Source organism: Dioscorea cayenensis, chromosome 15, assembly GCF_009730915.1.
Source record: "Dioscorea cayenensis subsp. rotundata cultivar TDr96_F1 chromosome 15, TDr96_F1_v2_PseudoChromosome.rev07_lg8_w22 25.fasta, whole genome shotgun sequence".
Taxonomy (NCBI): Eukaryota; Viridiplantae; Streptophyta; class Magnoliopsida; order Dioscoreales; family Dioscoreaceae; genus Dioscorea; species Dioscorea cayenensis.
The window spans coordinates 386,599-529,464 of NC_052485.1; the positions used below are offsets into that span (position 1 = coordinate 386,599).

General features: G+C 38.1%; 12 protein-coding genes, 1 non-coding gene and 2 pseudogenes across 16 annotated transcripts; 3 read left to right on the forward strand and 12 right to left on the reverse strand.

The window, feature by feature from the left end:
* Positions 1–6,237: 6,237 nt before the first annotated feature.
* LOC120278164 (G-type lectin S-receptor-like serine/threonine-protein kinase At2g19130) lies at positions 6,238–9,033 on the forward strand. Its single transcript, XM_039285086.1, has one exon. It carries the CDS (start codon positions 6,423–6,425, stop codon positions 8,871–8,873), a length of 2,451 nt encoding a protein of 816 aa, XP_039141020.1. The 5' UTR covers positions 6,238–6,422; the 3' UTR covers positions 8,874–9,033.
* A 6,545-nt stretch (positions 9,034–15,578) lies between these two features.
* On the forward strand, positions 15,579–18,240 carry LOC120276742 (frataxin, mitochondrial). Its single transcript, XM_039283423.1, has 5 exons — positions 15,579–15,935; positions 16,435–16,507; positions 16,686–16,733; positions 16,835–16,929; positions 17,995–18,240. Exons 1-5 carry the CDS (start codon positions 15,826–15,828, stop codon positions 18,122–18,124), a joined length of 456 nt encoding a protein of 151 aa, XP_039139357.1. The 5' UTR covers positions 15,579–15,825; the 3' UTR covers positions 18,125–18,240.
* A 331-nt stretch (positions 18,241–18,571) lies between these two features.
* Positions 18,572–18,653, reverse strand: TRNAS-UGA. Its single transcript has one exon. It is a non-coding gene; the product is annotated as a tRNA-Ser (tRNA).
* Positions 18,654–21,895: 3,242 nt separating this feature from the next.
* Positions 21,896–25,623, forward strand: LOC120277158 (annotated as a pseudogene).
* A 42-nt stretch (positions 25,624–25,665) lies between these two features.
* On the reverse strand, positions 25,666–30,214 carry LOC120277416 (DEAD-box ATP-dependent RNA helicase 27-like). The gene is given in 13 exon segments (XM_039284261.1): positions 25,666–26,163; positions 26,543–26,668; positions 26,773–26,841; positions 26,921–26,980; positions 26,982–27,026; positions 27,102–27,140; positions 27,252–27,551; positions 27,626–27,697; positions 27,777–27,818; positions 28,078–28,161; positions 28,521–28,706; positions 28,972–29,157; positions 29,652–30,214. Coding segments are annotated over 13 exon segments (1,833 nt in total). The 5' UTR covers positions 30,024–30,214; the 3' UTR covers positions 25,666–25,911.
* Positions 30,215–39,405: 9,191 nt separating this feature from the next.
* On the reverse strand, positions 39,406–42,102 carry LOC120278047 (G-type lectin S-receptor-like serine/threonine-protein kinase B120). The gene is made up of 7 exons (XM_039284942.1): positions 41,313–42,102; positions 41,122–41,226; positions 40,802–41,043; positions 40,463–40,670; positions 40,157–40,394; positions 39,917–40,067; positions 39,406–39,771 (listed from the first exon to the last, which is right to left on the reverse strand). Exons 1-7 carry the CDS (start codon positions 42,082–42,084, stop codon positions 39,475–39,477), a joined length of 2,013 nt encoding a protein of 670 aa, XP_039140876.1. The 5' UTR covers positions 42,085–42,102; the 3' UTR covers positions 39,406–39,474.
* LOC120278048 (G-type lectin S-receptor-like serine/threonine-protein kinase At1g11300) lies at positions 42,092–42,621 on the reverse strand. Its single transcript, XM_039284943.1, has one exon. The coding sequence runs from the start codon at positions 42,571–42,573 to the stop codon at positions 42,124–42,126; it is 450 nt and encodes a 149-aa protein (XP_039140877.1). The 5' UTR covers positions 42,574–42,621; the 3' UTR covers positions 42,092–42,123.
* A 6,854-nt stretch (positions 42,622–49,475) lies between these two features.
* LOC120277262 (receptor-like serine/threonine-protein kinase SD1-8) lies at positions 49,476–53,498 on the reverse strand. Its single transcript, XM_039284030.1, has 7 exons — positions 52,180–53,498; positions 51,569–51,703; positions 51,293–51,462; positions 50,992–51,202; positions 50,327–50,564; positions 50,088–50,238; positions 49,476–49,992 (listed from the first exon to the last, which is right to left on the reverse strand). Exons 1-7 carry the CDS (start codon positions 53,483–53,485, stop codon positions 49,684–49,686), a joined length of 2,520 nt encoding a protein of 839 aa, XP_039139964.1. The 5' UTR covers positions 53,486–53,498; the 3' UTR covers positions 49,476–49,683.
* Positions 53,499–70,058: 16,560 nt separating this feature from the next.
* Positions 70,059–73,125, reverse strand: LOC120277268 (annotated as a pseudogene).
* Positions 73,126–82,454: 9,329 nt separating this feature from the next.
* LOC120277267 (receptor-like serine/threonine-protein kinase SD1-8) lies at positions 82,455–87,172 on the reverse strand. Its single transcript, XM_039284038.1, has 7 exons — positions 85,762–87,172; positions 84,545–84,679; positions 84,241–84,431; positions 83,880–84,090; positions 83,564–83,801; positions 83,317–83,467; positions 82,455–82,932 (listed from the first exon to the last, which is right to left on the reverse strand). Exons 1-7 carry the CDS (start codon positions 87,023–87,025, stop codon positions 82,624–82,626), a joined length of 2,499 nt encoding a protein of 832 aa, XP_039139972.1. The 5' UTR covers positions 87,026–87,172; the 3' UTR covers positions 82,455–82,623.
* Positions 87,173–93,314: 6,142 nt separating this feature from the next.
* Positions 93,315–99,081, reverse strand: LOC120277266 (receptor-like serine/threonine-protein kinase SD1-8). 3 transcript variants are annotated; one of them, XM_039284037.1, is made up of 8 exons: positions 97,661–99,081; positions 96,913–97,053; positions 96,620–96,810; positions 96,254–96,464; positions 95,928–96,165; positions 95,678–95,831; positions 95,260–95,589; positions 93,315–93,338 (listed from the first exon to the last, which is right to left on the reverse strand). In XM_039284037.1, exons 1-7 carry the CDS (start codon positions 98,913–98,915, stop codon positions 95,281–95,283), a joined length of 2,499 nt encoding a protein of 832 aa, XP_039139971.1. In that variant the 5' UTR covers positions 98,916–99,081; the 3' UTR covers positions 93,315–93,338; positions 95,260–95,280. The 3 variants fall into 3 exon arrangements, with proteins under 3 accessions (XP_039139971.1, XP_039139970.1, XP_039139968.1); XM_039284036.1 differs by lacking the exon at positions 93,315–93,338 and adding an exon at positions 94,723–95,009; XM_039284034.1 differs by lacking the exon at positions 93,315–93,338 and having other exon boundaries at positions 95,152–95,589.
* A 4,363-nt stretch (positions 99,082–103,444) lies between these two features.
* Positions 103,445–107,036, reverse strand: LOC120277161 (receptor-like serine/threonine-protein kinase SD1-8). Its single transcript, XM_039283911.1, has 7 exons — positions 105,716–107,036; positions 105,062–105,196; positions 104,775–104,965; positions 104,471–104,681; positions 104,119–104,356; positions 103,880–104,030; positions 103,445–103,796 (listed from the first exon to the last, which is right to left on the reverse strand). Exons 1-7 carry the CDS (start codon positions 107,034–107,036, stop codon positions 103,485–103,487), a joined length of 2,559 nt encoding a protein of 852 aa, XP_039139845.1. The 3' UTR covers positions 103,445–103,484.
* Positions 107,037–110,418: 3,382 nt separating this feature from the next.
* Positions 110,419–114,750, reverse strand: LOC120277265 (receptor-like serine/threonine-protein kinase SD1-8). Its single transcript, XM_039284033.1, has 7 exons — positions 113,252–114,750; positions 112,076–112,216; positions 111,781–111,962; positions 111,506–111,716; positions 111,191–111,428; positions 110,950–111,100; positions 110,419–110,873 (listed from the first exon to the last, which is right to left on the reverse strand). Exons 1-7 carry the CDS (start codon positions 114,525–114,527, stop codon positions 110,565–110,567), a joined length of 2,508 nt encoding a protein of 835 aa, XP_039139967.1. The 5' UTR covers positions 114,528–114,750; the 3' UTR covers positions 110,419–110,564.
* Positions 114,751–117,942: 3,192 nt separating this feature from the next.
* On the reverse strand, positions 117,943–131,141 carry LOC120277263 (receptor-like serine/threonine-protein kinase SD1-8). 2 transcript variants are annotated; one of them, XM_039284032.1, is made up of 7 exons: positions 129,612–131,141; positions 128,026–128,163; positions 127,746–127,924; positions 127,462–127,672; positions 127,134–127,371; positions 126,895–127,045; positions 117,943–118,332 (listed from the first exon to the last, which is right to left on the reverse strand). In XM_039284032.1, the coding sequence occupies exons 1-7, from the start codon at positions 130,894–130,896 to the stop codon at positions 118,024–118,026; spliced, it is 2,511 nt and encodes an 836-aa protein (XP_039139966.1). In that variant the 5' UTR covers positions 130,897–131,141; the 3' UTR covers positions 117,943–118,023. The 2 variants fall into 2 exon arrangements, with proteins under 2 accessions (XP_039139966.1, XP_039139965.1); XM_039284031.1 differs by lacking the exon at positions 117,943–118,332 and adding an exon at positions 126,285–126,814.
* Positions 131,142–134,462: 3,321 nt separating this feature from the next.
* LOC120277269 (G-type lectin S-receptor-like serine/threonine-protein kinase At4g27290) lies at positions 134,463–139,680 on the reverse strand. The gene is made up of 7 exons (XM_039284039.1): positions 138,359–139,680; positions 136,029–136,157; positions 135,787–135,929; positions 135,486–135,696; positions 135,147–135,393; positions 134,920–135,067; positions 134,463–134,810 (listed from the first exon to the last, which is right to left on the reverse strand). Exons 1-7 carry the CDS (start codon positions 139,614–139,616, stop codon positions 134,505–134,507), a joined length of 2,442 nt encoding a protein of 813 aa, XP_039139973.1. The 5' UTR covers positions 139,617–139,680; the 3' UTR covers positions 134,463–134,504.
* Positions 139,681–142,866: the final 3,186 nt, after the last annotated feature.

Here is a 142,866-nt window from a genome sequence, read left to right on the forward strand (position 1 = left end):
AGCTCTCAATGGTGTGAGTCCTACTTGAATCATGCATTTGTTAATCTTCTTATATATTTCAATTCTAGTGTGTGTTCTTTGTTAGTGTATAGAATGTTTGGTTGTTCAAGTAGACAGAATTGATCACTCTGGTTGGATGGTTAAGAATCCAGTGTTATGCACAAACTTCAGATGTTGTTGCAATGTTTTAGGAGTTAAGTTAGGTTAGCATAGCACTCTATTAAATTTTTTTGCTGGCGTTAACTAAGTTTTTTATATCTTTGGAAATTATTCTCAAATATAGTGTATTTTGAGGAAACTTGTTCGATTTGAGATTTGGAGTTTTTAGGCATTAATCAGGTAAGTAACCACATATAAATCCTACTATAATACGTATTCTTCAACATTTGTTAAAATAATAGTATGATTTAATTTATTTAATTTAAGCATTTTATAAAGTTTTTGATATTTTATTTATTTATCATTTATTTTTCTAATTATTTAGTTTATTAGATTCCTGAATAATTATATTTCTTTGAATTATTTAATTATTCATTTACTTGTAAATTGTACAAATTATCTGTTCAATTTTGGATTTAAATAAATGGCTAATTTTGATATTATAAAAATGGGATCACGCGACTAAAAAAAGAAAAAAACCTTTCTTGATAAATTACTTTGTATTTTACTCAATCTAAACTTTAATAGTTTATTGTTTTATAAACATGGAGTATTTTGACATAGAAATCAATCCCTAATTAACTATGCACTGACCGTATCGACATGTACTTTTGACATAGACACTATAGTTTGCACCATTCTTTCTGTGGAGAATAATGGAAGACATGCCAACTTCGACATCGCTTCTATTAGCCATTTGGGGATATCAAGCCTTGGTGAAAAAGGGTTAAGCCTGGATAATTCCTTCCACAAGCCGCAAGAGCATCAACAACTAGATTGAGGTCTTGGGGCATTTATTCCTTCCATTGTCTCTTGATTTATTGGTACCGGATCTTTTATGTAAAGTGTTCATTTTGTGGAAGAAATTAAATCAAACTCTATTGCTCATACAAGGTGAAGATATAAGTGTTTGTTGAGCTTGCTCTACATTTATATAAACCCCGAACTTTTTTTCTAAATGGGAGTATTTATTTTGCTTATTAGTGTGTGTATATAATATATATGAAAATTAGAAAGCTTCAGAGGGTGATGCTCATTGACCAGCGTCAGGACATCTACTTTAGAATTAAAAAGAGTTGGGTGGTTAGCAAAGTTGCTGTGCTGCTTCTAAGAACACAACACCTTTTTTCGTTTTTTTTAAAAAAGTTAAGAACGCAACACTTGCACCCGCACCTCCACTATAAATAAACTATATCCGCTTTCATTAATTTGTTAAGATTGTTGAAAGGTTGATTGAAGACAAGTCCAGGCCAATCGGCATGGTAAGCAAATGAGGTGGATGGTACTGGAAAGGAGCAGGTGCGCCGGTGAAGAAGCAAGCGAAGTAGGAGAACCATTTTGATCAGGGTTGCAGGGCATGGATGCTGGGTTACTGGCTCTTGAGAGTAGTTAAAGCAGTTGGAAAACTTTTTGAAAATATTAGTATTTTAATGGGTATATCTCTGAATGTTAGTATTGGACCAATGGGTAAGTGTGTCTGGATTTTATTTAGACCAATGAGAACATGTTTTGTTTTCACCCAATAGCTATTTAGCAGTGTGTCTCCATGTATGTAGTATTATATATATTTCCTAATGTTAGTGGAATGTGTGTGATTGGTTAGAATTCCCTTTGACTCCTTTCTCTGCTTGATCTGGTTGACTGAGTGTCTTTGGGTTAGCGGAGACACCCTTTGCATTTCATCGAACACCCTCTCTTCGTCTTCATTCTGTGTGTCCAGATCCAACAAACTGGTATCAGAGACTACCGGGGATGACTTCCAGCAGCTCGTCAGCGACGGAGGGGACACCGGTGTGTCTCTCCCACCATTAGTCCCTCGTGTTCACCGGCCAGAGTACGGACGGTGGAACTCGCGGATGAAGACCGCCTTCGTGTCCCGTGAGCCGTGGGATCTGGTTGAGAACGGCTGGAAGGAGTCGAAGGATGAAGTAGTGGAGAGGGAGAACCGGAAGCGTGATGCCAAGGCGATGTGTTTGATCCAGCAAGCAGTAGACGGACCGAATCTCGACCGGATCGCCGAGGCCAAGTCAGCGCACGACGCTTGGGAGATTTTGAGGAAGCACTGCCTGGGAACATCCAAAGTGTTGTCCGTGAGGATTCAAGCCCTCCGGCAAGACTTTGAGACGTTGCAAATGGGTGACGATGAAGGAGTCCAGGCATACATTTCAAGGGTTATCACGATCTCCAACCAGATCAGGGCTTTTGGGCACAAACTCAAGGAGCCGGAGGTCGTCTCCAAGGTGTTAAGAAGTCTAGCACCGAAGTTCGACTGGGTGGCAGTCGCGATCGAGGAGACGAAGGATATCTCGAAGCTCTCATTGGAGGACCTCAGTGGAACGCTGCAAGCTCATGAAGCGAGGGTGAATCGAGCAGCCGGGAGAACAGTGGAGAAAGCTCTCCATGTCAAGACTGAGCACTCTTCACCAAACTATAACAAAGGTGGGGGTGCGGGGAGCTCATGGGGTGAAGTCCGTGGTCGCGGGAGATCTTTCGCGCGCGGGAGAGGACGAGGCCGCGGAGGTCGCGGAAGGGGCTATGACAACAAAAGCCACATTCAATGTTTCCACTGTAAGAAATACGGCCACATGAAGGCCGAGTGCAGAGCTCGTGAGAAGCAACCTGAGAAAGGTGCTGGCCTTGTTGCTGAGGAAGGAAGCACGGAGAATCTCTTCATGGTGAGTCGCTCCACCAAATGAACAACCCGTAATGCAGTGTGGCTCATAGATTCGGGGTGCTCGAATCACATGACCGGGAGCAAATCCTTGTTTAGCAGTCTCGATGAGTCAGTAAACATCACTGTGAGATTGGGAGATGACAAGCAAATGAGGGTTTGTGGCGAAGGGGTGGTTGCTGTAAATACAAGCACGGGAGTTCAAAAGAAACTACAGGGAGTCCAATATGTGCCAGGGCTGGCACACAATCTCCTGAGTGTGGGACAATTGCTCACCAAAGGGTATTCTGTAGTATTTGAGAAGGATCAGTGCGTTATCTCTGATAGTGAAGCAAAAGGTCAATCAATTTACATCCCGAAATCAAGCAACAATATGTTTCCGCTTGATATTGCGAAGACTGGAAATTTGGTGATGAATGCAAGAGGTCAAACTCTGGAGGAATTGTGGCACCTAAGGCTGGAACACCTGAATTACAACAGCTTGATATCCATGGCTCGCAAGAAGTTAGTAGTTGGGATGCCTGAGCTAAAGCAAGGATTGCAGTGCGAAGGTTGTGCATTGACAAAGCAGTCACGAAACTCTTTTCCCAGCGGAGTGGCACGTAAATCCAGCGCATGTCTTCAGTTAATCCATATGGACCTCTGCGGTCCTATGAGCGAGGACTCACTGGGGGGCAATCGGTATTTTTATCTACTCATTGACGACTTCAGCAGGTGGTGTACTGTGTTCTTTATCAAGAACAAGTCCGAGGCTCTCTCAAAGTTTCGAACCTTCCATGCCGCTGTGGAGAGACAGACCGGGCTGAAGCTCAAAGCAGTGCGGAGCGATCGTGGTAGTGAGTTTCTTTCAAAAGATTTCAAAGACTACTACAATGAGTATGGAATCCGGAGGGAATTCACTGCCCCCTACACACCTCAACTAAACGGCATCGTTGAGCGCAAGAATCGCACAGTGGTTGAAATGGCCAGGGGGCTTCTCAAAAGTGGAGGATTGCCAGTGAGGTTCTGGGGGGAGGCAGTATCCACTACGGTGCATCTCATCAACCGGTCCCTAACTCGCGCGCTGCACAACAAAACTCCGTATGAGGTCTGGCATGGAGGTAAACCATGTGTAAGTCACCTTCGGGTGTTTGGTTGCATTGTGTTTACTCTGATTCCATCACAAAAGCTACAAAAGCTTAGTGACAAGTCCGAAAGATGTATATTTATTGGGTATTGCCTTGAATCCAAGGCATACAAGCTATTTAATCCCATCACCTGCAAAGTTACTATAAGCAGGGACGTGGTGTTTCACGAGCACTCTCGGTGGACCTGGGATAGAAGTACACATGAAGAAACTGAAATCTCAATTGATGAAGCAATTGATGGCGTAGGAGATGCGGAAGTTGCAGCTGCGCCTATCGGAAGACAAGTAGAGCAAGGAACACATGCTGAAGACTCGCCTCCAAGGAAGACATGCTCGCTGGAGGATATATATAGCAGGTGTACATTCGCTTTATGTGCAGGTGCTCCAGCTAATTTTAAAGATGCAGTGAAGCATAAGGGCTGGCGAGAGGCAATGCATGCAGAGATAGCGTATATAGAGAAGAACAGCACCTGGGAACTGTGTGAGCTTCCACCCGGCAAGCACGCTGTGGGATTAAAATGGATTTATAAGCTCAAAATGAATGCTAAAGGAGAGGTTGCTAAACTGAAAGCAAGGTTGGTCGCCAAGGGATACTCTCAGCGGCAGGGAATAGATTATGAGGAGGTGTTCTCCCCGGTAGCCAGGATGGAGACAGTGAGGCTTGTGCTTGCGCTCGCAGCACATGCATGGTGGCCAGTCTATCACTTCGATGTAAAATCGGCTTTTCTGAATGGTGATATTCGAGAAGAGGTATATGTGAAGCAACCAGAGGGCTATGAAGTCAAGGGAAGAGAAAATCAAGTATATAGGTTGAAGAAGGCATTGTATGGCCTGAAGCAGGCACCCCGCGCGTGGTATGGGAGAATTGATCAACACTTTCGCGATCATGGATTTATCCGAAGTGAGTTCGAGCATACTTTATATAGAAGAGTGTTGGAGAACGGGGATAGCCTGTTGCTGAGCCTCTATGTGGACGATATCATCTATACCAGCTCATCCAATGCGCTTGTAACTCAGTTCAAGACAGACATGATGGAGACCTTTGATATGTCGGATTTGGGAGAGTTAAGATATTTTCTCGGGCTTGAAATCATACAAGAATAAAAGGGAATCTTTGTTAGACAAAGGAGCTACATTGAGGTGATCTTGCATCAACTCAATATGGTGAATTGTAAACCTATAATAACGCCCATGGGAGTGAACGAGAAGGCACTCAGAAGTACCGATGCAGAGCTCACTGATCCAATGGTATATAGGAGTCTCGTTGGGAAGCTGTTGTATCTCACTCATTCGCGACCGGACACATGCTATGCTGTAAGTTATCTAGCACGATTCATGCATTCACCATGTAATTCTCACTTCACAGCTGCAAAGCGTGTGGTGAGATATCTCGCTGGTACCAAAGACCTTGGTCTGTGGTTCTCTCGGGATTATGGTGGAATGCTTGAGGCTTATTCGGACAGCGACTGGGGAGGATCATTACTTGACCGAAAGAGCACATCTGGGGTGCTTGTTCGACTTGGACAGAGTACCATATCCTGGAGCTCGAGGAAGCAAGATGTTGTGGCGTTGTCGACCACGGAGGCTGAGTACATAGCTGCCACCGCAGGAGCGTGTCAAGCTATATGGTTCAAAAGGATTCTAGAGGAATGTGGGCAGGTTTTCAATGATCCAATCTGTCTCTGGTGTGACAACCAATCGGCCATAGCAGTGGCCAAGAACCCTGCTCATCACGGAAGGACCAAGCACATCGACGTCCGGTTTCATTTCATCAGAAGCCTGGTCAGTGAAGGGGTAATCTCCATTCAGCATTGCTCAACCAATGACCAACTTGCTGATCTGTTTACTAAGCCACTTCCACCTGAGAAACATGCCATGCTGAGAGGACTGATTGGTGTGCGCGAGCTTCAATCAAAGGGGAGTGTTGAAAGGTTGATTGAAGACAAGTCCAGGCCAATCGGCATGGTAAGCAAATGAGGTGGATGGTACTGGAAAGGAGCAGGTGCGCCGGTGAAGAAGCAAGCGAAGTATGGCGCTGAAAATGGAGAACCATTTTGATCAGGGTTGCAGGGCATGGATGCTGGGTTACTGGCTCTTGAGAGTAGTTAAAGCAGTTGGAAAACTTTTTGAAAATATTAGTATTTTAATGGGTATATCTCTGAATGTTAGTATTGAACCAATGGGTAAGTGTGTCTGGATTTTATTTAGACCAATGAGAACATGTTTTGTTTTCACCCAATAGCTATTTAGCAGTGTGTCTCCATGTATGTAGTATTATATATATTTCCTAATGTTAGTGGAATGTGTGTGATTGGTTAGAATTCCCTTTGACTCCTTTCTCTGCTTGATCTGGTTGACTGAGTGTCTTTGGGTTAGCGGAGACACCCATTGCATTTCATCGAACACCCTCTCTTCGTCTTCATTCTGTGTGTCCAGATCCAACAAAGATAAGCAGCATATGAAGAAATGAAGCGCTTGGTGCTTTGCAATATCATTATCGCCTTCATTCTCTTCATCTCCCTTAAGACAACTGCAGCTGCCGGTGACAGCACCATCGCTTTAGGCCAGGCCATCTCTGGGAACCAGACGCTGGTTTCAAAGGGAGGCCACTTTGAGCTTGGCTTCTTCCATCCAGGTAACTCCAGTAACTACTACATAGGCATCTGGTTCAAAAACATCCCAACACATGACGTTGTTTGGGTGGCCAACCGGCAAAACCCAATCTCAAATCCTTCTATTTCACTTCTGAAACTTTCCAATAATGGTAACTTAGTCCTGCTCAACCAATCCGGATCCCCAGTTTGGTCATCCAATATTTCCACTGTATCCACCTCAAACTCCACCTTTGCAGAGCTCCTAGACAATGGTAATCTTGTCATAAGGAACAGCTCCAATCCCTCCACCCCAATCTGGCAAACTTTTGAGCACCCGAGTCACGCATGGATGCCTGGAGCCCCACTTGGAGTGAACAAACAAACTGGGGAGTTCCAGACTATCACTTCATGGAAGAGCTCAGAGGATCCATCTCCTGGCCTGTTTAGTTTAAGCCTTGCTCTTGATAGGTCCAGTCAGCTTGTTGAGTTATATAATAGCTCTCTGATTTATGTTTCCACTGGGGTATGGAATGGTCAGTTCTTCAGCTCACTTCCTGATGTGTTCATAGAGAAGTTTATATATAACTTCTCCTTTGTTGAAAATGAGGAGCAAAAATATGCAGCGTTTACCCTCGTCGATCCTTCAATGATAACTCACACAGTCATGGATCCTTCAGGGCAAGTGAAGCAGTTCTCATATCTCAGTGACAAAAAGCAATGGATGCTAATCACTAGTCAGCCATCTGCTTTGTGTGATGTTTACTCTGCCTGTGGGGCTTTCGGTGTATGTGACCGGAAAAGCTCTCCTGGCCGTTGCAGTTGTTTTGCTGGATTTGAACCGGTGCTGAAGATGGACTGGGATTTGGGAGCTTGGTCTTCTGGATGTTCCAGAAAAACCAGTTTCCAATGCAATGATAAGAGCAACAAAAGCACTGGAGATGGTTTTTTTGAGATGAAGATGGTGAAAATGCCTTCCAATCCACTAAAGTTGACTGCTGTTCAAAGTGCCGAGGAATGTGAAAAAGCTTGCGGAAGACACTGTGCCTGCACTGCTTATGCTTTTAATGGCAAATGCTCCATTTGGAATGGGCACCTTGAAAATGTGGAACAACTCCATGATAGCGATGGTGGTGATGATGATGATGATGATGATGATGAGTTCAAAGCAGGCTCTCTATTCCTCCGGCTTGCTACTTCTGATATTCCACCAAGTACCAATAATGTCTCACCACCCATTTTAAAGAGTTCAAATGGCCATGCAGCAACTGCAGTAATTTCCAGTGTTGTTGCTGCTGTGCTAGTGATTTCATTTGCAATAGTAGTGGGGTTTTTATGGTTCCGTAGACGAAGAAGTGCTAGTAGGATGGCAAAGCAAGTTCTTGGCTCTTTGAGCTCATTCACATACTCTGATCTCCAACGAATGACCAAAAACTTCTCAGATATACTAGGCAAAGGAGGGTTTGGCTCTGTTTTCAAAGGCGCACTTCCTGATTCTACCATCATAGCAGTGAAGAAACTTGAAGGTTCGAGACAAGGAGAGAAGCAGTTCAGGACAGAGGTCAGCACACTGGGCTCAATCCACCATGTCAACCTGGTTCGCCTCAGAGGCTTCTGCTGTGAAGCCAACAACAGACTTCTTGTCTATGACTACATGCCTGGAGGTTCACTGGATTCACATCTCTCCAGAAGTACAAACGTTTTGGGCTGGAAAACCAGATACCAAATAATCCTTGGGGTGGCCAGAGGTTTAGATTATCTTCATGAGAAATGCAGGGAGTGTATCATACATTGTGATATCAAACCAGAGAACATTCTTCTGGACAACGAGTTGAGACCCATGGTTGCTGATTTTGGCATGGCCAAGCTCATTGGCCATGATTTCAGTAGGGTCTTGACTACAGTGAGAGGCACCCTTGGCTACATGGCACCTGAATGGATTTCAGGACTTCCTATTACTGTGAAGGTGGATGTTTACAGCTTTGGCATGATGCTTTTTGAGCTGATTTCTGGTGAGAGGAACAATAGTCCAGGGGATGGAAGGGGTTATTTTCCTTTCAGAGTTGCAAGTCAACTTGCTGATGGTAATGTAATTGATTTGTTGGACAAGAGGCTGCAGGGTGAAGTTGATGAAGAGGAATTGAAGAGGATTTGTGGTGTTGCATGTTGGTGCATTCAAGACTCAGATGCTGACCGACCAACAATGGGTCAAGTAGTGCAAATCTTAGAGGGAGTTTTGCTCGTTAACATGCCTCCATTTCCAAGGTTTCTTCAGCATTTGATGGATGGTCATGATTCTATGTATGTAAATATGTCATCTATCTGACTGAGGATCAGGATATTGACTTATAGAGTTTGTAAACAAGGCTAACAAAATGGTTTAGTCCTTGTATTCGTTGTATTTGTTGCGTGATTGTGTGTTTTATTATTATTACAGTTTTTTTTTTAATAAGGTGGATAAATCACAATTATTACTGTTTATTTAATGGAAGTGTGACTCGATTTTGGTTATTCTATTTTTCGATTCTAGATTGAACAAGATGAGTTGGCATGCAGTTAGTATTCACGTGCTTTCAATGTATTTAATAAATTAATTTAAGTTAAAATAACAATATAGTTAATTTGAATATAGCCTTGCCAACGACTATTTGGTCTATTGGCATCGGGTCCCTTGCATAGGGTGTTCGCCTCGAGTGTCGAGCGTGTCTCCCCGAGTTTGATCACCATCTCGCGCAAGGTGAGAGCACGGTTCGGTGGTGAGCACATCTCCCCACGTGTTCGTCCCCTGCTCCGTGCCATCGCCTTTCTCAAAAATTGAATATAGCCTTTTTGCCACGCTTAATGACTTTGGAGTTTCACCCATGTTCCTATATGAATTGAGAGACATAGACCCCTCACTCACTCGATATTTTTATTCCCATTGGGCAGTGAGACTAGGGACATAAAAAAATGGAGGGATTCGTTGTAGGACCAACCCGGTTATTTGGAAAGGATTCTGTCCTTAAAAGTATAATCACCAAAATAGTCCTTCTATTTTTCTCTCTCTTCCCTTTTGGTCTCTCTACTCAGAAATGTTCCCGACTAATCCCTCTACTTTTGAAAATGTGTCCACTTAGTTAAAAATGCTCCCAACGAGTCCCTCTACTTTTAAAAATGTGCCTACTTAGAGGGACTTAGTGAGCACATTTCTAAAAGTAGAGGGACTGGTTGGGATGATTTTTAACCAAGTGGACACATTTTCAAAAATAGAGGGACTAGTCAGGAGCATTTCTAAGTAGAGGGACTAAAAGTGAAGAAAGAGAAAAGTACAGGGACCAACTAGGATATTATACCGTCCTTAAAAAAGTTAAAGCCTTTACGTGGTTAGCATGGGATAATAAAATTACGTGGTTAACATGGGATAATAAAATACTTACTTTAGAAAATCTTGCCAAAAGAAAATGCAACAGACTCCCAACTACTATCTTTGTGTTCTGTCATGCGGCAATCGAAACAGCAGATCACTTACTTCTCCACTACCCTGTTATTGCAAGCACTTGGGAAGACTTTGATAGGAGCCAATGTGAAAGTTGGAACTGATCAGGTCAAATTTAGCAAAGTAGCCTGTCAAAGACTGACCAATTAAAGAGAAAAACTCGGTTCCATAGAATCCTTTAGGATTATAATTTTCCTGGGCACAATGTTTAACAAGTCCATTTTTGCCTCAAGGACCGCACCAGATTGACCACAGCAATGGCAACATTAAACTGATTGCAAATTTCTTTCATTCATTTTTGAAATGTATTTCTTATTATTCTTTGCAAAAACTGGCGCTTGGTCTCCCCATCGTGCATTCAAACTGGACAGTAAGATTGGCTACACTAACTATGGTCAATATGAACCCTTATGTGCTGTTGCTGTACTCTTGTTTAGTTTATTAAGAATGCCAAAAGAGAAGATTAATTACTTCACAATGAGCAAGCAGTACTAGATGCTTAATTCTCTGACTGCATTCAGCTACAGTTACTCTGTCTCAACACAGAGAACTTCTCTGAGAAGCTAGGAAGAGACGGCTTTGGGTCTGTGTTTAAAGCCAATCTGGCTGTGTAACATGACTGCCATGGCTGTGAAGAGACTCAAAGGATAAGGAGAATAACAATTCCTAGCTGAAGTGAGAACACCGGTCAAGATTCAACATGTCAATCTGGCTTATCTCAGAGGGTTCTGTTCCAACGGAGATGAGAGGTTGTTATGGGTATATGGGTTATCATATCTTTGGCATAGTTCCAAAGGTTTTAAATTGGAAACCAGTTTTTTTTTTTTTTTTAAATTTACATATATACATCCAGCAACTATTTATTAGCAACAAACAAACCACTGACAGAGGGAAGAAACAGAGCGGAACAAGAACTACAAATTAAAAGACTAAAATAGACCCCAAAAAGAGGGAAAACACGCACAACAACCAACTCAATTTTAGAAATATAAACCAGCAGGCTCAATGCTTTTATCACGCCCCAAACTCGGCTCATTAGACCTGGTGCGTCGACAAACGGCCTCATACCTACAAAGCCGAGACCCAGTAGGCATGCAAACCCTCAAAATCTGATTCTCAAAGCGGTGAGCTATTAAACTATTTATCTGAAAAAAAAAATTAAACACCAAATTATGAGCTTGACAGTCCAGTAAGTATCCACTAAAAAATATCGGGATCATAAAAGTTTCAAAATTTCAAAACTCAAACAAGTATAATAAAATATAAGTTTATCAGAATAAAATTCAGAAGTTAAGTTTTTCAATAAAACATTGCTGATAAAAAAGTCAAGCATATATGTCCCACAAATAACTATTGCCAAAACAAAATGTCAAAGGTCATATGTTTACCCTTCGTGACCCGAGCTAGAAATATTAGAGCTCATAAGTTTACCTTCGGTGACCCGTGCCAGAATTATCGAAACCATTGTTTTTCACCAACGGAATGGTGAGAAACTACAGTTTAAATTTCACGAATACATGTCAACAAGGTCAATGTTTAACCCCAATGATAGGGTTATTGTAAAGTTAGTTGAGGACTACAAGTTGCTATGTCAAAATACGTAATGGCCAAACATTTATCAGAACAGAATCTATAAATTTGATGATCCCATTTTTAGATAAAATTAGTTCCAATTCATTTTCAAAACTAAATACTTACATACGAATTGCAAATAATAAATAAATAAGTAATTCAAAATATAAATCGAAAAAATAAGCATTTTTTTTTTCTCAAAAATTTCTTAAATTCAAAAAAACTAGAATTTTCAAATATATACATATAATAGGATTTATATGTGGGATACTCTACCTGATTAACGACCAGATTTCGAATTCTTTCATCAATTGAGTTTTCTTAGGAAATCCTATATTTGGGAATAACCCATCAGAATTACAAGTAAATTAATTTCTAAAATTCACATGAATGCAAAAACATAATCTAGACACTAACAAAACTACCAAGGTCGAGACCAATAACCAATTACCCTACGAACCTTAAGATTAAAATCAGCATAGCTTTGCAAATTCTAACCCAAATCAGAAATTTCAATCTTCTAAAAAAACTATACATCTACATCTATAACATATCCAAATCTCACAATGATTTGAGATTTACAGAATTTAAGCCATCACTTTTAAAAATCATAAATATGCAAATCCACAATTTCAGACATGCCTCTTCTAATAAAAATATCTCACAACATATAAATTCAAATAAGATAAAACTATAAGAGAATATAAGTAACTCAAAATGGAACAACTTTTTTTTTTATTAAACATGAGTCTTGATTCAATCTCTAAGATCATCAAATTCTAAAATCAATCTTCATGCTTTCTGCAGAAATGGCATTGAGCATACCTATAGAATCTGATCATATCTCACAATTTACAGGGGTAAAAATTCTAAAATTTGGTAGAGGCAAAGATAACATCTTCTTCTACAATTTTCTTATATAAGTCTAAATCTAAATCATAATCTACAATCATGAAATAAATTATTAAATTCTCAAGGGTTGCATAGAAAAGCTTTCCGTGTCACTTAATTTTACACGATACTACTTCAAAAATTCTGAAATTTGGAAGGTACTTAACTAACGTCAAACTCTACAAATTTCTTATTTTACTCTCCTCCAAATTATGCATTTAACATCCCTAAAATCGAAGAGTTTATGCCATTATAAAAAACAAAATCTGAAACCTATCAAATTAATCTCAAACTCCTCAAACAAGAAGCTAACCTTACCCATCCATCACTAATATCCAACATTAACATATCAAGATCTAGAAAAATAACAATAATAATTCTACAATATTTTATCAAAGATCCGAGGAAGAGGGTTCTTATCTCATCAATAACAGTGAATCAACCAAACCCATGACGATGAGATCCTTCCCTTTTCCTCGTCGCCGACACCACCCGCAAATAAGGAGAGAAGGATGAGACGTCTTTCTCTTTTCCTAACAGCGATCTAAATCGGAAGGAGTGTCTAGGGTTTTGAAACTGAAAAAAAATAATATCAATGGCTAGGATTAAAATCAAAAAACAATGGCTAGGATTTAATTAAGTGGTGGGGCTCACAACTTTTCATAAGCCATCTAGGCTTCTCCAGATCACTGTGAAACAAGGACAGAGGAGGGAAACCAGGTTTAAAATCATACTTGTAGCGGCAAGGGGACTAGCTCATCTCCATATGAAAAGAAGGCATGTTGGTCATTATGATATAAAATCTGGAAACATGCTCTTGGACGCTGATTTCAGGCCAAAGGTGGCAGATGTTGGAATGACGAAGCTTACTAGTAAGGACAATAGAAGAGCTTTCACAACCATGGAAAAGGAATTATTTTTATTTTTATTTTATAAAAATGGATATATCACAATTTATTGAAAAAGACATAAATCAAAATGATGAGTACAAAATGACACAAAATAACAGAGATTGAAACAACAAAAAAGAGACTGAAAGGAAAAGGAACTACATCCAACAAGAGTGGAGCATGATTACAAGAGGAATACAAAAAGCAAATTAGTAGAGATGGCTACCATTAGGTAACTGAATCGGAAGGATCACTCCGGGAGTCGGGGTTGCCTCCAAGGGCAGAAAAAAGTGATCCTGCAAAAGTGAGGCTTCACTTGATCGTCGGGAGAGACTCCTCTAGTAAAGCTTTTTAGGTATTGAGAGTTGCATTTATTCAAGCAATAAACATATAGTTTAATAGGGAGGTTTTTCAGGCTCGAGAGTAAAAACACATTTAACCACCCAAGAGGTCTAGGATAAGTAGGGCATCGAAAAGTGTACAGTAATGTGTCCAAATCCTAGACACAAAAAAAGACAATTAAGAAGCAAATGATCCACCGTTCCTACTGCAGTATGGTAAAGAACATATGTAGTCATAGAAATTATATCACACCCTCTCTTTGCCAAATTCTCCGTTATAATATTTTATTATCCAAAGCGAGCCAAAAGAAAGCTATAATTTTAGGCTGGCACTCCCCTTTCCACAATGATTTGCTGAGGAGGTAGCGCAACCCACCATCATTCAAAAATATGTAAAAAGTTTTCACAAAAAATTGTCATTCTTGTCCTAACACCAAATCCTTGAGTCCTTGCCCTCAGGAAGTAAAAGAGAAGGTGAATGTAGATTTCTCGCAACTCAGAGCTAAAGGAATTTGGCTTAAACTGTAAAAAGTCAAATACATTAATAATGGGGTTCTCAGTAATAAAAGGGTTCTGGCAATGAACAAAAAGGTTTTTCCACACATCTCTGGATGTTTACCCTCGAACCATCTCTTAAACAAAAACAAAGTAGATCTCCCATCTTTAGCTTTGGATGCAATTCTATGGAAAAAAACAAATTGACAACTTAAAGTATATATATTTTTTTAAATTCCAAGTTATTGCGGTGTAGATAAGTACATCCCCTTAGCCACACTAAATTGTAGTTGAACGAGACCATTGTCAACCAAAATATAGTATCGAATCTTGCAAACTTCCACTACCATTTATTTTTTTAAATTTTTTTAAAAAAAAATGAATAAATCACATTCACCACCATTTGTCAAGGTTGTCAGACCCGGACCGGCCCGGCCGGTTCAACTGGAAAAACCGGGAACCGGCCATGTGGCTGGTCCGGGTATACCCCATTGACCCGGGTATTAAAAAACTCAGTGTTAACCCGGTGACCCGGGTCAATCGGGTCACAATGTTTAATTTTTTTTACAATATTTAATAATTTATTATTTTCTTCTCATTAGAAACCACAAAATCGTGTATATTTATTAATATTAATTTATAATTTATAATCAATAAATAGAATTACAAAATGTATATATATATATACATCGTAAACATACCAACAAAAATTAACATTTAAAAATAAAACATATTAATGTGTTATGTAAATACTTTCTAAAAATTTAATTTATTAAGAAAATAAAACAATAAATGAGTGTAATTTTATTATAAAAATATAAAATTAAAGTATTCTAATTAATTAAAAAATATAAGAAAATTTAGAACAAAATAAAAACTCAATTGAGATATAAGAATTAGTGAATTAATTTCTTTTTTATTTTAACAAAATCAACCAATAAACAAATAAATAAATAACACCGAGAGAAGTTCGATAATTATATATTAATATATTAAATTTGTAAATATTTAAAAAATATAAAAATAAATGACATAATTAGAAAACTCTACTGTATATAAGGTCATTTATCAATTTAAATATTAAATTTGAGTAGGTTTTTATAATATATTTATGGGTTTAATATTATATTTGCTTATTATTAATTATTATAATATTTTTTATATTTAATTATTGACCCCGGTTCAATCTCGGTTTGATCCGATCGAACTCATTGACCCCTGACTCCTGGGCTTAGCCGGGTCATTGCCCGGGCCGGATCTGACAATCTTGCCATTTGTACTCTTGGTTGAAGTCTATGAGAGGAATTATTTTATCACAATAGCTTTTATCATATGTTAATCTGATATTTTCTGAAATCATCTAGAACAGACATCCACGGTCCACCACTCTCTTTTTTCAACCAACGGTGGTAAACGAAGATCATCAGAAGCACTAACGATTCTAGAGAGGCCGCCCCCTTCCTCACGGAGGGCTCGAGCTCTCTCTCATGGCGCTCTCTTCCTCTTCATCTTCAGCGAGGCTTCTGCTCCGACGGCTGTTGATGAAAAGGTCGCGCCTTTCTTCTTATCCTCAAATCTCTACGCTTCTCGAAGCTCCTAGTATCGGAGGCCAAGATGGTAGCGTTTGCTCCTTCTCTTTGGTCGTCGTCGTTCTCGAAGTTCTTCTCCTCCTCTGGAACCTCGCCGGTCGTTGATGCCCAAGGCCCCGCCGCTATAGATTATCAGTGAGTTTACTAGAAGTTTTTGCTTTTTCTCCTTGCTTTCCAGGATTTGGTAGTTTTGCGTCTGGATTTCATGTTTGATATTATTGGTTTGGTTTAAATCTTTTAATTGGTTGTTCGAAGTTAAGGTTTTTTCTTTAAAAATTCCCTTCTGAAATGATCGATTAGTGTGCATTGTGAAATTTATGTTGAAAGGTTGTGCTTTTGATCTGGGTACACTGACTTTGATACATTATTCTCTGTTTCTTTCTCGCCATGAGCAAAGAATTTTTTATTTTTCTTTTGGGCAAAGTTTAGTTGCTTGCTTAGGTATGGTTTATTCTGAAATTATCTCTGAAGCACTTCAGTTTGTGAACTTGTAAATATTAGATGAATATATTGTTGACTTATGCTTTGAAGTAAACTTTTGTTGTTTAGATAAGGTTAGCATGAAGTGTCTGTTTTGATTTAAGTTTGTGAACATGAAATGTCTGTTTTTGTGAATTACATAGCCATTTTACAGGTCTATTCTAGAAGAGAATGAGTTCCATCAGTTGGCAGATGATACAATACATGATTTGCAAGAAAAATTTGAGGTGATTTTCTTATTTGAGCTTTCGTCTACAACATATGATTTTATTTATTTTTATTTCCTTAACATTACATGCTTGGGTTGTTGCATGTCTTTGGATTTTTTTTATACCAGTTTCATCCAACAAATGCTCATTGAATATTACACATCATGCATCCTACTGCTTTTTTTCTCCTTGTTAGGAATACGGTGATTCTGTCCAGATTGATGGGTTTGACATAGATTATGGGGTGAGTTGATATAGCTGTCTTGTGTTATTGTTTATATGCAATTCAAGCTATGTGTTTTTCCTTTTTTGGCTAAAATAGTCGCTTATTATTCATCTGTGAAGAACCAAGTTTTGACAGTGAAGTTTGGAAGCCTGGGAACATATGTTGTAAACAAGCAAACACCAAACAGACAAATCTGGTTATCTTCACCAGTGAGGTATGAATTGGAGACAGTTAAATGAGTAGATTTATTCATTTTCTGTTAATTTATTTGGATTGAGTATGTTTGGGAGCTTGAATTGAGTGATAATTAGTGGTTGGGAGCATGCATTCATTCTTTCTCCTTTTAGATAGGTTTTGATAATTAGATAGGTTTTGATTTAGACTCCATGGTATCAATTCCATTGTTAAAAGGATAGTTATGAGGAAAGGGAGAAAAAAAGAAAATAGATCTAAATTTGCAAATTTGGCTTTACCTTGAGAGATTGTGTAATTTAGTTTCTGTCAACCTTGAACTATTGAACTGACCATTAACAATCTCAACTGTTAACATACTTCAAATGGAAAATTCTCTTACTTTGACAGTTTGATAAGAAAGAATCTCACAAAAAAATTATGTTGATGGAAGCAGCATTACCTATGAAGTCAGTGTTGCTACTAGCTAGATTCACATTATCTATGATTAACTTATATGATTATTCTTTGCCATGTGTAACTTTTGATAAAGCTATAAGAGTGAGAAAATAGTTACTGAAAGGACGGTTTGAATTAATAAATGTGCAATCCATTTAGTGGTTCCCATCCCCTAACACTTGACTTATCAATGAATAAAGTCCTCTCATACTCTCTTTATACACACCATTCCATATGTTCACAGCCATCCACATATAATGGCAGTAGGTTTAGTTCTTTATCAGCGTGGCATGGTAATTTAGTAGTCATACTAGCAGTGAAGCATTTAGATAATATGCAGTATGTATTATTCTTATTATTATTATTATTATTATTATTATTTTGTTTTTTTGGGCGAATGTATTGCTTTTCTCCATCCTAATCAACTTTATATTCAGGACAAGCGTGTATCATACATTATGATCTTTTCTTCTGCCAAATAATAAAAATAAAAATGTTTCCTTGCAGTTCAGTTACACAACTCTCAAATGTAAATTGAGTAGACTGCTCACTGACTTGTGAATTTGCTGAAAATTTAAATGATTGCTGATAAAAATGTCTCACAATTATTTCAATGTTGCACATTTGAAGTGTTTGTTATGCTCTGCAGTGGTCCTTCAAGGTTTGATTGGGATGCAAAAACTAATTCTTGGGTGTACAGAAGAACAAAAGCAAACTTAATTAAAGTTCTGGAGAATGAAGTGGAAGAGCTATGCGGGAAGCCAATCTGTCTTTCTTAACTATGTAGATTCTGAAGACTGATAAACATGTAACCCCGACTGGCGAACAAATTATATCTCTTTTTAAATAATTGTGTCTTGAGGACAATCTCCCATTGTCTTGGCTATTCAAATAAGTCAGTTGTCTTTCATTTTTTGCTTGTGTTTGTGGGCTGTAATTTTTTATTTTTCACAAAAAAAAAAAGGGATAAACCACAATATCCATTAAAAAGAAGAACATAATCCAGAAATAACAATCAACAGGAAAAAAATACAAAAGACGGATCACTAAAAGTGGTGTTAGTGAAACACAGAAAAGAAAAAAAAACAACAAAAGCAAAGATGGCAGAACATGCCAGGTGCTCAGTTTATTGTGGAGTTTCATGGATGGCGCATGCTGTATAGGATTTTTTTCTGGTGGTATTTCACATTGAAAATAAAATGAAAAGAAAATTGAAAATAGTAAACCGTCGACAGCAGGGATCGAACCTGCGCGGGCGTAGCCCAACAGATTTCAAGTCTGTCTCCTTAACCACTCGGACATATCGACATTTGCCGAAGGCAGAGCTATATTTCTTTTAAAAATATATTTATTTACAAAGTTAACCATCTCCACACCATCATCATCGTGTTCTCTCGTCCTGGGTTTTCTTTAACAGCATCGTTGACTAGACCTATATTTTGACTCTCTCACATGTTTAATGCTAGAAAAAATAACTACATACTGTTGTGAAATGTAGGACTGGATATAGCAGTACCGCAGCAAAATAAATAAGAATAATGCTGAAAAAATAAAGAACACAAAGATATTACGTGAAAAACCCCTAAATAATTGAGGTAAAAACCACGAGCAAGGATAGAAAGAAAATTTATTAAGTGGGAAAAATTTCGGGAGCTACAAACTCTCTCTAATAATAAGGGAGAAAATCGATGATCCTCTCTTATACTTGGAGAATGAGTAACTCTCAAACTATTTTTCTCACACTTCTCATCCTTCTCTCTCTCTAACTTACTCACTCTCACTTTGTGTGTCTTATAACAAATGTCATGGGGGGTTTATATAGCCCTTCACCAAACAAACCAAGGGCTAGGATCATTTTGATCCAAAGGCTCACAATGATGAGGTAGGTGGCACCTACCCCCAAATAATAAAATATTCCCCAACTAACTCTCTTCACCTACCACCAAGTCATGACAAAAAAAGAGAAATGACATCCTTGCCCTTCCATGTTGATGAAGAACATAATTGCCATGGGTCAATCAACAATTCTCCCACTTGAAGATTTGATAAAAAACAATCAGATCTTCACACCATTCTTTCTACCTTGCCATTCAATGTTGCTTACGTCTCTGTCAGACCACAAGAGGATCGACTCCAAATGAATCTGTCAGCGTTGATTGCTTTTGTCATGAAATCTGCTAGGTTATCCTTGGTATGAATCTTTTGCATGTCCACTGTACCTTCTTATACTTTCTCACGAATGAAGTGGTACTGAACTCTGATATGTTTTGTCTTTGAATGAAATCTCTGGATTCCTTGCAGAGATGCAATGCACTCTGGTTATCACAATATAGAGTGATGTTCTCTTGTTTGTACCCGAGTTCTTCCAACACCATCTTCAACCACACTCGCTTCTTTCTTTGGCTTGTGTAGTTGCCAAATACTCCTGTACATCGTTGATGTAGCCACGATCGATCGCAGCTTTTGAAACCCAACTCACGACTCCTTCGCTGAGTGTGAACACATATCCAAATGAGTGGATTTGCTTTTTATCAAAATCACTCGCATAATCGGCATCAACATATCCATCGACGATGAAAAGTCTGATCCCCCATAACATAATGCAACATCTGAGGTTCCCTTTATATATCTGAGAATCCTCTTAACAACATTCCAATGCTCTCGACCAGGATTCACCATATACTCGAGCTTACCACTCCCAGCTGCGTATGCGATGTCCGGTCTTGCAGAGATCATGGCGAACATTAGGCTTCCCAGCCCGATGCATACGAGTACTCGAGACATCTCCATCCTCTCATCTTCACCGCTAGGGACACATACTTGAGGATAACTTGAAATTAACGTGAAGTGGGGTAGAAATTGGCTTATAGTCTTGCATGTTGAAGCGTCGCAAGATCTTCTTTAGATAAGTCTTCTGAGAAAGCCAAATCTTCTTGTTATTTCGTCTTGGTGAATTTGCATCCCTAGAATCTTGTTTGCGGTCCTAAGTCCTTCATTTCAAACTCCCTAGCCAATTGTGCCTTCAACTCCTTGATACGATCTTTGTTGGGGCTCGCTACCAACATGTCGTCAACATACAGACAACAAGAAGAGCGAAATCTTCTTCTTCAAACCTCTTGACATATGCACAAGGGTCTGTATTGAATCTGCTGTAACCAAGGCTCATAATGAAGGAATCAAATCTCTTGTACCAACATCTTGGCGCCTGCTTTAGACCGTACAGAGATTTGTTCAACCTGCAAACCAAGTTCTCTTTATTTTTTTCTTCAAATCCTTCTGGTTGGAGCATGTAAATTTCTTCTTCAAGATCTCCATGAAGAAATGCAGTTTTGACATCTAACTGCTCAAGCTGCAAGTCTAATGTAGCACACATCGCCAGGACTACTCGGACTGTTGTAAGTCGAACCACAGGTGAAAATATTTCGTTGAAGTCAATACCTTCCTTCTGAGCATATCCTTTTACCACCAGTCTAGCATGATAACGATCTACTTGATCATCACTATTGCGCTTGATCTTGTAGACCCATTTGTTGCCAATGGCCTTTCGCCCTTGTGGTAGTGACACCAGTTCCCATGTCCTATTTTTATGAAGAGCTTCAATTTCTTCTTCCATTGCTGCCATCCACTGAGATGCATCTAAATTATTCAGTGCTTCTTGAAGAGTTGATGGTTCTCCATCCTCAGTTAGAAGACAGTAAGCAATGTTACCCTCCATAATATAGTCAGAATGCCAACTTGGTGCCATTCTTGTACGAGTTGACCACCGAACTCGGGACTTGATTCACTGGCTCTTGTACCTCATGCTCTCGTGTAGCTTCAACTTCTTTTTCTACCGCATACGTTGTAGTCTCGTGCTTTCTTTTGAAGTGCTTTCACCATCTACTTGCTCTTGTTCTTTGTCTTCCATGAAGATAACATCCCTGCTGATTATAACCTTGTGGGCAGTGGGATCCCACAGCGATACCCCTTAACACCATCAAGCATATCCTAGAAACATACATTTTTCCGGATTTTTGGATCCGAGCTTTTGTAGTTTCCTGGGTATTGTACATTACATACAGGACTTCCAAATATATGAAGGTTTGAATAATCAACTGGCTTACCAGTCCACATCTCCATCGGTGTCTTCAACTCAATTGCAGTTGATGGAGCTCTGATACCACTTGTTGTGAAATGTAGGACTGGATATAGCAGAGCAAAATAAATAAGAATAATGCTGGAAAAATAAAGAACACAAAGATATTACGTGAAAAACCCCTAAATAATTGGGGTAAAAACCACGAGCAAGGATAGAAAGAAATTTATTAAGTGGGAAAATTTCAGGAGCTACAAACTCTCTCTAATAATAAGGAGAAAATCAGTATCCTCTCTTATACTTAGAGAATAGACTAACTCTCAAACTATTTTCTCACACTTCTCATCCTTCTTCTCTCTCTCTAACTTACTCACTCTCACTTGTGTGTCTTATAACAAATGTCATGGGGGGTTTATATAGCCCTTCACCAAACAAACCAAGGGCTAGGATCATTTTGATCCAAGGGCTCACAATGATGAGGTAGGTGGCACCTACCCCCAAATAATAAAATATTCCCCCACTAACTCTCTTCACCTACCACTAAGTCATGACAAAGAAGGAGAAATGACATCCTTGCCCTTTCATGTTGATGAAGAACATAATTGCCATGGGTCAATCAACACATACGTTCAAATCAATATTGTCTAGGTCGCCGCTGTTGACGACAAGTGAAAAATAACTACATTCGGTGACAAATCTCCACTATCTGTTATGTGTATATATATATACAAGCCTGGTGGAAATTACAATTTTTTTTTTTTTTAACAATGTGTGTGGAAATTACAATTAATTATCATGATCATGTGCAAGATAAAAAGCGAAAACAAAAAAACAACCGTGCTACTTACCAGGGTGGATTAAAATGATTATTTCTGAAAGTCAGTGTGACCAGGTAAACATTGTGGCTTTGAAAGTTCAAAGAACTCAAATAAAACACATCAACGGGTCTTGCACGGATAAAAACGTGGAAAGATTTTCATATCCATGCAACTGTTTTCAAACGTACGTTTTCCTTTTGGTTTTTCGTTGTTGTTTCTAATTACTTTCTACTTCTTATCTTCCATATAACTGCTATTACTGGTTAATTAATATCCCTTTTATAGAAGAAGAATATTCATGCAGTATAATTGTATAACTTGATCTCTAGAACAAACAAACAATCATCCAAAGCATCATGGCGTACTTCAATCTCATGGCCAGCTAGCATTGTCCTGATTATCTCTCTCATCTCCATAACAGTGCAAGCAAAAGACACACTTCTGTCCACCGAGACGATGTTAGACGGTGATCAATCTCTAGTATCCGCGAACCAGACCTTCGAGTTCGGTTTCTTCAGCCAAGAAGGCTCAAGCTCAAGGTACGTAGGCATATGGTACCACAAGCTTCCCATGCAAACCATCGTCTGGGTCGCCAACCGGGAACTTCCTATGATGGATAACACCGGCATGCTCGCCTTTGACAACTACGGGAACATGTTAGTCGTGGATGCCAGAGGTTGCGTGGCCATGTTCACTTATGGCTTCGGTGCAGCCAACGGCACTGCCGTCACGTTGCTCGACACGGGCAATCTGGTTCTCAGGGATGCCAACAACTCGTCGAGCATCTTATGGCAGAGCTTTGATTACCCAACCGACACGCTGCTTCCCGGGATGAAACTCGGCATGGCTGGAAAGAGAAACCGGCTTCTAATATCATGGAAGAGCTCTAGAGATCCATTTCCTGGAGTCTTCACCTTTGGTGCTAATCCTAATGGGACCAAGCAGCTGTTGATTTGGTGGTTGTCCACTGTTTACTGGGACACTGGAGTTTGGAATGGGAGAACGTTTCCTTTGCTCGACCCTGGCACCAACCGCATCACTCCATGGATCCCTGGCGAGGATGATCACTTTTCATATTCGGTCAAAGAGGGATATCCTATGACGAGGTATGTGATAAGTATTTCAGGGAAACTGCAGCTACTTTCATGGTTGGAATCTGAGAAGGATTGGATACTGCTCTCAGCCGAGCCAAGACCACAGTGTGATGTTTATAATCTTTGTGGAGATAATGGTGTTTGTTATGAGGATCGGATGCAGCACTGTCAATGCTTAGAAGGCTTTGAACCAGGGTCCCAGGCAGAGTGGCAAAGTGGGGTGACTAAGTGTGGATGTATTCGGACAAATAGCTTGAACTGTGGAAGTAATGGAACACAGGATCGTTTTGTTTTGATCTCTAATGTTAAGTTCCCTGTGAATGCTAAGTTTTTGAATGGCAGTATCCGTGATGAATGTGAGTCATTGTGTTTGAAGGACTGCTCTTGCAGTGCTTACACTTTCATGACTTCCAATATCACCAATGGATGTCGGATGTGGTATGGAAATCTAAAAAACATGAGGCTGATGGAAAAGGATACCGGCGAGGGAGAGTTTTACTTGAGACTTTCAGCTTCTGGATTTGGTAAGGTACAGAAACATTTGTTCCTTGGATTACTGTCTTTCTTCTTATTATTATAAAATGCATGCAGGGTTTGCCTTATCATCAACGTGGTTGATTTTGGTAATTGTTGCTGCATCATCTTTTCTTGGCTCACTTGTTTTAGTCTCAAGTATCTGTTTTTGTTGGAGACGGCGGAAAGGTTGGTCGTGACATATGCTTTCATTTGATTACTTCAGTTGAAGAGTTAAGTGATGACATGTTTTTATTTCTTCTCCTTCTTGTAACCAATCAGAAAGAGTGAGAAGGAGACAAGAACAATCAATAGCAAAATGGGGTGCAGAAATTGCTAGCAAACTCAGAGAACAAGGAGTTACTGGTCCAGATTTCACATTGTTTGGTTTTCCTCAAATTAAAGATGCAACTGATAACTTTTCAGATGAAAATAAGCTTGGCGAGGGAGGATTTGGATCTGTTCATAAGGTAACAATATGTTCCTCTGTTTTCTCTTGTGAAAATCAGAACCATAATATTTCTATCACAGCTGCACCTACATGTTTACATTTCAAGTGATGTTCAGGGTAAGCTTCTGGAGGGGAAAGAAGTAGCAGTGAAGAGGCTCTCTACATGCTCAGGCCAAGGACTGGAAGAGTTCAAAAATGAAATCATACTCATAGCTAAGCTTCAACACAGAAACCTTGTTAGGCTCCTTGGTTGCTGCATTCAATGGGAGGAGAAAATACTTGTTTATGAATACATGAAAAATAAAAGTCTGGATTATTTCCTTTTCGGTTTGTCATCTTCAGAACCTTTTTTATTTTTGTATTTTTTTTTTCTTCATTGTTGATTAATTACTGAATGTTGATCTACTCTGTTTATTGTGTAAATTAGAGCCAACCAGAGGAGCACAACTAGATTGGAGCAGGCGCTTCAATATTGTCAAAGAGATTGCTCAAGGCCTTCTTTATCTTCACAAACACTCCAGACTGCGTGTCATACACAGGGATCTGAAAGCCAGCAACATTTCTCTTGGATGATGAGATGAGACCAAAGATATCTGATTTTGGTCTAGCTAGAATTTTTGGCACTGATGATACCCAAGCCAACACTAAGAGGGTTGCAGGCACATAGTAAGGATATATATACATGGATAAACCATAAACACTAGCAATTTCTAACCATATCAACAGTGCTTATATAATGGTTGCTTGATGAAACATACAGTGGTTATATGTCTCCTGAGTATGCATCAAAAGGAGTCTTCTCCGAAAAGTCTGATATATACAGCTTTGGAGTACTGCTTTTGGAGATTGTGAGTGGAAAGAAGAATGCTGGCTTTCATCAGACTGGCAACTCTTCCAATTTGCTTGATTATGTGAGTGTTTGAAGTTCAACCTAAGAAAACTTCTCAGCATTATTATCTCTAAATGACACATGTATTTCAGGCATGGGATTTATGGAGAGAAGGAAGGTGGATGATGCTTGTGGATCCAGTGATTAGCCATGATGCGCCATGCCAAGATCTCAGTTTGAAGAGATGCATTCATGCAGCTCTCTTGTGCGTTCAAGACAATGCTTCTGATCGTCCAAACATTTCTGAGGTGATTGTGTTGCTCAGTAATGAAAACCAGCAATGGCGAGAGCGCAACCCTGCCTACTCCTAAGAAGCCTGCCTTCTTCTCCTTGAAAATTGAAGATGATAACATTGCAGCAGCCAAGGAAACATCCTCATTATACTTTGTAAGCATGACAGCAATGGATGCCCGATAGACCAATGTCGATTGGTCATCCTTTTATTCCTTGCAGGATTGACATTGCTGAGAATTTTAATCATCCAAATTAAATTCAAGTTTCAATTTCTTAAATCAGCAGTTGCGAACAGAGTGCAATTGCAGAGTCATATATGTATTTGACATGGATAAAAACATATTGTAATCAAAATTTCTGTGGCAGAATATGCCAGCAATGTTGTAAGGAGACATGCACAACTGATGCTTGTCACTATGATGAAATTGCCACAGATCGCTCCAACACAAGCTGAGCAAAGTACCAAAAGGCTATAGTGATTTGAAAAGAATTTCACCATCCAATTGCCATATAAATATAGTTGAAAATAGAGAGATCTGATGACAGACTCTTCCGCACGAACACTGTTAGAATCTGGTGAAACTGTCTTGTATCGCCACTTTTCCTTCCGTAAGGGTTGCTGGCATTGATACCATGTCGATTGCCATCCACTTTCCGCATCTTCTTCCTAAATTTAGATACGCTGCTTTCCAAATTCAAATTTACTTTTGGAGGAGAGTTAAAACAGAACGATTGTGCCACTTCCTGTAAAACAACACAATTTCCAATTAACAAGCTGTGCACCAAATAATGATGTAAAACATTATATACATGATATAAAATCAAAGCACATACAAGCTCACCAATAAGCTAGGTTAGGATCAAACAGTCTAGTATTCATCACAGATTCACTGCATATGTAATTTATGAATATGCTACATCAAAACTTTAAGTCTGTAAACTAACTACAGACAGTTAAATGTATTTCAGGTAGTTAAGTGTCGTAGAGACGAACTTAGACAGGTGCATTTAAGTATGTCTCACACAGGGATGGCTGCTAGTAGGGCTAAACTTTGCTGACTTAATGGCAATAGTAACTAGCTGCCAAGTCATTTCCTCAAATCAAGCATCATTATATGATTACCTTAAGATTAAGGCGGTGCACATTGAAAATTTCCTTCATAGAATGTGAGTTGTATGCCAACAAGTAGGACCGATATGCATCTTTAGCTGACTGATTGAGATAGTAGTTTTCACCAACAAGCTTCTCCTGCAAAAGGACATAATTTATTAGTGCAGAAAATAAATTTCCCTTCTGTAACTTCACAAAAATAACTCAAACAGGCTAGACTTTTTAAAATTACTGAGATATACCAGCTGGGGCTGCAGATTTAGCAGCTTCTTTTTCTGGTAATCATATTCTTTCACAGGCACCTTCGCTGCCTGCCAGGAAAAAGAACCAAAACAATTGCTTAAATTCACTGATAGGCATATATGCTTCACATTTTGGAACATGACATACCTTCAGATAAGTAAGAAATTGCAATTCTTCAGGCAATAGGAACAACAATGCCTGTCCCTTTGCCACCTTCACCCCGGGCTGTTCGACCAACCCTGTGAATGTACTCCTGCAACATTCCAGGAGCCAAATGACGAACTGATGGATGACTTCTAAATAATCTAAACAACAAAATGTAATTTACCTTTGGTTCATCAGGCGGATCATATTGCACAATCCAATCCTGGAAAGGGAAAAAAAGGAAAACAATATATGAAGGTGCTAAGGAAAACATTATATGGGCACATAAGGTGCCGGTGCACAAGAACAAGTTCTGCCATAGAGATGGACAAACCACTGCAGGTATATCAAGTCCACGAGCAGCAACATCAGTACAAAGTAGGATGCCTTTATTTGCTTTGCAGAAATCGAAGAATGTGTTAGTCCGTTTCTCCTGCTTTTGCTTTCCATGTATATCAAAGCATTCAATCTGAATGTATTTGAGAAGTTCTGAGTGGAACTTGACCGAATTGCAGGATGAAAAGAACACCATCACCTTTTCTGACATATGTTTTTTCAGAAAAGCATATAAAACAAGAAATCTTTTATCACTCGGAATAACACAGTAGCCTTGTTGCAACCCTTCAACTGTCACCTGCAAAATTTTTTATCTCGTCATTACTAATGAACCACACAAGGGTCAAGGCTTTCATAGTGATACAAGCATACCCTTGACCTCCCGTCGTCAACATCAATATACACTGGCTTTTTCTGGAAAGATAACCGTGCAAAGTCCTCAACCTGCATGATTATGATGTTTTGCATGATTGGCCAGGCATGAAGAAATGTGTGGTATAGAATTTTGATAAATTTCACAAACCTCCTTGGTCTGAGTAGCAGAAAAGAGAGCCGTTTGCCTATTCTGCATGTAGAGAACCCAACATGAGTATATACTTCATAAATGAAAAATACAAGACAATGAATGTCCCTCAAGATGTAATTTGCTCAACTCAAAAGAAATTATCGGCACCAGATAAATAAAATAACTGAAACAAAATACAAAATGATAGATGAGAATTCAAATGATCATTAAAAGCACATATTTGGCTTGAAACTATCTACTTATAAAGAACAAAACTTAAAAACCAACATAGCACTCAAAACTGAGCATGGTGGCAAACCTCGGGTAGGCGCTTAAATATTTGTTTCATGTCATCCTCAAAGTTTTGCTCCAATATTCGATCAGCTTCATCAATCATAAGACACTACAATGGAAAACATCAATATTAAAATGTGCTAACAAAAATTTTAATAAAGTTCAATCACGATAAAGTACTAATTTCTGAAAATAAACACAGATTGGACTTCATCTTCTGCAAGTAAAATTAGAGATTATGAAAGCATGAAAGCAAGCAGCTCTTCATTGCAGACTGAAAAAAAAGAGTATGGTTCAATCCAACGGAACAAAAAGATAACAACAGAGGTCAAGCCAACATTCAAAATAAAGTACATAGTAACTAATGGGAAAGCAAAAAGTACAGATCCAATCCCCGTAGTGATTCCAGGACTTCCAATTTTAAATTGATAAAATTCAAGAGTCTCAAACAAGAGAAGCATCATTCACCTGTAAATTCTTATATATGAAGCCCTTGGTATTTTGAAGATGATCAAGAAGTCTTCCAGGCGTGGCTACTAATAAATTCACACCCTTTCCAAGTCTTTCTGCTTCTGTTTTTCTAGGTGCTCCACCCATAACCAATCCCACACTTTGTGAGTGGTGTTTGAGAAGGTCTTTTGCCACAGCATGTGTCTGATTAAAAATAACATAATTAAAAAATAAAAAAAAAATTAAGCCACATGGTAAAACTTTCAAGTGAAATTTCTATAATTAACATATTCAATAGGCTGTAAGATGAATTATAGTTATATTAGTTTCACTAAAAATAAAACAAAGGATTGTGGTAAGCTGTGACACAGATAGGAAAAAGGAAAAGTTCATCATGACATCTCATAGAAATGAACCAGAACTCGTTAACAAACTAAACAGATTGCTAGGGATAGTCAGAAATTCATACTTGTATAGCAAGCTCTCTGGTTGGACATATTATGATGACTCCAGTCCCGTTACGAGGAGAAAATTTGACATTATAAAGCAACTCCACAGCAGGAATCAAGAAAGCAAGTGTCTTTCCAGAACCAGTCCTTGCAGCCCCCATAACATCTTTACCTTCCAAAAGAGGCGGAATAGCCTTAGCTTGGATCTGGACATAGACATCCAAAATTTTAGAATTATCCACATACATATTTCTCTACATTCCTTTAAAGCGCATATTGAGTTGTCTGAAATTTAGACACTGAAGACATAACAGCTTGATAAGCAGAACCCAGCAGTCAACACAATAGGATTATAGAAATAATACCAACGAAAAAAACATGATTTTTATAGGAATATATCCTATATCTTTCTTAGATACTCGAAATTAAAACAATTGATAGAAGACTCTAATCCCTAGATTTTGTATTCTTAGAGTTCAAATTGCTAAAAAGGGCTCAGAGTATACCCTATTTCTTTCCAGAGATTTCATCGGAGAAGGTCAAGTAAAGAGGAAAAAACCAGACAAACCAATAGCATTAATCTAATTATACCAAACAAACCAATGCAGCAAAGGAATAAAAAAACAGATTTTTTAAGCGATAAATCAAGGACTCACATAAATCCCTGCAAACCCCCCAGAAACAAATCAAGGTCGCTCACCTGAGTCATGTTGACGAAACCCATCTCCTTAACAGCGTTCATCGTGAGCTCAGAGATAGGGAGAATCGTGAAAGGCTCAGAGGACATGATCGAAGACACCTTCCTGGGCGTGACCTTCTGTTTCTTCGCAGCAGGCTCCTCCTTTCCATTAACGTCAGTGGAATCACGATCTTCTCCACTTCCATTAGCCTCCTCATCTTCAGATACCTTCTGGTCCTTCTCAGACTCGTGCTGCTCTTTCTCTTCTTGTTGCTGCTCTTCGTCTTGTTGTTTTGGTGGTTGCTCTTCTTCGATTTGACAGCTTGAGTTACTCTTTCGCTTCCTTGACCTCGTCTTCTTCTTCTTGCCAGATTCCATGGCAGTGGGGCACATCGGCAGGAGTAGAGCTTGGCCCAAGCTATCAAAATATGGATGTAAACGAGCCGGGGTCGAGTTCCGCTTGCCTCTCCTCGTCAAGTGCTCCCGGTGACGAGAGAGAAACAGCAGCCGGAAGGGAAAGCACCGAGTGGCGGGACGCTCGGTGTTCTGGGGATGCAGCGCGGCGGGGTGATAGGTTTTAGGGTTTTGTATTGGAAAATTAACCTCAAGCCCCTGAAAAATTTATAATTGTTATTAGTCCTTCAAGTTGCAGCCCTGTGATCAAATTGAATTTATTGATAAGGCGTTTTTAGTACATATTGATAAGGTGCTTTGATAAAACTGAAAATACACCTAATTCAATGTTATGATAAAAATTCAAATTAAATACACCTAATTGATATGGCGTTTTTCCCTTTTTTTTTTTCTACTTACTTTTGATGAGAGACTGTTGTTTGTGTTTACTGTTATATTTTTCTTTCAATTTGTACTGTCCGTTATGTTTTTCTCTTTCTAATAAAGTAGTGGTTTTATCCACTTTTATAAAAAAATATAAATGAGTAAATTTTTAAAAAAAATTGTGGTTTTCCAAATTTGTAAACCTGAGATTTTTTTTTCCAATGGCCTTAACTCTTTTTTTATTTTAAATACTCTATTTATAAACTCTTAATTAAGTATTAAAAATTGAGTAAAATTTTAAAAAAAAATTATGGTTTCCAATTTTGCAAACCTGAGATATTTTTTTTTCCAATGGCATTAACTCTCTTTTACTTTGGTAAAAGAAAATTCATCAAGTCAGCTAAAAAAATCATGCAGAATAAAACTCTGGTTTATCCACTTTATTAAAAAAAAATAAATCTGTGGCATAAAAAAACATGATTTTGGTTTAGTTTCTATGAAGTTTTTTTTATTGAATTTTTGGAAGGATAAATAGCAAATATATATATATATATATATATATATATATATATATATATATATATATATATATATATTTTATATCATGAAATGATGATTTTGTTCTTACCAAATAAAGAAAAATTAACAAATTAATGATTTTTCCTTTTTTATTAGACTGAGAAATCACATATGTTAAAAACAAAACAAAAATTCTTTGTCCTTAATTTACAAAACTAGAAACCTACAAACAAAAAAAAATTATCATGTTCTAAATACCTTTCTCTAGGCTACAATATAGCTAGATTCGGCGAGGATTCATTGTCAAGCTTTAGTTTTTAATTATTCTTTGTTTATTTGATTATGAGCCTTGTTAATATGTCGAGCTTTGCAATTATCATGTTTTAAATACTTTTTTTTTTTTTTGATAAAAGATGGATAAACCACTGATTTAATTAGAAGAAGAAAACATGACAAAGATACAAATACTCTCACCAGAAGTGAGGAGGTACAAAGAACAATAAAGTTAAATGCTGAGTGATAAAATAAGATAAAATCTAATCAGGCGGAAGGCACCGTCTGGCATCTCAGGCCTGACTAGAAGAGCTGATGGGTCGAATATTCCTGAGTAGCAAAGTGGTCAGTCTCGCCAGAAGAATTAGAGACCCTTGCGCTGAAGAAGTCAAGAGAGCGTTTGATTTTCTGAGAAGCATCGTTAAGGGTTTGCTGGTGTCTGTCTGTAGCTGTTTGAAACCAGTAGAGAAGCGTATTAGCAGTTTTAAAAATAATGCTTAACTGAGGCAATGCTGTCAAATGAAAGATACGAGAGTTCCTTTCGAGCCAAATATTCCACAAGATAGCACGAGAAATAAGGTCCCAGAGTGGTCGAAGTTGGGGGTCAAGTGACGGAATCCAGGAAGTCCATAAAAGGGGAATGGTTTGAGGTAGTGTAATTGATCCTAGGGAATGGACGAAGAATGCCCAGATTCGTTTTGAGAATTCGCAGTCAATAAAAGGATGTTGTAGATTCTCAAAGGCGCTGTGACAAAGAACACAGGTGTCTGTGGAGTTTTGAGAATTACAACCCTTCTTGAAAAGGTTGGATAAAGTGAGAATTTTGTCCTCTCCAGCAACCCTTCTTAAATACTTTTCTCTATGCTACGATGTAGCTAGATTATAATAATTTGGATTTATCTTTGTTTAATTTAATTGATATTTATTTCAAGATTATGTTGGATACTTTAATCTATGCTTAATACTTGTAATTGACTGATCAACAATTACATGATTGGTAATTCGATTTGAAATTGAGAGATGATAATTGAATTAGGTATTGATTTAAATATCAAACATTCATCATAAGATAGAGATATATATGAGATTGTATGCATCATTATAAATTTCTAAAGCTTAATAAGTTCTATAGATTCTTAGTTATCTCATGGATGATGTTAACTTATCTAATGGAATAAGTTATTGATGATTGAGAAAGATCATTAGGTAATTTAGGGAAATTTGATGACAATATAAGAAGAAACATTGATTGAACTAAATGATCTAGATGGAATTAGTCTATGTGAACTCGAAAACCCCAGAATCTCTAAGCATTGATTTCGCCTCTTCTAACTATCTCTCTATTCCTCATATTAGATATTTCTAGATTAACTTTTTCCAATTTCGTTAATCAAATAGAATTAGGATTAGAGTAATTTTAGTAGTTAGTAAACTCAATCCTCGCGAGACGATATTATCTTATTATTACATTACTTGTTTACGATAGTGTATACTTGCGTTATAAAAACACACAACAAAACTACCAAATTATTAAATCAATAGTAAATCAATCAAAACCCATAAGACATTCAAAAGAACCGGCAGTGGTGAGTCTGAAGAAGGATGAGTCTCCTCCGAGACCTGTGGGGCGTTGCCGGCGGTGGTGAGTCTGAAGAAGGTGGTCATCAAGGAGGAAGCGAAGGAGGGTTGGGCTCGAGACAGTAATCGGGAGACAAGGCTCGTGGAAATGTCGTACGCCTCAAGTGGTTCATTCGTCTTCGTCGGAAGGAGGTGGCGCTTCAAAGTCATTGGCAGGTAAGTTCTCTGCTATTGACCAACAACGGGTGGAGAGGAAACTCACAGGGTCTAAACGTCCGAGATCTCCAAGAGACAAGGGTTGCGGCCGTTGCTTCCGTTCTTCTCATAGGACGGCCGAGTGCAGGCATCAGGTGGTATGCCTGCGTTGTTCTGGTGTCGGTCATTTGGGTCGCCAAGTGCTCGGTGGTGCTCGCAGAGGAGTCCGCATCGTAAACGCCATGTTCGTTCCAAAGCTATGGGACAGCAGGGGGGAACACAAGTGCATCCGGTCCCTAGTGGGGCTTCGGGGTGTCTGCGGTTTCTCGGTGATGGGGGCACCCGGAGAGCAGCGTCGGGCGACCATCTCGCTCCCGCTGTCCCCGGAGGTTACTGCTACCCGTGAGGAGTTGGGGAAAGTGGCGATCCTATCTTTGGTTTCCGGATTCGTCAATGAAGCGAGTATTCTGGAGATCGCCCCGTCACTCATCAATGTTTCCCTCGCCGGGCCTATTACTCCCTTGACTGAATGCTCATTTCTGGTTCCTTTGGCGAGTCGGTCGGAGGTGAAGGAAGTTTGTAAGCTGGGCACTTTTAAAGCATCCACTAAGGACGGCCCATGTTTGCTGAAGCTCGCCCCTTGGTGCCCGGAGTTGGGCGGAGGGAGAGCTTCGGGGATGGCATCCGGGTTTTAATTTGGAATCTCCCTCTTCACGCATGGTCCCGGAATATTATCGCTGATGTTCTTCGACCCGGTGGGCGAGCTTGTGGCTCTTTCTCGGGGCTACGGTTCCACACATGCCGCTTTTATATCTGCGCTGGTCCGCTCGGGCGTGTTGGCGTTTCTCTTCCGTTGGAGCTCGACCTCAGCCTGGGGATGAGGAAATACGTTGTCATCTTCACAGGTGAACGAGAGGCTTTTCCTTTGTTCCGGCGGGACCTTGGAAGGTACGTATTACCTGAGTTGAGTGTTGAGGTGGGCTGCTCGCTCCCCACGATTCGGCTGCTCCACCCATGAAGTTCCTCCGGAGGACAAAGGCAAGAAAGCACAAGCGGTCCATTCTGCCGGTCAGGCGGACGATGGGACGGTGGAGCCTTGCTCCCGTCCCGGTGGCATGGATACTCAGCTGTTACATATGGCGGTGAATCCTGATCAGGATGCTGATGTGGTTCCGTCTCACTGTTCTAACTCTGTGGAGACGTCGCCGGTGGCCGTGGTTGAGCTTGGCTCCCACGGCGGAGTTAATGAGATGGTTACACGACCTCGGACGGCTGCGCGTCGGACCGATGGTCGCGTTGAAATTCTCCGTCGATCCGATGGTCCATCTTTGGCTCGGTCCTCCGGTTTTGAGAAGGGATCGAGACGTGATGTGGCTGGGTCGTGGAGCTCGAGACCACGATGTGTCGAACGCTGGGCTGCTCGGCAGCCGAAGAACCAACGTGTTTTAAATTCGGATGGCAGTTTGCAGGTGATGGCGACGTTCGGAGCATCCGATGTCTGCGCTGCTGATGTGGTTAGGAATGGCGGCGTGGATGTTCCTCAGGGAAAGCCACGTGGGGTAAAGAATTGTACGAAGCTGGATCATGTGATGGAAGATCCTATCCTCACTAATGTTGGGCTGGACCCGTTCTTTGGACCGAGTTTTTCGGGCATGGTAATAATGATATGTTCCATGGGGACCCCTGCTACGATATGTGATGTGGGTTCTTCTGTGGCCCAAGAAGTGGGCTCTTTTGTGGCCCAAGAGACTAATGCTATTTGCCCTATGGAAGGTGTTTCTGTGCCTCAACTAGACTCTAGTACTGGGCCGGCCCATATCATAGAATCCGGGCCCGAGGTGAGTGATGCTATAGGGCCTCGCTCTGTCCCTAGTCCTACGCCTTCTAAGGTGCATGGGCCCTGGCCTTCCTGCTGGGCCAGATTATTCTAGTGTGGATTTTTAGAGGGCATCTTCTATTCCCACTTTCACCCCCCCACCGGGTTTTATTTGGCAATTCCTAGCGAGGGTTTGGGCTCTTGTTCCGGGATCAGATATCACGTCGTTACCACTTGCTAGTGCTCCAAAGGAGGGGGATGACTTCGGTCTCCATTCCGAGGTGGGGGGTTCGTCTAGTAGCAATGTCGAACTCGATGACTCGGTGTTTGTCTTTGAGAAGAAGCTTCGGCAGCTTCTACCTGGTCTTGCTGGAGACACTGACAGTTCCCTTGATGATCAAGCTAAAGGAACTAGGAGAAGTGGGAGACCTAAAAAGCCGTCCAAGAGGTTCAATGAGGATGCGGGGGTTTGTCGCGAGTCACGAGCCGAGCAAAAAAGAAAGGGGACCACGGCACTTCGGTGGAAGGTACTTCTAAACCTCTCCTCATTTCCGAATGGACTGATACTCAATTGTTGAACTATTGTAATGCTTGTGGCATCTCTTTTACGGAACATGTTTCTGATTGTCTTAGTCACTTACGGGGGATGGAGCAGATGCGTTCTGCTTCCATCCTGAAACAGGCGGTGACCTCATCTGAGGTCCGGGAGAATTAGTTGTGTTTTATGAATATTATATCTTGGAATGTTAGGGGTCTAGGTAGACCGGCTAAGCGGTTCCTAGTAAAAGACTTTTTGAACCTGCATTTCGCTGATGTTTGTTGTTTACAAGAATCTAAGCTAGATAATATTCCTTCCGCCATGTGGCGTGAAATTGGGGGTTCCCGGCTTGACCAATCTGTTTTCTTGCCTGCAAGAGGCTCAGCGGGAGGTATTGTTATTGGTTGGAACAGTGGGCTGCTGTCTGGCAATCTTGAAAGTTTGGGGGTTTTTAGTCTGACTGTGGAATTTGTTTACAAGCCGACTAATTTCAAATGGCGATGTACCTCGGTTTATGGACCAAATGCGAGGTCTCTTAAATGTGCTTTCTGGGAGGAACTTCGTGGTTGCGCTGGGTCTCCGGACATTCCATGGGTGGTTTGCGGGGACTTCAACGCGATTTTTGATTTCGAGGATAAAAGGTCTGGATTTCTTAATTTGGATGACATCCGTAGTGCAAACACCTTTTTGGATGATTGTGGTCTTGTGGAGCCCCCTTCAAAGGGTAGAAGATTTACCTGGACTAACGGCCAATCTGATCCGATTTGGGTTAAACTGGATCGCTTTGTTGTCAACCAAGCTTGGGCGACACATTTTCCCAAACTAATTCAGAACTCACTCCCGCGATTAGGATCGGATCATGTGCCTATCAGACTCGAATTGGGGGCCCACCTGTCGAAACCGAGATCTTTTCGTTTCGAACTGGCTTGGACAACTGCGGAGGGGTTCCAGGATTTGGTGTGTCAGTGGTGGGCGGAGCCTTTATTGGTTGGATGTGGAGCGTTTATTTTAGCTAAAAAACTGGCTTTTCTGCGTGATCACCTTCGTGATTGGGCAAAAACTAGCTTTGGTTCGATTAAACTTAAGAAGTTGGAGTTGTTGCATGATCTCGAGGATTTAGACATTTCTAAGGAATCTAGGTGCCTGACTCTTGATGAAGTATACAGGGAACATGATCTCTTAGAGAAGCTGAATGTCATTTTGAAGCAAGAAGAAATCTACTGGAAACAGAGATCCAGGCTTCTTTGGCTGAAAGAGGGTGACGAAAATACAAAATTCTTTCACGCATTTGCTAACGGGAGGAAAAATCGAAACTATATTCCTAATATTCGCCACAATGGAGCCCTTATTACTGACTTGCGGGGTATTGGGCATGTCTTCCGGGAAAGTTTTCATCAGCAGTTTGGGCAACGTCGGGCTTTGCGCATGCAAGTGGATCTTCAAATGCTTTTAGCCCACAAGGAGCAGGTTGATTTGTCTCATCTTGATAGACCATTCTCACTTGAGGAGATCAAAAAGGCGGTTTTTGATTTGGGTGGGAACAAAGCCCCCGGGCCAGACGGGTTCCCGATCCAGTTCTTTAAGCACTTCTGGGATCTGTTAAAGGTGGACTTACAGTTACTTTGTGAAGACTTTTATGCTGGGCGTGCCAACTTAGAACGCATTAATTGGGCCAGCATTGCCTTGATTCCAAAGGTGGGAACGCCAGAGTCGGCCTCGGACTTCCGCCCCATTAGTCTCATTAACTCTTCTCTGAAAATCATCTCTAAAATTCTGGCAAACCGGTTGAGCCAGGTTTTGAATCTACTGGTGGATGCTGATCAATCGGCCTTTTTAAAGGGTAGATGCATTCTGGATAACATCGCTACCGCGGAAGAACTACTTTTCAGTATTCACAAACGTAGACTTCCGGGTCTTATTCTGAAGGTTGATTTTGCAAAAGCATTTGATTTGGTGGACTGGGATTTCCTCCTGGATCTTTTGCGGGCCAGAGGCTTTGGGCCAAAGTGGGTGACTTGGATTCAGAATATTTTAGTATCTTCCAAGGCTAATATCCTGGTTAATGGATCTCCGAATGGTTATATTCGTTACCAAAGGGGGTTACGTCAAGGGGACCCGCTATCTCCACTTCTCTTTGTCCTAGTAACGGATGTTCTCAGTGCAATGTTCAAGCACGCACTCAGATCTAAGGTGCTTGTAGGGGTGCCCCTTGGTGTTTTTGGTAGTAGATGTAATCTTCACTACGCGGATGACCTTCTGGTTCTAACCACTGGAGGTTTAGATGACCTCAGGATCATTAAGCTTATTCTTTATATTTTTGAAGGTCTATCCGGTTTGAAGACTAATTTTGCTAAAACGTGTCTCTATTCTTCTGAGATTGGGGTGCTCCCACATGTTGATGCAGCTGCAACACTTAACTGTCAAGTGGGTCACCTCCCGATCTTATATCTTGGTGTCCCCATTGCTGGCAGAAGGCCTCGCCGTCAAGATTGGGAGGGGCTGATTCAAAAAGTGAGAAGGCGTCTCTCAACTTGGAAATCGCAACACTTATCGTTAGGGGGCCGCCTAATTATGGTGAATTCTGTTCTGTCCGCCTTGCCGACGTTTTGGATGTCTATTTTTAGGTTGCCTTGCTGGGTTATTAAGACTTTGGATAGCATCAGGCGTGACTTCTTATGGACTGGACCAGATATTGGACATCCAAAATGCCGATTGGTTGGTTGGAAAGCTTTATGTCGCCCCAGGGAGCAAGGTGGTTGGGGTATCCTGGATTTGAACACCTTTAATTTGGCATTACTGGCTAAATGGCTTTGGAAATTTCTATTGGACCCCGATTGGGGTGGGGCGAAGGTTGTACAATTCAACTATGGGTTAGCACGATGGAATCTCTTGCATAGGCCATCTGGGAGGATTTCGTTCTTTTGGAAGGGTGTCTCTAACTGTATCCCGGCCTTCAGGGGTTGTATTTCCCATGAGGTTAGCTCCGGAGATACGACCCTTTTTTGGAAGGACCGTTGGCTCAATGGTTTAGCTCCTATGAATTTGTGGCCGGGGGAGTTTCGTGATAATCCACTCCACAATGGTACGGTGCAAGAGCTGGCTTTTTTGCTTGAAAATGCCCCTTTTAATGTGAATGAGGCTTCCTGGTATCTTAGAGACCGTCTGCGCGCTCAGGGTCTGAGAGGGGAGGACAAGAAACGTTGGTCGTTGACGGGGAATGGGACGTTCTCTGTTAAATCTTTCTACAACTTTCTCATCGATGGGGGCACCAGATGTCCGGTGGCAAAGTTCTTTTGGCATTGCGCTTGTCCAAGAAAGATCAATCTCTTTAACTGGCTTGCGTGGAAGAACAAAATTCTTTCCTTGGACAATCTTGTCTTAAGAAAATGTAATAAACTTCCTACTGCCACTTGTGGCATGTGTCATTCCGACATTGAAACGGTTGACCACCTTTTCCTTACCTGCTCTTTCACTAGGCGGATATGGGATTACTTTTACTCATCTGTTTTCGCCTTCCGAACCTCCGGGGCTGATGTCCGACCTTTGGGGTCCTTGAGGTTGGTCATGCGCTACCGCTAGAGACTTCTGTGATTTACTTGTTAAAGCCCTTGTGTGGAATGTTTGGCTTGTTAGGAATGATATTATATTTAATGCCACTGCTAGTGCCCTGTCTTTGCTATTATTCTCAAGATTGATCGCATGCTTTTGTCTTGGTTCTCAAATTGCTCAGTTAACTTCATTGGGAAGATTGAGGAGCCCATGAAGAGTATCAGTCACAGTTTGGAGTTCATCGGTTCTCGATCGAGAGGGGCCACTCGAGGTCGGGTCGGATGCTACTCCTGCCGCGGAGGCGCAGCTCTTGTCTTCTGAGTAGTTTTTGCTGAGGGCTTGGGGAGGCATGTTCCCCATGTATCTTTGTTTTTGCTTTTTGTTTTGTGTTGTGCAGCTGTACCACATCTAGTGTTACGCTGCTTTTGCTAATTCCTGTTGGGGGAATGTGGCTTGTTGTGCTTTCTTTTGCTTTAATTTAAGTGGTTTATCCACATTTTCAAGAACCCATTGACGAGAGGTATCTATTGCCAAAACTTGATTCTCTGCCAATGATTTTTTTTTTTTTTAATTCATTGACTACACTATTTTTTAAACTGCTATCGACCTTGCATGGATGTAAACGAAACGTTGTTTAAAGTATAAATGTCCCCTTTGTCAGAAGATGGACCTTCATCTCTAGCAATATAGAAAGCAGGTTGTTTAGGGAATGGTAGACAAGTTTCATTGTGAAGCATTGAGATTACTGCAGATATATTTGGCCGGTCTGCTGCATGATCTTGCACACATAATAATGCAACATGAATACATCTTGAGACCTCCTGGGGAGGATATAAATCTCCCAGAATTGGGTCAACAAGCTCCAAACTCCTTCCCTCTGTCCACAACTCCCAAGCCTGTGTCATATTCATGATCAATTAAACAATTGTTATCTTTTCCAAAAGAAGAAGAAAGAGAAGAAGAAGAAGAAGAAGAAGAAGAAGAAGAAGAAGAAGAAGAAGAAGAAGAAGAAAAGAGAGAAAAAGATTCATATTGACTCACATATCCAAGGAGATTCACTGTATTATTTGCATGCTGAAAACAAGTGTTCTTCTTGCCACTAACAATCTCAAGAAGCATAACTCCAAAGCTATATATATCTGATTTCACTGAGAAAAGTCCCTCCATAGCATACTCAGGTGCCATATAACCACTGCATGCCAATAATATATAACAGGCTGTATTAGAAGAGTCATTTTGGGAGTTAATCATCAACTATTGAGTGAAAAATTAACTACTTACTAAGTGCCTACAACCCTTCTTGTGTTTGCTTGGTTCTCATTCTGTCCAAAAATTCTAGCCAGACCAAAATCAGATATCTTGGGATTCATTTCACTGTCCAAAAGAATATTACTAGTCTTAAGATCTCTATGTATGACTTTCAGCCTTGAGAATTTGTGAAGATAAAGAAGTCCTTGTGCAATGCCTTCAATGGTGTGAAAACGCTTTTGCCAGTCCAGTTCTGCTCTTCTACTTGCATCTGTTAGGTCATTTACTCTCAAGTTTAGTATCTGTTAATCATGAACAATGTAGAGAATGAATACTCACCAAAGATGTAGGTATCCAAGCTTTTGTTTGGCAGGTACTCGTATATCAAGATCTTCTCCTCTTTTTCAATGCAACAACCAAGAAGTCTAACAAGATTCTTATGCTGGAGATTTGCAATTAGTGTGATCTCATTTTTGAACTCCCTGTTTCCTTGTCCTGAATTTTTTGCAAGCCTTTTTATCGCTACAGTGTAGCCCTCCAGCATACCCTGAATTAGTATTTCAAGATGAAAATAAGAATTTGATTGGTCTTGTAACATAAGCTGTTTCCTTAATGTTAATAGTAAATTAAAACCACATTTCTTCATATGTTTAACAAGTTGAAGCTGAGGAATCTCACCATGTAAACAGGACCAAAACCACCCTCCCCTAGCTTGTTTGAGTCACAGAAATTATTCGTGGCAGCTGCGATTGCTGTGAAACTGACTTGAGGACATCCCTTATTGTCTTCTCCATGCATCATCGCATCAGCAAACAGCTTGGATGATTTTGGATTACTACTCATCTCCTGGTTTCTTAGCTTCTTCCTGACTTTAAATAGCAAGAGAGCTCTACTCATATCTTGGTTTCTTAGCTTCTTCCCTAAATTAAATAGCAACAGAGTTCCAACAATTTAAAATCAATGTTTGACATTTATAAATTTGATATAATAAAATTTACCTATTGTTTTTCCATACTTGCAACAGACAGCACCTGGTAGAAGCACAGCTATGGTTCCTGTTACCACTAATATTATTACTAAAGCTGAACTCTTCTTTCCATGATCTGCAGAAAAAAAAAAATACTGAGGATCACTTACAGTTATCAACATCGTCAGCATTAAAGAAAAATGGATAAGGATGAACACTTGCCAGGAACTTGATTTAACTCAGAAGCCACAAGACGAACATATATGTCTTGCCCACCATCATAATTTTCTTGAAGACCCAACAAATCTTTGGACCACAGCAAACAACCAGTGCCATTCCCATTCGCAGAAGCATAAGCAGTGCAAGAGCAATTCTTAAGGCACATGGCTTTACAATCATCTAGAGCTAGACTTAAATTCTGGACATCAGTCTGAAAAATAGGCAGTTTGGTGCTTGTTAATTTAAGAAATCCATCTCCTTTTCCGCATTGCAGAGTAGCTCGTCTAACACAACCACCTGACCAGTCGTTTGATCTCCACTGGTTCTGGGAACTGGGTTGGAAACCAAGCAAACACTTGCATGGTAAATTTGAATCATTAGCACAGAGGCCATTGAATCCACAATAACTAGGGACTTCACAGGGGAACTTCTCTGGTTCAGCCCAATATGCAACCCATTCTCTTCTGTCTTGAAACCATGTTAGTTGCTTAAACTGTCCTGAAACATCCATGATTCCTCTTGAAATGGTAGTTCTATCGTCAATGGCATACGAGTAATTATCTAGATTCCAGAGAGGAACATAACTGAAGTTGTAGAAGTATGAAGCCACCTTAAGGACTCGGCTGAAATTCTGGCTATTAGAAGCTTGTCCTGTTTTCTGAAAAAGAAGCTGGTGAGTGTTATTAGGATCAAGTCCGAGAGAGAACACACCTGGGGCAGGGTCTTCTGAGTTCCTCCATGAAGTGATAAGCTGGTTTTGGCCACCTAGCATCATGCCAGGAAGGAATGTATCAGTAGGATGATCAAAACTTTGTCACAAGAACTCCTGGCTGTATTTCGAAGCCTTTAGAACAAAATTGCCAGAGTTCATTAGCTTGGCTATTGTCTGATTACTGCCTTTTGTGTTAGATGAGAAGATGGTTCCTTTTGAGTCATTGATCACCAAGGCTCCTTGTGTGTCAATGGTGATAACTCCAGATGAATCAGACACTGGCTTTTCACGGTTGGCAACCCAGATAATGGTTTTTACAGGGAGCTGGTGATACCATATGCCGACGTAACTGTTGGTTGAATTGGTTGAATTGAAAAATCCCAGCTCATAGATCCTGTTTGAAGAAACGAGTGATTGGCCTTCTTTGATGGATTCACCCAACAGGAGAGTGTTCTGACCTTGTGAAACTTTAAGTAAAAAGGTATGCAAGATCAATAGAAGAAGAAAAGAAGAGGAATGGATGATGATGATGATGCTGCTTTTGGTAAACATGATTGGCCGAGCAATACTAAAAAACTCAGAATTGGGAGGGATGTGATATGTGGTATTGGGCCAAAAACAATTAAAAAAGTGAAAATATAATCATAATTCATTGAAATAAAGGAAAGTAGACAACACAGAAGGTGCTCTGTTAGAATATTGGGCAAATTTAGTCTGCAACATTGACTCGGCTTTATTCAAAGGAAAAAAAAAACATTGACTTGGCTTGGCTTTGTTCCAAAGGAGGCTTGACTATGCCCAGCGTACACGTTATGGCAGGTGGGAGGCAAAGAAACCTTCAAAAGTCGGTGACTCTTCCAGTGTATGTAGTTGGTCCCACAAATAAATGTGTGCATAAGAAAAAAAAACAATTATTGAAGTAAATGTTAGTAAATTATATACTGAAATGTACATGCTACCACTTGTGTCCTCAACCACGTCGACATCAAAACAACTAACATCTCCTATTGCTCTGTTCATGGGCCAAGCGTATTCGGAACTTCTTCACTCAAGCCTTCGCTCTCTCAAATCCTTCAACATCCCTCCAATATCTCTGGGACAGATGGCAACCCCAATTTCCCTTTTCTGTGGGAAAGTTGGGAATGTCATTTTAAGGACTATCATTTGGAACTAGAAAGAAATGCACGGATTTTTTGTGATAAATATTGTCACTTCATTTGTAATTGCCAAATCTAATTACATGTTTCTATCATGAGTTGATGCAACCCCAGAGACTAAGGCAAGATTGGAAGGCTAGACTGTGATGGCCAAACGCAGTTTGGAGTTCCTAGGACATCATACAGTCCCAGGTGGCAAGCAATCAGCTGAGTAGAGAGTGAGGTTTCTAGTCTTGCCCACACTCTAGTGCTATGGGCCAGGGCCTGCGTGCCATTTATCTTTGTTATTTTGTTGGTTTTTGTTGTTTCTTCTTTTATTGTGTTGTACCTTGTCAGCCTCCACTTTCTATTATCTCTTTTCTGTTTTAATGCATGTGGTTTATCCACTTTTTTTTTTAAAATGTACAAACTATAATACTATGAGAATATTTCCTCTTATATTGTAAAAAGTGTTGATGGAGAAACATGCAGCCAGATACATGTATAGATGAACTACTGACCTAGCTTCCATTGAAGATAATGTGACATCATTTGAGAATGGGCTACATTGGAGAATATATATAGGCCGGAGTGCCGGTGAGGAAGAGCATGTTCCAAAATCCAAGCTGCCATTTTGTGATAAAACCTTGTCATAGAACCTTTCTTAGAGTCCTTGAGGATCTAAAAGGAAGGAGTGGTTTAGTACGAAAGAATCAATAGGGTCATTCTCGAAAAGAGACCATAGAGGGAGAAAGCGGACTAAGATTAGACAAGAACAAGACCATCCTAAGCAAGCCTCATCATGCTAGCTTCGCATTTGTTTCTACACAAGGGTGCAATAGTGGAACTAGGACTAGTTGGTTTTTGGGGGGACGCAAGACGCTGAAGACAAAGTGTAAAATTTTTTTATCCAACAAAACAATTATCTTCATTAAAAATCGTATGAAAATATAACAATAATTTGAATATATATATATATATATATATATATTATGTAAACATAAATCACAATTTAAACTATTGCTATTGTTGGTGCTGAACATATGAGGTATATCAGTGAGAGAAGGTAAAATCGATCCCTCTTGATATAGACAACCAAATTATAATTTATTTTTAAAAACTATAGTATATTAATTTGACATGCCATATCATGAACTTATATTTTTTTTAATTACTAATTTTTTTTAAGAAAATTTATAGGCAATTTTAAAATTTTTGTTGAATTTTCTCTAATATTTTTAAAATAAATTTAAATTAAAAATAAATAAATTTTAAAATAATAAATTTAAAAATAATTCATAAGCAGAATTCGATCCTATCCTCAACCATTCCCACTAACCATTCAAGCACACAAAGTTTTACATTCAAAATATCTAAATAAAAAATTATTACATTAATTTAAATATAAAAGAACCATTTATTTTTTTATTTTTTTAATATCTCTCTTTAAGGAGGATAGGTTTACCGGAGCCAAGGGGGAGGCCCCCTCGGCCCCTTTGGTTTTGCCCCTGCAAGGATGTCATTCATTTATTTGCTTATTTTGTCCTTTAATTACAGTACATGGTTAAGGCGCTTGAACGTATGTTACTTGGATAGTGAATGGGTTGACCCAAGGTTGAATTCCTGGGTCGGGCAGTACTGTTATAGTACTATTTATATACTGAAAATACTATAAAAATACTATAGCGATACTGTTTATTCAATGTTCATGGGTCCCCTATGGGAGGATGTCGTTTCCCTCCCTCCAGGGTTGCAAGGCAGGGGGGATTTATTAACTTGGTTTGGTTTCTGAAATATCTTTAAGGCGTGTACATGGTAGAAATCTAATTGCCCCATGTGATGTTTGGCCGAGTTAATAAATCTCTAGAGGGTCGTTAAGCCATCGTAACTAGTGCACCTCCGTACTTGTATGTCCCTTCGATACCCCATTGTGGGGCGGCGCTTGTCGCCTTTGTAAAAAAAAAATGAGCTTGAACATGAGGTTGGACTAAAAGTTGTCTTGATTAGACCGTCTAAAGAGCTACCTTGAGCAACTAACCATCTGGCCAATTAAAACAAATAAAGAAAGGCTCCATAATAAAAGTATTGGTGGTCTCATTTTTTCGTGCCCAACCTTATTGTTTGGATGTAATAAAGAGGGTGAGTTAATATATATATATATATATATATATATATATATATATATATATATATATATATATATATATATATATATATATATATATATATATATATATTTTAATAATCATTACTTGGTGTAGTTGAATGTTATGAGAATGATGAATGAGTAGATCCATGATTGAATTCCTGGGCAACGGTACTTTTATAGTACTATTCATTCACATTTTCCTCCCCTTTAGAGTTGTATGACAGCGGGATTTATTAACTCGGTTTAGTTCTTGAAATATTTTCTAAGCGTGCACATAGTAGAACTTTAATCACACCATGTGAAGTTTGGCCGAGTTAATAAATCCCTAGAGGGTCATTAAACCACCGCAATTGGTGCACCACTATATTTGTCTGTCTTTTGACACCCCTTGTAGGACAGTGCTTCTCGAATTTGTCAAAAAACAAAACAAAACAAAGTAAACTTTGATAAATTCAAACATACATCTCCAAGCATGGTGTCAATGTCCCCCACTGGGTTGATTTCATTGTTTATTATCTCTCTTGCCAAGCAATGGGTAATAATTGAGCTTGATCAGGCCGAATATTGTTAATACTTACAAATTAAAAATGTGCTTAGTAGAAATTAAAAAGAAAGGGTGAAAATTAACAACAAAACCATTGGTATGACATAAAGAGTGCAAGTGGGAGGGCAAGGGTTCAAATCTTTCCAGAACAGTATTGTTCATGTACTATTCATGCACTGTACACTTAGATCAAGTACTATTCACGGGCCTGGGTGTGGGTTCACTATAGGAGAAATAGTGGTTTCACATCTCTAGGGTTGTAGAGCAGGGAGATTTTTCTAAGAGGTCTGTAAACTATCATAACTGGTGCACCTCTGAACCTGTCTATCCCTTTGACAATCCCTTAAATGGGAGGCACTTGTTTTTGAAAAGTGGATAAACCGCATTCATTGAAAAAACGACAACAAAACATCCATTAGCAGTGGAAAAAGATAGAGAAAGTAGAGAAAAACAAGCAACATAATAGAAAGATAAAACACAGTGCAAGACAACTTCCATCGCCTAGAGTGGAAAAAACAAAAGCCTAGCCTTCCATCTTATCCGTATCTCTCTTCAGTCCCGCCTGTCTGAAGAATATTAGCAAGGATAATACATGGGTCTATTAGCTCTATGCTGCACCGAACACAAGAAATCTGATCACCTGAAATAGTGTTTTCATAATTATTATTTTTTTGCTAAAATTACTAAACAAATTCGCATTAGCATTGCATACTATGTAACAAAGTTATACGTGCCTAGTTTACTAGCACCGAGTCTAATGTAACAGCATTATTAGCCACCATATGCAAACTGTTAGATATCCATTAGCTCACCAACCTTGTAACAACATTATTAGCCACCATATGCAGCACTGGAAGAAAAGTTCTGAAACTAAACTCTATCCCAAGAAAATCAAGGCGTGAAGCACGCTTGTGAAATTGGCACTGTACCACTGGTACTGTAGCTCTGACACCGTAGAAAATGCACTGTATATTGTGCTCTCAAGTGGATTTAATCCCAATGGCAAAATTACAATTGTGCTCTCAAGTGGCTTCACTGTTAATGTAGTTTTTTTTTCTTTTCATTTAGTATATTGTGCCAAACCCAATTTATTTTCTAGACCAAATGGGTTGAACCCCAACATTAACATATATGTATACGCTAGTATACTAACAGTGAGGTTGCTTGTGATGCTGAATTTCAGGGTAGAGGAGGAGTCTCTCAGGAAATCATTCCGGTTTGCCACCGAGACCACTGTGAAGACTAGGATGTGCTTGTACTATATGCCTAGGTACATGTTGGTTGAGCCATTGAATGTGAAGAAACCGAGCTCAAAAACTCCAAGAGGTGATACAAGAGTGTCTCCATCTCTCAGAAGTTGGCTTGGAGTTAAGTTATGAATACATATAGGAAGAAAGATTAAGATCAGACAATAAGACAGCCATGCATCAAGAAGCCTCTCCATGTTTACAAAGGATGTTATTTGTTTCATTTGTTTATTTTTCTTCTTCTTCTTATATTCAAGTGCATACCAGTGAAGAAGGTATTCTTCTTCTTGTTTTAATTTGTTTATGGTGCTTAAGGAGAATAGTCTCGTCAGACCAATAAGCAATTCCAACGACCACACCAACTTCCATTTACTTTTTTTTTTTAAAAAAAAAATTATTTCCACATTGTGTAATAGAACAAGTACTTGAATCTCGCCACTGCTATTTATTTTGGTTTCTGATGTGCTGTGCTCCATGTTCAACCATGCCCTGTGTCCCAAAATTCTGGTGGGGGTGCCTCTGGGGTCTTTCCAGAGTAGATGTAATCTTCATTATGTGGACGATCTTTTGGTGTTGACCTCTGGGGGATTGGAGGATCTCATCTTGTTTATTTTTGAAGGTTTGAGTGGTCTGCACGCCAATTTCTCTAAGACTTGTTTGTATTCGATTAACAGGGATACCTTTCCGGAGGTCTCCGCGACTACAACCTTGAACTGTGCGTCAGGGATCCTCCCGGTAACTTATTTAGGTCTCCTAATTTCGGGTAGAAGACTACGTAAACAAGACTGTGAGGTGATTATCTCTAAAGTCAAGAGAAGGCTTTCTTCGTGGAAAACGAGACATCTCTCTTTGGGAGGCCGTCTCACGTTAGTGAACTCTGTCCTCTCGGCAATTCCTACATTCTGGATGTCTATGTTTAAACTTCCTAAATTGGTAATTAAAGACATTGACCGCGTTAGAAGGGACTTTCTTTGGTCGAGACCTGATTTGGACTGTCCGGGTCATAGACTTATCAACCGGAAAAGCATTTGTCATGCGCAGGATCAAGGTGGCTGGGGGATTCTGGATCTGTTCAACTTCAACCAGGCGCTGCTTGGGAAATGGTGGTGGAAGTTTACGACTGACCCTGACTGGGGAGGGAGTGATGTGATTCTCTTTAACTATGGCGGGCAGAGATGGAATCTCTTTCCTAAGCAGTAGGGGAGGATATCGTATTTCTAGAAAGGGGCGACTAGTTGTCTTCCGGCGTTGAGATGTTGTATCTCTCATGTTGTGTCGGCGGGCATTCATACGCTGTTTTGGAAAGACCGTTGGCTTAATGGTAAAACACCGATGCTCTAGTGGCCTGGAATTTTTTGTGAAAGCCGGCAGTAGGATGTTTCTTTCCAGGAGCTGGCTTACTTGTTAAGGGAGCCTCCTTTGTCTGACGACAGCGAGGTTCTACAAGCTAATGCCTGGATCCAGAGGCGACGTCATGATGTGGATGATATCAGAAGATGGGCTTTAACTAGAAATGGTGTTTTCTCGGTTAAATCATTCTATAATTTCCTTAATGATGGGGGACTGCGGTGTAGTGTCTCTGGCTTTTTTTTTGGAAAAACAGCTGTCTATCAAAGATTAACATCTTTAATTGGTTGGCCTGGAAGAACAAAATCCTAATTTTAGAGAACTTGGAATTCAGACGTTACAACAAACTCCCGACGACGACTTGGGTGATGTGTCATTCTGCGATTGAGTCAGTTGACTATCTATTTATTCACTGCTCATTCGCCCGGGAAGTGTGGATGTACTTTGTTAATCTTCTGAAGCTTCCTGAGCCTCCTAGCTCTTTCAGTCTTATTTGGGTATTATGGAGGGGGACAGTGAGGCCGTCTTCTAGGATCTATGTGGATTTAGTTATTAAGGCGTTAGCTTGGAATATTTGGTTTGGTAGGAATGATCGGATCTTTAATAATAAAATTGTCTCTGCACACTGCCTTATAATGAATATTGATCGTATGCTGCTTTCGTGGTTCGATGCTCTTGCAGATAATGTCAAGGGGAAGATTGATGAGACCATGTCCACTGTCAGGCGTAGCCTTGAGTTCCTTGGTCAGACAGGACAGCTGCGCACGGAGGATTCTAGGGAGGAGGCACCAGGAGCTGTCACGAGTTAGTGTCTGTTTGTCAGTGGGTGTTGAGGAAGCTCCCTTCCTAGGGTAGTCTGTTCTTGCTGTTTTTGTTTTTGTAACCCCTACATCACCGCTTGTGGTGCGGGGAGTCTGCTTCTCTTTCTTGTATGTACTTGGTTATCTTTTGCTTTCGTTATTTCTAATTTAGTGGTTTATCCATTTTTTTCATTGTTGTTTATCCATTTTTTTTTAAAAAAAAAAACATACTTGAATCAGGAATATTTTTTATTCTATCATCATAGCTGTTCTTCGAATAGCTTGACAAATTCTACAATACTATAAAGTTCTGGAGCCTATACAAAATTCTGATTTTCATTTTCCTTTATATACTGTAAGAATGACTATAATGGGTGTCAGACCCAAACTGAAGAAAAGCAAAAACTTTACAATTTGCTGACTTGGTGTAGACTGGCATCTACCGACCTTCAAACATTGTGACTGATATTTCATTGATGCTGACAGAGTCTTGCTTGCTAGATGATGAATCCACCTCTAAAGGGACTCTTGCTGTAATAAAACCTGGTTGTCTAGGATTTGGTAGTGTTGCACTTTCACTGCCCAACATTAGAACAACATTTGACATTGTTGGCCTGTCTTCAGGCCGTTCTTGAACACACAATAAACCAACTTTTATGCACCTCAAAACCTCTGCCATCGGAAATGCAAAACCAAGTGATTCATCAACTAGTTCCAAAGCATTGCCATCCTTCCACAGATTCCATGCCTGAGAATTTTCATGTTTTTGGTGACTGTTTTAGTCAGCAATGGAATTTGAGAAACATAATAAATTTATAAACATTGCCCATTTACCATACTTACATGTCCTAGAAGGTTTAGCTTAGGATCAGAGAGATATATTCCTCTGTTCTTCTTCCCACTGATGATCTCTAACACCAAGACACCAAAGCTAAACACATCAGACTTGACTGAGAAGATGCCATCCATTGCATACTCTGGAGACATGTATCCACTGCAACCAAGATCATTTTAGTTGATCAATTTCTAAGTGTATGGAAATTATAATCTATTGTGAATGATGAACAATGAGCAATACTTACTATGTCCCTACAACTTTTCTGGTATTCACTTCTGTCTCATCTCCGCCAAAAATTCTTGCCATGCCGAAGTCTGAAATTTTTGGATTCATTTCCTTGTCAAGCAGAATGTTGCTGGCTTTGAGATCTCTGTGAATTATTCTGAATCTAGAGTCTTGGTGAAGGTATAGAAGTCCGCGGGCAATTCCCATGATAATGCGGTGCCTAGTTTGCCAATCTAACAATGCTGCCTTGCTTTTGTCTGTTGAGAGTTATACACCATTAGATACTGCGGGAAGAATTATGCTTTCATCGTGTTTATTCATCGTATTTTAAATATCAGTCAATTAAATAGAATGCAATCAAAAGGTCTACATCTCTTGATTGTTTGATGTTTGAGCAAAATCTTTGGTTTTTGAGCCCATTGTTTCAGATATGCTCAAAGGGTAGAAAAATGATATGTTTCACCAAAACTTTGATCTCCCATCTCTAAGAATTGATGTCTGCAGTGACAAACTTCTCTTGTAGGTCCAACTTTGTTGGATGTGACACTAGTGCTAACACTTCCAACCAAAATTTCCATAATTAGCTTCATGAATTTGCTGCCTAATCATACTATTGGACCTTAAATGGGAGACTTCAATTGCAAGAAAAGTAAAGAAAGTTGATGAGAGAGGGGCCAAGCTCACCAAATAGAAGTGCATCCAAGCTTTTGTTAGGCATATACTCATACACCAACATCCTTTCTTCCCCTTGAGTGCAGCATCCCACAAGCTGAACAAGGTTTCTGTGCTGAAGCTTGGCAATGAGCATCACCTCATTCTTGAACTCATCACAGCCCTGCACTGAAGTCTTTGCCAGCCTCTTCACTCCAATTTCTTTTCCATCAGCCAACTTACCCTGCAGGAAAACATTGTCTTCTAAATCAGCACTAAAACTCAGTACACTAATCTCCATATCTAACCAAGAGTATTTGTTAAAATGAATTACCTTGTAAACAGGGCCAAAACCACCCTCCCCAAGCTTGTTTTCCATGGAGAAGTCCTCAGTGGCATCAACAATTGTTGCAAAATCAAATAAAGGAAGATCCACCTCCTTTTTTCCTGAGTGTTCATCGATATTATGTAGATCACTAAAAGTCATAGTAGCTCTGCGGGCAACTGTTTGCAAGAAACCAGTTCACATTTCAATTCATTTGAATCCATCAAGAAAGAATATTTGAACATTTCTACTTTCAACTGAGCGTGTGAAAGATTATTATTCTACCTCTTTGTATTCTTTTCCTTTTCCTTCTCCAAAGGCAACAGCCAATCAGGGTTATTATTAGCGTGCCCAACACAACAGGGACCACAATTGCGACCGTTGATGCCCCGCTATTGTGAGACCCGTTTGATGTTGATCCTGCAGAGCATTGCTTTCTCAGTAAACAAAACGGTTTATTGGGTGGCTTCAATGCATGAAGCTTTCAATTATTTACTGATAACCATGATAAGGTTTGCATCATGGCCAGCTTAGTTCATCTCCTAAGCAACATTCTGATAAGCTCTAATAAAAGATAGACATAGATCAATTCAACTGCTTCAAAGATCAATCAAACCTTTTCAGACAAGGACAACAAAATGCTCACAAGTTAGTCTGTGTCCTCCATATATTAGTATGTTGGTTAGTATAGTAGGTCTAAGATCAGAAAGGTCCAGTAGAGAAAATCATTGCTTCTAAGCCAAGTAGTCACAAAACAACCAAGGTCAGAATCGTCGGCTCCTTAGGAAAAGAACCCATAAACAATGTTCTCATTATCAACTTCTACAGAGATTTACTCTGTTCTATGTATATACGAATTTGAAGCAAGAAATGGAATAAAGGTGAGAAACACATACCCAAGTCTTTGGCCGCCAGGCGCACATAAAGATCCTGCCCAGCAAATGTGTACAACCTGAGATCAGTGAGCCCGGTGCTCCATGTAATGCACCCACTCCCACTACCACTGATGTTAGCACTGGCGTAAGCAGTGCAGGAGCAATTTGACAAACATTTGGCCTTGCAATCATCCAAACTAAGACTCATGTCGACCGTCGAACTGGAAGTATCCGGCAACTTAGTTTCGGCCACCGTAACAAACCCATCAGTTCTGTTCCTGCAGTCCAGCTCCGTCTTCCTAACACACCCATCAGTTCCATCTCTCAACGCCCAGTTGGTCGGCGATTTAGGCACAAAACCTTGCAAACAATCACAAATAGGCGAGTTATTTGGGTCACAAACACCATTTGGTCCACAAGGAGAGACACTATCACACTGATCTTTGGGAGCGAACCAGAACAAATTCCAAGACCCAGTCTGGTTTAACCAGACTAACCTCTGAGCGGAACCGGTCTGGTTAACAATAAGTCTAGAGATGATGCTCTGATCCCGGATGTTGAACGTGTAGTAAATCTCATTCTGGTTAGTAACATAAGTGAAGGTGAACATACTGTAAGTCTGCATCTCAGGGATGCCACTGTACCGAAGCCCATTCCACGGACCCGTACGCCAAGTGCGCGTTGAGCCAGACCAGAGAAAGATCTGTGGATCACCTTGTATGTCCATGGCCATCGTGTAAGGCCCAATCGCCGGGTCACTTGAGCTCAACCACGCCGTGAGATTCCGGTTGAGTCCTCTACGTAAGTCCCACCCTAACTTCATGCCCGGAAGCAGGGTGTCCGTTGGATAATCAAAGCTCTGCCATGCAGCGTTGTCAGCGCTCACACTCGCATCCTCTCCGACCACTAAGTTGCCGGTGTCCAAGAGCCGCGCCACTGGATTCTCTAAGCTTGTTGCTGGGGTTGACCAGATGATTATTGATGAGTTCTGTTCACTGATGACAAGGCTGCCGTTGTTGGTGATTGTGAGAACTCCAGTGGAACTATTGATTGGGTTCTGCCGGTTCAGGACCATGACTATTGTTTGAACTGTGACTTTCTTGTACCATAGCCCGACGTACTTGTTGGTTGAGCCTGGAGGGCTGAAGAAGCCAAGTTCAAACTTCTCACCGGATGAAACAAGAGTTTCGCCGTCGGTGAGGGTGTCAGCAGGTGTTAGAGTGTCTCTGGCAATTGTTAGAGAGAAGAGTGCCGAGGTGAGAAGGAGAAAGCATGATCTGAGATGAAGCTTTCTCATTGTTTTGGGTTCTAGCTCTGAAGGGAACATGGACTCTTTTATGTAGAAGCTAAATCAATTAATTAATGTTTGTGATAATATATGACACCCTTTAATTTCCCTTTTGAGAGTTTAATTTTTTTTCTTTAATTAAGTGATTATTAAGCAAGAGGCAAACAAATCAAAGGTGGGGCCAAGGTAGTGGGTGGTGATGATAAAGAAGACTTTTGTTTATTAAAAAGTCATTAAAACAATTGAAGTAAATAATAATTTGTATTAGGATTGTTCAATTATAATGAGCACTAATCTACCACAACTTGATCTAAAAGGGACGGGAGCGTGGTTTGTCATTCTTAGATCTATAAAAGAAGACATTCATGGCTGAGAGCATGGATTTAATGAGAATAAGAATAACGGCAGCGTAGTTACCAATGAAGTGTTTACATTTGGCGTAAATTGATTGATTAGCAGAAGAACAAATTTTGTGAAATTTATTCATTAATGTCATGGATAATTGGTAGCGGTTGGATGCTGATCAGATGAGCATGTTTCAATTAGATATGATCTTTGACAATTAGTCGCTGACTGACGAGAGAATGAGGGAGCCTTTGACTACGCTGGCGAGACTTGACCAGAAGAGTTATTAACTTTTCATTAACACATAAGTTAATATTAATCATAGATGAATTGTCATATTAATATGTGTCACATGCAGTATGTTGATGATCTTTTTCTTCTCACGACCGGGAGTCGGAAGACCTCAAAATTCTCAAATTAATTCTTCTCCTTTTTGAAGGATTATCTGGTTTGGCGGTCAACTTCTAAAAGAGCTATTTATATTCGACATCCCTTAGTATCCCCCTCCTTTCCCTACAGACAAGGATGCTTTGACACTAAACTGCGCAGTGAACCAACTTCCAGTTATCGATCTATCCTGGTGTTCCACTGCAAATGACCCCACAAGCAAGATTGGCTTAAGCTCACTCTTTCTATTAGTAATCGTCTTGTGATTTGGAAAAATCGCTATCTCTCGCTAGGGGGTCGCATCATTCTAATCAACTTTGTCCATTCTGCTTTGCCCACATGCTGGATGTCTAATTTTGATCACCCAAAATGGGTAAGGGCGGATATCGATAGGGTCCGATGCGATTTCCTTTGGAGTGGATGTGATATTTCCAAGCCCCAAATGCCGGTTAGTGGCATGGACACAAATTTACAAATCTAAAGACCAAGGTGCGTGGGTGGGGTATCCTTCATCTAGCGGATTTTAATCAGGCTCTCTCGGGAAAATGGTGGGGGAAATTCTCTATTTCTAATAACCCTTGCTGGTCAGAAATCATTGCTTTCAATTATGCGCCAAGTGGAGGGTCGATTGATCTATTTCATGCTACTCCAAGGATTAAATCCTTTTTTTGGAAAGGTCTCCTTAACTGTCGAGAGGGTTTCCTCTCTGGCGTTGAAGTTTCTATCAAAGATGGGAGAGATACCTCACTTTGGTTAGATTGTTGGATGGGGGGCCCACGTTGGCGAACAGATGGCCTGACCTTTTCGCCCAGTGGAGGGATCCTCTTAGCGCAGTGGCCAACTTCTTTCTTTCAAAACCAAACCCGTTTTTGGTGGAGCTCCTCCCTTGAAACAACCTCTAATTAATGGCTTATCCCTTGGAAGAGATATAAAATCCTAGAGATGGAGTGTCAAGGGCTTTTCGGTGAAATCTTTCTACTCTTTTCTTAATGATGGGGGTGTTTGATGTGCCTTTGGTAAGACCCTCTAGAAGGGCTTATGCTGTGACGCAGCATGGTGCCTAATTATTTTAGGATTTTTAAATTTAAATTTAAATATTCAAAGTAGTTTTATTTAGTATTTTGTAATTATCTTAGATTTATTAATAACTATTTTAGTTTTATTTACTATTTTGTCAATAGTTTAGATCTCTATAAATATTGTTTTAGGGTTTTGTGGAAGAGGAAGGATCTATTGAAATTTGATTTTCTTGTTTACTCTATTTTGAATGTGAGTTCTTGGATTAGAACTGTGTATTCACTTCGTTATGCCGGCTAAAAGTTAAAGCTTTCTTCTAGTTGGCCTCAAATAACAAGATTCTAACCCAGGAAAATTTGGCACGACGAGGTTGTAATAGAATCTCCACCACTACTTGCATCCTCTACAGTGCTACAGAGGAAAGGATTGACCATCTCTTGGTTAACCATCCGTACTCAGCTATGATTTGGGCCCTCTTCGAAACAATTTTCCTTTTGGTGAGGCCCAACACCATTCATGAGGCTTGGACCTTTTGGGTCATGAAGGGGACGCATACCGCTAAGCCTATTGGTCTCCTCCTCACTAGGGCTATCTGTTGGGTCATTTGGGGGGAATGTAATAATCACATCTTTACGTTTATATCTATAGATGTAAATGCTATTATTTGTAAGATTGAATGTTTACTCATTGCTTAGATCTTTGCAGCCCCTGATGCGATTAGGCCACACCTCAAGGAGGCTCTCCCAAAAATCAAATGCAATCTTATTTTTTCGGGAGCAAGGTGTCCAGAACCCACTAAACCCTCTCCCTGCCAACTTCGGCAAGCGAGCCAGTTATGTCATCTTCGATACCCCCTCCTTAGGCAGCTGCTACACCGTTTTCATCCATATCTTGGAAGATCCCCTGTTCCCTCCCTCCCTCTTTGTTTTCTCTCTGTTATAGTTCCTTCTGTCTAGCGTTTCACATCTGGTGACCTGGGTCCTTATCTTTTTGTTGTGCTGTCTTTGTCCTATTGTTTCTGTTCCCGCTATTTGCAATGCATTTGTAATTTATCCACTTTTTCAAAATAATAAAAAAAAAATTATCATATCAGAAGATCTGTGATGTCTCTCGTACCCAGGTGAGAGGCCACTCCGCCCAAGGTTGTTCAGTTTTTGTTTGTTTGTTTTCAAATTCAGTGAATTTTTTTTTTTTTTGAAAAAGTGGATAAACCACAAGCATTAAGAGTAAACAGGAGTACAACCCAGAGACACAGCAAAAACAAAAGCACACTACCCCACCAGATAGAAAGAGCAAAGAAGACACAAAGAAAAAAAGAAACCACCAGGGGTGATCCCAACAACAACAACCAGACCAAAAGCAGACCCTAGAGGAAAAGTCCTCTAGGGAGAACCTCATCTAGCCAAAACTAAACCGCGCCAAAGTTCGGTAGGCCCCTCGGGGGATGCTCGGAGTCGGGTCCGCAGAGGAGAGAAAATCAAGGCTACGCTTGACCTTCTCTACAGGCTCCTCCAATTTTGCCTTCTTTGGATCAGGGGCTGCAGATAACCATGGAAGAAGCATATGTTCAATCTTAATAATAATAGAAACAGTTGTATAATAAGTAGATTTGAAAATGCGTGCATTTCGTTCAAGCCATATATTCCAAGTGATTGCCCGCGCAATCAAATCCCAGAAGAAAATAAGAGGTTTTTTTTATGCTTTTCCTCCAAGCACCCCATAGGTCAGCAAGCAACGTAGGGACCCTCCTCAAATCCAGAAGCTGGCTAAAAAAATTCCGAATGTGTGAAATCATTGGACATATTCAGTGAATTTTTGTTATATTTTTTTAATTATGTATTTATTTTTTTATTAATAAATTTATAATTAAAAAAATTGGTCATGGCCCAATGTAGCACGGTAGTGGTTGGTAGGGGTGGACATGGGCCGGGCTGGGTCGGGTCTGGGCTGGGCTAGACTCAAATATACAACCCATATATTCGGGCTGGGCTGGGCCAGGCCATGTTCGGGCCAAATTGTTTTGATCCAAACCCGACCCATTTGATTATCATTAGGCCCAGGCCCAGCCCAACCCGACCCAAAAAATAAATAATTTTTTTATGAAATAATTGAAATAACTAAATAAAACTACTACTACAACCCCTAAAATTTTTAGAAAAATTTTTAAAAAATACAACACAAGTATTATAAATGTTTACTCTTTTCAAGCCTATTACTATTATATATATATAATTATATATATTATAAATAATATATGATATATATATTATTTATTTATTCGGGTCGGGCCGGGTCGGGTCGGGTCAAAATTCATCTGACCCAAACCCAGCCCGAAATTCAATCGGGCCAAAACATTTGAGCCCAATCCAGTTTTTTGGGCCAACTTTCTAAATCCAGGCCCTGTATTTTTTGGGCTGGGTTCGGGCCAGCCCATGGGTCACCCGGCCCATATCCACCCCTAGTGGTTGGTGTGTGGAAGGGGGATTAAATGGTTCCGAAGCTGATGTTTGGAATGTTTAGAATGCTTTGAATGGACTAGGAACTCCGACTTCTGGACCCTACATATTGAATTGAATAGTAGGTTGTGCTTTAAATTTTATCCACAAAATTAAATTTGAACTTCATTTGCTATTTTACTATTTATTTATTTATTTTGGTTAATTTCCGTAGATATCTTGGTCAGTTTGAGAAAGATCACCATAAATCATAGATGTGGAGGAATGTATATATATAATCTCTATGACGTGGTTTATACAAGGATATCCATAAATATATTTCTAATAAATATTTAAAAATTGTGGATAAGATTACCTGGGTGATACTACTATTTTTATTAAATAACTGCTGACTCAGTAGTTTACATAGTCTTAATTGATGTGGTTTATCCACCTTTTCAAAAATATATATATATTTTACATATGGCTCTACCTCCATAGCCAATTGAATTGGGAGTTCCAAATTTTATTGAGCTTGGTTGTTCTTTTGTTTTATATGTGGTAATCATTTCATACTTTATCTAATAACGTTGTGATTTATTCATTTTAATAAAAAAAATTATGGACAAACATAAGACAAGTTCCAACTCACTAGGTATTTTTAGATCAACTGAGTAAAACTTATCCATGTATGATACAAGGATGGGTTATCCATCATTCTTATCCATTTTTTTAATAATATTCATAAATAAATGTTTTTTTAATCCTTGGTCTAACCAACCAAGAATTTTTTTTTTATGGATATAAATATAGATAATTATTGGATATCTTAATACATAAAAAAATTTTTGGTTTATCTCAGAATACCAATCAATTTGTCAAACACACCCAAAGTGAATTTGATTGGGTTAAACAATGCATTGTTGTCATTATTTATTTCTCTCTTTCTTTTTAAGATAGATAAACCATATATACTAAGATAAAAACATGTTTTTTTTATTTTTTTAAAAGGTGGATAAGCCACTTCTATTAAACTAAAAGAGCAGAACAACAAACAGTGGTGGAAACAAAATATGAAAGCATCATATCATTAGATGTGCTACAACACTTGGGATACAAGAGCGAGGAATAAAAGCTTCCCCAAGCCGGTACCGAATGAAGTCCAGTCCATGCTCAAGTCCTGTGACTCCTCGGATTTTGGATCTCACTAGATTCCTCAACGCAATGTCTAAGATACTCTAGACTGTGATGGATTGTCGTCATGGATGCTTCTAGCTTCTCTTTAGATCCCTTTGTGGAAGTTGAGAACCAAGATAGCAACATTCGATCAATTTTCAACATAATAACAGGCACATGCAAGACATTAGCATTAAAAATATGATCCATTGATAATGGAGATGCAAACTATACAGAGAAGGAGAAAAACAAAGACATTAACAGGGATGTCCTAGGATAGAAAAGATCTTTTTTCCCAAGGTTTCAGGATCAACTCTGTTTATGAAATTAGCCAACTCCCACATCCATGTGGATGCTCTATAGGATCACTCGGATAGTTCGTATAGGCTAGGACCCCCAAAACTCTATATTTTTTCTTCACAATAGATGGAATTCTTTAACTTTTGCTTTTTCTTATTAAGGACTATAATCACCAAAAAAATAATAATAATAATAATTTTTGATTGTTGTGGAGATTGGTGAGAGCATTTTTAAATTAGAAGTATATATATATATATATATATATATATAATTTGATAAAGTGGATAAACCACAATTATTAAAAAGCCTAATCATTTACAGGCCAAGGTGTCTACAAAACAACGCCAACATCAGGGGCTAGACAACCAAGAAACAACCGACAAAGGAAAAAACAAAGACCACTAGACATGGAGCAACATAAGAAGGGTAAACACAGAAAGGTCTGCTCCTAGGGAAGAGAGGAAGTCCCTAGGAGACTCAGGAGAAAGGCACTAGGAGAAACTAGCCCATGCTAAGCTCGAACATCATGGGCTACTCGTCGCACCCCTCCTGGGTTCTTCAAACTCTAGGCTTCACAAGTATTATTTATTTCTTGATCATTTGATCGTCAAAGTTTGTCTTTAAGATTTTTTTATTTAATATTCCTTATAGTGAGTTTTAAAAAAAATAATAAAACCATGTGCATATATTAAAATAAATAACAAGTAATGAGGAGCGAGAAAAGTTTTTTTTTTAAATAAATGGATAAACCACGATAACAAGAAAAGTCAAAGTGAAAAACATTTCTCTAGACTACAAACCAGTAGAACTGATTATTTAATCCAAAATCAAGCCTACTCTTTTTTGAGCTTTGTTAGGAACTCTTTCATCCTGCCAAGAGTTTCTATCTTGTTTTTGAAAAAAAGTGGATAAACCACATTCATTGCAAATAAAAAGGAACAACAAAGCAGTCCACCAAGGGTGAAAATTAACAAAATACAAGGCCAAAAAGCATACGAGACAGAGATGAGTCTCAAGGCCCAAGGGGCCTAGAGTGCTAATAGAGCCTCACATCCTACTCAACTGGTCCTTCTTCGCCTGAACCTGAGGGGTGTCCAAGGAACTCCAAACTACTCTTGGCAGTCATGACGGAGCCTTCAAGCCTGGCTTTCTTCGACTCTGGAGCTGCATCAATCCATGAAATCATCATGAACAGGGCTTTGACAATGATAGTTTGAAAAGTAGTATAACTTTTATTAAAGATGCGAGCATTTCTTTCCAGCCAAATAATCCAAGTGATGATTCTAATGATAATGTCCCCAATAGCTCTCACATGAGAGGATAGCTAGGGCTTCCACATGTCCCAAAGATCAACCAAAGAAGATGGTGGAACAGGAAGGGAGAAAGAGTATGTGAAGAAGATCCAAATCCTTTCAGCTAATGGACACTGGATAAGCAGATGGTCTGTTGTCTCAATATCAGTGTGGTAGAGAACGCAAGTTGTTGTCGGAGGTCTATTACATCTTCTCTTCACCAAATTATCCAGGATCAGGATGCTGTTATCCCACGGCAACTAGTTGAAAAGATTAACCTTTTTTGGACAGATGCTTTTCCAGATCACGTTGGTTGTCGCACAGAGTACCCCACCATTCCTAAGGAATCCATAGAAAGACTTAACCGAGAAACATCCCCTTTCGCATCACTAGGTCCTTGTAGAAAAGTCTCCCTATTGATGACCGCTCTAAAGTTTTGATCGACACTAAACCTTACTGCATGAACTAAATGTTGAAGCTCCTTCGGAGTGCCATTTTGGGAATGAGAAACTCTGAAGTGCTTAGGCCACAGATCCTTAGGTGCATGTTGTCAACCCATTTGTCAAACCAAAATAAGGTTGTAACTCCATCCCTAACAATGGGTACAATGCAGGCCTAAAAGGTAGGCAAACACCGAAGCAAACCATTCCAAAAAAGGACTTTTGAGCAGGGGGACGGCAATGTAAGTTCCAAGTTGTAGAGTTTTGGTAGTAGTTAAACTTAATAACATTGGCTCCGCACCATTGGGTATCCATGGCAATTTTCCACCACCACTTACCCAAGAGTGCCGCATTGAAATCAACTAGATTTAGAATACCCCAACCACCATGTTCCCGAGGTTAGCATAAGCGTTTCCAGTTCACTAGCCGAATCTTGGGGCGGTCTACATTAGACCCAAACCAAAGGAAGTCCCTCCTTATTCGATCAATGGAATGGCAACCCAGCTTGGGAGCTTGAAAGTTGACATCCAATATGACGGGATAGAGGAGAGCACGGAATTAACTAATGTAAATCTACCCCCTAAAAACAGGAATTTAGATTGCCAAGCAGTTAGTTTGACCCTAATTTTTGCAATCAAACCTTCCCAATCTTGTCTTCTAGGCTTTCGTCCAGAGAGAGGTAGTCCCAAGTAGGTGACTGGAAGCAACCCTTTACTGCAGCTAAGAGTTTTTGCAAGAGCATCCGATGGCAATTGTCCCAAAGAAGACAAGTAGAGCCACGTCTTGTGGAAATTAATCGCTAAGCTTGTCATGCCTTCAAACAGATAAAGGATTAGATTTATGATTCTCAAGTCCTCCATACCACCTGGTCGTCAAAACCAGGAGATCATCAGCTAATTGGAGGTGACACATCTTCCAAAATTTCCTAAAGGGACGCCGATCAGCACCCCAAACTCAAGAGCGTGCTTGAACATAAGGCAAAGAGCATCAGAGACGAGCAAAAAGAAGTGGGGACAAAGTTTCTATCTTGTAGTATACACTATTTATTCTTTGCTCCATCTCTAGTGGACTTAGCTCATATTGGGTTTCATGTACTGTTATTCTTCTTTGATAATATTGGGGTTTATTGTTTTTTTTTTAACATCAAGCCAGCCTTGCCGGTGATACTAGATGATGGCATGATGCTTGTAATGCTAACGTAACGACGCTGGCATGTAGCATGCACTATTGAGCCAAAGGGGACCAACTACAGTGTGAATGGGCTCTATTGGTAAACCACGAGTGGCTTTTATTCGAGCCAAGCGGGTCAATATCAGCTTTAGAGTCCTCCACCTGCCAGTTTTTAATCATTCATACAAGTCAATGGCCAACCAAACACATTGACAAAAAGAAGGCAAAACAAGACTCATCCCTTGTGAACATTATTTCCGAAGTTTCCTGAGTTTCATTCGTCAGAACAGCAAAAAAATGGATGTTTTTGTATTCACTCTTGTTGTAATCAACCTCTGCGATCACCTACGTGAAGAGAGTATATATGTACCTGTGTAGATATATATAATTTTTTAAAAAAATAATAAATAAATTATGTTTTATCTACTTTTATTAAAAAAACATCTAAGTTTTATCAAAAATATTTAGTCCAATAGTACGTAGTGGCCACCAGCTGTGGAAGTCGGCTTACAACTCAATCTCTATGTCAGACTAATAAAGAGACAGAAATAGATTATCATTGCCCCCATCTGTATGCCCTAAATGTATGTGTTTGCCATATTTATAAAAAAAATAATTTTAATTGTATTTTTTTCAGTATTGATAATTTATATTTTTATTAATATATTTATAATTTATTCACATTATTATTATTATATATATAACCTTCCCAATAATGAGGGTGATATATATATATATATATATATAACCTTCCCAATAATGAGGGTGTGTATCATAATTAGTTTTTCATGCTAGAATATGCAACAATAATGCACACAATCTTTGAAAGAAGTCGTCAAATGTAAAATATTGGATTACATTAAGGAATAATCTTTATTTTTATTTATATAATATTAACAAAATATGATCTTTATCAATAACATATTGCAGGGGAATAATGACAATACCACTGAAGGGTCAGCATCATTGCTTTTAGTGGATTATGGACAGCATGGCTGTCATCGCTTAACTCCGTGATATAATTTATTAATATTATATTTTTTTAGGTGGGAAAAACTAGATAAACTACAAACTATCAAGCTGGGAAAAAAAACAAATTACACAGAAAAATAATAATAAAGAGGCCTCCCACTCTCCAAAAAGCAAGAGAAAAGTTTCATTCTACTCTCCAAAGAGTTCATAGTCTAATAACATTGACTCTGTTGTAAAAAATATTAGTGTAACAAGTTTAAATATGGAGTTCAAATTCTGATGAACACATTAGTTGTAACAAAGTCTCAAGTTATGAATGCAAACGTACCACAAGTCGCTAGGTGAGATTATATGGGCTGGAGCAATCACTACAAGAAAAATAGAAATTTGGCACGATCTATTTGGCACGGTTTTGATTCCGTCTCAAAATTTATCACTGAAATTGCAGCGAAATAAAAATTTAGTGACAATATTGTCACTGATATTTAGCACGATTCTACTAAATCGTGACAATTTTTGTCACTGATATTTAAGCACCATTTATGTTATCGTCTAAAATTTAGACAAAAAACAGTGCCAAAAACCGTGACAAACACATTTGTCACCATTTTTGGCACGAACAATCCTAAACAGTCCCAAAATCATAAACAATGGAGTCCATGGGTTTTGGCACGGTCAACCCTAAACCGTGCCAAAAACTGTGACAAACATATAATCCCTTTATTTGTCACGATTTTTGGCATGATCAACCCTAAACCGTGCCAAAAACTGTGACAATAGAATCCATGGTATTTGGTACAGTTTATGGCACGGTTTAAGGGTAACCGTGCCAAAAACCGCATGACAAACACATCATACATTAATCATTTTTAGCCTGTGATCAATCCCTGATTGTGCCTGTCACATTTGTAGAAAAAAAAAAAAATTATGATCTCTCACCCTGAAGAAATAAGGGAGAAGTTATGATGGGTTTTTAAAATAAAAATGAATAGATTGTGACTTTATATATTAAAAAAACATTACAAAAATAAGAAAGCATGACATCCAATAAAGCTAAATTTCTTTTGCATTTTTATGCTCCACATCTAGTGGACAGTCTGGTGTTTGGTGCTTCCTGTAATATCATTTGAGGTGGGATTTTTTTCTTCCTGTTTTTAATTTAAGTGATTTATCCATATTTTATAAAAAATAATAAAGCAAAATTATGGTCCACTAGAGATGGATAATAGCTATCTAATGACAAAGAAAACCACAAATGAGGTGGCCCTCTGAAGGCAATCAACTCGGGATATCTTTCCTTCATAAGGACATGGCTCTCGGTTAGAGTTTCAATCCCTAATTTATGTTCGTGTTGGTGCCTTAGGTGAAATTATAACAATTTTTTTAATTATTTTTATTACATAATAAATTATATAATAAAAAATAACAAAGTATAGCAACTAGCATATAGAAGCCTATAGGGCCAAGAGGCCTTAGGCACAAGGCTTCGGCGCATTAAACGAGAGTCGAAAAGCTCGAGGCTTCATTTGGTAGTAGTTATTGAGTCCTCAAGTTTGATTTTTTCACTTCGGTAGCTTCTAGGAACAAAATCCAACCATTACAATTTTATTTATTTATTTATTTGATAAATAATGATAGACAATTGTGACATATATTAAAACAAAAAGCAAGTATTGAATATAATTATATTATAGTATTCTTTTAATAGAGTTGTCACGCCCCAAACCCGAAGCGTTGACAAACAGCTGCATACCTACAAGGTCGTAACCAAGTAGGTACGCAATGCCTCAAAACCTGTCTCACACTAGAAAGGACAACATCTAACAAATACACTAAATTTCAAAAACATCTACAATTTTTGAATTATAATGAAATCACATAACACTATCTGACATAATTACCATTAAACAAAAACAAAAAGAGTTAAGTCCACAAGAAAAAAGGAGTTTATTAACTCGATAACAACTAGACGGTGGCTTGCTCAACAACCCCGCTAAGGTGTCCACCACTCAATTCTACTCCTGATCTGAAAGGGAAGAGAACAATTTAATAAGCTTGGGAGCCCAGAAAGCAATCACTAAGAAATATCGGGATCACATAAAGTTCAATAATTTCAAAAACACACTCAGACATGACATTGCACAATAAATATCAGAATATTTCAAAACAGATATAATTTATCAAAAGAACGAGCATATAAGTATCCCAAATAACTAATGGCAAAACAAAACATCAGAATTCATTTGTTTAAACTCAATGACTTGTGTCAGATTTCAAAGCTCATTTGTTTACCCTCGGTGATTAGAGCCAAAATTTCAGAGGCCATTATTTTTCACCGACGAAATGGTACGAAACTATAGTTTCTATGTCAGAAGTACATATCGACACGATCAGCGTTTAACCCCTAGTGACAGGATTAGTGCATAGTTAATTGGGGACTAATTTTTTATGTCAAAAAACTCCATGTCCTCAAAACAGTAAACTTTCAAAGTCAAGACCGAGCAAATATAGATTAATCTGCCACGCAAAAGAATATCCATATTCGTATGATCCCTTATTTTTATATCAAAATAATCAATTATTTAAACCTAAACCAACCATTAATAAAAGTTTTTAAATGGCTCAATAGTTCATATAATTCAAAAATACAATTAATCAAAAACAACACATACATATATAATCATCCAACAATTCAAAGAAAATAATCATAAATTAAATAAATAAATTAACTGAGAAAAGTTTCATGAATCTGTGAGTTCCTATGAAAATAATAAAAAATTTATAATAAGGAAATAACTAAATGAGGTGAGTTAACTTAACATTTCTAAATACACAAAATATCATAAATCAAATAAATAAAAATTATGTATATTTATATCACTAACTGCTGGAAGAAAATGATCAACAGACACAAAAGTCAGAACAAATAGTATATGAGCGAGTTTGACGGTAAAATTCAAATTAATTAAATAGTCATGTAGAACATTATCGGAAATCAGAAATTTGCATATGTATGTATATATACATACAGATTTATATGTGATTTACTTACCTGAGTAGCGTCCAAACAAATTCTATGTCTTACAGTGAATCAAGCTTCTTTGAAACACCCTATATTAAAATTAAAATTCCAAGGCAAATCAGAACTCCTTTATCACACATAACAAGATTTAATATGGTGCTACTGAACACAATTTCTAGAGTATTTTACCCTATAGGAAATTAATAAAAGGCATAGTTTCAACCAACGTTGTACACTCACAACTATGGCTTTATTCTAATAACAACAAAACAATGTCAGAGAAATTGTATAGGGTCTTCTTAACCTAATGCTAACACTAAGCCAACCTAAACCAGAATGATTAAAGAATTTCAAACTAAATCCTAAGAGCAGGATAGAGCATTGGAATTTAAAACAAAAAACAAAAAACAAAACAAAACAAAACAAGCTCCACAAATCAATGATTTAGTCCACAATTTAAAAGAAAGCACACACATTCTAATCCACTAGAGGTATAAAGGCTATAATTATAACCCATAAGGTACGGTTCTAGCAAGCATGGTCAATTATATTGCTTTTCAAACCCTTTACAATTTACAGAAAATTAACAAAGATAGAAACCATCACAGCATATTAACAATCAAACCTTTTTTTAATAATCTTAGTTAAACAAATCAAATCACACGGATTGTCCTTAGATTAATTCTAGATCAAAGCATTTTAAACATCAAAAGGTCTCAGTCTAAATTCTAGGGTTATACTGTTAATTTTATTAATCTTAAACCACTTTGGCAATAATAATGCAAAAGAAAAAAAAGAACACGATGAAGCTTCAATGATAGATCTATCAACGAATTGTGAAACTAATGTCCAAAAAGCCTACCTCGACAACAATAATGCACCAATGAAACCCTTCTTCCATTCTCACGGTCGACACCACCCACAAAAGAGAGATGAGATATGAGGCTAGATCTCTCCCATTTCTTATTCCAAACGCAGATCTAAAACGGAAGAAACGAAGAAACAACTATTGAAAACATAAAATAGAATATGAATATAAATATATGGTTTTTTTTTCCTTTAATGTAACCGCCAAATTTTTTTTTAAAAAAAAACTATTCATTGAGTGGGGCTCACAAGAGTAGATCCCAATTAGAGTGATTTACTCATAATTCCAAGAAAAATAAATTTTGGAAGGATGACCCTATTGGTAACCATCTTCTAGGGATTCCGTTGCGTTCCTCCTTGCCATCTCTTCTTCCAACCACAAGTCACTCCTGGTGGTTTAGGGTGCCCATTCTTTTCTCTTCTCTAATCTTTTAATTTTTGTAATCGTACTTTTTTTTCTTGCTCTGGTATGTATTCCATATCATCTTTTGTACATGTTTCAGTTTTTTAAATGATTCAATGGTTTATCCATTTATATAAAAAAAGATTATTATACATACATACAATAATTACTCAATTGCAACAGTGAAATACAACTTAGCATTCCAAGCATAGTAGTTTGACTCAGGCAATTCAGTTGGGAGGACAAACTAGCAAGGGACATCTTGGGCAAACATTCTTTTTGCCCTCCTGGTCTCGTTTCTTATCTTTTGTTATTTTTTTCTATTCTTTTGTGTTATTTCCTCTAATGTTATTTTGGTGTACTTTTATTATTTTCCTCCTATAGTGGATTGTATTGTTATTGCACCTCTATTTTTGTTATACTTTGTTGTTTTTAATGAACGTGTTGTACTTCTATTCCTATTGTACTGTGTTGTTTTTAATGAATATGGTTTACTCATTTTTTAAATATATAATTATTTTTAGAAAAATTATTGAGAATAGGATTTTATTTAGATGGGGAGAAAAAGATGAACGGAGACGTTCGTCTCACTTTCGACCCAGATGGCTCAGCCGGTCTTCGTACCTTTGCGTCTCTCCCCTCCTCACTTTGAGGATGATGGCGAGGAGGAAGATGAGGGTGAGTTCGCTTCATCCTTGGATTCGTTGTTTGGGGTGGAGCATGCATCATCATTATCGGGTGGTGAAGCTTTTCAAAAGGTTGAAGAAGGCGGAGGGGAGGCCAACTTGGAGCTGACAGAGGTTGTAGATGACTTGGTCTACTTTTTTAGTAAGTGTGCTGTGGTGGAGCTTGGCTCCTGCGATGTGGGGATGGAGGATGGTCCAGTGGAGGCTGTGGTGGAGCGAGGCTCCCACGCCGTTTTGGAGCTTGGTCTCCGCGATGGCGGACTTGAGACGGGACACTTGAGTCACTGGTAGAGCGGGGCTCCCAACATCTTTGACTCGAGGCTCGGAGACACAGTGGAAATACCGGCCACGGTGGAGCTTGGCTACCATCCTTGTGGCTTGAGTGAACTTAGGGGCGGTGGAGCTTGGATCTCATCCTAATGGCTCGCCGGTGAATGATCCAATGGAGAAAGCGACTCGTGAGTTGATGGTTGAGCTGAGCTCCCACGCCGGTGCGAAGATGGCAGGGGTGGAGCTTAGCTCCCTCGCAGTGGATTCAGGTTTGATAGACAAGTGACTGGTTGGAAAGATTTTGAGACTCGGGTGGCGATGGTTGAGATGTGCTCTCTCACTGGCAAGAGGACGATAGGGGTGGAGCTTGGCTCCCTCGCCAGAGCTTTTAGGTTTGGGCATCATGCGATTAATCTAGCGGAGAGAGAATGTCGTGCTAGGATGGATGCGCTATGCTCCAATGCGGGTGAGCGGATGGCATGGGTGGAGCTCAGCTCCCTCATCGGTGTTTGCAGAGTTGGACGGCTAGAGAATGGTCGGACGGATAGAGTGACTTGTGTGGCATCGGTTGAGCTGCATTCCCACACCGGTGAGAGGACGACAAGGGTGGAGCTTGGCTCCCCCATCGTTGGTAAGAGGGTTGAGGCTGAGCGTGGCTCCACTGCCGCCGGTATGGTGACGATGTTGCAGCCACCGGGGTCATCGCATGCGATTGTTGGCCGGTTGGACTCACGGGGAAGAACCAATGGTCAGGCGTCTTCTCGGACCATTGAATATCAGTGGTTATGAGCTGGAGGCTCGAGAAGCCGACGTGTCGAGCATGGTGTGGATCATGCGTCGACCGAGGAATGTCGCAGGTCTGCTGGCGCGCTTGGAGAGGAGGTTTGGGATGTGATGTTCGAGGTTTTGGGCAAGCTTCTGTTTCCCTTGGGAGATGAGAGCAATCCCCCATTGGTGTCCTCCTTTCTTTGGTCTAATTACATGGGTGTTGGGCTCTCATTGGTTGAAGTTTCTTCCTTATTTAAACCGTCTACTAATGCATTGCCACGTGGGGTCTCTTTAAAAATCTAGAATGTCGTGCCTGTAGTGAGCCTCTTGAAGAAGTCTTGGACGTTGGGTGAAAAGTGATATGTTGACCTTGGATTTGGGCCGGGTTGGCCTAGCGTTGATATTTGCACTAGTTGGGGCCTTGTTAACTTCCTTCGGCAGGCCCAGAAGCAAGAAAGTGTTTTTGAAAGTCTTTGTCACTAATGTTTGTTGCACTCTGGAGCTGATAGAGCCTCTTGTCGACATCCCCGGTGGTCGACAATTCAGTGATGAGAGGGATCCGGAGCTTTTGGGGGATTAGGCTTTAGCTCTTCCACTCAGGTCTACCGGAGTACTCTTTAGTCGTCGCCTTTTCTTTACCTCTTCCTCGTTGTTTCCATGTCTGTTTGTGTTTTTCACATCTAGTGGATATTTTGTACCCTTTATCTTTTCTAATATTCATGGTTTATCCTTTTTTTTTAAAAAAAAAAGATTTTATTTATAGTTTTACTACCCGTTGTTCCTCCTTTTGTTGTTCTGTTTGTTGTTTTTTGGTTTTGGTGTTCCACTGCCTGTGGACTGATGTTGTACTTTGTTTCCTTATTTTTATCTATGCTTGTGGTATATCCACTTTTTCAAAAAAAAAAAATATAAGTACATATCAACAAGAGAAAAAAAGTATATAAATACAAATGCAATTGTTGCTGTGGGAATGAATCTAATATACATATATGTATATATATATGTTGAAATCTAATATTCCAATAAACAGCAAGAACAAATTGAAGAGAGAGAAATCAGCAATCTATACATAATCTTTGCAGTGGGTTGCTTAGCGGCCATCAACCACAGTGACTGTCATGACATTCATTGTGAATGATTTTTGGTTAGTTAGCGTGTCCAAATCAAAGGAACCTGTTTGTGCGATAAATCCGGGCCTTTTAGGATTCGGCAACAGTGCATTCTCACTTCCCAACATTAGAGCCACAGATGACATTGTTGGCCTGTCTTCTGGTCTGTCTTGTACACACAATAACCCCACTTTTATACACCTGAAAACTTGAGACATTGGAAATGCATGTCCTATGGATTCATCCACCAACTCCATGCAATTTTCTTCCATCCATAAACTCCATGCCTGAAAAATGTACTCACAGATGTTAATTACTTAGTTTAATTAGCATTAATCTGTTCAATGATTAAGAGAAAACACTGATACTAACATGTCCTAAAAGGTTTAGATAGGACTCGCAGAAATAAACCCCTCTGTTCTTTTGGCCACTAATGATTTCTAGTACCAAGACACCAAAGCTGAAGACATCTGATTTGACTGAGAAGACGCCATCCATTGCATACTCTGGTGCCATGTATCCACTGTAGGTTAAAAACACCAACAAATTAATTAATGTCCTCATTTAATGTAAGAATAATTGTGTATATCTTTGCTGCAAGATGCACATCATGCACTTACTACGTGCCAACTACTTTTTTTGTGTTTACTTCAGTCTCATCACCACCAAATATCCTGGCCATGCCGAAATCTGAGATTTTGGGAGTCATCTCTTTGTCCAAGAGAATGTTGCTGGCTTTGAGATCTCTATGTATGATTCTGAGCCTTGAGTCCTCATGGAGATAGAGGAGACCTTTTGCAATCCCCATGATAATGCTGAAACGAGTACTCCAGTCCAATGATGCTCCTTTCACTTTATCTGAAAAATGGAATCCTCTGAGTGAGTTCTTAGAATCAGGCAGGAAGCCAGTGATTTGGAGAATTATATATGGTAGGAGATCTAACCAAAGAGGAAGGCATCCAAGCTTTTGTTGGGCATGTACTCATATATCAGCATCCTTTCATCATCCTGGATGCAGCAGCCTAAAAGTCTGACAAGATTTCTATGCTGAAGCTTGGCAATGAGCAGGAGCTCATTCTTGAATTCATCAGTGCCTTGGACTGATGTTTTTGACAGCCTCTTGACAGCAATGTCTTGTCCATCTGCTAGTGTCCCCTGGTGATAAATAAAAAGTGATTAAATTCATGAATATTGTGTTGATTCAATGAATGATATTGAGTTAGACTATACAATCACCTTGTATACAAGGCCAAAGCCACCCTCTCCAAGCTTGTTCTGATTGGAGAAATAATTGGTTGCAACCTTGACTGTGTCCAAATCATACAGCTCCAGTTCTTCTGTTCTGCTGGTTCCTCCATGTTTATCCAGGAGGTCCTCAAAGGAGAAGGTACCCAACATTGCTGCACGACATGTCTCTTATTAATTAAATAATCATCTCCATGATGCTTGTTACTTAAATTGTCAACCTCTTACCTCTTCTCTTCTTTTTCTTCTTCATAAAAATGCAGAAACCAATCAAGATAATCAACAGTGTGCCTAAAACAACTGCAACCACCACCACAACAATGCCCTGTTTGTGCCCTTGAGATTCACTTTGGTTTGAACCTACAGTAAGAAGTAATTAAGCCACCCAACCAAAGCAAGCATGAGTACAATCTACAAAACCATGAAAAAAAAACACTTACCTAGATCAGCAGCAGCTAACCGGACATATAGATTCTGGCCTCCATAAGTATAAACTCTGAGATCAGTGAGATCAGAGGTCCAGATAATGCACCCAGTCCCATTGTCAGTGATATAAGCATTGGCGTAAGCAGTGCACTCACAGTTGCTCAAACACAAAGTCCTGCACTCATCCAGAGTCATACTAAAGTTCACCGTGGCATTCGAAGTGTCCGGCAACTTTGCCATGCTCACCATAACAAACCCATCCGTCCCATTCTTACAATCCAATGAAGTCAATCTCACACACCCATCAGTCCCATCTCTCATTGCCCAGTTGGTCGGAGACTTGGGACTGAACCCTTGGAGACAGTTACACATGGGGGAGTCATTAGGATTACAAATACCAAAAGGCCCACACTGCGAATAGTTATCACAGGGATCCTTGGGAGCAAACCAGAAGATGTTCCACGTGCTGGACTGATTGAGCCAGACCAGGCGTTGAGTCGTGCCATCATTGTTCACTATAAGTCTTGATATAATAGAGTCATCAAGTATGTGATACATGTAATATATCTCGTCCTTGTTGTTGACGAACGTGAAGTTGAATGCGTTGTAGGTTTTCATCTCCGGTATGCCAGTGAACCGGACACCATCCCAGTTACCACCCCTCCAGAACCATGACCTTATTGTCTGAAGTATAGTTTGTGGGTCTCCATTGGTGTGGATCCCCATGAAGAATGGTCCTGGGGAGGGATCACTAGCGCTTGTCCATCCACTCAGATAACGGTTGAACTTACTGGTTAGGTTCCACCCAAGTTTCATGCCGGGCAGTAACGTGTCTGTAGGGTAGTCAAAGCTCTGCCACTCATAGCTCTCTGTTACAATATTATCCCAATGCTTCTCTAACAATGAAATTTCCATTGTCTAAGAGTTGGGCAATGGGATCACCGGCTGATACGGATGGGGTTGACCAATAGATGGTTGACTTCTGATCGGAGATGATGAGACTGCCATTGCTTGCAATAGTCAGGGTTCCATTTCCGGTGAGTATTGGCTTCTCACGGTTAGCCACCCACACTACTGTTTGGACTGATATGGTGTTGTACCATATGCCGATATACCGGCTTTCCGAGTTTGCAGGACTGAAGAAGCCGAATGCAAACTTCCCACTTGCTGAGATAAGGGTTTCACCGTCAGTGAGGTGTTGGCCTGGAGTTAGAGTGTCCCCTGCCACGCAGAGAGTGAAGAGAAAGGAGGAGAAGAGGAGAAAGCATAGCGCATGCTGAGTTCTAATCAAAATTTTCATACTTAATTACACCTTTTACAGTGTAATGCCAAAGGCCCCTTTCTGCATGCTTTCATGGGAACATATGTTCATATATGATGATATATGTATGTATATATGATTGGTGTATGATTTTCTTCTGGAGGTATTCTAGACTTTGTCAAAACAAATCGTCAAAAAGGACGGATGGGAAAGTTCATGCCATGGCGTAGTGCTCACTGCTCAGGAGCATCTTTTTAATGAATATATTAGCTGCCATTTTGGAATTAGTGCTAGATCTTTGACAGTAGGTTTTTAATCGGATGGTTGGGGGTATTGGGAGCAACGACTCTTGGAACACGGCAACGGTTTGGTTTCTGACTTTCATTTTTGCATATGTGTTGTCGGTCTTCCTTTGAGTGCAAACTTAAGGTTATGGGAATGTGCAGATGGTATTGGTTTTTGTTCTAGCTCTCACTCTCCCGGAAAGACAGGTATTTAATTAATTTGATCTAATTGGATCAATTGATGCTGCCCTCTTGTCCTTATTATTTAGTTTTGATTCTATGTATTTCATAAAATATTGTCATACAAACTGAGCCCAAATTTGATGGCTGTTTGAAGTTCCAATCTTCTGCTGACCTTTATTCTTCCTTTTATCAACAATTGAACTTTCAATAAAGCTCATAAATCAGTCATGATTACTTGATTTTTTTTTTTTGAAAAAGCTGGATAAACAACTTCAATTAAATATCAAGAACAAATAACAGTAAACAATAGCCTTCGACAACACTGCCGAGAAAAAGGCACAAAAACAAGGAACTAAAACATCAAACCACTAAAAAGTGGTACAAAAACGAAGAACAGACAAATAGAAAAGAAAACCAACGAAAACACCAAGACACACAGCCCGCCACAAAGCTCCTGAGACTATACTGCCAACTAGCCCGTGATTTGAGTCTGTGTCTCCTCAGAAGATATAGCTTCTCCTGTCTCCTCCACCCGTGGGCCTAAAAAGTCCAGACTCCGACGGATGGTAGTGATGGAATACTCCAACTTCGCTCTACATCCCTCTGCGACTATAGAGAACCACGACAATAACATATGATCAATTTTAATGATAAGAGCATATACAGACAAGCAATTAGCATTAAAAATGCAGTCATTCCTATCAATCTAAATATTCCACACAATTGCTTTCACTACTAAGTCCCCAATATCCCTGCATGCAGGTCTCACAGATGATCTCCAGGATCCCCAAACCAAGTGCATAGACATAGGAGGATCCAGGAGATGCAGAAGTCTCACAAAATAACCCCACACCTGTCTAGCAAAAGAGCACTGAAGGAACATGATGATCCACAGTTTCAAACTCAGCATGACACAAAACACATGTAGCAATGGGGAGTTGATTGTGTCTTTTTTTTCCTAAATTCTCAAGAGAGAAAATCTTATTTTTCTAGGCAAGCCAGTTGAAGATAGAGATTTTTTTGGACAAAAGTTATGCCAAAAAAATATCATGACCGGGCACCTTAACCCAGCATCGTTTAGGAAGTTATAAAAGGATTTAGGAGAAAGCACCATTTCCTGTAAGCCTCCACTATTTCCTATCCCTCAAGTTCTCAACTGGCCCCGTAGTCGCGCATTGAGCGTCCGGATATCAGAATTTGCTGAGAAGGGTACCTGATCAAAGAGCGATAACAGCTCGCGAATCGTGCCATTGGGGGCCTGAGACCTTCTGAACTCCTCAAGGCAAAGGAACATAGGAGCACACCCATTAACCCAATGATCTTTCCAAAAAGGTGTCTCCATCCTCGTATTAACCCCTTGTAATATGCAACCTCTTAGAGCCGGAAGACTGCTCATCACCCCTTTCTAGAAGAAGGAGACCCTACCCGATTGTCTAGGAAACATGTTCCAACGAGCAATCCCATAATTAAATTGGATAACATTCACTCCACACCAAGATGTGCCAGACATGGATTTCCATCACCATTTACCCGACAAAGCTAGGGTAAAGCTGTGTAGATATAAGATTCCCCAACCCCCTTGATCGTGGGAGCGACAAAGGTTTTTCCAAGCGACAAGTCTACATTTGGGGTGGTCAATGTCCAATCTCAACCACAAGAAGTCTCTTCTAATCCGGTTGATCTTTCTTGGTGACCCAACAATGTAACCTAAAAAGGGACATCCAAAACGTATGTAGGAAGCGCCGAAAGGACCAAGTTTACCAAAGTGAGACGACCCCCTAACGATAGGTGCTGCACTTTCCACGAAGAGAGCCTCCTTCTGACTTTAGTAATGAGCACCTCCCAATCCTATCTTCTTGGCCTTCTCTTGGAAATCGGGATGCCCAGATAAGTAACTGGAAGCATACCCCTCGCACAACTTAAAGTATTGGCCGCAGCCGAGTCAAGTAGCGAATCCTGGGAAGATGAGTATAAACAAGTTTTAGAAAAATTAGTCGCTAAACCCGTCAACCCTTCGAAAACATACAAAATAAGTTTGACCACCCGCAAATCTTCGAGTCCTTTTGTGGTCAAAACCAACAGATCATCAACATAGTGAAGATTACACCTACTACCAAACTCCCCTAATGGCACCCCAATCAAAACCTTGGACCTAAGTGCATAGGAGAACATCGAACAAAGCGCATCCATAACAAGCACGAAACAACAGGGGAGATAACGGATCTCCTTGTTTTAAACCCCTTTGATATCAAACATAACCATTTGGGGACCCTGTTTACCAGAATAGAAGCCTTAGAAGAGAACAAGATACTTTTGATCCACCCTTTCCAACACTCTCAAAAGCCCCTGGCTTTCAGCAAATCGAAAATGGAAATCTCAATCAACAAGATCAAATTGCCTTAGAAAAATCGACTTTCAAAATGTGACCTAGTACCCTACGTTTGTGGATACTAAAAAGCAATTCTTCAGCAATAGCAATATTATCAAGGATGCATCAACCTTTCAGGAAAGCTGATTGTTCAGAGTCCACCAAGGAATTTAAAACCTTACTAAGGCATGTGGCCAGCAGTTTAGAAATGATTTTCAAGGACGAGTTTATCAAACTGATGGGTCTATAATCTCGTGGAGACTTAGGTGATTCCACTTTAGGAATAAGAGAAATGCTCGGCCCAGTTGATTTTCTCCAGATTAGCTCTTTGTAGGTAGAAATATTCACAGAGAAGAAGGAGATCAGAGTTGATCGTATCCTAGAATTGTGTAAAGAATTGGATTACATGAAAATTGACTATATAAATCTGAGATTGTAATATACAAAGATTAAGCTGAATGTGTGTGTTTAATTTGATTTTGAATAAAGTGGATAAAATAGGGATCATGTGCCATTTTGGTCAGCTTAGTATCTTGTATTTTTTTATTAAGTGGATAAACCACGTGCATTAAATTAAAAGAGTATGTGTTTTTTCTTTTCTGTCTTGGCCTCTGTGGTTGCCCTTTTTGTTTATCTTGTCCCTTCATTTATTGCTGGTGGGAGCTTGTAACTCTCTTTTAATTTAATGCACGTGGTTTATCCATTTTATCAAAAAAATAAAAAAAATAAAATAAATAATTTATTTAACCATAAAATGCTTTAAAAATGATTAAAATAGACTGTATGCTTTGGACAGCTTGCATGTCATTTATTTATTTATTTTATAAAAAACAGATAAACCACTTAATTAGAATAAAAACACGATAACAAAAAGTCAGGAGCTTGCAAGTCATTTATGCTTTTTTTTGCTCGACTTCGAGAATATGGTATGGGAAAAGTCTTCATTTTTTTACAAAAATGATAAGCACCGATCCAACAAGAGAGTGTCAAACGACATACATGTATGGTAGTGCACTAGTTACGGTGGCTTAATAATCTCTTGGGAATTTATTAACTTAGCTAAACGGCAAGTGTATGCACTTTTCAGGAATGAAACTAAGCTAATAAATCCCTCTACCATAATTAATTGTTATGTTAGTTGGTGCAATTTTTAACAATAAACAAGCTAAAATCAAGAAGCCTTGGGTCCTTGGTCGAATCGAATATAGTATTATTTTAATTCTAAACAGTTCTCATTCTTTCTTTGATTCTAAAAATAAATCACACGTTTATGGGCATGTTTGATTTTGTTTTTATTTTTATGTTTTTAAAAACAGTTTTGTAAAATTGTTTTTCAAAACAAGTTTTGGAAATAAAAAAAACAAAAGAACTTGTTGAATGAAAGTGTTTTGAAAATAGATCTAAAAACAAAAAAAAAACTCGTTTGGAAAAAGTTTTTAAAAATATGTTTAAAACAAAAAATACAAAATTTGTTTGATTGAGTTGTTTTATATAATTGATACTATTTGCATGGTTTACAGTAAATTAATAACCATATTACTTTAAATAATTAATATGATAATATATTTTGTAGAAATGACCCTAAAATGAATACAAATAGAATTCAATATGACATTATAATGCATATATTCAATGTTCAATAACATTTTTGGAAATAAAAAGTACAAGCGTAAGTTCAATGTTCCCAATTATTATAGTGTAGCCAAAGAAAGTATAAGTTCAATGTTCATAATTATTAGAATGTAGCCACATTGAGTTTGCAATATGATCACAATGTATTGTTATTTTAGTCGCACTTTCATCAAATAATCTTGATAAGTTCTCCTTGTTAGTTCCACCGGTGTGGTTTGTGGGTTTAGAGAATACTCAAACGCTCATAGAAATTTCACACAAACCAAACAAAACGGAGACACACGAGATTGGTAATCCCAGTTCAGCGTCAACTCGCCTACGTCTCGGGGGCCAAGCTCGAAAGATAAACAATTCTCTAAAAGAGGTGAAAATACATGAGTACAAACACTTTGTCACTTACTCTCACAAATAAAGATCACTACCCTCTCTAGATTGTCTAGTGCCCACACACTCTCCATCTCAAGTGTCATACCCAATCTCAGAGCAAGGTAGCTTATATAGACGCCTTAACATCCCAAATATAGTACATACCTCTTTTAGAATCTCCGCAGCTACTAACTTTTAGAACCTTCCAAAATTAGCTGGTACAACTCCTGTTGTAACACAACCTGGAACATGGCCCAGACTACTGACTTGACTGAGTTCTGATTACGTTGTGAATGACATCAAGACCCATCAATCTTTCTGGTCATGCTTAGTCCTAGTCGGTGCAGCCAGATCTCCCGATCCCGACCATCACCAACTAGCCTACCTCCTCAGTTTCTCATCACGCAATCCCTTCGCAAGGGGCTCACGTCTTTGTGTGTCTTCACCAAATTTTCCAAACTTGATGTTTCAATTCATCCAAGTTTGGCCTTCAAATCTTCCCAAGAATAGGCTTTTAAATCTTCCCAAAATAGGTCTTCAATTAATCATGTCAATTATACTAATAATGGGTATGTCTTCAATCATACCCTTAATAGTTTTCAATCATACTTATCAAGGTTCTTTAAATCATACCTTCAATAGCCTTCAATCATACCATTGACAGGATATTTCTTTAATTAAACTCCATCCATATTTAGTCTCCAATAAAATCTCTCTAAATATGGTCTTGATATAATCTTGTCTTCAAATTGTAACACATACCATAAATAGCTTCACCAAGATCTCCCAAGATATTTGTCTCCAATCTAAGACACCTTGCCATGTCACCATACCTTGCTATATCATCAATTTTGCCACTTCACAAAGGTTGTCATGTCACCTTGTCTTGGTGTCAAATTATGCCAATTAAAGTGCTTTTGCACTAACACTCCTCAATGTGACCTAAGTTCCTAGAACCATATTTTTAGACCACAAAGAATTCTCTTATTCCCCTGTCATTTTGCTTTTTGCCATCTACAATGTATGTTATATAAAAAATAAAAGATTACAAAATAAGTAATCAACCTAATTAATAAACTTGATTTAACTATTTTTATCGTAAAAAACAAGACTTTGAAAAAAAGGGATGACATTGTAGAAAAACCCTATCGGAGGTGTAGCCCAAGGGAGGTGAAGCCCATGGGAAGTACACTGGAGGTGCTAGAATCAGAACCAGAAGAAACTTGCCGAAGATGGAGCCGAGGGCGTGGTGGTGGCCAATTTAGATGTATGAGAGAATGGGCTTGTTTTAAAAACCCTATAGATAAATCTCACTTTTATTTTGAGTTGTTTTTAATAACAAAAGTTTAGAAATATCCCAAAGTTGTTTTAAGTTTTTTGTTTTTAAAAACATCTTTTTTGTTTTTTAGTTTTTTAAAATAGTTTCAAAAACCTATTTCTGAAAATAGCAATCAAACATGCCCTACAACTCCCTATGTTAAAAAACTTAAAGCTTGCTGAAGGGCTTGATCGCTGTGGTAAAGAAGAGTATACAATAGAAAAATACTATTTAGGCCCAATAGTTGGGCGAAAATTGGAGCCGAATGCTAATCCAGGAGTTGGGATTTGCTAACCCCAGAGTAGGGTTGCTAACCTTGAAGCTGAAATTAGCATTCGACCCAACTATTCAGCCTAGATAGCATTGCTTTATACAATATTCAGGACATTTCCACACAAGATGAGCAAAACCTTGATGACAGTTCCGATGCAGTTACTAGCTAGCACATAATTTGTTATGGTTTGCTATACCCTAGGAGAATATCTTCTCTACATCTAGGGGTCTATCTACCTTTTTTCTATCCTTGTTGTATCCACCTCCATTAGATTTTATTATGTATCTCTTGTTGTACATGTACTTCCCTATTATGAACTCTGTGTTAGTAATTTCAATTTTTAATGATTTTTTTAAACACTAGGCGACAAGCACCCCAATTTAATATTTAAGTCAGGGATGGGTACATATGTAGAGCGCACTCGCAAGCTCAACAACACATCGCCTTGTGTAGGTTTCGATCTTGGGACCCTCTGAAATAAGAACTTTACGCAAAGGACCTGATACCAATATTCCAAGCAACCGTTGGTATTTTCAATGAATTTTGTTGTTTTTCCACTTTATTCGGGAAAAAAATATAGTATTATTTTCACCATATTAGAATAAAATCCACTCCACTCCTTATATTTAATAAAAATATACGTAATTCTTTACATCATGGTCAAAAGAATTTTTGTTTTGTTAGCAAACTTTTTGCTTCATTTTTTTGGGTGATAAAGTGGTGAATTACAATGATATTAAACAAGAAAAAAGCTATTACAAACAAGACAAAATACAATAGACTAACATTGCAAGAGAATATGCACATAATCCACCAATAATGAAAGTAGGGTTTAATAGAAATCAAACAATAATCTAGTAGAAGCTATCAGTGATTCCCTAATAACAAATTACTGGGGATTGAATTATCTTAATTGTCACTTGGAATTATACAAGGGGTAAAATAGATATGCCCTTCCCTGAATCTCATATTTGGTGTACTTATTATTAACCCATATATTAATGAATGAAATACATTAAAAAAAAATTTTAAATAAGCCTTGTCTTAATTTATTTTACATGCACGTCTCTTCTTGTAGAAGTATGGTGCAATGCAATGGCTAAAAAAAAAGAGTAATTTGATTTATTTTTCTAATCAACGTGTCATGGAATCACTTTGTATCGGTGACATATCTGGGTATCCCGATCTAGGACAAAAGGCCTTGTAGGCAAGAATGGGAGAGCCTCCTTGAGAAAGTGCAGCAGCGGCTTTCTTCGTGGAAAACGCAACATCTATCGAGGGAAGGTCGCCTCACCTTGGTTAATTTGGTCTTAATGAATCTCCCAACTGATGCAGTGCATCTGTGATCCAATTTAACTATAAAATTTTTAATTGGAATTTGTTCCCTATCCAGACGGGAAGGATCTCGTTCGTTTTGGAAAGAGGCATCCAGTTGCCTTGCGGTGCTTAGGGGTTGTATCACTCAAGGAGTTATTTTTGGTGCTGAGACTCTCTTCTTGAAAGACTGGTGGCTCAATGGTAGTGCACTTATGTTTTTGTGGTCAGATGCTTTTAGAGATAATCAGCACAGGAATGACACTATTAGGGATTTGGCTCATCTGCTTGACAAAGTCCCTTTCTTGGATAACCCTGACACTATACCTTATAGTGTAACCAATTTTGGGACTGCAAGGGGCAAGAAGTGGTGGGCTCTCACGGAAAATGGGTCCTTCTTTGTGAAATGTTTTTGATAACTTTCGGAATGACGGGGGCATGCGGTGGCCAATCCAAGATGGTTTTGGAGCAGCAACTGCCCATGGAAAATTAATATTTCCAATTGGTTGGTCTGAAGAACAAGATCCTTTCTCTTGAGAACCTGGAGAAGCGAAGATGTAACAGGCTCTCGACAACTACTTGTGTGATGTGTCACTCAGGGATTGAATCTGTCGATCACCTATTCCTTCACTATCATTTTGACAAATTAGTTTGGGAGTACTTTGTTAGATTGTTTCAGTTACTTGAGCCTCCCCCAGTCAATATGTCAAATCTGGAGAACATGGAGTTCCTTTCTTAGGCCCGTGTATATGGGGGTTTGGATTGTGAAAGCTCTTGTTTGAAATATTTGGCTTACTAGAAATGAGCTCTTTTTTAATGCTAATGTTTTATCTACTATTGCTATTATTTTGAAAAGCGATCGCATGATTTTATCTTGGTTTTCAGTAGTTGCAGAAAAGATCCAAAAAAAAGTTTGAAGATTCCATCTCTACCATAAACTCAATCTAGAGTTTCTTGGCCAACGTTCGGAAGAGTTAAGAGGAGATACGATGGGCGAGGTGGCTCATGATCAAATCCCAGGATAGATATTAATTGTCTTAGTTGGTGCTTAGTGGTTGCAGTTGTTTTGGTTTTGTTGGCCTCAGACTGTTGTACCACTTCTAGTGCCATCTAGTGGACTGTTGTTGTAGTGTGAACTATTGTGCTCTTTCTTTTTTTAGTTGAAGTGGTTTATCCAGTTTTTTTTTTAAAAAAAAAAACTTTGTATCCCTCTCTTATTTATGTGTTCATTCAATCTTCTCTTGTGCACTTTTTCACCTCTCTTTTTTATTAACAAAGTTTCATTTATTCGCTCGTATCCATTTATATCTTTTGAGCTATCCTATGGATGTCTTTCTCTCTAGAAAGTGTACTTACTTTGCCCCACACCTAATGGACCCCTACTTGGTCCACACCCAGTGGACCCTTATTTGTTTTTATATTACTTATACTCTGCTGTTTTTATTTTAATAAATATTATTTATTTATTTTAAAAAATAATAAACTACAAATGCATTGCAAAAAGGAAATAAAAAACAAAGTACAAAAGAACAACAACGGAGAAAATGAAAAAAATCACAGGCTAATCACCAAAGGTGCAGAGCCTCAGAAAAGACGAAAAAATAAAAACACAGGAACAACAATAGACCAGTAAATGTAGTTTATTTATTTAAATATATATATAATTTATCTATTTTATTAATTTTTTTCCTACATCAGCAGCACTGTCTACATTTAAGTAAAGCAGGTTCTTACGCCTCCATATAAGATATTAATAGAACTGTTTTAAAAAGAACCGAAGACAGTAATACTGTAATAGTAACAACAGCAGAAATTTTTGGGCAAAACATTGCAAAATGGCGCCATCATTATCGAGGTTCAATCAGTGTGGCTGACGTATCACACGCTGCACTTGAGCTTGCTTTACTTGAACCTGACTCCATTTGATACGAAACATTCCTCACACTGAATCCGGGTTCCTTAGGATAAGGCAATATTGCTCTGTCAGAGCCCAGCATAAGAAGTACGGAAGACATCAGAGGCCTATCTCCTGGGTGATCTTGCACACATAGAAGACCCACATTAATGCATCTCATGACTTCATTCACGTCATAAGAGGAGCCCAGTGATTCATCAACAATTTGCAAGTTGTTTCCCTCCTTAAATAAACTCCAAACCTGAAATCCCATGCCACACCTTGCGTCAGTATTTGAAAAATTAGATTAGAATAGGTTTAATTGCCATACATGTTCTTATAATTGTGTATTTTTGGCCTTTTTAATCATTCTAATACTTTAAGGTACAATTAAGTCTTTATATTTGGTCAATCTCGGTCGTTCTAGTCCACGGTGATATTTTTAGGCACAATTAAGTCTTTATAATTTACACTTGCCCATCTACACCGCGGACTAGAATGACCCAACTCGACTAAATATAAAGACTTAATTATACCTAAAAATATTGCAAGGACTAAAAGGGTAGAAAGTACACAATTACAAAAATCTGTACAATAATTAAACCATTAGAATATAAATACAATATAGCGGATACAGAGTACTTGCATGATCCAAAAGGTTTTTGTGAGGTGCAGCTGAATACACCCCTTTGTTTTTCTTGCCACTGATAATTTCCAGCACCAACACCCCAAAACTAAACGCATCGGATTTTTGAGAGAAAATTCCATCCATAGCATACTCTGGAGACATGTATCCACTGCAGGAGAGCAATAACAAGACAATACTTTCTTCAGTGTTGATGGTATTATGTTTTGACAGTGTTGTAACATTAATTTGTAAGAATTACACTTACTATGTACCAACAACTTTCTTGGTATTTCCCTCTGCCTCATCTCCACCAAAAATTCTTGCCATACCAAAGTCTGAAATCTTAGGATTCATTTCTTTATCAAGGAGGATATTGCTGGCTTTGAGGTCTCTATGGATAACTCTTAATCTAGAGTCTTGATGCAGATATAGCAGTCCTCGTGCAATTCCCATAATAATTTTGAAACGTGTTTGCCAATTCAACACTTCATCTTTTGATTTTGCTGAAGATTAATTCCATGAGGTGCATGTCAATTTAAGAGATGATGTTTCTTCAAAAAAAAATAATAAATGCCACCTACCAAAAAGAAAGAAGTCCAGGCTTTTGTTGGGCATATACTCATAAACCAGGATTCTTTCCTCTGCTTCAATGCAGCAGGCAAGAAGCCGAACAAGATTTCGGTGTTGAAGTTTGGCAATTAACAAAACCTCGTTCTTGAACTCAACCAGGCCTTGTGATGATGTTTTAGCAAGTCTCTTCACTGCTATTTCTTTTCCATCCTCTAGCATCCCCTGTTTATCATTTAACAGGGTTCCATCTCAAATTTTAACTCAACAAATGCTTAGAATTGTGACTTTATGGTGATATGGTTATCATATATATGATTTGGCTTTTTCTAAGAAAAAAAAAGGAAGAGAAAAGAAAATTGAAACTGAGATCACTTTATAAACAGGTCCAAAGCCGCCCTCCCCAAGTTTATTGTCAGCAGAGAAGTTTTCTGTTGCAGATGCAATAGTGCCCAAGTCTAGCAGAGGTAGCTCAAGGTCACTCCCTTGAGAGAGTTCCAGGGCATTCCTTGCAGCAAGTCCTCTGCTGCCAGGGTCATGGAAGGAATTCTTACTCTCCTGTATGGCTGTAAGTAAGGAGTTTAACATAAGACCATAGATTAATCCATACAAAGTGATGGAATTAAGCTTGCAATCTTCAAATACAAGAACATAGTTAAAGATAATGATGTACTCTGACCTCTTGCTCTTCTTGTCTTCCTTCTTTTCCATACAATATAGCCAACAAATGCAAGGATTAGCATCGTCACAACAAAGATTATCACAAAGGGAATCACCCATTTCCTGCTCTTACTGAATGCTGATGGCGCTGAATCTACAACAATGGCATCATCACCGAAATGACTTTATATACAATGTTAAAGAAAATCCTAACTGTTGATCCACTTATCAATTAATTATATGACAAAACACAAAAAAATATTAATCACGTAAAATGTAAAATATATTCTTGTGCAATGGCGAATACAAGTATAGATAATAGATAAATACACCCTAACAAACAACCATTATTTAGTGTGGTGGTATGTTACTTGAAAAGTGAATGGGCTGACCCAGGGTCGAATTCCTGGGTCGGTAATTCTGTTAAAGTACTATACATTTACTGTATATACTGTATAAATATTGTAGCTACTGTTCACTCAATGTTTTATGGGTCTCAGGTGATTTATTAACTTGGTTTAGTTCCTGAAATATCTTCTGAGTATGCACATGGTAAGAATCTGATTGTCCCATATAACGTCTGACCGAGTTAATAAATCTCTATATACCCTAACATAGTGTAACTGCATAATAGGATTGATGACAGTCAATAAGTACTTATGTCCATAGTCAGTAAGCGCATGATATCTGCATTGACATATATAGTAGCTGTGAATTTGATTGTTGATTCCTTTGGATAAATTTAGCCGCTGTATGCACAAGCTTTATAAAAACTGTATGATTGGTCTGAAATGTCACAACTTTGACGTTCACACAATGTGCAAATTATTTCCTTTTTTGTCATCTATGCCATAAGCACAATTACTCAAAAATGCCAAGAAACGCTTCCTTTCTTGGCATCTTGGCCATACGTAAATGTACTTGGAAATGCCAAGAATATATAATATATAAATGTTTGACCAAATGCCAAAGACTTTCAGCAAATAGTCAGAAGGGGTACTTTCTATTATAAAATTAATGATGTATAACGCTTTTCTGAATTGGGCGGCCAATCCAGTGCTGGAACCGTGCAGGGCCCAGATTTTCTCTTGTATAACTAAACACAAACAATCAAACTTCTTCTTTTGAAATTAGTTCCTGATTGGAGTTGGTTTCTCCTTAATTAGTCCTATGCCTTTCATATTTTTTACACTATCTTCCAATAGGAAGTATATGTTAAAGTGTGGCTGTACGTACCTAGATCAGCAGCAGCAATCCGGACATAGAAATCTTGCACATGGGCATCGTTGGTGAACAACTTAACATCCCTGAGTTCGTCCGTCCAAGTTATACACCCACTTTTACCGTTGTCAACATCCGTTGACGGAGCATAAGCAGTGCAAGTGCAATTATTCAAGCATTTGGTCCTGCACTCCTCCAAACTCAAACTCGTGTCCACATTCGCTTTGGTAGTATCCGCCAGCTTCGTATAAGGAATGACCAGGAACCCATCTGTCCCGTCTTTACAGTCCAATTGTGTTTTACGGACGCATCCATCGCTCGCGTCCGTGTAATACCATTTCTCTGGAGATTTGGGAGTGAATCCCTGTAAGCAGTCACAGATTGGCAAGTTATTTGGGTTGCAGATGGTGAAAGGACCGCATGCCTGAATGCTGTCGCACTGGTCCACTGGAGCGTGCCAGATCTCGTTCCAGAACCCACTGCTCTCCTCCCATATCGACCGTTGCACTAAACCAGACTGGTTCACAGTCATCTTGGACAAAATAGGAAGATTGGTATTGAAAGAGTAGGTGATCTCCTGCTTGTTGTTGATGAAGCTGACATCGAACCCAGTGTATGTACGTGTTGCGCTTGTGGGGAGGCCAGTGAACTGGTACCCGTTCCAGGGTCCGGTGCGGCCCAGCTTCTTCGAACCAGCACAAAGGAGCAGTTGCGGGTCACCGTGGATGTCCATCATGGCATAGTACTGAGAAGGAGATGGATCCGAGTCACTGGTCCATGCAGTCATAGTCCGGTTAAGGCCTTTCACAAAGTCCACGCCCACCTTCATGCCGGCAATTAATGTGTCCGTGGGGTAATCGAAGCCCTGCCATGAGTAATTCCCGTCGTCGCCCTCGTCTTCTCTGACCACCAGGTTTCCCGTGTTCAAGAGCTGTGCAACCGGATTGGTCACGTTGGCAACACCAGATGACCACACAACGGTGGAATTTTGATCTGTGATGAGGAGGCTTCCATTGTCTGAGATGGACAGAGTTCCAGTGGAGGTGGTGACTGGATCTTTGCGGTTGGCGACCCATACTATGGTTCTTTTGCTGATCTTATTGTACCATAGACCTACATAACTTTTGTTGGAATTGACCGGCTTGAAGAAACCCAGAGCAAACTTTTCGTTAGATGATATAAGAGTCTCATTACTGGTGAGTGGTTGTGCTGGTGTTATAGTATCCCGTCCAACGGCATGAGAGAATGACATGAATAAGAGAACGAACAAGAGAGGCATCACTCGCTAAAATCAGTTTGGCCTGCTCCGGAGGTTCTTGTTCTGCAATTTTTTTTTGGGTGATTAAACCTTGTTCCGGCATTTGCATGGATGCCATCAGAGATAACACTTTGAAGGCAAAATTTAGTCAAAACTTAGTCCAATTTGATTTAGTTGATGTAACAAAATTTTGGCTCTTTCAATAATTTGGTAGTGTTTTCTTTCTATTATGACTATTCTTTGATGGTAATGGGGTGTGGCGAGAGCATATGCTCGATGCCATGAGAGAGAAGATAAGGGTTGAGACCTGCGAATTCCCCAGCACCATCCAAGGAGAAATAATTTTTTTTAATAAAAATTGGATATGACAAGTTCAATTAAAATAATAGACACTGGGTCATAGCATAAGGGAAGAAGAACCCTAGAGCAAACCAAAAGAAGACTTCGAAGTCTACCTGTTGTTTGGGAGAGTCAGGTCTACTCCACAGTCAATTGCTCCATCTTCATGGGACCCACAGAGCTTCAGTTTCTCATCCTCTAGAGCCTTGGGGAGGTATTCTTGATGTTTTTTTTTAGGTTGTTTGATTGACAATATGGAAAATAAGTGGGAAAAAAAAAATTCATGGAATATTTTTCCATGTAAAAATTTTCGGTGGAAAATGAAAAAATAGTCGTTTGATTAGCATTATTTTCTAGATAGAAAATCAAAAATTTTCTATGGTAAATTCTTATTTTGTTGTTTGATTGCTCTTATTTTTCATGGTAACATTTTTCATGGAGAAACCTCATTTGTTGTTTGATTGCATTAATTTTTCCTAGAAAAAGTCACATTTTTCATGGAAAATTTTCTCCATGGAAATTGTATTTTTGGCTACCTAAAATGCTATTTAATCCCAATTAATCATTTTTTAAGATTTTGTAATAGGTATTTTTTATGTACAGAAGAATTCAATCTCAAAATTGATTCAAATTTTTACCGCGTGTATCACTCTGATTAATTAATTGCTACATTACATTTTTAAAATTATTAAATTGTTAAAAAATATTTAAAAAAACATTTGATAATTATTTTTATACCATTTGTTAAAACATATTTAATTATTTTTTTAAAATATAAACATATTTAAGATATTTAAGATGTAGTATATATATTAATTTGAGCGAGATTTTTATCCTCGCAAAAAAAAAGATTTATTTTTATTTTTCTATTCAGGTTCCTAATGAAGCTTTGAACCATTGTTACAACTCTACACTTGCATTTTTTTTTTATTTTTTTATGGAGAAACAATTATATATTTTATGTTAAAAATAGACTAAAATTTAAAAATATAAAGGCTAAGCCTTGTATTTTTGGCTACCTAAAATGCTATTTAATCCCAATCAATCATTTATATATTTTTTGTGATTAGTCAAACAAAAATTATTCCTACTTTAAAAACCCATCATGCTAAACCATTTAAACACATAATATATACCTAAAAACGTTGATTTAGTAAACCACAAACTTCAAAATCATCTTTACAAATATGTCTATTGCTTCAAATACAACTAAAAAATTCATAGTAAAGTAAACATATTTCTTTTGTTTAATCAGAACACAATTCATGACATAGATCACTTGCCGAGATTGTGATTAACCCAAGTATGCAAAAACGCTTCACGCAACCATGCTCTTTGCCACAATCAAATCATCTCGATGGCATAATCTTGACAGTAAAGAAACCCTAAATCAATGAAAAATTAAAAGCATCCCATGAAACTAGGATAACAAGGGTTGCAATTAACGAATACCTGCAAACCTTAGAAGCAGGAGAGAGCGAGAGAAGAGAGAGCGGATCGGGATCGAGATCGAAAAGCAAGGGGTGGTGGGGCTCAAGGGTTTCGAAACGAGTTAGGGATTTGGGGAAGGAATAGAAGAGAAATTAATTTGCCCCGGCCCACACTTTATTTTTTCACATAGCCCCTTACGTTTTCCCTGGAAAACTATTCTCAGGGTGGAGGCAGGAAATATTTTTCACTGATTTGAGGGAAAATAGGATCACGTGATAGAGTTTGTGGAAAAAATTTTCACGGAAAATTTTGGCAAAGAAACAGCCTATTTAGCTGGAAAATGACCCGTGGAAAATTTTTTCAAGAAAAAAAAGGGCAATCAAACACAGCCTTAATGTTTATAAAACTGGACCGGATAACGAACCAGTCTCATTTTTGGGTCACGGGTCAGTCGGTCCAACCGGATGACCCATTCTAGTCGGACCAGATGACGTCACTAATAATTAAAAATATATATATAATAACAAATTTTATCATATTTTTACTCATAATTATCTTAAATATTTATTTTAGTATCATTGTGATTTTATCAAAAATCATCGAAGATTCAAATAATTAATCTAGTAGAAGCAACAAATACAACCCCTTAACTTTTTTTTTTTCTTAATCTATTACAAAGTGCAAACATCCTACTCTAATTATGTGAGAATGATATTAGGCATGAACAAAAAATTCAAAACAAAACTAGGATTAAGCATGCTTAATTTAATTTTTAGATTTGATCACCATTACCATTAAAATAAAAGTATAGAATAAAATAATTCCTTGATGACCTATACCTCTTATACAATCTATAGGTTTCTTCTTCCTTCTCACGTTGTCAGACTTCCAAACTCCAAATTCCAAGAATCCAAACAACATCTTCGACAAATCAAGACTCAAAGAGCATAAGGAAATCAATAACAAAAGGACCCAATTCATGCCCTAAGTCCTTCCTTTCTTTACTTTATAGATAATAAAAAAAAAATGAAAATCGGGTTCTATTCGGTTTTGGTCTGACCGGCCGGTTAGTCAGGTTTGGTCGGGTTTGACCAGTTCACAACTTCATCAACAAATATAATAAAACTAGAATGGGCTGCCAGCCGATTCTCGGTTCTACTGGTTTGACCGGCCAGTCCGATCATGTTTTAAAAACATTACCTTTCTTCTTTGTCGATCAAAGGGAGGGGCCTATCTTTTTATTCCATCTGGAGGTAGCTTCTTGTGTTATTCATTTCTTCTGGTGCCCAGAGAGCCTTCCTAGGTTCTCGATATATGAGAGACAACATCTTTGTTGGTTCTACTTTTATTTTTAAACATTTTCTTGACTTTTTCCTCAAAAGCGTAATCAAAATCTTTAGATCCATGGCTCCTTAACTCACTGTTGTTAGGTAACTGTTTGTGTCGATCGATAGAATCGTCCATTAATTAATGTTCCTTCTGGGTTAGCGCTATCCTCCCATTCTTCTAGTGAAACCTCATGGATTGGCTCCTCTACTAGTGGGGTCAATTCTTCTAATTTGCTTGTTAGCTTGCCATGAATCATTGATTATAACCCATTAATGTTGTCACGCCCGAAGCCAACTTGCCAAACTCAGTGCATCAACAAACAGGCACACACCTACAAATTAAGCCAAAACCCAGTAGGCGTGCAAGGCCTTAAAACCTGATTCTCAAAATTGCGCAAAGAAACAAATCGCAAATTACATATGAATTACAAATAATAAATATATAAGTAATTCAAAATATAAATTGAAATAATCAGTATTTTTCTCAAAAATTCTAGAAGTTTAAAAAACTAGAATTTTCAAGTATATGCATATAATAGGATTTATATGTGGGATACTTATCTGTCTAATGGCCAGATCGATTTTAAATTCACACTAATTAAATTTTCTCAGAAAGTCCTATATTTAGGAATGACCCATTAGAGTTACAGAAAAAAAATTCTAAAATTTACATGAATGCAAAAACATTTTCAAGACACTAACGAAGCTACCAAAGTCGAGACTAATAATCAATTCCCCTTCGACACTTAAGATTGAAATCAGCATAACTTTGCAAATTCTAACCCAAATCAAAAATTTCAATCTTCTGAGAAAACTAGACATCTACATCTATAACATATCCAAATTACACAATGATTTGAGATCTGCGAATTTAAGTGATCAATTTTAAAAATCATAAACATGCAAACCGACAATTTCAGACATTCCTTTTCTAATAAAACATGTCTCACGACATATAACTTCAAATAAGATTAAAAATTTTGGAGCATATAATTAACTCGAAAATTAAACATTCTTATTAAATATGAGTCCTGATTCAACTTCTAAAATTCTGATCAATCTTCATGCTTTCTACAGAAATTAGGGGTGAGCAAAAAAATCCTAATCCGATGATCTAATCCGTATCCGATTCTTTAACCCGATTTTTTTGGGTATCTGATCTGAAAATAAAGGGTCGAGTACCAGATCTGAATTTTTTAGATGAAAATCGGGTCAAATCCGGGTCTGGAGAAATCAAAAATCGGGTATCCGAATTCGATCCGGTTTTTAATTCATATATATAATAATTTTAAATTTTATATAGTCTAAAAAGTAAGAATGAAAAAAAAAAAAATCCAAATCCCTCATCGAAACCCTTTAAGAGTTATATATATATATACACACATTTATAAATTTAAATTTTACAAGTGCTAAAAATAAAAAATATCCAAATGCCTAATCAAATAACTTAAAGAGTTATATATATATATATATATTAATAAATTTAAATTCTATAGATTTTTAAAAAGTAAAAAAAATATATTCCAAATTAATGTCTCCCAATCCCCAATAACCATTACCTCGCCTCTTCTCTCTAGTCTCTATTCAAATCTCTTCTCTCTAGCAACTAATGATCATTTTTTTTATATCTAAGATTAATAAAACTTTTTATTATTTTTGTTATGACTTTTGTTGTGTGGAGAATAAAATAAGAATTTAATGCTAAGTTATAAGTTTTTCATATTTGTTTTTTATGTAATATTGTTATATAAAACAAATCCATGGAGTAAATAAAACTTAAATTCTGATTTGGATATGCGATATCCGATCCGTTTTAAACCAGATACCTGATTTTCAGTACCCGGTTTAAACTGGGTCAAATATGGGTTGAGTTTTGTTGATCTGAAAAACAGGGTACCGATCCGATTTTAAAAACCGGACCAGATACCCGGTTTTGCTCACCCTTAGCAGAAATGCCATTGAGCACATCTACAGAAATCTGATTATATCTCACAAATTACAAAGGTAAAATTCTAAAATTTGGCAGAGCCAAAGATAAAATCATCTTCTACAACTTTCTTATATAAATATAAATCTAAATAAGAACTTAAAATTATGAAATAAATCAAAAACGGATCAAGGTTGCATAAAAATCCTGACCGCATCACCTACGTTCAAAGCTTATAATTCACAGAATACTTGTGCAAAAATTCTAAAATTTGGAAGTAAGCTAAATAAGACCTTAATCTACTATTTTTCTATTTTGATTTCTTCCAAATTATATCTCTAGGTCTCCCAAAATTAAAGAGGAATTTCTACTATGCTAACACGAAATTTTTAAATCTTATCCTCAAAGAAAATAAATCAACATTCTCACCAAACCCTAACCCATATCATGTCACAAACAAGCATAAGAAAGAGTAGAAACAAAAATAAATCCAAATCTTACCTCAACCACTCGAAATCAAACACCAACGGAGGTGAGCTCCGCGTTTTCGTCGTCAGAACGTTTTGACGAGGGAGAGATGGTGATCTAGATCTCAATTTTTCTTAAACAACGAGACTAAATCAGAAGGAAGAAGGAAGAAGGAAGTGAAGAGATGCTAGTGTTTTTAAAAAAAATAACTGAAATATATAAAAAAAACTAATATTAAAAATTAAACGTAACCGCTCACTTAAGATTAATTTTTTTATAAAATGGTGGGGCCCACAAACGTAGTGCTATTAATTATAACCAAGTAGGAGATTTTGATCTGACGGACGTTTCAATTTATCACCATAAACAACTAACAAAACATGTTCATTAACTTTGGGTTTTAATTACTTGTTGTCATTGTCTATAGTGGTTGGATTAGGTTAAAAGCAATTTTCAAGTGGTCCTAATTAAGATGTGCCATGGCATTATCTTCAGCCTACACAACCAAGTCTCTTGGATCACTCCGGAACCGGCTCACCGAACTTAGTGCACCGACAAATGGCTGTATACCTACGAGGCCGTAACCAAATAGACACGCAAGACCACAGTACCTATCTCATACTAGTAAAAAACATCTAACAAAAGAACTAATTCCAAAAGTAAAGGAAAGCTACAATGTTTGAAATACAATGAAATCAAATAACAATGTGGTCTGATACATCAATTAACAAAACAATAAGATCTAAGTCCATAAGAAAGGAAATTTAAACTCGCTAAACAATTGGACAGGGCTTGCTCAACGACCCCGCTAAGTTGTCCACCACTCAACCTTACTCCTGATCTGAACGAGAAAGAAAATAACTTAATAAACTTGGAAGCACAGTAAGCAACCACTAAAAATATCAAAATTACAAAAAGTTCAATAATTTGAAAAACATACTCAAGTGTGCAATAAATATAAGAATAAAACCCATAACTCAAAAAATTTCCAACAGATAAAAATTTTCAAATGAACGAAAATATAAGTCCCCAAAATAACTAATGCCAAAACAAAACATCAAAATTCATTTGTTTAAACTCAGTGACCCGAGTTGGATTTCAGAGCTTATTTTCTTACCCTCGGTGACCTGAGCCAGAATATTAAAAGATCGTTATTCTCCACTAACGGAATGATTCGTAACTATAGTTTCTATATCAGAAGTACGTGTCGATACGGTCAGTGTTTAACCCCAGTGATAAGATTAGTGCATAAATAATTGGGGACTAGATGTATTTATGTCAAAATAATTTTTTTATATCCAATAGTCAATCAGATATCTGAATTCCAAACCAAAGGTTTCCCAAACAATCCAATTAAAATAAAAAAAAAGAACCAACAATCGCATGATCCCGTTTATATATACCAAAATAAGCCAGTTATTTTCAATCAGGCTTGCACAATAATTAAACACCTAAAAATATTGCAGAAAAATACAAATAATTTCGAATTCAAAAGAAATAATTAGCTAATTCAGTAAAACATAATATACATAAATTTACTAAATAATTAAATTATTAAATTATTCAGATGAAATATAATTGTTATAATTTTTTTTTTCCTTTTTGATAATTCAAAATCAACATATAATTAACCGGAATAAGCAAAGGAATTATCAAATAAACCAAAAATTAGCAAATTATTAATTAATTCCGAAAATAAAATAATACTTAGAAATTAAAGAAAAGATAATCCCGAAATTAATGTTAATTAAGAAATAATAATTTACTAATTAAATAACCAAGTAACTAAATAATAGAAGAAATGACGCAGCGGGGGTAGGGTTGAAGACTTGTCTAGTCTGAGAATGTCCAAGTCAACAACAAAGTAACAAACCTAAACCCTGTTTAATCTAAGAATACCTAGGGATTTAGAAGAAAAAAAAATATTTTTATTTCATCAAAATCAACTACCCAACTTAGCCCAAGGGTTTACAATAAATAGACAAAAAAAAATCAATAAAATAACCCTAATTAAAGTATCCTTTCCTTCGTCGTTCCTCTGTGTCTTATCCTCCAAGGATCCCACATATCTAAAAGGGACTTAGGAAAGTCTGTCAAAGCAAAGTTGTGACCAAAATGATCCTAGATATGTACTGTGAAAGAGCAGTGAATGAACAAATGATCTGAAGATTCTATTCCATTGAAGCAAAGTATGCAGGTAGTTGTTGGTAGCTTGTTGCATTTTCTTTTAGCTAAGTTTTCAGGGTGAGAATTTTTTATAGTAAAAGAAATATGTTTTACATCCACATCTCTTATTTCAATAAAAATATGCAACCACACCAACACTAGTATAGTCTAGTGATAAAGTACAATTTTCCCCATGTGAAGGATGCGTGTTTAAATTCTGTTCGAAACATGGTTAATAAGGTCTTTTGTGGCTTGTATGGATGGTGGATCTCTCTTGCACGGAGTGAGTACACATGGTGAATTCACATACCTGTGGATGCTCCTTGGCTCACGGTGGCTTGTCCACCTAGTAAAAAACATGCAACCAAAAAATAGAGTTGTTTATTTATTTATTTATTTTTAAAAAAGTTAACTTTTCTACAGCAACAGCAGAGTCTAGATATAAGTAATTTGGGTTCTTTCTCTCTCCCCACAAGATTTTAATAAAGTTGTCTTAAATAGGACCATTGATTGTTTTAAAAGCAAGAATTATACATGTATTCGCTCAACAAATTGAAGACAGTAACAGTAACAACAAAAGAAAAATTACGGCAAACCTCTGCAAAATATCAGCATCATTATCTCCCTTCAATCAGTGTGGTTGACATCTCATAAGTTGTACTTGAAGTTGGTTTACTTGAAACTGACTCCATTTGATACGGAACATTTCTCACAATGAATCCAGGTTCTTTAGGATAAGGCAATATTGCTTTGTCACCGCTCAGCATAAGCAATACGGAAGACATCAAAGGCCTCTCCCCTGGGTGATCTTGCACACATAGAAGACCCACATTAATACATCTCATGACTTCATTCATGTTATAAGAGGAGCCCAGTGATTCATCCACAATTTGCAAGCTGTTTCCCTCCTTCCATGAACTCCAAACCTGAAATGTCACGCCACATCTTGCATCAGTATTTTAAGCGTAAGATTAGAATGTAAATATAATGATGAAGTTGGTACAGAGTACTCGCATGATCCAAAAGGTTCTTGTAATTAGGTGCAGATGAATACACCCCTCTGTTCTTCTTGCCAGTGATAATTTCCAGTACCAACACCCCAAAACTAAACATATCAGATTTTTGAGAGAAAATTCCGTCCATTGCATACTCTGGAGACATGTATCCACTGCAGGAAAGCAAGAACAAGACAATACTTTCTTCAGTGTTGACAGCAATATGTTTTGACAGTGTTATAAGCATTAATTTCTGATAATACACTTACTATGTACCAACAACTTTCATGGTATTTCCCTCTGCCTCATCTCCACCAAAAATTCTTGCCATGCCGAAGTCTGAAATCTTAGGATTCATTTCTTTATCAAGGAGGATATTGCTGGCTTTGAGGTCTCTATGGATAACTCTTAATCTCGAGTCTTGATGCAGATATAATAGTCCTCGTGCAATTCCCATAATAATTTTGAAACGTGTCTGCCAATTCAACACTTCATCTTTTGATTTTGCTGAAGATTAATTCCATGGGGTGCGGGTCAGTTTAAAAGATGATGTTTTTTATTTTTTATTTTCAGGAAAATCATAAATGCCACCTACCAAAAAGAAAGAAATCCAGGCTTTTGTTGGGCATGTACTCATAAACCAGGATTCTTTCCTCTCCTTCAATGCAGCATGCAAGAAGCCTAACAAGATTCCGGTGTTGAAGTTTAGCAATTAACAAAACTTCATTCTTGAACTCAACCAGGCCTTGTACTGATGATTTAGCAAGTCTCTTCACTGCTATTTCTTGTCCATCCCCAAGCATCCCCTGTTGAACATTTAAGAGGAATCTATTCCTCAAGCTCTAACTCAACAAATGCCTAGAATTGTGACTTCATGGTAATATGGTAATCATAAATGTAACATATTGGGGGTTTAAGTAAAAAAGAAACAAAAAATGGACAAAGTTGCCACTGAGATCACCTTATAAACAGGTCCAAAGCCACCCTCCCCAAGTTTATTGTCAGCCGAGAAGTTCTCTGTTGCAGATGCAATAGTGCCCAAGTCTAGCAAAGGTAGCTCAAAGTCATTCCCTTGAGAGAGTTCCAGGGCATTCCCTGTAGCGAGTCCACTGCTGCCGGGGTCATGGGAGGAGTTGTTGCTCTCCTGTATGGCTGTAAGTAAGGAGTTCAATATAAGACCATAGATTAATCCACACAAAGTAATGGAATTAAGCTTGCAATCTTCAAATATAGTTAAAGATAATGATGTAGTACTTTGACGTCTTGCTCTTCCTCTGTTCCTTCTTTTGATTATAATATAGCCAACACATGCAAGAATCAGCATCGTCACAGCAAGGATTATCACAAAGATAATCACCCATTTGTTTCTATTTCTGGAAGCTGATGACGGTGAATCTACAGCATTCACATCATCACGGAATGAACTTTGTGTACAATGTTAAAAAAAATAGAAGAAATAAAAAACTTTTCGAGCTGTTGACCCGCATATCAGTAAACTACATGACAAAATAAAGGAAGAATGCTGATCACGTAATATAAGATATACGATCGCCCAATATACAGTACATATGTAGGTACATACACCCTATCAAAGTCAAACTACAAAATGGGATGGATCATATTCATATTTTATTTAAAAAAAAAAAAAGTCAGTAAGCACATAATTAATATGTGCGTTAACATATACTAGTCAAATTGAATTGTCGACTACTTTGAATAAACCTAGCAGCCATATGCGCATGCTTTGACCAAGACGGTAAAATAAAACTTTGATGTACACTCAATGTCCTAAATTTGTCCTTTCTAGTTGTCTCTGCCATCAGCATAAATAACTTAAAAATTCCAAGAAACGCTACCTTTCTTGACATCTATGCCATAGCTACAATTACTAAGAAATGCCAAGAATATGTATCCCCTATAACTGTTTGACACTAAAAATTTCAGGAAATAATCAGAAATTAACGACACATAATGCTCAGGAAGTATTGGAGTGTAGCAGTACCTAGATCAGCAGCAGCAAGCCGGACATATAACTCCTGCCCATAAGCACTGTTAGTGAACACCCTGATATCCCTGAGTTCGTTCGTCCAAGTTATACACCCACTTCCACCATTGCGAACATCCGCCGGAGCATAAGCAGTGCAATTGCAATTATTCAAGCATTGGGACATGCACTCATCCAAACTCAAGCTCGTGTCCACAGTTGCGTTGGAAGTATCCGCCAGCTTCGTATAAGGAATGACCAGGAACCCATCTGTCCTGTTTTTACAGTCCAATTGTGTTTTCCTGACGCATCCATCGCTCGCGTCCCTGTAAAACCATTTCTCTGGAGATTTGGGTGTGAACCCCTGGATGCAGTCGCATATTGGCGAGTTATTTGGGTTGCAGGCCGCGAAAGGACCACATGGCTCAATGTTGTCGCACTGGTCCATTGGAGCGTACCAGATAACGTTCCAGATCCCACTGTCCTCCACCCATAACGACCGTTGAACTATACCAGACTGGTTCACTGTCAGTTTGGACAAAACTGACAGGTTGGTATTGAAAGAGTAGGTGATCTCTTGCTTGTTGTTGATGAAGCTGAAGTTGAACCCAGCATAAGTGAGCGTGCCAGGGATGCCACTGTACCGGTACCCGTTCCATGGCCCGGTGCGGTACACCTTCTTCGAACCAGCACAAAGGACTAGCTCCGGGTCCCCTTGGATGTCCATCGTCACATAGTACTGAGAAGGAGATGGATCCGAGTCACTGATCCATGCTGTCATAGTCCGGTTAAGGCCTTTCACAAAGTCCACACCCACCTTCATGCCGGCAATTAATGTGTCCGTGGGGTAATCGAAGCCCTGCCATGCGTAATTCCCGTCGTCGCCCTCATCTTCTCTGACCACCAGGTTTCCAGTGTTCAAGAGCTGTGCGACCGGATTGGTCACGTTGGCAACACCAGATGACCACACAACGGTGGAATTTTGATCTGTGATGTGGAGGCTTCCATTGTTGGAGATGGATAGAGTTCCAGTGGAGGTGGTGACTGGATCTTTGCGGTTGGCGACCCATACTATGGTTGTTTGCCTGATTTTATTATACCATAGACCTACATAACTGTTATTGGAGTTGGCCGGCTTGAAGAAGCCCAGAGCAAACTTTCCGTCAGATGATATAAGAGTCTCATTACCGGTGAGTGGTTGTGCTGGTGTTATAGTATCCCGTCCAATGGCCTGAGAGAATGAAATGAATAAGAGAAGGAACAAGAGAAGCATCACCGGCAAAAGTGAGTTTGGTCTGCTCTGGATCTTCTTGTTCTGCTTGTGCCGGGATTTGTGTGGATGACTACGTCAGGCATATATATCTTATTCATTTGTTAATAATTTCAGAGATCATGCTCATAAAGATAATTCGCTATAGCGATGCTGACAGTAGAGCAACTTTCAAAGTCTAAATGGGCAAAATGCAAAACAGGAGAGGCCTTCGCCGCTCACTCTGCTTCTCTTGTCGCTGTCTCTTTGACTCGTTCTAAATGTTCGGTTCCCCCAAGGAGTTTGAAATCTAAAATCTGACCATATTAAAAGTAGAAATTTTCCTTTCTATGATGGCCTTCAGGCCGCAGACATATTTGATCGTGGACCTGTACGTGCGACCTCGCACAAAATATCCACAAAATATAAAAGATGAATTTATTAAAAAAAATGACTACTAAATAGCTTAGTGGAAGTCACTTTGAATGATGGTGAGTGATGTAAGGTTGAATCTTTTATACTGCAGTATTGTACAGTTTTGTGCTGATATATTGTATATATATTGTAAAAATACTATGTTGGTATTGTTCATCCACTGTTCACCGGCTCCACTGTGGGAGGAGTCATTATCTCCACCCCTCTAAGGTTGCAAGTCAGGGGAAATTTACTATTGTGGGGTTATTTTCTATGATATATCATTTTGGGTACACATGGTTGACCCTAATTGCCCTATGTGTTATCCCGCCCAATATTGTAAATCTCTAGTGAGTCGTTAAGCCACCGTAACTGATGCGCCACTATACCTACCTATCCCTTGATACCCTAGATTATTTCTTATATGTGTACGTGGAAGTCTAATTGAAAAAAAAAAAACAAGTGCAGAAGCGAACATGTACAAAGATCATCAAATAAACTTTATGCCCACCTTTCCGGCCAAAAGCCCAATCAGTTGAAGTCTGAAGTTTTTCTTCCCCACTGGTTTAATAAAAGGGTCTCGCTAAAAATTTGTAATATCCTTAATTTTAAACAAGGAAAAACCCCTTTCCTTTACTTGGGTGTTCTCATTTCTCACAAGCGTCTGGCCCTTGCTCAATTTGAATCTATGGTTACCCGGCTAAACCGTGCGGTGGCCAATTGGGGTAAGGTTAAACTTTCTAAGGCTGGCAAGTCAATTTTGATCAACAGCATTCTTATGTCCACTCCCATTTACTACCTTGCTATTTACCCTATTCCTGATTCTATCTTGGCTAAGATTTCCAGGATTGCTAGGAAATATTTATGGGCCAATTATGATCATGGCAGGGGTATGCCTTGGTGAATTGGGATGTCATCACATCTAGTAGATCTGAGGGGGGATTAGGCATTCGCAATTTACTCAAGGTCAAGCATTCTCTTATGGCTAAGAATCTTTTTAACTTTCTTAATAAGCATGATACCTTTTGGGTGGAAATTGTTCATTAAAATTGCTTGTCTGTGCATGCTATTATCATTAAAATTGACCAGATGTTGTTATCCTGGTTCTCTACAGTTGCTGAGGGTCCAAGAGAGAAGATGGAAGATTCCATTGTTACCATCCACCAGAGTCTGGATTTTTTAGGCCCGAGGGTGGAGGAGTCAGGAGGCGTTGTTCCTTCTGAGGAGATTCAGACTCAGATCACGGGCTGATTGTTTTAGTTTCTGTTTTTTGCCGCTTAGTGGTGGCATGTTTCTTGGTGTCTTTTTGGGGTTATCTTCTCTCTTTGTTGTGCCACTTCTTGTGGCTTTTCTGTTGTTTCTGTTTTGTTCCCCTATGGCGGTTTGTGTGCCGATAGTGGGAGCCCTGTAGTTCTGTTTCCTGTTCTTGCTTCGTTTAATTGAAGTGGTTTATCCACCTTTTCAAAAAGTGCAGAAGCGAACATGTACAAAGATCATCAAATAAATAAGAAAGTGCAATAAGATATAAGTGACTGCAGTAGGATGGCTCTTCTACGTGAGGGTAGTATCCATCAAACCTAGTTTATGTGTTAGCAATTGGCTATGGTTTCTGTGTGTTAGGGTCATGCGCATCTTTGCATAATAAAGTCCCTGAACGTTGTATTTTTCATCTCACCGCTTCTACCAAATCAAGAAAAATTATTTAAACAAAACTTTTTTTTAAACGTGAATAAACTATGTTCATTAATAAAAGTAAAATCGAGACAAAACATAGATCCAGTTGTAATGGAACAAACAAGCATTACAACATCAAAAGGAGAAGAGTTCCAAGAACAAAAATGTCCTGTGGATGACACCACATAGGGATGGGAGGTCACTCGAAGGATGCAATTTGTGCCTTTTTTTTTTTCAAGTATCACCCGTGCTTAGGTTGGACACCAATTCTCCATGATCACTTGTTTTACTCGTACGAAACCGCAAGAACTACAAGTTTCTCTTGACCGCTAAAATGAAATCTTCCAATTTCTTTTTTTTTTGTCTTAGGAATTGCAAATATCCACAAGAACATGAGTAATCTTTTTTAAAATCACAAAGTATGAGCAACTGTTCTGATTATAAGTACGGGTGTTTTTTTTTTGAATAAGGTGGATAAACCACTTATTTATTAAAAAGAGTAAGTATGGGTGTTTCTCTAGAGTCAAATACTCCATTTATAAAAAAAAAAAAAGGCTCAATATATATATTGATATATGTGCTAGTTACAAAACTCAACCATTGTTAACTATTGTTATACCTTATAAGAGTTTTTGGGAAGAGCTACAAGAGTAGCTAAATATTATTAAACAAGAAAAGAAAGGTTCACAGGATAACATGATAGTAGAAAAAAAACAAGCAAAGACCCGACCCAACAGTTCTAAGAGACTAAAGAGAACAAGAAAAGAGTGAACAACCTATTAAAAAGAAAAACCGGCTTGGGTAAACATCTTCATCAACCAATTAGGCTTCTCCATGCCCATATGAAATAGCGATAATTGGGTCGACTGTATGCCAAGGCCAGCTAATCCAGTAGCGATGCGCTTCCAATGATACAGGATAAGTTCAATTTGAGGATGATCCATAATTTGTATGAGCTCCTTCAAATCCTCAATGAGGTCCGGTTGCAACCAACAAGCCGGCTCTGCCGTGTGATGAATAGCCTTCCAAAGACAAGCAAGCTGATATATATGTTGGAGCATCTTTCCAAGCCATTTTTGGAATGTAGAAGTGCTAGATGTAGAGCCCTCGATTCAATCTCCAGTGTACCATCATATTGGCTTGGACCATATCCTGCATAGCAAACATTAGCATTAGTATCCAGAAGAAAGAAACCCAGCCCACCCTTACCTGTGACAACATTCCAAGCTGCTGCAGAAAAATCCCCATAGAACCTGGCTTAGGTCTATTTTGCATGAAATATATCTGCATTTTATGATTAGCAAGAGATATGGAAAATTCTTTCACATGAAGAATAGCCAAATTAGCTGTCTTAAAGATATCAAGATTTTCTTGATTAAATATATAATTGCATCTGCTTTTCCAGATCTTCCAGCAAGTAACTACAATAATAGACACCAAAAATTTTGAATTTCCATTACTGTGGAAATCTAACCATTGTCCGTTGTTGATGAGATCCACCAAGTTGATCTTAATGTTGGCCAGACATTCCACCAGTTTCCAAATTCTGATACTAATATGACATTTACTAAATAGATGATCAGCAGATTCCAACACCAAGCCACAGAAAACACAAGAATTAGGAGGACCAAGATTCATCTGATAACTTATAAGAAAGTTGAACTCTCTCATTTTGTGAGGGAAATTGAGTTAAGCAGTTAATATTTTTTATTTTTTTAAAAGGTAGTAGTTAATTAATGTTTTTCAAAGTTTGTTTGAATTATCAGGGCATAACGGTATCAAAACCCTGAGTGGTCATTTTACAAAGGCTTTGGAGTACTCCTTAATATGAAATGGATATATTTATTTATTCACAGTGCCTACCTGTCCTTTGGCACCCCCTTGTAGGAAGGCACTTGTTACTTGTGTCAATAAATAAATAAATAAATACATAAATGCGGCAAGCACAACCAATCAAGGGAGAGTGCACAGACCAGAAATTAATTGTCCAACCCATTCACTTTTATTGAGTGAAGTCGGGTTTGGGTTGTAAGCCCAAAATCACAATTAGGGATCCATTACTATTAATGGAATTTGATCTCATGACACTTGAAATCCCACAACTTGTCTCCCGCACAAACCGGAAATTAATTGTCTGACATATTCACTTTCATGGGGTGAAGTTAGGTTTGGGTTGTAAGCCCAAAATCACAATTAGGGATCCATTATTATTAATGGAACTTAAACTTATGACACTTGAAATCACACCACATGTCTTTCACGGTGAGCCTAATGCTGCTTGGATATGAACTCCTTGGCATTTATTTTATTTTATTTTTTTAGAAAGTAGATACATATTTTTGCATATATATATATATATATATATATATATTACTCAATAACACAGTGAGGTTTATCCATTTTAAAAATAAGAAAATAAAAACAAAACGAAATTTACAAAAGACTAAATTAAGACAACACTTTTGTTGCAAAATTTAGCAATAAATATGTTAGTTCCCCTGTCACCTATCTGCCTTCAATCAGTGTGGCTGACATATCATAACTTGGACTAGAGTTTCGTTTGCTTGAAGATGATTCCGTCTGACATGGAACACCATCTCTCATGGCGAACCCGGGCTCCTTAGGGTTTGGTAACAGTGCGTGGTCACCACTCAACATGAGAAGTACAGAAGACATGAAAGGCCTATCCGCTGGGTGATTTTGCACACATAGGAGACCCACTTTGATGCATCCCATGACTTCATTCATAGAATAAGAGCAGCCCATTGATTCATCAACCAGTTGCAAGCTAATGCCCTCCTTCCATAAATTCCATACCTGAAATTCCAATTGAAAATTTATTCCATCATCAGTATCATCGAAAAGATTAATAGACCAACTTAATATGCATTAATACTTGCATGATCCAAAAGGTTGGTATGAGGTGCGGCTAAGTACACCCCTCTGTTCTTCTTGCCAGTGATGATTTCCAGCACTAAAACCCCAAAACTAAAGACATCAGACTTTTGAGAGAAGATCCCATCCATTGCATACTCAGGAGACATGTATCCACTGCATGAAAACATGTTCAGTTTTGAACAATACTCTGTTTTGACACTGTTACTTACAAGCTGTAGTTGTAAATTAAAATTGCACTTACAATGTACCAACAACTTTCATGGTATTACCCACTGCCTCATCTCCACAGAAAATTCTCGCCATGCCAAAGTCTGAAATCTTAGGATTCATAACCTCATCCAGAAGGACATTGCTTGCTTTGAGGTCTCTATGGATAATCCTTAATCTAGAGTCTTGGTGCAGATATAAGAGCCCCCTAGCAATTCCCATAATAATTTTGAAACGTGTTTGCCAATCGAGCACTTGATCTTCTGATTTTTCTGAGAAGCATTTAATGTCATATATATATATATATATATATATTTATACATATATGGTCAATTTGGTTTGTAAACAATAATAACTCTCTCCTACGTATATATGTAAACACATACCAAAAAGAAAGTAATCCAAGCTTTTGTTTGGCATATACTCATAAATCAGGATTCTTTCTTCTCCTTCAATGCAGGAGGCAAGAAGACGAACAAGATTCCTGTGTTGAAGTTTGGCAATTAACAAAACCTCATTCTTGAACTCAACCAGGCCTTGTACTGATGTTTTAGAAAGTCTCTTCACTGCTATTTCTTGTCCATTCCCTAGCTTCCCCTGTTTAGCATTCAGTAGGGAGATATTAATAAACCATATCTTAATAAATTCTATTTTAGACTCATTGAAGAAAATGTATGATTAAGAGATCACCTTAAAAACAGGTCCAAAGCCACCCTCCCCAAGTTTATTAGCATCAGAGAAGTTATCTGTTGCAAATGCAACAGTGCTCAAGTCCAGAAGAGGTAGCTCAAGATCACTCCCTTGAGAGAGCTCTAGGTCATTCCCTGAAACAAACCCCTGGTTGCTGCGATCATGGAAGATTGTGTTGACCTCTTCCACCGCTGTAAATTAACGTGGAGTCTAATATAATTAAGATCATAGATTAAGGTTTTTATGTCTCAAAATACTATAGTTAAAGAGCTTGTAATAAACGTCACCTCTTGTTCTTCTTCTCTTCCTCCTCCTCCATATAAGACCACCAACACAAGCAAGGATTAGCAGCATAAACCCAAGGATTATTACCAAGATATATATCCATTTCTTGCTTTTGCGAGCTATGGTTGACGACTGACCTACAATATTCAAATCATCACTGAGTGGACTTTTGTATATTTGATAACCATTTAATTTTAATTTATTTTTTTAAAGGTGATAACCATTTTATGACCTGCCATAATATAATGTCCATAAAAAAAAATGGTGGCAGTAAATGACGGGCATCAATGTGAACATGTTGCAATCAAAATAATCTTTTGACTCATTTTAATAATCCGAATAGTTGTACATGTCAAAGTTGACCAACAATATTCTATTCTCCAAGAAAGGTGTGGTTTCACATCCGCATGTTCGTCGAACCTAGAGGGGAACAAATAAAGGAACTGCATGGTTGACCTAAAGCAGCAACTTGCAAGCCAGAAACGAACCAAAAACTAGATGGGAAGCTAATTATGATTCATGCATGCATGAGGAATCTAGGAAGCTAATTATGATTCATGCATGCATGAGGAATCTAGGCAGAATTATCAGCTTATAATTAATGCACTAAAAATAATAACACTAATAATAGTACCAATAAGTAGAACAAAACTAACCTAGATCGGCAGCCGCAAGACGTACGTAGAACTCTTGCCCATAGACATCGCTGGTGAACATCTTAAGATCAGTGAGTTCATGCGTCCAAATTATACATCCACTCCCACCATTACGAACATCTGCCGGAGCATAAGCAGTGCATGAACAAGTACTCAAGCACTTAACCCTACACTCATCCATGCTCAAACTCATGTCCACCGTTACGTTCGAAGTATCCGCCAGCTTTGTATTAGGTAAAACAAGGAACCCATCTGTCCCGTTGTTACAGTCCAAACGTGTTTTCCGAACGCATCCATCGGTTGCGTCCCTGTACATCCACTTGTTCGGAGACTTGGGCTTGAACCCCTGGATGCAGTCACATATCGGCGAGTTATTTGGGTTGCATGTGGCGAACGGACCACATGGTGGCATGTAGTCACACTGATCCATTGGAGCATACCAAATGATGTTCCACAGTTCACTGTCCTGTACCCATAACGATCTCTGCAATACACCAGATTGGTTTACTGCAAGCTTGGACAAAACGGATGGGATGGTGTTGAACGAGTAGCTAATCTCTTTCTTGTTGTTGATGAAGCTGAAGTTGAACCCATAATATGTGACAGTGCCAGGGATGCCACTGTACCGGAGTCCGTTCCATGGCCCTGCACGGTACACCATTTTTGAACCCGAACAGAGGGCTAGTTGTGGGTCGCCATGGATGTCCAACAGTGCATAGTACTGAGAAGGAGATGGATCGGATTCGCTGGTCCATGCTGTTAAAGTCCGGTTCAGTCCGGTCACAAAGTCCACACCCATCTTCATGCCGGCAATCAGCGTGTCTGTTGGATAGTCAAAGCCTTGCCATGCAAACTCACCGTCCGAGAAGTTAGCATCTCTGACCACCAGGTTTCCAGAGTTCAAGAGCTGTGCAACCGGATTGGTCACGTTGGTAACACCAGATGACCATGCAACGGTGGAGTTTTGATCGGTGATGAGGAGGTTTCCATTGCCGGAGATTGATAAAACTCCAGTTGAGTTTTTGACCGGATCCTTGCGGTTGGCAACCCAAATAGGTGTCTTGTCTGTGATCGCGTTGTACCATAAACCAATATAACTATTGTTGGAGCTGCCCGGGGTGAAGAAACCTAGAGCGAATCGGCCATCAGCTGAGACGAGGGTCTCGTTGTCAGTGAGTGGGTGACTTGGTGTTATTGTGTCCCTTGCATTAATGGCTTGAGAGAAGTAAATGAACAAGAGCATGATTAGCAAGGGATGCATTCCTGTGGATGGATTGCTCCTATTTGCCAGCTCTGAGAACAAACCAGGCTTGGCATTCATAAGGTTTGACGGCTTTTATTCTTCTTGCCCCCGGATGGATGGACGACCATGTCAAACAATTGAACAGCTTCCTTCTTTTCTACTCGTTAAGTTTTATATTAATTAAAGTCATGGGTTGTTACTAAGGAATATTATTAGCTTATAAAAATATTATGATGTCACTGGCCCCCCAGTACTCCAACCTGTTAAAAGTCTTCTCAATGCAATTATATATATATAAGAAAAAAATTTTAAAAACCAACACTAGTTTTGAGTCTTTTGACTGCTATTAATGATAATGTTCATAAACCCAGTTCGCTGTCTCTCTCATCTTTCTTTTTAAAAATATGAGAACGTCCTCAGTTGATGCATGCTATGTATATAAATAAATATTAACAAACCATGAATTCATTAATTAGTACACAAACAAGTAAAGAAGAAAGTAAAGAAATCAACACCCAAAAAACTCAACTTCCTAAATTCCTATATGGTAACTCGAGAGCCTTTACAAAAACAGATGAGCTTCTTCCTCTCAACTCTAGAGAGTCGTCCATCCCCTGCTCAGTTGTGTGCTCTCATTGTGAGACTTCTGGGGGTTGGATCAGTGTTTTATGTTTTTATTTTAGAGTGTGTGTTTCTATTTTTGTTATTTTCATAGTTCCATTTCTAATGGATTTTTTTTTTTATGGTTTCTACAGCTTGTATTTGAACTCTTTTGTATTTCCTCTCTTTTTGTTATTTTCCGCTAGAACTGCATAAACCCAGAAGATAGATGTGAATATTGATTGCCAAAATAATCAAAGGTAATTAAAAAACAACTTAAATTAAAACATGTAGTCATTTCTCGCTGCCAAAATAATCCAATCTATAATTCTAGCTGAAAGGTCACAAAAATCTCTAGTGGTTGGGTTAAGTTTTCACCGCCAAACTGCGCAAAGGTTAGTCAAGGATGTGATGAGTGCACATTATTCTATTTTTTCATGTCACTTTATACACTCATTTGGTTTGTATTGGGATTGTATTGTGGAATTTGGTGGTAAACTTAGTTTATTTGGTATTCTCAGGTTTCGGACAGCTTAAAGACGAGAGAGAACAAAAAAAAACGCTTTATAGACCCTATACGAAGAAACTAGAGCTCTCTTGGTATTAATTGAATAAGGACAATGCAAACTGGATAATTTACGGGTAGCTTACGACTGTAAGTACTTTACAGAGAACTTTACAAGCATACTTATGCCCGCAAGGAGAATTCATAGCCAAATCAAAGGACCTTACGAGTAGGATTTACGCCTGGAAGGATGCCCGAACCATCCAGAGAAGCTTACGACCAGAGTTTATGCCCATAAGTGCAGTCGCAAGGCCAGCACAGTGAAGCTAACAGTCTAGAGTTTACGGGCATAAGTTGCACCGTAACATAGACAAAAGACCTTAAGGATGGGACTTATGACCATAAGTGTTCCTGTAAGGCTCGCAACCCATCTTCTCCACCTCCTTACAATCACGACATTACATCAGTAAGTAGCCTGTAAGCAGCCGAGTATAAATAGATCTTATGAGGATTTTTAAGGTATTCTTTGGACTTTTTAACTCTTTTTTGGAGGCGAAGCTAGAGGAGAAAGGAGAAGAATCTCTAGGGCTTAAGGGGATATTCTAGGAGGAGATTTGGACCCACATTCAGGGGGAGAATTGATCATAGCTGTCAAGCTTATCTTGGCTACGTTGTCAAAGCTTTCCTAGGCCGGTTTCTTCAGCGATTTATCTCCTGCGTGATTCAGAAGGAGGTTTTATGTTTTCAATGTCTCTCATCGTGCCTTGTTGTTTGAATGATTGCCGTCCATTAATAAAGGACTAATTTGTTATATGTTTGGGCATGGTTGAACTCTAGGGTTTATCTTTTGACATTAGTTGTTGGATTTATGCGATTTACTTGTTTTTTTTTATTGCAATACATTCTATTTGAATCTAATTGCATTTTTGAATGTTTGATTTCTATTATGCCGAAAACCCTAATTATCATATTCATTGAGCTTTGTGACGAGTAAAAATACCCACCTAGTATAGACATGCCGCGGTTAGAGGGAATTGTGAGTAAGCCTAGACATAGGGTACTTTGGACATCCATTCTCCCTCAGTTCTCCCGAGTGAGTTAATGAGTATCTCCGTGCTCTTTTCAATCATGTGGAGTAAATTTTAGGAGAAATCGCATCTCTACTCTGTATTCGGATTAGGGGTAATATTTTCTCATAAAAGAAATTACCTACTTAATAGATTCTCATCAGCTCACAGTGAGATTTCATAGAGTGCTAATGCGATTGTATAGATGACTGTATCAGTTATTCACCGATTCAGTTACTCTTCACCCTCTACTGAGGGGTTTAATATAATTTAGAAAATCTCTCGGTTCAAATAGGATTACATACTTGAACAACTTTTGTCCTACACTTTATCAAATCCTAAAGGAATGTTATGCCTGGACATCGTTTTCTTCCTCTGATTTCTTTCCTACTTTACAATGTTTTTCTTACTTTTACTTCATTCTGTTCACACACACATCACTTGGTCGATCTGGCTAATTTTTGGGATTAGATTTACTGCTAGTATTCTCATTCTTCCTTGTATACCGACATCCTGCTTTTTAGTACTTTGTTACACTATGTCGTACACTTGCATCTCTATCAGGATGCTAGGTTTGCAGTGCCATGAAGATCAGATGAAAATGATCCCATAATTGATTTTTAAAACCAAAATAATTGCAATAGATAACATTAGGAAGAGGAATCCGCGAGATATATTGGTTGGATGTTGCTTATGTACAAATGATAAAAAAAAGTAATGAATCGTCTCATGTTGCACTGCCCGCATACAAGAGCAAAATTTCCTAGACTTTTCCCAAACATCCTCAAAATTTTCAACATGATGTAATTTTTCTTTTTTTTTTGAAAATTTTGATAAACTACCTTGTGGTTTACTTCTTTATCAATTTGGAACTTGTAGTTTAAGTTGTAACATTTTGATACCATGTAGTCTAAATCATTTGTAAAAAAGTGTCAAAACGCTTAACTCTGTTAATTTAGAGTTGAATTTATTTTTTTGTCTTTATTTACATTATTAAAACATGTACTAATTAAAAACTATTTTGTGGTTTATCCACTTTATTCAAAAATAAATAAATAAATAAATAAAAACTATTCAAATTTATCTCTAATTATAACTCTAGTTGTTTTTAAATACTATATAAACAAACCTGAATTGTTCTTATTCGTACATGTTTTATTAATATAAATAAAGACAAAAAAGTAAATTATGTCCATTTTATGCCACACCAGCAATAATTCATGGAGTTAAGTGTTTTGGTATCATTTTGCAAATAGTAAACTATATGGTACTATAGTGTTAATTACAACTCATACTACAACTCCCGAATTTATTAAAAGACAAACTAGAAGCTAATTTAGCAAAATTTTTCTTTTTTTTTTTCTTATAACCTTTTAGAGAATTAACTATTCTTTCACAAATACCATATACATAATTTGGAAAGGTTACATGCCACTATCTGCCTTCAAACAGCGTCATTGACATTTCATTAGTTGAACTTGTGTCTTGTTTGCTGGAAGACGACTCAGATTGATGTGGAACTCTTCTCAGAGGTACCCCTGGTTCCTTGGGATAAGTAGAGAGTACACTATCACCACTCAACATAAGAACAACAGAGGCCATCAAGGGTCTATCTTCAGTGTGATTTTGCACACATAGGAGACCCACATTAATACATCTTATCACTTCATTCATGTCATAAGAGGACTTAATTGATTCATCAACCACTTGCAAGCTATTTCCCTCCTTCCATGAACTCCATACCTGAAATGCAACCATCATTTTACAGGATCGGTATTTGAGAGACAAGAACAGACAGTAGTGACAAGGAAAAACTTACTCTATCCAAAAGGTTTGTATGCCTGTCAGCGAGATAAAGTCCTCTGTTTTTCTTGCCAGTGATGATCTCAAGCACTAGAACACCGAAACTGAACACATCAGACTTTTGAGAGAAGACTCCATGCATTGCATACTCTGGAGACATGTATCCACTGCATGAAAGCAACAAGACACTGTTATGCATTTGCAGTAATATGTTTGGACAGAACAATCAATCACTTGTTGTCTAAAAATTTACTTACTATGTGCCTACAATTTTTCTGGTATTACCCTCTGCCTCATCTCCCCCAAAAATTCTAGCCATACCAAAGTCAGAAATCTTGGGATTCATCTCTTCATCAAGGAGGATGTTGCTAGCTTTGAGGTCTCTGTGAATAACTCTTAATCTAGAGTCTTGATGTAGGTATAGCAGCCCGCGAGCAATTCCCATGATAATTTTGAAACGTGTTGGCCATTCCAAAACTTGGTCTTTTGATTTACCTGAATGATTAGATTATAACTTCCGTGAGAACCATCTTAAGACAATGCATGCGTAAACAGAGGTTCTGAATACTGACCAAAAAGAAAGAAATCCAAGCTTTTGTTGGGCATGTACTCATAAACCAGTATTCTTTCCTCTCCTTCAATGCAGCATCCAAGAAGGCGAACGAGATTTCGGTGCTGCAGTTTGGCAATTAACATAACCTCATTCTTGAATTCAACCAGGCCTTGTACTGAACTCTTAGAAAGTCTCTTCACTGCTATCTCTTGTCCATTTCTTAGCCTCCCCTGTTAGACATTTAGTTAATATCTGCCAACATTGTTCAACTTTTAACTCAGATGATTACCTCACCTTATACACTGGACCAAAGCCACCTTCCCCAAGTTTATTTGCATTAGAGAAGTGGTCAGTTGCAGATTGAACGGTCCCCAAATCAAGAAGAGGAAGTTCAAGATCGTTGCCTCCAGAAAGCTCTAAATTGTCCACTCTTCTATTGCTGCGATCATGGAAGGAAGTAGTGACCGCTAATACGCCTGCAAATGAAGAATCTAAAAATGTAACTACAGAGTATAAACAAACTAATTAAGCGTTTTTAAAATAAATTTAGTAATGCAATGTGACTATATATATATATATATTTTGTGACCTCTGGTTTGCCTTCTCTTCCTCCTCCTCCTCAGCAGACCACCAATGCAAGCAAGAATAAGAATCAGCAAAGCAAGGACTATTATGATGATTAGCCATTTGTGGCTATTACTTTTCCTAGAGTTGGTTGATGAAGAGGAACCTGCGAGTATTCTCATAATTAATTAATTATATATATATATTGATATTTTTCTAGTTTTTAATAAATCCGTGGTTATTTTTTTCCTAAAAAAAAAAAACAAATAGGTGACAGCCGTACCTCCCCCATTTAAAGATACTCGAGAGTATGGATAAATATGGAATTAATACTTTAATATATATGTGTTCTCATTTTGTGTGGGATTTGGGATTTAATCTCGGATCTCATATCCTCAAATGAATATGCTAGAGTTTGTATAAGGAATTTGATGTCAATAGACAAAAAGCCATTAGCTAATTATTATATTTGTAAAAAAAAATTTCGTTTAATTAATTTTTTTCTAATTGGGCAGCTAATTTTTTGTTAAATCTCAAAAGGTATTTTCTTATTTTAAAATAAATTTAGTGATTTGCTCAATTTAAAAAAAAAAAATCTCAAAAGCACACTGTTCTCCGATATGGTCTTAATTTAAATGTACTAGATACCTTTAGAGTAAAAATGCATACAATTAGTAAGACAATTATTAAGTGCATCCTGGTGATTGAGCTCACTTTAGTTTGATGTTAATTGATAAAGTACTCAATTAAAAAAACGCAAGCATATCATGTATGTTTGTTCGGATAAGTACATATGTGAAATTAATTAAAGACATTGACCCGTTATCTGCATTTACCAGGAACAATTTAATGATGTTTAGCTCTTTTTATACATTATCCCTCGAAACCTCTTTGCTGGCATGTTGAACAGACTGGTCTGACAAGCCACCTTTGATCAAACAACTTAATTAATATGCATGCTTTGAAATATTGTAAGATACGAAGTCTAGATTACCCATCTTACTTGCACTTTTATTATTATTATTTTTTTTTTATTTTTTATTTTTTGAAAACTTTTATTTCCTATTATGGAATTAAATTTAAATCCTATTCCATTTAAATATTACTTAAAACATAATTCTTGTGATTCAAAAATCACCTATACCATTTTATCAAATTTAAAATAATAACAATAAAATAATAAATAAATAAGCACACTTACCTAGATCGGCAGCAGTCATCCGAACATACAGATCCTGCCCATAAGCATCACTAACGAACACCCTAAGATCTGTAAGCTCGCTCGTCCAAATTATACACCCACTTCCACCATTCCGGACATCCGACGGAGCATACGCGTTGCATGCACAAGTGTTCAAGCACTTAGCCTTGCACTCCACTAAACTCAAGCTCGTGTCCACGGTTACATTCCAAGTGTCTGCTAACTTAGTCTTCGGCACGGTCAGGAACCCATCTGTCCCATTCTTACAATCCAATGGAGTTTTTCTAACACATCCATCGGTCGCGTCCCTGAACACCCACTTATCCGGCGACTTGGGCTTGAACCCCTGAATACAATCACATTTGGGCGAGTTATTTGGGTTGCACGTTGCGTACGGTCCGCACGGCGGCGAGAAGTCGCACTGATCGCTGGGCGTGTACCACATCAAGTTCCATAATCCGCTGCTATCAACCAACAACCACCGTTGCACTATACCGGACGCGTTAACGGTTACTCTGGATACAAGTGACTGGTTGGTGGTGAAAGAGTAGGTGATCTCTTGCTTGTTGTTGGTGAAGTTGAAGTTGAACCCAGAGTATGTGAGCGTTTCTGGGATGCCACTGTAGCCTTCCCCGTTCCATGGCCCTGAGCGCCACATCTTTTCTGAACCCTCGCCAATGACTAGCTCCGGGCTCCCACGTATGTCCATCATTACATAGTACTGAGAAGGTGACGGATCGGTGCTGCTTGTCCATGCGGTTAAGGTCCGGTTGAGCCCTTTCGTGAAGTCCACGCCTAGTTTCATGCCGGCAATTAAGGTGTCCGTGGGGTGGTCAAAGCCCTGCCAAGCATAACTCTGGCCATCGTCGTCGCTTCTGACTACCAGGTTTCCAGTGTCTAAGAGTTGTGCCACCGGATTGGTCACGTTTGTGACGCCGGAGGACCAGATAATGGTGGAGCTTTGATTGGTGATGAGTAGATTTCCATTGGTTGAGATGGATAGAACTGCAGTGGAGTTGATGACTGGGTCCTTACGGTTGGCCACCCATACTATGGTTTTGGGTGTGATGTTGCTGTACCACAACCCCAGATAGAGATTGCTGGAGATGCTGCTGGGGCGGAAGAATCCCAGAGAGAATGATCCATCACTGGAGATCAGAGTCTCGTTATCAGGCAGAGGATTGTTTGGAGTTACAGTATCCCTAATTGCGATGGAAAAAGAAAAGGAAATGAAGAGGAGGATGAGCGAGGGATGCATTCCTGTGAATGCTCTCATGATGCAATAATGAGTTCTGGTAAATGGCCGTCATGTGATTTGATAATTTTGTGGCACAGCCCAAGTTTTGGCCAGGAAGACCAAGTCAAATTATTCATATAGTCTGTCCATTATATTTATCTAGAACTTTGAATCTTAATTTGAATCTTTGAATGCTTATGGGTTTGGTTTGGAAAAATCCGACTTCAAAGACTTGAGAATGCTTGACACAGATTGCTTCATTGGTATGTATTCGCCGCTGTTTGACATAACCTGTGGGGTGGATATATATATTTTTTTTTAATTTATTTATTTATTTATTTTGTGACAAGTACATATACAATAGTGCACATGAGTCAGAAATTCGATTATTTAATCTGTAGGCACTCACCCAATAACACAAAGTTTTGACTGCAACCTTACATCCACAAATTGGGAATCTGGTACTACCATTATGTTTAGGTGAACTTAATTTGTGAATTTTAAATTTTCACACCGATGCTTTATGTAACGAGGTCAATGTTACTGAACTATAAACCCTTTAGTTAAGGACTGGATAGCAGTTAAGAGAAGATTTTGTGCTGTGAATATAGTAGTTGCATTGAAAAAATAAGGGTAAATCAAATAAATAGTCACTATAAACTATTCGGCTATTCGAATTTTTATCACTCAACTATAAACAAATAGTCACTCAACTATAGACAAATAGTCACTATAGCAGCTTGCCACATCAGCAAGCCCTTGAGCTCCACTTGCCGAAGCCCTGCTCATCACGTTTCCTTTTTTTTCTTCTTTCCCCGAAAAATTTACTACTAATCTTTCCTTTATCCGAAGACACCCTAATTAACCATCAGACCCTCATGGCATCAAGTAGGAAATCTAGCGATCACCAGAGCAATGATTTGCAAGTTGGCCGGACTAGTTGTGCAAGCTGTGGAAGTGTTGAATAGGCTTAGCCTTTAGAATTAGAATTACAAAGTTTTTTTTAGAGGCATCACATGCAAATTTGGCTTTTTGTTAATTTGTTGGATACAGCGCATGTCAAACTGCTAATTTTGTATGGCAACTTGGGATTTGAAAGTGGTTTTGTTTTCTCATGATTATTAGAAAAATAAAAAAAAAGTAAGGTTTCGAGATTCAAATTGGGAGAGATCAGAGATGGAGTCTTCACTATAGAGGGGACAAACATAGAAGGGAAGCCATGTGGCATTTGAGGCAAGCTGGCATGGAAAGTTGCTAGTGACGTGGTGTACCAAGATAGTTTATTGTTAATACCATTTGCTAGAAAGGATTTGATTGGAAAGAATAAATAGTTTATGAATATAATTAAAATTTTTTAAAGTTCAGTAATCAAAATAATAATAACCTTATTGTTGAGGAATACCTAAGTAGTTTACCTGTTATTTTTCTTTTGTCACTATGTAAGAATCCACTTTTAGTGGGCTTCATGTTATTTGTGTTCTTTTATCTTATTGCACAAATTTTTTATTTTAATACATATTGTTTATCTATTTTTTTTAAAAAAAATAATCTTTGATTTGTATCATAGGCTTCCATTATTGAGAAAATGGCGCCAAAATCTATCTATCTATTTTTTTTTTTTTCACAAATTAAGACTTGGAGTCAACATTTTGAAATGAAAGGATTGGAAGACTAATTCAAAAATCAACAAAGACCTTTCCCATTAGATGGAAGGGTACTGAACGAGAATCAAACTATCAATCATGGTAGCAGGACTCGATACAAGATAGAAAGTCAAACATAATATAGGTAAATATATTTAATGTAAATATCATGTTTAGATTAAAAGCATCATAATTTATAAATTACTTAAAGTAAGAAATTAGAAAAAATTGGAGAGAATGTTTTATTAATATTAACTTATATGCGTTGAGAAGTCACTAGTAGCCCAGAGGTTCTCTTTCACTCTGCTTCCCCGGATATGTTATCCCATCTGTTAGAGATCATACCTGATTACTCTCATAGTCAGGATGATATCTACTCCTGGGCACTGGAAAAAAAGTGGAAAATTCACAGTCAAGTCATTTTATAAATTCCTTATTGATGGTAGAATGTGCAGTCCACATTACTCTCAATTCTGGAAAATCCGCTGCCCTATCAAAATAACTCTTTTTTGCTGGCTCGCTGGGGAAGATAAAATCCTCACTCTCACAAATCTCTTCAAGAGAGGGTGCAACATTCAAAGCTCCACAGATACCTGTGTTCTATGTCACAAAGCCTTTGAAAAGCTTAACCATCTTTTTTTTTAATGTGAATTCTTCAATCGTCTATGGGGTTTTTTCTCACAAGTCTTTCTCCACATTCAATTCCCACACTTTGGACTTCTTGGATTCCATCCCTTACCCCTCAACACCGAATCCTCTGGGATCTAATATCCCGTGCAATCTTGTGGAATATCTGGATTGAACGAAACACTTGTATTTTCCATTTGACTGCTTTACCGCTTTACAATATTTTTATTAAAACTACTAATATGCTTCTCTCTTGGTTCTCAACTATAGCTGATAGTCAGCAGCCAGCTCTTACTGAAGCTTCACAGAAAATTAAGCGCTCCCTTAATTTCTTTAACGCTAAAGCCTCAAATCTTGTTGAAGAGTCGGACTCTGATCTTGAGCAGGAGTAGTTGCTCCTTTCGATGGTTTGGGCAGGCCTGAGGGACCAGACGGTGTCTTCCGCCTTCCCAGCTTCTATTCTCCTTGTATTTTATTTTCCTGTCGTTTTTAGTACTTCTCCTCACTTTTGGTGAGAGTTTTTATCTTATGTTCCTTGTCTATCTTTTTATTTAATAAAGTTGTGGTTTATCCACATTTATTTCAAAAAAAGTCACTAGTAGCCCAGTGTCATTATTATAACGCAATCATATGCATGGTGAATACTATTCTTGTGTTTAAGTACAGTAAATGGGTATGGTGGGCCATTTGTAGGAGATATTGTTACCCTCACTTTTAGGATTATATAATAGGAGGATTTATTAGCGTGGTTTGGTTTCTGAATATTTTTTTTATATATACATGGTAACACTTTCATTTGCCCATATGACGCCTGATGGTGCTAATAAATTTCTAGGTAATTAATAAGCCAGTACACCACTATATCTGCGGGTCACTTACATAACCCTTAATATGGCGGGGTACGTAGGTTGAACGATTAATTTATATCTATCTCTTCACAGCCCAAACTCTTGTCCAATGTTGAAGATGTCCGAGTTGGAAGATTAATTTCCAGGCTATGCGTACACCTTTGATCGAAGTAGTGTTTGCCGCATTCGTCAAAAAAAAAAATAAAAATAATTTTTAACAATCACACAACAACACATGAATGAACTCAATGCAATTTTTTCCCCAAGATATAAGTGGGGGTGGGTCCATGCACATGTGGGCACTGGACCACCGGTGGTCAACTCAATGCAGCTTTGACCAAATATATATATGAGACAAATTTGAGAGGGTTCTCTTCCCCTACAAATAGCCCGTATTTTTTTTTATTCTTTACCATGTTATCTCCCTTCAAGCAGTGTCACTGTAATCCCATTAATTGAGCTTGAGTTTGGTTTACTTGAAGTTGATTCCATTTGATGAGTAACTTTTCTTGCTGCGAATCCAGGTTCTTTAGGATATGGCAGCAGTGTATTGTCCCTACTCAATAAAAGAAGAACAGAAGACATGAGAGGCCTATCTTCTGGGTGATTTTGCACACATAGAAGTCCTACATTAATGCATCTCATGACTTCCTTCATGGGATAAGAGTAACCCATTGATTCATCAACCATTTGCAAGCCATTCCCTTCTTTCCATGAATTCCAAACCTAAAATGTCAATAACGCAAAAATTAATATTTGAAAGACAAGATAGTAACAACAAGGAAATTTATTTACTGACTACTTGCATGATCCAAAAGGTTTGTATGAGGTGCAGCTAAGTACACCCCTCTGTTCTTCTTGCCAGTGATAATTTCCAGCACTAAAACTCCAAAACTAAATACATCAGACTTTTGAGAGAAGATCCCATCCATTGCATACTCTGGAGACATGTATCCACTGCATGAACACATGTTTAGTGAATACCATGGTATTTATTTTTTTCAGACAATAATCAATGTTTCTTTTTTCTGATACTCACTATGTGCCAACAACTTTTCTAGTATTGGCTTCAGCTTCATCTCCTCCAAATATCCTTGCCATCCCAAAGTCTGAAATCTTTGCCGTCATCTCTTTATCAAGAAGGACATTGCTTGCTTTAAGATCTCTATGAATAATTCTTAATCTAGAATCATGATGTAGGTACAGCAGGCCACGAGCAATCCCCGTGATAATTTTGAAGCGTGTTTCCCAATCAAAAACTACATCTTTGGATTTACCTACAAATTATGTAGTTCCCATTGGTTTTGTGAAATGTGAGCATCTTTAACTAATTAAAAATGGACAATGAGGATTATATGAACACGTACCAAAAAGAAAGAAATCCAAACTTTTGTTAGGCATATACTCATAAACCAGGAGTCGTTCCTCTCCTTCAATGCAACAACCAAGAAGCCGAACAAGATTCCGGTGTTGAAGTTTGGCAATTAACACAACCTCATTCTTAAACTCATCAAGACCTTGTATTGAAGTTTTTGCAAGTCTCTTCACTGCTATTTCTTGTTCATCTCCGAGCTTCCCCTGTTCAGCATTTAGTAAGGATGTTAGTTGTTATTTATCATAATTATTGTTTATCTTAAATATAAATTTAGTGTTATTACCTTATAAACAGGTCCAAAGCCACCCTCTCCTAGTTTATTTGCATTAGCAAAATAATCAGTTGCAGCAGCAATAGTGTTAAAATTAAGAAGAGGCAGTTCAATTTTTTTTCCTGGAAGTGAACCGGCAACTTGATTGCTGCTACTGGGCTCACTGAAAGAAGTGGCAATTTCTAGCATGGCTGTAAATCAAGTATGATGATTAAATTTCAGATACTGTCTGCTTTCTTTTGATTTCAATAAAAATCTGATTATAATAAAAAAAATTTGTAATGAAGTTTGACCTCTGGTTCTTCTTCTCTTCCTTTGTCTTAATTTAAGATAGCCAACCCATACAAAGATTAGTAGTCCCAAACCAAGAAGTGTCACTAAGATACTTATCCACTTGCCGCTAGTGTGAGATTTGGTAGACGAGGATGTACCTACATCAAATTCGTACTAATTTATATTTTTGATAAATTATGATTTATCTATTTTAGTAAAATAATAATAATTAAAAAAAACACAAACACACACGCACCTAGATCAGCGGCAGCCATCCGAACATACAGATCTTGCCCATAAGCATCATCAACGAACACCCTAAGATCTGTAAGCTCGCTCGTCCAAATAATACACCCACTTCCACCATTCCGGACATCCGACGGAGCATATGCGTTGCATTCACAAGTGTTCAAGCACTTAGCCATGCACTCCACTAAACTCAAGCTCGTGTCCACGGTTGCATTCCAAGTGTCTGCTAACTTAGTCTTCGGCACGGTCAGGAACCCATCTGTCCCATTCTTACAATCCAATGGAGTTTTTCTAACACATCCATCGGTCGTGTCACTGAACTTCCACTTATCCGGCCTTTTGGGCTTGAACCCCTGCATACAGTCACATTTGGGCGAGTTATTTGGGTTGCACGTTGCGTATGGTCCACACTTCGGCTGGAAGTCGCACTGATCGCTGGGTGCGTACCACATCAAGCTCCAGTTTCCACTGCTATCAACCAACAACCACCGCTGCACGACACCGGCCGAGTTCAAGATTACTCTGGATACAAGGGACTGGTTGGTGGTGAAAGAGTAAGTTATCTCTTGCTTGTTGTTGATGAAGCAGAAGTTGAACCCAGAGTAAGTGAGCGTTCCTGGGACACCACTGTAGCCTCGTCCGTTCCATGGCCCTGAGCGCCATATCTTGTCTGAACCCTTGCCAATGACTAGCTCCGGGTTTCCACGTATGTCCATCATTACATAGTACTGAGAAGGTGACGGATCAGTGCTGCTTGTCCATGCGATTACGGTCCGGTTGAGCCCTTTGGTGAAGTCCACTCCCAGTTTCATGCCGGCAATTAACGTGTCTGTGGGGTAGTCGAAGCCCTGCCATGCATAACTCTGGTCGTTATGGTCATCGTTGCTTCTGACCACCAGGTTTCCAGTGTCTAAGAGTTGTGCCACCGGATTGGTCACGTTTGTGACGCCGGAGGACCAGATAATGGTGGAGCTTTGATTGGTGATGAGTAGGTTTCCATTGGTTGAGATGGATAGAACTGCAGCGGAGTTGATGACTGGGTCCTTACGGTTGGCCACCCATACTACGGTTTTGGGTGTGATGTTTCTGTACCACAACCCCAGATAGAGATTGCTGGAGCTGCTGCTGGGGCGGAAGAATCCCAGAGAGAACAATCCATCACTGGAGGTGAGAGTCTCGTTATCAGGCAGAGGATTGCTTGGACTTACAGTATCCCTTACGATGGAATGAGAGAAGGAAATGAAGAGGAGGATGAACAAGAGATGCATTGCTGTGAATGCTCTCATAATGCAATGAGTTCTGGTAAATGCTCGTCTTGTGATCTGATTTTATTTTATTTTATTATTATTATTTTTTTTAAGCACAGCCCAAATTTTCCAGGAAGACTAATTAAGTCAAACGATTCATACATTTTGTCCGCTATATTTATCTAGAACTTTGAATCTCTGAATGCTTACGTAGTCGGTTTGGAAAAATCCGACTACAAAGACTAGGATGCTTGACGGTAGCATCTATATCCATTATTGTTCAATACAGTATATATTAAATGGTTTACATATGTCACACATATTTTTAATGACTTTTTTCTTTCCCCCGAATAGCAACAAGGCTTATTTAACCTAAGCCATAGGGCTGGTAACAGAGCGGGGCGGGGACAGGGAGGGGTCTCCCCGTCAACGTCCTCGCGAGAGTCGGGGATGGGGAATCCCCATCCCCGACTCCCCAACGGTGGGAGTTATCTCCCCGTCCCCATCCCCGCGGGGATCCCCACGAGGATCCCCATATACCTATAAGTTTTGTTTGATTTAAAAAAAAAAAAATCTAATACTAATACACACTAACACACATAATAAAAATAAAAATAATTCAAAATAAAGCTCAACAAACCAACAAAACAAAATTTATAAAAACAAAATACTCCAAATGTTTAAGCAAAACGAAATTTAATGAGATAATTTATAAAAATAGCAAAATTGTAAATAATTTAAATTATATATATATATATATATATATATATATATTATTTTTAACCGGGGACGGGGACCCGCGGGGCGGGGATAGCAATCCTCGTCCCCGCCCCATTTAACAAACGGGGACGGGTTGGCCCCCGTCCCCTCCCTCACGGGGGGAATGAACTGGGGAATCCCCATCCCCGTAGGGTCGGGTCCCCGCGGGGATCGGGGATTCCCCGCCCCGTTACCAGCCCTACTAAGCCACCAAGAAACCTTGCGGCTTACCAAAACCACCCACTAATGTTCATGGGATGAGGAACCACCCCACTACATGAACATAGGTGAGAAACCGCCCACGCCTCCATCTTTAGGAGAACATGAACCAACCGACCGGTAGAATCGCCCACTCTAATTGTTCCCACCAAAAGTCCATCATCAAGGAGAACATATGCCAACTGCTCTTGCAACCACTTGTTGCAACCATTCCCACCTTCGCCTTTGGTCAAGGGCACTCACCCATGACTGGACGCCACCTCGGCCATGTTTATGCGGGAGAGAAGTGCTGCCCACTTCCCATGTTCTCCATCACTTGGGTAACCTCTTGGAGCAACCTACCGCTACTCCACTACTTCAGCAACCGTCTGTAGCAATCGCCGGTTCCTTAACCGCCCATGTTCATTGGCCACGCGCGGACTCTCCTCGTACTTCTCTTGGTAATGCACGCGTGGCAGCCAGCCCACGCATGCGCCCACTTGCCCATGCGTATGCACCCATGACTCTCGGTCACACCTGCACGTCAGCTCCGCTAAGGCAGGTTTTCTTGGCCACATCTGCTTGGCGCCCACTTGCCCACGGTAAGTTTTCTCGGCGTTCTCAATTAGGCTACTAGGGGTTCCATACTTACAATATTTTTGGTCTTTTTCCTTTGGCTAAGATCACCTTGGTAACTTCGAGTCTTTACCGGATGACCCATTAGACCATTACAGCATGCCACATGTGCCCAAGATGAAATATCATAGATCATAACCCTACAATGGTACATTCCTCTGCCTTACAATCCTGAAGGTGAAAAACACGGCTCCTCCCACATAGGACTCAGTGAACATTGGATGAATAGTAGTGATACAATTTTCTACAATATATTGACGCATTAATTACTGTAAAGGGATGTGGCACAAGGGATCATCACTTACTCATTCAAGGTGTTTTCCACTAGCATATCTGATGAACACAATTTAAGTTTCGTTAAAACCGTTTCACACTGTTATTATTATTTTTTTAACACCGTTAAATATGTTTCAACAACATTTTTCTAGTTTATTTGAAAAAACATAAATCATAGGAAAGTGTTTAGAGAGAGAGAGAGAGAGAAAAGACAATTATAATTGCGTTTAAAAAATCATATAAAAATAAAAAATAAAGTTTGTGGTAAATTTGTAGTTGTTAAAGAACATTAAATTAAAATAAAATTTACTTTCTTAAATGCAAAATTCGTTCATTGTTGCACAAATTCATTTTTTAAAATATTTAAAAAATAAAATAAAGATAAAAATATAAAAGACCAATTGTGGAGTATAGATAAAGTTTGTTTTCACAAAACAACAACTTAATGCATGAATAAGATTTTGCCAATAAATTTCTTAAATATAGAAAAAATAGAGTTAAAATTAGGTATAATATTCTAATTGGTCCCTCTACTTTTCTCTCTCTTCCATTTTGGTTTCTTTACTTAGAAATACTCATAACTAGTCACTCTACTTTTGAAAATATGCTCATTTAGTTAGAAATGCTTCTAACTAGTCCCTCTACTTTTAAAAATGACCCAACTAGAGGGACTAAGTGGACGCATTTTTAAAAGTTGAAGGACTAGTTGGAAACAATTCTAACTAAGTGGGTATATTTTCAAAAGTAGAAAGGACTAGTCGGAAGCATTTATGAGTAGAGGGACCAAAAAAGAAGAGAGAGAAAAGTATCAGGACTATTTTAGTGATTATATCTTAAAATTAAATAAAAAAGTGAAATAACGTTATGAAAGGTGTGACATGTGTTAAATATCTAAAGTTGTATTAGAAAGTAATGGATGGAGATAGTATTGGACTAAAGCCAGACCCACTACTTTATCGGTATGTATTCGATGGTGTTTAACATAAACTGGGGATGTATAGGCTTTTTTTTTGTTTTATTTTGTTTTGTTTTATTTTGTTTTTTTGTTTTTGTTTTTGTTTTTTGTTTTTTTTTTTGACAAATGTGACAATCGCATATATAGTTCGGTGTGTTTAAAGGTCAGAAATTCGAACATCAAGCCCGTGTGCTTTCATCTAGCAACATGGAGGGTTAGATTGAAACCTGCACTCATAAACCAAAGATTTGTTACCATCATTGTATCCAATTATGTGATTTAAACCCAGGGGTCTTAAATTCCCACACCAATGCTTTATGTAGTGAGGTCGATACTGTTGGACTATAAACTCTTTGGCTAAGAGTTGAATAGGTAAGAAAAAAATTTGTGTGTTGAATACAAACGTCGCAATGAAAAATAATAAGAAAACAAATGCTATTAAAAAAAAATTTGAACATCAAAATACAGATGAAAAACAACATAAAAGTAGTTGAAAATGCGAAAGGAAGAAAGCTCTAATGAAACAACCAGCTTTGGGCATTACTCAGTACAACAATCACAGTAATCAAACTTACTCGATCTCTCCTGTTCATTATTTCTTGATTGCTGGAAATCTAGATTGCTTTTCATGGGGAGAAGGATAGGCTCTTAAGTAGTTGACTATTTAAACCTAGGTTTTATTTTTAAATAGCTGCATATAGGACCATATAAATAACATATAATCAATTCTAAAGATAATCAAAAGGCTTTTGATCTAGTGATACCAGCACCATTATGAAAGATATCTTATAAAGATTTTTATTTCTAAAGTTTGAAACTCGCCAAACATAATAGCTAGTGTCAAAAAAAAAAATCCCTGGCTCTAGGAGCGGCCTTACAACTCAATCCTTGTGTCTGTCGCATGAGTGAACATGAACCAAATGATTAATTTAAGATGGTGCGCATATCCCTTGACAAGTTTTTGAATTAAATGTGGATAAACCACGATTTATTGAACTAAAAAGCGAAGGTACAAAGATAAAAGCCATCGCTCACTGGGAGGTGAGGAGGAGCAGAGAAACAAGTAAAAAAATACAGAGCAAGCGAGAAAAAAATCTAAGTAAAGCGGAAGAAGCTCGTCCCCGGCGTCTCGAGCCTACTTGGACAAACATCGAAATGCAACTACTCCCCGAACGTAACCCAGTGGGTCAAGAGTCTGCGAGAGGAGGAATCTCTAGCGTTGAGGAAGTTGAGAGAACGCTTGATTTTCTGAGAGGTTTCGTTAAGAACTTCCTGATGTTTGTCTCCCGCCGAGCCCAGTGCCGGCAGGAAAACCCTTGACAAGTTAATTGAAGATTAAAGATTTTAATTTTAAGAAAATTGAAGATTTTAATTTTAAGAACATTTATCTTTCAGGAAGGAATGTGTCTTTGAGTTTGACTACATTATCTTCGAGTTTTCATCTTAGGCTCCCAATATTGAGAAATGGCGTCATAATCTTTCTAATTTATTTTTTTATTTCACAAATTTAAGACTTTGGAGTCAACATTTTGAAATTAATTAAAGGATTAGAATTTAGAAGACTCATTCAAAAATCAACAAATTTAAATATATGAAAGTGTATTGAAAGAGAAGCAAACTATCATTGATGGTGGTAGGGCTGATACAAGGTGAAAAGTCAAACATAAGATAGCTAAATATATTTAACTTAAATATTATATTTAGATTAAAGCATCATAATTTATTTTCTGTTGCTTTGTACTTTCGCAAATATGAGACTGTTGTCTTATTGTAACTATTTTTTAATAAATTATAATTTATCTATTTCACAAAATAAATTATAATTTATAAATTAACTAAAACAAAAAATTAGAGATAATTAAAGAGAAAGTTGTATTAGTATTATTTTATGTGTGTATACATGCCACTAGTAAGCCAGTGGCATTGTCATGAGACGTTGATAGATAAGTCAAACACTATTCACAAAACTAAGTATTGTTTATGGTATTATTTAAATTGGTCCAGTAAATTTTTTGTGAGAGGAGTTGTATTAATTCTTTCTTTTCAAAATTGTATTACCGGGGAGATTTATTAATTCGATTTGATTCCTGAAAATTTAATTAATGCATATAATGCAAGACTTTCATGGTCCAATATAATGTCTGACCAAGTTAAAAAATTTCTAAGTAGTCAATAAACCAATTGTGACATAAAAAAATTAAAAAAATAATAAAAAAATCCTTGACCTTTGTAAATTTAATTGATGAATATGGTTATCATTAACGCATCAAATAATTTTAATTAAGATATTGTAGTTTAGCCATTTTTATAAAAAAAAAACTTTTTATTAACAAATTATAAAAAATCATCCATCAACACGCAAATGAGCTCAATGCAACATTGACCAAATATATATATATGAGACAAGTTTGAGAACGATCTCTTCTCCTGCAAATAGCCAGTATATATTGTTGAGCCAAAAAATACATCTCAAAGAAAAAATAAAAGTAATCACACAAATACAAGAGATTTAACGAAGTTTAGCAAAGTATGCATGTGTCATCGAGAGTGGAGCGGATATCCATCCTTCTATTACAAAATTAAGGATACAAATTACATAAATATATATTCAATATATGAGCTACATACAATATATATATATATATTCTCTCTTTACCATGTTATCTCCCTTCAAACAGTGTCACTGTAATCCCATTAATTGAACTTGAATATGGTTTGCTTGAAGTTGTCTCCATTTGATGAGGAACTCTTCTTGCTGCGAATCCAGGTTCTTTAGGATATGGAAGCAGTGTATTGTCACTACTCAATAAAAGAATAACAGAAGACATGAGAGGCCTATCCTCTGGGTGGTTTTGCACACACAGAAGTCCTACATTAATGCATCTCATGACTTCATTCATGGGATAAGAGTAACCTATTGATTCATCAACCATTTGTAAGCTATTCCCTTCTTTCCATGAATTCCAAACCTGAAATGTCAATAACCCACAAATTAATATTTGAAACACTACATAGTAAGAACAAAGAAATTTATTTACTGACTACTTGCATGATCTAAAAGGTTCGTATGAGGCGCAGCTAAGTACACCCCTCTGTTCTTCTTGCCAGTGATAATTTCCAGCACTAAAACTCCAAAACTAAACACATCAGACTTTTGAGAGAAGATCCCATCCATTGCATACTCTGGAGACATGTATCCACTGCATTAACACATGATGTTTAGTGAATCCCATGGTTTTTCTTTTCCAAGAGAATAATCAATATTTATTCTTCTGATAATATACTTACTATGTGCCAACAACTTTTCTAGTATTGGCTTCAGCTTCATCTCCTCCAAATATCCTTGCCATCCCAAAGTCTGAAATCTTTGGGGTCATCTCTTCATCAAGAAGGACATTGCTTGCTTTAAGATCTCTATGAATAATTCTTAATCTAGAATCATGATGTAGGTACAGCAGGCCACGAGCAATCCCCATGATAATTTTGAAGCGTGTTTCCCAATCAAAAACTACATCTTTGGGTTTACCTGAAAATTATGTAGTTCCCATTGGTTTTGTGAAATGTGAGCATCTTTAACTAATTAAAAATGGACAATGAGGATTACGTGAACACGTACCAAAAAGAAAGAAATCCAAACTTTTGTTAGGCATATACTCATAAACCAGGAGTCTTTCCTCTCTTTCAATGCAACAACCAAGAAGCCGAACAAGATTCCGGTGTTGAAGTTTGGCAATTAACATAACCTCATTCTTAAACTCATCAAGACCTTGTACTGAAGTTTTTGCAAGTCTCTTCACTGCTATTTCTTGTTCATCTCCGAGCTTCCCCTGTTCAGCATATAGTAAGGATGTTATCATAATTATTATTTATCTTAAATATAAATTTAGTGTTTGTTATTACCTTATAAACAGGTCCAAAGCCGCCCTCTCCTAATTTATTCGCATTAGCAAAATAATCAGTTGCTGCAGCAATAGTGTTAAAATCAAGAAGAGGCAGTTCAATATCTTTTCCTGGAAGTGAATCAGCAACTTGATTGCTACTACTGGGCTCACTGAAGGAAGCGGAAATTTCCAGTATTGCTGTAAATTAAATATGATGATTAAATTTAAGATACTGTCTCCTTTCTTTTGATTTCAATAAAAACCTGATTATAATAAAAAGATTTGTACTGAAGTTTGACCTCCGGTTCTTCTTCTCTTCATTTGTCTCAGTTTAAGATAGCCAACCCATACAACTATTAGCAGTACCAAACCAAGAAGGGTTACTAAGATGATTATCCACTTGCCGCTCCCATGAGATTTGGTTGACGAGGATTTATCTGCATCATTTTCCCTTAATGAGATTCTGGCGATAAACTTACTCGTATAAATTATTTTATTTTATTTTATTTTATTAAAAATAATGGATAAATCATATACATTAAATTAACAAATTATATTTATTTTTATATTTTTATCTTAACAAGAGACAGACAAATACAGTGTTGTACCAGTTACGGTGACTTAATAACCCTTACAAATTTATTAATTTAGTCAGAAATCACATGGGCGATTAGAGTCGTTTTTATATAATATCTTACAGTGCATACACAGTAACAAATACTCCAATCCAGAGATGATCCTGGGTCTATTTATTTATTATTTTTATAATATTTCATTACATCAAGAAGTAGTAGTAATTAATTATAATTTGTCTATTTAAAAAAAATATAACAAACTACAACATGTAATATATATATATATATATATCAGAGACAAAGTAAATCAAAACAGCTACTACTAGATGAAATTCCATTAGTAATGGAAGTACAAACAGAAAGATCCAAAAGAACACTAGAATTTTGGGGATAGAGATATTTAAATAAAGCTTAAAGGCTGAGGGAAAATCAAAATAAACCACTTGATTTTTTTTTTATTTATATCTTTTTGGTGAAATGGGATGACCATTGCACTAGCATGATCTTGTTATGGCAGACAAGTTAGGTCCACACGGATTCCGAAAGTGAAAACTTGCAAAGAATGTGGATAGGACGTTTTTCTGTCAAGCAAACCTTTTGACAATGTCAGTGGATGAAAGGCAGCCTGGCAGGCATTCTTTATCTTTAATTCCGAACCTGACTACTCAAAAGGGTCGACCTACAAATGGTCCACAGAATTCACCTAAGCCTAATTCTAGCCCATCCATCAAAGTAATCCGCATACATTTAATTAGTCTATATTAATGACAGTAAGAAGTTATGGAGTACTCCTGGTATATAAGAAATTGTGTATTTCTAATCGTAATCACATCTGTATTTCTTTCCAGACAAATTAATTAATGGCTTGCCTAGGGAAAAGGGCAGTTGAGTCAGACATGCATTGCCAGTTCTGACCCAACAAATGAGTAAGAGCCAGGTTACTAATTGTTGCTTGGAAATTTGCTCACCTAATCGCCTATGTCCATCTGAAGTTCAACACCTCTAGCTTATCTCTCCGGTCCAGATGTCAAAACAAGTCAATACACAGCCTATATATATACTAGTATTCTGCGTGGTTAGATTCATTATTTGACTCAGTATTGTTATTTATTTATTTTTATTTTTTTCAGTTTAATCGTAGTGATTTATCTATTTTTTAAAATAAATAAATAAATAAATAATAATAATAATAATGCTTAAAAATATAATAAAAAATAAACGGTACTACAGCATGCAATTAAATATGGTAGATGCACTAACTAACGGTGCATGTATCAAAAGGATAAAGAAGTAGTTAGCAGAGTGCATACCTAGATCTGCTGCAGCCAGCCGAACATACAGTTTTTGCGCGTAGGAATCACCAGTATACACTCTAAGATCAGTAAGTTCGGTAGCCCAAAGTATACACCCACTCCCACCATTACGTACATCAGCCGGAGCATAAGCAGTGCAAGAACAATTATTAAGGCACTTGGTCTTGCAGTCAGCCAAGCTCAAACTCATGTCCACGGTGGAGTTTGAAGTTTCTGGTAGCTTCGTCCCAGGAACCAACAAGAACCCATCTGTTCCGTTCTTACAATCCAACGGTGTCTTTCTTTCGCATCCATCTGACCCATCCCTGAACGCCCACTTATCCGGAAACTTGGGCGTGAACCCCTGGATGCAGTCACATATAGGCGAGTTATTAGGATCGCACTTGGCGTAAGGACCGCAAGGTGGCATGTAGTCGCATTGATCTCTCGGCGCGTACCAGAAGATGTTCCAGAACCCACCGCCCTCAACCCACACCGAGCGCTGGGCAACACCGGACTTGTTCACTAGCAGCCTGGATAAAACTGACAGGTTGGTGGTGAAAGAGTAGGTGATCTCTTGCTTGTTGTTGATGAAGCTGAAGTTGAACCCAGAGTATGTGATCGTGTCCGGAACTCCACTGTACCTGAACCCGTTCCATGGTCCGGTGCGCCACACCTTCTTTGAACCCTGACAGAGGACTAGCTGTGGGTCACCATGGATGTCCATCATTGCATAGTATTGAGAAGGAGATGGATCTGAGTCACTGGTCCATGCTGTTAAGGTCCGGTTAAGTCCGGTCACTAAGTCCACACCCAGCTTCATGCCGGCTATCAGCGTGTCCGTTGGATAGTCAAAGCCCTGCCATGCAAAGCTATTTTCTTTGTCATCTAAGTCCCTGACAACCAGGTTTCCGGTGTTTAAAAGCTGTGCAACTGGGTTGGTGACATTAGCCGTGTTGGATGACCACACAACCTTGGAGTTTTGATCCGAGATTATAAGGTTTCCATTGATGGAGATGGATAGGAATCCAGTACTCGAGTTGATGACAGGGTTTTCCCTGTTGGCAACCCATACTACTGTTTTGTCTTTGATCTTGTTGTACCATAAGCCCATGTACAAGTTGTTGGTGTTGCCAGTTGGTCGGAAGAAGCCTAAAGCGAATGTCCCGTCCTCTGAGATGAGAGTTTCATTATCTCCGAGAGGCTGAGTTGGTGTTATAGTGTCCCTAATTGCGGTGCCTTGAGACATGGAAATGAGCAAGAGAGCGATGAGCAATGGAAGGATTCTCAAGTTGTGAGCCATCCCTTTGTCTACTGGAATACCAATGGGTTGATGTATTGTTTACTCTTATTACTCTGCTTTCCCTCATTGAAGAACCAAAGTCAAACCATCTCATTCGGCCTCATTTGTGTAGCACGTTTTCTGTGATCAAATCAAAGTGGGTTGTGAGTCTCGCCGTTGAAGGATGTGGGATATCAGTGTTGCTTTCAAAGAAAATAGTTTGCTTTTTATTTATTTATTTTTTATTTATTTTTTTTGGTTGCATAGCGTGGACAATAGAATCAACTACAGAAGTAGTAAAAAACAATGGTTTCTACTCTCTGTTTTTCTTTAATTTATTGTTGTTTACCCACAATTATTTTTTAAAAAATAATAGAAATAAAAAAAAATCAAAGTAACTGCCGAATTAGTTTAATAGAAATGATTTAATCCATTTTTTTTTTAAAAAAAAAACTGCTAAATTGTTTCATAAATTTGACATTATGACACAACAGACTTTTTTTTTTTCTTTTGATAAAAGTACCGAAAAAAAACTAGGAACAAGAAAGTACAGCATCCTAACCAATTACTAAGGAGGATTACTCAAAGAGTAAGTACGGGAATTTAAAAAGTTAAACCAAAGTTGTGAACATTTTTCATTAATTATCTGGGAAGCTCTCTGCTTTGGAAATATAAAGTTAATTCATGCTGGTGTCCTCCATGAAGTGCTAAACAGACTTTGATTTGTCTTCAACTAATCGTAGACTTTGAACTAGCTGTTGGTGAAGTAAAATTGACACAAAAATTACTAGTTTGAATGTTCATTGGGAAAAAAAATCATTAAATCATTAAATTTACAATTTATTTTTAAGTATATCATATATGCAAAAATTATCACTGCAAAAAGCTTTAACAGTAGTTTTGAACTGAATTTGCACAAGGGAATAGAAAGCTAAAAATTTTGGAAAGATTTCCTATCTAGATTTAATAATAAAAATCCAAGTTGCACAAGAAAAATGATCCACAAAAGTAACAAAATATCGAAAACCAGATACCAATTCGACAGGACACGAACCCCATACATCAAAATGTACTAAAGTAAAAGGATTGTCATATTGACTAATGACTTTAGGTGGGTAGGAAGCACGAACATGCTTTCCCTTGGATACATGATTCATAAACTAATTCTGAAATAGACAGAAATTCGGGTCAAATCTTCTTCAATACTTGGAGAGAGGGGTTCCCCAACTGAGAATGAACCTCCTTAGCACTAACAGTACTCAGGTATGGCTGCTCATTGAGATGAGCTCTCCATGCAGTATAATCCTTTCTCCTTATACACAGTGCCAATCAACTTGTTCGTCCCTAGTTCCTAAAATGAGCATTTAGTTTTGGAGGAAGGTTACTGAGCAAGATAATTGTTCTGGTAGTTTGCTTAGGGATAAGAGGTTTTCAGGAAAAGAAGGGACATATAGGATAGATGATAAAGGCATATTTTGTGAAATATGGGTGGATCCAATACTCTCTATATTACAAGTAAAGTCATTGCTATTTGGACAGGTGGTTTTCAAGTGTTGGAAAGTCCTGACAATATACTTTTGTTCCCAATCATGTGGTCAGTAGTACCTAAGTCAACAATCCATAATGGTTGATGCTATAAAATAGTTGGAAGTCATACCTGAGTAGGTTAAAGTAGCCCTCGAAATCTATGGATGAGAGCTAATGCTAGCACAAGAAAAGCCCAGTTACGTACTCAAGTCGCTGAACTGGTGCAGCATCTACCTCAAAGTATATGTGTTCATAGGGTGCCTGATCAATGGTGCCCATTTGAGTGAGAGGAGGATACAGTGTGCCTTTGGGGCGCTTTGGGAAGTCCCATTTCATGTGGCCCCAATCCTTGCAATAGCGGCACTGTACATTCTTATCAGTTGGATTAGAAGAACCCATGTATCTTTTTCGCCTCTCCCATATGGTTGTCATGTACATTTACCCTTGTAGGACCCGGCAACAAGTGCCCAGTTTTCTGATTGGTGTGTTGGGACACTTCCCTCAAATGGGAACATATCACTTAGGAGATGATATGTGGTTGCTAGGGTTGCTACAACGGATTGACCTAGATGAATTGGCCATGCTGTTGAATATTTTGAGGACATACATGCAAGAAATGTGAGGGTATCAAGATGATCGCAAAGCCTCTCATAAGTGGCACAGTCCGGAAAGCAGGGAAACAAGTGTCTCATTTTATCAGACAATTTCTTAATGGATGAAAAATACTCGGTGAGACTCAAATCGCCTTGTTCACACCATGCATATGCTTGATAGACAATATTTGCGTGGGCTATGCTTGTTTTCCTAGTAGGTGGCCTAGAGCTGATTACACATCTTCTTTGTGGTTTTAAATATATATGTACCATTGACAAGATTTTTGGTTCCATTGCATTCCATAAAATCATATGGATGATACTATATTCAGTAGTCCATTGCTTTATTTTAGTAGTTACAGTTGGTACATCATCAATCAAATATTGGTTATTTTTTATTACCTCTAAACCAGTTTGAACAAATATGGACCATTATTACCAATTTGAATCAGATAAGTTCGCCAGTATTTTCAGCCATTTTTCTAACTGTTGAGAGGTTTGACTCATTTTCTTTTAACTAAAATGTCAACAGAGAGATAAAATGAGAAGTAACCAATTTGTCAAAAGAATAAAAGAATGAAATAGAGCTGATCAGCTTCTACTAATAGCAAATAGTAGATGTGAGTAAAACTGATAACTTGAATAAGATCGGTTAGCCCAACAAAGGAGAGTAGGATCTCATGCGAGGTCTAGTGTGAAGCGCCGGAAGAGAGATCTGGTCACTGTGTTGGTGAGATTTAATTGATGCGTCAGATGGACGAGCGCCACTAGCCATCATAGTTAAAGCAGAACCGTAGTTGATGAACTAGCCACAGGAAACCCTAACCTAGTTCTAGCACCATGTAAAGAAAGTAAAACTGGAGAAACAAATTATGGATTTACTATATCATTCCTAACTACATAATTACAGCAATTACCTATCAACGTCACTAATTTCAGCTATATGATTTAATTCCTTTAATAGAGTGAATAAGAAGCTCCACCAATGGATGATGGTCTATCCAAACTTTCAAATAATAATAAAAAAAAAACTACGTATTTATCCATGTAAGCAACGAATGTGGAGGAAACACAAATTTGATTTTTTTTTTAAAAAAATGAATAAACTACTAATTTATTGAAAAAATAAAAAAACAAACAAAAAGCAATGACACGACAAAAAGACAAAAGCAAAAGGAGAAAGCAAACAAAAGACAGTAAAATAAAAAGAAAAACAAAGAAAAATAACAATGGAGCAATCACCATAGGTAAAGGTAGCCTTAACAACAAGCAACAAAAGGAAAAGACACAGTTGAGTCAACACTGTCCACTGTGTGATAACAAGAGGTCTATTCAACTGTCAAATGGAGTGTCTCACTCTGCAAAATGAAGTATAGTTTTTTTTTTAAAATTTCAGCTTTCAATTCTCATATTAGGGATGATATTTTTATTACAAAATTCCATATGAGATGTGTAGTATCACTCGCTCAAATTCTGTCTTTACATATTTATATATATACATATAAATCTCTATCGACCTATTTGCTCCGTAAATGTGAAATTATTGAAAGAATGCAACTCAACATGATTAGGGGTTGATTCTAATTCACCAGTAAGAATAGCCTTAAAACCGGGTGCTTTAGGTTTTGCTAATGATGCGTCATCATTGCCCAGCATAAAAACCACTGATGACATAATTGGCCTATCTTCAGGTTTCCCTTGAACACATAAAAGACCTATATTTATACATCTCATGACTTGAGCCACTGGAAATGGATCACTAATTAATGGATCCATCAAATCCAAAGCATTCCCTTCGTTCCATAAGCTCCAAGCCTAAAATGATTGCTCGTTAGTTTCAATGATAATTCTTTTGTGAAAAATACTGGATAAATTTTAATATATTAAATTAAATAGTTTGATACATATATATTGCATGACTTACATTCCCGAGAAGATAAAGGTGTGGTGTTGAGATAAACACCCTATTCCTTTGGCCACTTATGATTTCCAAAATCAATACCCCAAAGCTAAACACATCAGACTTTACTGAAAAAATCCCATCTAATGCATATTCCGGAGCCATATATCCACTGCACCATTTTCAGTCATGATTATTAATAAATGAATTTGAGTTCATGAATTATATATTCGTTTTGAAAGAGGACTTACTGTGTACCGACTACTTTCCTTGTCTTGGTTATAGTCTCATTTTCACCAAAAATTCTAGCCAATCCAAAATCTGAGATTTTAGGGTTCATTGCACTGTCAAGAAGAATGTTACTAGCCTTGAGATCCCTATGAATGATCCTTAATCTTGAGTCTTGATGAAGGTATAAAAGACCTCGAGCAATGCCAATGATGATATGAAAGCGTGTTGGCCAATCCAAATGCACTCTTACTCGGTTTGGAACAATATCTGATTGTTTATAAGTGAAATATCAAGAAATGCAAATCTATGGTCCTTTTTATAATAAAGACATTTATAGATCGATATATGTAAAAACTAACCAAATAGAAATGCATCCAAACTCCCATTAGGCATGTACTCATAGACAAGAATCCTTTCATCACCTTGAATGCAATATCCCAAAAGCCGCACAAGGCTACGGTGTTGAAGCTTTGCAATCAAAATGACTTCATTCTTGAACTCATCAATGCCTTGAGCGGAATTTTTAGAGAGTCTTTTCACTGCTATCTCACATCCCTCAGCTAGCTTTCCCTGTAAAGATCTAATACTTTAATTACACTTCCTTATATATATATATCTCGTCAGACAATATAATCTATTATGTATATATATATGAACTACCTTGTAAACTGAGCCAAATCCACCTTTTCCAAGAATGTTTGTTTCAGCAAAGTTATCGGTGGCTTCCATTAAAGTGGACCATTGAAGTTGTGGTAGCTCTATTTCATCATCTTCTTTTATGCCTTTCTCAAGTGCAGCAAGAGCTGAATATGGGAATGGTTTCGTGAAAAGATAAACATTTTTTCAATGCCTACATTTGATATTTATGGATTGACAGGGGAGTTTTAATTTGATTAGCTTACCTCTCCGGTTCATCTTTTTCTTTCTCCATGCAAAGAAGCTAATGAGTAAAATTACCAGTGCCGCCCCTGACAAGACAGTGATGATTGTAACCTTTGCTTTGGCCAGACCTTTCGCCGGAGTTGGGCTAGCTTTTAAGGTGAGAAAGTGTAAACAATGAGATCAGTGAATGTTATATTAAAAAAAAAAAATCAAAAAACTTTTATTAAATTTGTATGTTAACAAAAAAAGATAAACCAGGATGTCATTGTCTTCATTTTATCAAAAAAGCTAAAAATAAGATAAAAATTTCAAAAAGAAATCAAGGATGTATAGTTTTCCTACTTTAATTACGAAAAAAAATTAATGTCTTTGCTATGTGTTTAAATAATTATATTTTTGGTAATTCACCAAATTATATATGCCTTAAAATCAAACTTCTCCCTGCACTAATAATGAAAAGTTTTATTTGTGAAAATTTTCCAAAAACAGAGTAATTTTGGTTAGACTAGATAAGTTTTTTTATAAAAATAAACAAAGTATTAAAATATACAATATATATATATATATTAACCAATGAAGGGTATTTCAATTATTAAGAGATTATCAACCATTGGATAGCCCAATGATATGACACCAAAGTGTAAAGGGGGAGGTAATGGATTCAAATCCCTCCCTTGGCAGTACTATTCCCCATTCTGTTCATACATTATTCACCCGAGATTCTTATATTATGCATGTACTGTATATACACTGTACATCCAGGTTCTAGTATGTTAGGTACTGTTTATATTCATAAAAAAGAGTGATTTACTAATTCTTCAAAAAAAAATTATTAAGAGATTATTAACTTAAAAGAAAAAAATATTTTTTTGAAAGATAAAAGGAATAAAAAAACAATAAAAACGACACAACAACAAATGACTAAAACTGTCCACACTGAGTGAAACAAAAAAGAAATACAAAACACCATTTTACTATATAATAATAAATAAATAAATAAATAAGTAGGGGTAAGCAAAACCGGGTACCCGACCCGGTTTTTAAAACCGGATCGGGTACCCAATTTTTCGGATCGGCAAAAGCTTGATCCGTATCCGACTCGATTTAAACCGGGTACTAAAAATCGGGTACCCGATTTAAACCGGATCGGATATCGGATATCGGATATCCGGATCCAAATTTAATTTTCATCTACTCCATAGATTTTTTTTATATAACAACATCAACATTTATAAAAAAAAAACAAATATGAGAAACTTGTAACTTATAAAGAGGATTAAAACCTTACATTATTCTCCCCACAAAAAAAAGTCAAAAAATTAATAGAGTTTCACCAATATTAGACATAAAGATTTGGAATTTTTTTTCCTTTTACTTTTAACTCTAGAAGAGTTTAAATTTATTAATGTATATATATAATATAACTATATCAAGTAACTTTTTTTAAGTATTTAAACGAGAGAATTTAATTTTTTCTACTTACGCCCTTGTAAAAATTTTTAAATTTATTAATATATATAATAAATTTAAATCTTATATAGTCTAAAAGCGTAAAAAAAGATTATCTTAAAGGTTTAAATGAGGGATTTGGATACTTTTTTTAAACCATATAAAATTTAAATTTATTATATATCTAATTATCTATCTATATATAATTATATATATCAAAATGAATATATTAAAAACCGGATCGGATTCGGATACCCGGTTTTTAATTTCTCCCGACCCGTATCCGATCCGGTTTTCATCTTAAAAATTTGGACCGGGTACCCGACCTTTTTTTTCGGATCGGGTACCCAAAAAATTCGGGTAAAAAAACTGGATATCGGATCGGATCATCGGATCCGGATTTTTTTGCTCACACCTCTATAAATAAGTGAGAGCCACTTATTCTAAATAAATAAATAACAGCCTCGATCCACATTATTCAAAATAAAATAAATAACAGCCTCAATTCTATTTGACCAAGCTTTACTCTTCCGACTTTTGGATACGATTGAATGAGGACCTTATGCTACTAACTTCGTAGTTGACCTGGTGCTACCAACTTCGTAGTTGGAAAGGGTCAAGAACGTTGGCTAGAATTAGTTGGTATCTAATAATTAAAGAACAGTTTGCTCTTCTAATCAAGTTTTCCATGCCTAAGGTGTCAGTTCGATCACTGCCATCTGGTTTTGAACATTAATTAACAGATACCACCATGCTTGCCTATTGAAATTCACTAATAAAATACTGAGCATGTGTGATCTCAATTTCACTAACTAAGAGTAAAATCTCATTCTGAAAAAATATGCAACTTTTTAATTAATGCACAAAGAGTCTGCTCTGAAAGGAGCATACAAACATATACCTATATCTGCAGCGGCTAGTCGGACATAGAAATCCCCTCCTTCATAAGATGCTGTTCCGAGGCCGACGAGATCCTTCATCCACATAATGCACCCGGTTCCGCGGATGTCCGCACTGGCAAAGCCCGTACAAGAGCAGTTTGCCAAACACTTCTCTTTGCATTGAGTGAAGTTTATAGTCTTGTCGACGATGGCCGTCGACGTGTCTGGTAATATAGCTGGGGTGATAGTCAAGAAGCCGTCGGTTTTATTTTTGCAGTCCAACGCCATGCGGCGCACACAGCCAGACGTGGTATTCCTAAGAGCCCAATTGGCCGGAGATTTGGGAACGAACCCTTGCAAGCACTGGCACATGGGCGAGCTGTTGATGTCACAGATGGCGTTAGGCCCGCAGGGGAAGGACGAATCGCACTGAGTTTGGGGCACGTACCATGTGATGCTCCACTCATTGGCCTTCTTGATCCACACGAACCATTGCAAGATGCCTGTATGGTTCACCGTCAACCGGCCTACAATGTCTGTACCAATTGTGTCATAAATGAAGTAGACCTCGTCTTTCGTGTTAGCGAAACTGAATAAGCCCAAGCCGGACGGTTGTGGTGTATTGCTGAACTGAGCACCATTCCATGGCCCTGACCGCCATATCTTAGCTGAATCCATCAAAAGAGTAAGCTGAGGACTTCCGTTGATGTCCGCTGAAAAGGTGTAGCGCCCTGGAGATGGATCGTCATTGTTTTGCCAGGCAGTTAGATTGCGGTTAAGACCAGTTCTCAAGTCCCATCCCAGCTTCATGCCCGAGAGAAGGGTGTCGGTTGGGTAGTCAAAGCTCTGCCAAGCGAACTCGATGCTGTTGGCTTCTCTGATCACAAGGTTACCATTATCTAAGAGCTGTGCCACAGGATTGGTGAGCACCGCTATGGAGGCAACCCAGACTACTGTTTGGCTATTATTTAAGATCAGAGCGCCATTGCTGTTGAGTTCCATGGTTCCGTTGGCGTCAGCAGCTATAGGGTTTCCGCGGTTGGCAACCCAGACTACTGTTTGGACTGGGAGCTTATTGTACCATATGCCCACGTACCTGTTCTTTGATCCAGTTGGGCTGAAGAATCCTAAGGCGAAGGTTCCTACGGCCGAGACTAGTGTTTGGCCATCATGGAGAGGCTGACCGGGGCTTAAGGTGTCAGTTGAGATTGAGAGACGGCCAAAGAGAGCAGAAAGAGATATGAGTATCAACATTTGCATTTGCATCATGGCAGCCATTTGAACTCTTGCCTCTTTCTTGAGCGTGGAAAGCCCAAGGGGATTAAAACATGTTTAAATAATCACAAATAAAAGTATAGCCAGAAACATCGGAGCAGGAACACATGCAGAAATGTAACAGAAACCCAGACCAAATTAATGCTGGCTTTTTTTGAATATTGACCGGTTTTTTGGCATTCACTTCATCTCTGACTATATATATATTGCTTTAATACTATATGATACACACCCAAAAAAAAAAGAAAAAAGAAAAAGGCTATAGCATACGTCAGAGTTCATAGAGTCGATGATCAATTCCCGGTAATATACATATTATATATTTTTTAAAAAATGGATAAATCATTTCAATTAAAAAGCGAGAACAGAGAACAATCCAATTCAGCCACATAATGTTATAACCCAGTATTTTTTTTATGTATGTTACTGTAGTATTTTCAGGCCAACACTGTAGCGCTTACTTGGTAATGTAGCAGCCCGAGAACTTGTTTAAAATCTCAGATTTTCCTTTCCATGTCACCTCCATCCTTGAGCTGAGAACCCTAGCTTCTCCTCCATTCATTCTCTTCCAGCTTTTGAATGATTAAAGGTTAATAAATCCTTTAATTTCCCTTAAGTTTAAATTAACTCTTTGCTTATTTTGTTGATCTTAACCCTAAGTTGGTCTCCATCTCCTTTCTTTTGTTTTCCTAGATCCATTGAAGTGAGAAGGATATGAAGAAGAAAGGTGAGTGGGCTAACCAAATTTCCTCTTGATCTATTTTGACTTTTTCATCATATATTTGTTTGATTTGGTGTTGTTTTGATGTGATTGATTATATTGGAATTTTGGTTAGCTTCTGATGGATTATCATAACATGTTTACATGAGAGATTTTCAAGAATTTATTTGATGATTCTAGTGAAGTTCAAGGCTTGTATATATATGTTAACTCATTATTATCCTATTTGTCAACTCATTTTGTTTTGCATAGTCAACTTGATAATTGTGGCATGTTGTTGATAAGGAAAACTAATGACTTTGGGAGATTGGTTTATCATGTTTGATGCCAAGAGAGGTGTGTGAACCTTTTGCATTAGATATGGTGAATGGTTGATTTGGATTGAGGAATAATGCTCGATGAATGATGTATGTAAATTGGTCATATTCTTGACTTATGTGGAATTCATGAGATGGAATTTGGTTGATGCATGCAAAATGTTTGATATAATGATTTTAAGGACAATATTTAAGCAATGACCAAATGATTGTTAGAATATGATGATATGAGTTTATGGATTGTTGGAGATGATGCTATGTGTGAGATTTTTGTATATTAATGTTAATGGCATGGATATATATGCTTATATGAGGTGTGTGTGAAATTGTTAATATAGATTGTTACATTGGTGAAAGAAGACATTATTTTCCCTACATCTACTTTTGAAATGGAAAACTTTGGAGCATAGAGCATAAGTGAATATTGTGCTCAAGGTGTCTGCTAGTAAAACAAAGAGGAAGGGTGAGAAAAGGTCTCCTATTCGAAGTCTCCTCTTACAATGAATATATCCATGCGGTGACCCATTAACTAGGACATGTGCTTTAGAGGTACAAAAAAATGTTGTGTCCAAGAAATCCAACGAGGTCCAAATCCTCTAGCTACTGGGATGTCCAGAAGAAAATTCTAATCCAGACTAGGATGTCCAGAAGAAAATTTCAATCCAGAGATTCAAAGGACAAAATCAACTTTGAAACATAACCTAAAAGCTAATGTTTTGGTGATGGAAAATCGGTTATTGAGCAGCAATAATATTACCGATAATACATCTACCTTTTATGAACACAAATTGGGAATCATATATTATAAGCAAGAGATTAATATAGAAGCTCCCAGAGAAGGGTTTTTTTTAATAATTTTGTCTAAATGACAAATTTTGGAGTTTTGCTGTGTTTTAGAAGTTCTTATCATTTTCCCCCTAATATTTTAACTAATGCCATAAAAGTTGTACTTAAGTCAAAATTTTCTAATTATTTTTTAGTAATTATGTTCTCCTTCCAAATAAAAACTATGATTTTTATCCATTTTTTAAAAATAAAAGTAAAAATAAAAATAATGCTCATTTTATGAATATGATTTATCCATCAATATATATACAATAGAAAAATCTTACTCAAGTTCGCACATTAAACATGAAATGAAATCTGAGCTTTGTTGCACGAATGCTATCATTCTCTTTTATCACACTATCTACCTATTTGCACAGTTAGTGTGACATTATTGAAAGTATATAAATCATGTGGATTTTGGGTTGGATCGACTTTAGCAAAATCAATAGCCTTAAAACCAAGTGGTTTCGGATTTGGCAAAGGTGCATCATTGTTGCCAAGCATAACAACCACTGATGACATAATTGGCCTATCTTCAGGTTTTCCTTGCACACACAAAAGACCTATATTTAAAGGACTTTAGCGATTTAGCGATTGCTTCTGAACCTTTCCTGAGCTTCTGAACCTTTTCCTAGCCGCTCCCCTCTTGCCATGGCAAGCGGGGACCGGCACCCTGCGCCTGATCCCTCCCCTTCCCCAGTTCAGCCTAGATCATGGGCCCAGATCACCTCTTCTCTTAGAAAATCCTCAGATAACTCCCCTCTTCACAATCCCCACATCCTCAACAAGCTTAAGGACACGACCACTGACTTTATCAAACTTGATGGAGATGCCATGAATCGAGCTAGAATGAAGTTTCAGCACGCGCTCTATGGGAAGCTGTTCGGCAAACCCCCTCATTTTGACCAAGTTAAGTCAGATCTTCTTGCCAAGTGGAGTTCTTTCGGCAAAGTTACCATCTATGATCTTCCCAACGGGTTTCTCTTAATCCGATGTTCTTCTCAGAAAACCATGCAACATCTTCTCGTGGATGGACCCTGGTCTGTCAATGGCATTATCCTCCAGCTTTCACCATGGAAGCCCTTCTTCGAACCCACTTTCATGAAACTCACCACTGCAGCTATTTGGCTACAATTACATAACCTTCCCGTTGAATTCTGGGCAGGTGAGACACTTGAAACCATTGCTAGTCAGTTCGGATCCCTTCTCAAAGTTGACGACTTCACGACTTCTCTCAACCGATCCAAATTCTCCGGCATTTGTGTTGAGATTGACCTATCCAAGCCGCTCTGTCGGGGGTTCTGGATAGGCGATAACTTCCACCGTGTTTTCGTGGTCGTTCTTTATGAGCGATTACCAACCTTCTGCTATACCTGTGGGATGATTG

Coding starts and splice junctions, on each gene's coding strand:
- LOC120277266 (XM_039284037.1), bottom strand. CDS start 98,915: ATGCTTCTCTTGTTCCTTCTCTTATTCATTTCATTCTCTCAGGCCATT. Junction 96,166..96,253: donor CCTGGATTTCTTTCTTTTTG/GTAGGTGGCATT, acceptor ATTAATCTTCAG/CAAAATCAAAAGATGAAGTG. Junction 95,832..95,927: donor ATGAAAGTTGTTGGTACATA/GTAAGTGTATTA, acceptor GCTTTCCTGCAG/TGGATACATGTCTCCAGAGT.
- LOC120276742 (XM_039283423.1), top strand. CDS start 15,826: ATGGTAGCGTTTGCTCCTTCTCTTTGGTCGTCGTCGTTCTCGAAGTTC. Junction 16,508..16,685: donor ATTTGCAAGAAAAATTTGAG/GTGATTTTCTTA, acceptor TCTCCTTGTTAG/GAATACGGTGATTCTGTCCA. Junction 16,930..17,994: donor TGGTTATCTTCACCAGTGAG/GTATGAATTGGA, acceptor TATGCTCTGCAG/TGGTCCTTCAAGGTTTGATT.
- LOC120277269 (XM_039284039.1), bottom strand. CDS start 139,616: ATGGCTGCCATGATGCAAATGCAAATGTTGATACTCATATCTCTTTCT. Junction 135,394..135,485: donor TTTGGATGCATTTCTATTTG/GTTAGTTTTTAC, acceptor ATAAACAATCAG/ATATTGTTCCAAACCGAGTA. Junction 135,068..135,146: donor AGGAAAGTAGTCGGTACACA/GTAAGTCCTCTT, acceptor AAAATGGTGCAG/TGGATATATGGCTCCGGAAT.
- LOC120277263 (XM_039284032.1), bottom strand. CDS start 130,896: ATGGCTCACAACTTGAGAATCCTTCCATTGCTCATCGCTCTCTTGCTC. Junction 127,673..127,745: donor GCTTTGGACCTGTTTATAAG/GTAATAACAAAC, acceptor TATGCTGAACAG/GGGAAGCTCGGAGATGAACA. Junction 118,333..126,894: donor ATACGAACCTTTTAGATCAT/GCAAGTAGTCAG, acceptor TTGACATTTTAG/GTTTGGAATTCATGGAAAGA.
- LOC120277161 (XM_039283911.1), bottom strand. CDS start 107,036: ATGAATGCCAAGCCTGGTTTGTTCTCAGAGCTGGCAAATAGGAGCAAT. Junction 104,357..104,470: donor CTTGGATTACTTTCTTTTTG/GTATGTGTTTAC, acceptor AATGCTTCTCAG/AAAAATCAGAAGATCAAGTG. Junction 104,031..104,118: donor ATGAAAGTTGTTGGTACATT/GTAAGTGCAATT, acceptor GTTTTCATGCAG/TGGATACATGTCTCCTGAGT.
- LOC120277267 (XM_039284038.1), bottom strand. CDS start 87,025: ATGCCTCTCTTGTTCGTTCTCTTATTCATGTCATTCTCTCATGCCGTT. Junction 83,802..83,879: donor CCTGGACTTCTTTCTTTTTG/GTAGGTGGCATT, acceptor ATTAATCTTCAG/CAAAATCAAAAGATGAAGTG. Junction 82,933..83,316: donor ACAAAAACCTTTTGGATCAT/GCAAGTACTCTG, acceptor ATGGGATTTCAG/GTTTGGAGTTTATTTAAGGA.
- LOC120277262 (XM_039284030.1), bottom strand. CDS start 53,485: ATGTTCCCTTCAGAGCTAGAACCCAAAACAATGAGAAAGCTTCATCTC. Junction 51,203..51,292: donor GTTTTGGCCCTGTTTACAAG/GTAATTCATTTT, acceptor GTTTTCCTGCAG/GGTAAGTTGGCTGATGGAAA. Junction 50,239..50,326: donor AGAAAAGTTGTAGGGACATA/GTAAGTATTGCT, acceptor TCTTGGTTGCAG/TGGATACATGTCTCCAGAGT.
- LOC120278047 (XM_039284942.1), bottom strand. CDS start 42,084: ATGATGCTAGGTGGCCAAAACCAGCTTATCACTTCATGGAGGAACTCA. Junction 40,395..40,462: donor CTTGGATACCTACATCTTTG/GTGAGTATTCAT, acceptor ATGACCTAACAG/ATGCAAGTAGAAGAGCAGAA. Junction 40,068..40,156: donor AGAAGGGTTGTAGGCACTTA/GTAAGTAGTTAA, acceptor ATTGGCATGCAG/TGGTTATATGGCACCTGAGT.
- LOC120278048 (XM_039284943.1), bottom strand. CDS start 42,573: ATGTTTACCAAAAGCAGCATCATCATCATCATCCATTCCTCTTCTTTT.
- LOC120277265 (XM_039284033.1), bottom strand. CDS start 114,527: ATGAGAGCATTCACAGGAATGCATCCCTCGCTCATCCTCCTCTTCATT. Junction 112,217..113,251: donor GATGACTGCTGCCGATCTAG/GTAAGTGTGCTT, acceptor GAATACTCGCAG/GTTCCTCTTCATCAACCAAC. Junction 110,874..110,949: donor ATACAAACCTTTTGGATAGA/GTAAGTTTTTCC, acceptor GTTGCATTTCAG/GTATGGAGTTCATGGAAGGA.
- LOC120278164 (XM_039285086.1), top strand. CDS start 6,423: ATGAAGCGCTTGGTGCTTTGCAATATCATTATCGCCTTCATTCTCTTC.